Here is a 121,810-nt window from a genome sequence, read left to right on the forward strand (position 1 = left end):
AAGATCAAAGTTTATAATGGAATAAAACTTATTTTTTTTGTGAGTTTATTTAGTTAATTATACATGGCCCATGCTTCAGTCTAGCATTTAATGTCAGATGCCTAAATCTGTGTGCAGAAATTCTCCATAAATACACAAAGGGAAGTCAAAGTTAATCCCCTGTTGTGGTTGAAATAACTTTGCTACAAATTATTTCTTAACATCAGAATTTCCTTTATCATGCCCTTGACTGTTATTTATGTTCATATCTAGTTGGTACACAGGCTTGCAACAATATATTTGTTCTCCTCCACAAGTTTGATCATGGATAAATGACTACAAGGCAACAGAGAATTTTGTCTTGGCCCTTTGTTTCACATTGTGTTTTAAATTGAAGACTCAGAAAATTCATGACAAATGTTGCTGAGCATTAAATAATTGTCCCGAGGCTCATCCTTCTCATTTCTACATCTCCACATTTCTTACCTATTTCTTCTGTGTTTTCCTTTTGAATGAGCTAGTAAAATGTTCATGTCTACTCATAGTGTTTCCTATAACAAAACAGTCTGACCTTCCTATAACTAAAGAAGAAGGTGTTAAATCTAGTTTGTTTTTGTCAGATGTTTAATCTCTTTTAAATAATTTTATTTATTAGAACTATGTCTTTTAAAATGAGAATATACTGTATTCCCATCTGCTTATCACTGCTTATAGCACTTGCTTCAAGCTCACTCATTGTAGGGATATCTGATCTACAATGTGGTCCGTTCAAAGTGGCTTGTTCTGGTTAACTTAATCTTTCTAAATGGAAAACTCAGGAGGAAATCCAATATAGACATCTCTTGTTGATCCTCTCTTTCTAGGTACAAACAAGTCAGAAGTTTGTAGTTGCAGTGCCATACCTGGAATTCATAAAGCAGCATCAGTGCTCAGGGTTAGGTTGAAAAGTGATCCAGAAGAATGTGCTGCATGTCTGCATTAAGATACCGTTTGTTGTGTATTTGTGTTCAGCTGACAGTTAATAATTGTCCTTAGCAATACACTGCAGAGAGAGAGGGCAGAAAGAGCTTCTCATGCTTTTTCAACCAAAGTTCTGTTGTTTGTTTAAATAACTATCACTGATTTAGTTGATTATTTTCAGAATGGATTTCCACTTTCTATACAGATAGAAGGAAGGATTTTACAACCCTGACACCATAGCCAGCATTCTAGGAGCTCTGAATTGGACCCACCTGTGGTGCAGGAATACATTAGCACAGAAAGCAGCATCATTTGGGAAACGAGTGAATAGAACAAGTGTTGGCAACACGTGTTAAGTGTCTGGGTGAAATTTCTAGGATCACAGCATGAGTCATCCAGACTGGATGATCCTTTAACTGGATGGTTATTCTGAAATGGAAAAACTGCATCTGGCTCACTTGTTGGTAAGAATTTGTGACAAGTATGTTAATGATCATGCTGTTATCACATAAGTGTTATTTTAGGTGAATGAGCTTTCAAGGGGCAGCAGCATCCATTTAAAAGCAAAGCTGATGAAACTGTATGGTCACCCTTCTACCTCCAGAGATCAAGGATAACCGTGCTTGGTCAGCCGCTCCGTTATAGAGACAAATGTTTAGGATGCCAAAATCTTGTTTGTATCTCTCAAATGGCTGCTGAAATGCTATATGACATTCTTTTCAGCTTGATGGATTTTTGTTTATGCTGCTGTATTGAAGCTGGCGGGTGCCTTATACTGAGGGCTCATGAAAGAAAACCACTACAGTTATGTCTGAAATATGATCTTTTTTTTCTTTTTTTTTTTTTTTTTTTTTTTTGTATTTTCATATTGAATGCAGGTTTTAATGAATTGTGTTGCTTAAATTATCTGTGGTCCTCTAATTGGTAGCACTTGTCATATATCTACATGTAGGAGGACAAAGGGTTTAGCAGAACAATTATGAATATTATTTTCTTGATCTGTGGCCTCTGTATGTACAGACAGGAAAAGCATTTGAGAGGGAAATGGGACATGGGAGTTTTAGTGTTTCCGAGTCCTGCATGCTGGAATCAGTTAAGACTGCATAACCTTGGGTGTCCGTTTTGACATTATTAAATAATTTGAAAAGGATTTTGTGATTTCAAACTTGGTACTAGATATGAAACCAAGGAGATAAGTGTTCTAGTTCACTGAGGGAAGCAGAGAGATCAAACCATTTGTGTGGACATGCCCCAGACTGGCCTAAGCAACTCACAAGTGTTGGGTGTAAAGACTAAGGCTAGTATGAGGTGCAAAAGAAAGGACAAAGAAAGTGTTCCAGCAATAGGAAAATTAACTAAGTGTTAGTATCAAGACAGACCTCAAAGATGGGCAAAGTCAAGGAACAAGACAAGTGCCTGCTGAAAGCCTGAAGGAATATATTTTTTTAAATACTCTGTGCACACAAGAAAAGTTGTATAACCTGATTTGTATAGTGAGTTACATGTGGCAAAAGGGTACTATAAAATGCAGATTATGCAAAACATTAAAGATAGAAAGGCAAATCCATTGTTGGTCATGCTTCTATTAGGAGTGAGATATTTATATCTTAGAGGTAGCTCATGGAACATGTATGTAATCAGATTCATTCTTGCTGACATACAGCGAGAAGGAAAGGTCTCTGTGTGGATTCCATCTTATGAAATAAGAGCAACCATATTAATTTTTCTTGTATTTTGCACCTTATGTAATTCATTGTTTAGTCTCTTCCACACAAGATTTAAGGGGAGAATGAGAAGGCTGGAGAGCATCCATAGCAAGAAATTGGGTATTCCTTCACTCTCTGATATGTATAGGAATTTCCCTCTCAGAATATTATGTAGCAGAAGAAAATAAATGAAAAGGATCAAGTAGGATTTGTTGTTGTTGTTTGTTTGTTTTTGTGCCACAACGATACAGTTGGAGCACTAGTGTAAGACATATCTTATTTTCAATTAAATCTTATGGCCAAGAGGCACAAATAGGTTTGGAGTTGTTATTACTGTGTGTAAGCAATAGGCCTTATATAGTCCTGGAATAAGAAAGCCAATGAAGCGGGAGATGCTAGATGTGCTTAATATGGGATGTAGTAGAAGAGGATAGTGCTGTAAATCTCTGCATGTCTCCTCTTGACAAATGACTGCAAAAAGTTAAGAAGAAAGACGGATGGTCATGAGTTCACAAAGACAGAGCAGGTCAGCTGAAGAAGAGAATTTTGTACTCAGGTACCTCAGAACTTCACCATTTCATGTACTGGAAGATCTAACAAATAATGAATCTAAATAAAAGTGAGTCTGCAATGACGCTTATACTCAAAAATACTTCCGTCAAGTTCTCCTGGTTGCCCTGTAATTTTCTGGACTTCTTGGGTATATATGTTTGAGGAATCAAAGAGGGAGTTTCACTAATGTAAAGAATAATAAGGCTGGAAAGCCTCAAACCTATTGTCAAAACTAAGAAACAAAGACTTAAGCAAATTCTCTGCTTTGAGAGCAAGATCAAATGACAATGTGCTCTGAAGTACAAAGAGAAAACTGCATGGTATAAGGTGTAGTGATCTCCAAATGCTCCTTGCCCACTGAAGTGCAGTGATTCTTCTGGGTGTTTGGAGAATTGAGGAGGAGATACCAACCGTTGAGATTTTTTTTCTTTTTTTCTTTTTTTTCTTTTTAATTGATTCAGATACACATGAGCATGTGCAGTTTTCAAACAGAGTAAGTTACATGTTGCCTTTCTGTTGAAGCTTTTAGATTATTATTTCCCACTGCAGTGCAGGTCCAGTTGCTTTGTACTAGCAGTGATTTTTTTAATTATTAAAAAAAAAAAAAAAGACTTTTAGGAGTATGATATTTTGAATGGGAAGCTGCTGTGTGCTTTTTTCATGACTCTCATTTACTGTTCTGCTAGATGTGCCAGAAAACTAGAGCTCTTTTCCAAAGTAATAAGCTTAACAGAGATAAAACCTTACTGTCGAGGCTAGAGGCAAAAATATGGATACGTTACTCAAGGGACCAGTTTGTAGCCTCAGTATTGGCAAGTACCAACTCGGAAAAATAGCTGTTATTCAGAAGACTTAAACATTCAGGTTTTCTCTCATTCAGCTTTTTCTTCATTTTTTTTTTTTTAGGATTTCAAGGAGCCTGGAACAGCTCTGGTCTATTGTTTTACTTCTTTTTTTCAATCTTAAAAATGCTGTTTGTTTTGTCTACTTGAAATGGCATTGCAGCCTGCCTTTACCTGCTGCCAGCATGTTCTGCAAAGAATCCATCTCTGTCCTTTGTCTCCATTGGATGTGCAAGAGTACAGGTGACAGCATTTAGCATCTCATAAATGAATCCCTTTTTGTCTGCATCAGATTGAACTTTACCGCTTTCTTCTGTCATCTTCTCAGCTTTGGGATACGCTTCTCATCCTGAAAGTGGAGATTTCATTACTAATAGTACCAGAAAGAAATTCTTTCTTCTAATGGAAAAATAATGCTAAACTCTGAAGACAGAATCTTGAGCCTTTCTTGGATGAACTGCTGAGTAAGTAGGAAAAAATAATAGGAGGCATCAGCTTTCCAAACAGCTTTTATGAAGCACTTGAAATCAAAATTAAGCTAGAGCTAAACACTATTTTTAAATTTTTTTTCCCAGATTGTTACATTTACATTCAGATGCACTCTTATTGTACTGTTCAGTTTTCAATTATGTGCACAGAGTCAGTAGGTTGTAGGAAATTACTGTGAAAGAAACTCGGCAAGAAGTTTTCAGGGAATGATTATGAAAAGTTCTGCAGGTCAGAGTAAGAAGCACATATAATGGGGTTTTTAGAAGGAAAAATCGAAGAGAGGAAGACGTTTCAGATACTGCTATCAATGAAGATAACAACAATACTAGTAATTTTTAACCTGGAGGATTTCTTCTAAGGAGTGAACATGACATCACGTAACTGAACAGAAAGAGCCATAGCTAAATCAACTTTGAACAATCCTTGTTCAGCAGGACTTTATAGCCCTACGGTGATGAGCTGCTGGAAACAGAGTTAAAATCCTGACATTCAAAATCAACGAAAAGCATACATCAAGAAATGTTGAGTAAAACACATACAAATCATTATTTTGTTTTGTTGCTGCTAATGGCAGTTTTCTTAGCTTTCTCTTTCCTCCCTTAAAATTTCCACTTTTTTGGGTGAGATAGTAGGTAAGTGGTAAGGAGTACAACTGGGAAGTAAAATAAAACTTGCATTTTTGTTTACATCTCTTCTTTAAGCTATGTTGTGCCCCATAAAATAAGCTTACAGATGCAACATTAAAAAGAAGAAATGAAATACTCAGCTTTCTCTGAACAGTTGATGGAGCCCTTCTAGTGCACTGTTCTAATTTCTTGTCCCAGCAGAGAGAGGGGATTACACTTTATTATGAGGACAGAATAGTTACAGATATTGTTCTCACTTGGGTTGCTAAATGTGACCATGAGAACTGTAAAAAGCAATGAAATTTGTTTCAGATAGATATAAAATAAAACAGTTATTTCATGTTATTTAGACATTGTTAATGTTATTTAGACATTAAGTAGTCATACTGCTCACTCTGCAACTGCAACATACTAATGCACATCTAAAATTTCATGTTGATTCAGTATGAATACTTGGTAAAATTTTCTTGCATGTAGGGAGTGCAATATTTTTATTAAAAATGTAATTTAAAAGCAAGTTGACTGTGTGCAACTTGAACCCTGAAGGACTAGTATGAGTAACAAATCTTAGCAAGTTTTTGTTTGCCTGGGGGCTTGTCTGGTGTGCGTTCTGTTGATTTACATTTAGCCACAAGAATGTGAGTAGGGGCTATTAACTTGTATTCCCTTTGGGTCTAGCTGTGACTGTTTTTGTCAAATGGCTATAGTAAAATTTGCAATTTTCATGTGGGGCCACAATGTTTCATGCAACAAGGTTTAACAGTAGCTGGCTTTTCTCTCCCACCTCAGTTATGTATCAAATTTAAGACATTTTTTTCATCTGTGTTTTCTTACTACTTGTGATACAACTTCTAAACACATTATCAGTGTTCCTTAAATCAGTCTAAAACATCTAGACTGTCAGTTATATACCTTGTCATTCATCCTTTAGCCATGCTACAAGCTACTAGATATCTTACATTTTTCTCAGAAATTAGTTAGTCTCCAAGTCTCTATTTATTTATTTATTTATTTATTTTTGAATTCTCTCCAAAACACTGGTGATACGTGACTTGGTGCTATGACTACAGGTTTGAGTTAAGCATACCTAGATAAGGTAAACTCCGTTTTTCTGGTTTTTTTTTTTGTTGTTGTTTTTTTTTTTTTTTTTTTTTTTTTTTTTTTTGGCATGTGTGTGGAGAAATTAACAATCTGCTTATTGGCATTTTTACTGCCAGTTCACGGTATTTTTGTTTTCAACTCCTGCTCTGCGTGTGCTTTAATGGAGGAAAAACTTTTTACAGGAAAACAATAAGTCTTCTGCAATGTGTTAGCAACCACACTGTAGCCAGTGGTTCTGTCAGGATTCTAAAATTGTAAAGTTCAGGAATTCTAAAATTCAAGGAATGTTGCTTAGAGTGCAGAAGGATGTCATTTCAGATATTGTCATTAAAGTTATTATTCAGAAGAAAAATTAAAAATCATTCAAGAAGTATTGAATGTCAAGATCAGGATTTGCAATGTGCATCTGATTAATTTACCTTCAAGTTTCTCTACTGACCCTTTCTTGCCTTCCAAAGCCCAAGAGAAGGAGCAGCACTTTGAGTGTGGCTCTTGAACCTTGTCAGCTGTGGGAGGCAGTTTGCTGCATTACCTAATTTATCTCATTACTGGAAAAATCAAGTATTGTTGGCATTCACATAAACCTATTACAGAATACTTACAAATAATATCCTTGATTTCACTAGTAAAATCTATGTTCAGAATGCTTTTCCAACAGAGAAGACTACTAATAGGGAAAAGAAATAGGGTTCACCTTCACACACTACCTGCTTTCCTGTGACTGGTGAACTAGTGAATGCACGGATGGGTCAGGAGAGGAAACCCTGGCCTCCATGTACAAGGAGGAAATGACACTGTTTTGAACAGTGTCATTTCCTGATTTCCTGCCTGTTTTTGTGTGGTACAGTAGCCTTTTTCTAGAATGATCATGTTTTCTTTCAATGTACTACATGTATATCCAGCCAGACTTGGATAAAGACAGATATGGTGGTATTTGACTAAGAGTTTCAGTGTAAATGACACATCCTGCCTTGTAAGTTCTAAACCGTGGAGGTCCTGAGAGAAGGGCCTCATCCTGTCCCCTGTGCCTATGATCCAATGCATTGTGCTAAAGCTGTTCTGTCATCAACTTCTCCCCAAACACATCTGCAAAGCTGTTGTGAAGCTGGAATCATTGTCAGTCCAGAACTTCCCTGCTTCTAAATACAGTGAGTTTGAGTGGTTTAAAATTAGTTCAGTGAAACTGAACTCGCTTTTTATATTTATCTGAATAAATAGTTTGTTTGCCAGGCCTGACATCAGTTGGGCCACTTACCATGTGTGTGCCCAAACCCTGTAGGAGTAAAGTGTTTAATTATAAGCTCCCTGCCCTGGAGATTGCTTCTGTAATGTTTGGAAAGAGCCTAACACAGAAGTGCTGTAACTATCCTCAGAGTTTCTGGGATTTGGTGTTATAAAAGGAAAGGAAAACAAACAAACAAAACAGAAGGAGACTGATGAAATGTGAAATCTGGGGACTGGTCCTTTTACAGGCATTGTTATCCAACTTACTGTTCATTATGAAAACAGATGTCATTAGCATGTGACTGCTAAAAAAATATTCTGTTTAGTTTCATGTAAGAGAGAGGCAAAAACAGAAAACTGCATGCAGTATGAGGTTTCCATTATATCAATGTATAAGTAACGTCTATTTTTTTCATATTTATCACATTAGGAAAATTCTGACATACAAGAAAAAAAAACCTGAAAACTGGTGTTGTGTAGACCTCTTTTCAACAATAACAACAAATTATTATTATTTATTATTATTATTATTAATAATAATATAATACAAAGCTCTTGTATTTTGGCAGTGGATTTAGATAATTCAGTGTGAGAGAAGGAGAGTACACCACAAATTCAAAACTTGACTTTAATGTGCCTTAAAAAAAAATAAAAAGACTTTGAGGAGGGTGGGGGGAAGATGTTTTATAGTAAAAAAAAAAAAAAAAAAGAATTGGAGTTTTTTTTTTTTTTTTTTTTTATTGCTGCTACACAGCAATAAAAAACAGAACATTATACTAGTCCAATAGTGCTGTGCAAATCATAGTTTACGCTCTGTACATAAGTCTTACTAGTGTGCTCATTCTGTGCTGGCCACATCAACATGCATAGCAGCAGGTTTATGTTAAATGCATGACATATAATGTGTTCTTTTTTAGGTAAAACTGTATAATTTGTTTTTCTAAGTTATTGTTTTAATTTGTGTGACATCTCTCATTTTTCAGAGGTTTCAGGAGTTCTCTGAAACAGTTCCCGCCATTGCTGAAAGTGAGAAACATCCTTCAGGCAACAATATTGTACTAGAGATTTCTGACGGTGTCAGATAGTGAGCGTGAGCCCACTTGAGATGTCAGCCATGTGTATGCCTGTGGCGTGAGGCTTCAGAACATCAGGACATTGAGGCTCCTTGAATACCTGAAATGTGACCCTGTTAGTAAACCACTGGTCCAGTTAGTTACGTGATAAGGGAAAAGTATTGGTAAAATCTAGTAATACAACTCTTTGTACTGTTGATCTCTTCACTTACTCTATCTTGCTCACCCTTCAGCACTGAGATGCAGACTTATTGCTAACAAGCATTTGTGTTTCAGTCTGATTAAAATGTTTAATGATATGAAAGAGCTCTAGAAAATTAGCTGACATTGTTTTTAGAAGAACTAAATCATTTGGAGCACGTATTGAATTGTATGTGACTGGTGTAGTAGAGAAAGGCTACCTGGAGAATTTTTTTGAGTTACACAATGAATTTCATGTCCAACTCCACATCAGTCCTACAACAAGATAAATACCAAGCTATGTTAACTTTTACCCAACTGAAAAATATATACTTTATGAGAAGAATGACATTATTTAACAGGACTGTATTCACAGGTTATGGGTCTCATGTGGATAACAAACTTGAACCTTACACTATATCTAGTACTACATTATTGAAAAACTTGTCTTTTTTTCCTTAAAAAAAAAAAATTCACCTCACATAGGCACGTGGATAATTCTTCGAAGCCATCTGGATGTAGAAATAGTGGGTTTGTTTCTACTGCAACATTAATCATCTATTTATTCTCACATAGCTTGATTTCATTTCAGGGGATTGTGAGGAGGGGAAAAAAAATCTGTCTTCTGGTCAACTTTAATCATCCTTATCAGAGCATCCTAACCCCAGAGCTGATGATTCCTTTAGTGGTCTCTGCATCAACAAAGAAAGTGTTTCTGTGTAATGAAAAAAGAGATGTCAAAACATCTTGTGTGGCCATGTGATAAGAACTGGACAAAAAGAAGTTGTTTAGGAAAAAATAGTTTTGAAAGGTGGTGGTGTGTGTGTGGGGGGAAGGGGGCTTAAGTGGAAAAAAAAAAACAACAGGAATAATTTAAATATTGACAGTATAGACCAAGAAGAGAAAGTCAGGAAAGTCAGTAGATGAGCTGCAAGTTAAGAGATGGATAGCTTTTAGTGCTGTTAACAGCAAAGAGTGTTAGGGCTAAAGTATATGCTCATTCTGAAAGTTGAATGCCTTTTCAATGCAGAGATGAAACATCCTTCTGTTGTGTCAAGCCCCCTGCCCCAAAGCAAAACAAACACCAAATTACAAAAGTGCCTACGGCCAAATTTTACTGTTGGTTTTCTAGGAGTCTTGACTTGTGTAAACAGTTTCTGCTCCACTTACTTGCTGCAGTTCAGTTTTGCTTCCTAGGCAGTATGTGTCATAGGTGAAATAATGTGTGGCAATTTCTTTAGTTCATCTAAGTCTTTTATCCGTCCAGGTGCTTCTACCTACCTACATATTCAACATAAGATCTTCCTGTCCAGCTTTAGTTACATTTCACCTTTGCTGATATCCAGCTGATTTGTTCTTCTTGTGGGCTATGTTTGTATATAAGAACTCCCCCAAATTTAATTTGAGCATATTTTAACTGTCCTTTAAAAACAGAAATAAAGTAAAAGCCTGCAGCAAAAGCTGTCTCTCAGGCTATTTTGCCTCTTCAAGTGTAGGTCAAGATTTTTTTTTTTTTCCATTGTAGTCGAAGGAAGATAATAATTAAGGGAATCTATGTATTAATGCAATAGTAAGGACTCGGAGATTGCCTTTGAAAATCAAGTTTAAAATGTATGATTCTTAGGATAGTAATGTAGGAAAGGTAGTGTTGTATTGCACAACAAAAAGTAATGTCAAGGTCATTGGAATATATATTTGAAAAATTTATGATTAGTTTAATATAATTCTGCAGTCTTAGTATATCATTAATACAGAATTTCCAATTTAAAATCTCAAGTTTTTAATAAATAGAAAAGGAAAGGACTAAAGGATGCTGTTAAGTTTCATGAAGGGTTTAGGGCAGCCTTAAATGTGTGTATAGAACTAAGTGTAAAAGATAGGTAGAATTAATAATGTCTTAAGGGGTCTTTTGTGTGCTATTCTTTGATTTAAGACAGTCTGCAGTAAGGATGCTACTTAGGTAGATATTTCAAATGTTGTCTCTTTTACATCCTTTTTGTCCTTTGTGTGACCATACAACAATTCCGATAAACTGCATGCGCTTTTTTTTTTTTTTTTTTTTTACATTCATCTTATTTAATTTAACCCTCTGATAAGGGTTGAAGTTGTAAGGTGAGATCTTGGACTTTACTTCTTCATCCACATCAATCTTTCTGGATGATAACTGTCCAGATAGGATTTTCAGAGTCTTGTTTCAAAACCTGGCTTTTATAAATTAAAGATTTTTATTAAAAAGACTGGACACTGAGACTAACTCCAGAGATAGGAAGCCAGAATCATATGAAAGTGATAGCTCAGATATTTCTGTGCTTGACATGCATTTCCCTGCTTGTTAGCTGCACTTTTCCCATAATGTTAGCATTGCATTTGGTGTGATAACAGTGTTCTGCTTTCTGATGGCATCATGTATTAGAGTGGCCAAACCCTTCTTTAAGATAAAGAGGATCTGTCTTCTGGTCATCAGAAGGGGAAATTAATTTCTTGTTGTATCATAAGGAAATAATCCCACTGATAGCATTAGGGGTTGGTTCCGAACAATTTTAATTTTCCAGCAGGGAGTAAACCTGTCTTGTCACTGCAGACTTTCTGGGTGGTGAGAAAGTCTGACCCTGACCATTGTCTCCCACCCTGACCTGGAGTCACAGGTGGGAAAAAGAGAAATGATACACACTCTGCTTGGGAGACAGAAGCAGCAATATGATTTATTGATAAAAATGCTTATGTGACTTAAGATTCAACAACGGCAAGGTACAACTGATTGTAATTGGAAGATAACGCTTAATTGCACACTATATAAAAGACACTCCTCAATGATACTAAGCAAAAGATGTTATGTACTATGTAAAGGTACTGGATTAGGTGACATTACATGAAGAAAACGCTCCTGTTGAGCAATAATTCTCAGAGTGGATCCCCATGCTTTCTAAACTGGAACCACAGAGATCAGGAGCCCAGGTGTGGCTGAATTCACTCCTAGTACCAGATTTAGTCAACCAGTTATGTCTAAAGAATTATATGCATTCTTGAATCCTGTATGCTACTTAGCTAAGATTATGAACTGTGATCATGAAGCACCATTACAGCATGTTAGAATGCTGTTACTTTCCCAATCTGCTTATCAACTTTCTGTACCAGTAAGGGTGCTCTCAATTAGCAGAAGTAACCCTGGGAGGTTACTCCCCTGCCCAAGGGGAGGTCCTGTTGTGCAGCTCGATGTCATCTCACAAGAACTCAAAGGGCTCTTGAGTTGCTCAATATTTCTGGGCTAAGGTGATTTGGCAAGCACAGTGGGGGTGAGGGATGCATTACTCAAACTAACCCCCGGCTTTTTGTCTTCTGCCTCCCCCAAACCTAGGAGACAGCCATCAGTGCCAGACATAGCCATCACAACTGCCAGTGATGGTTATCTTTTTAGGCCTGAGGCAAGGTGTGTTTGTGTGTTGGTGAAGGGGGGTGGTTAGGAGTACGCTGTGACACCTGGACTTTCCACTTTGCAACCTGGCTCTTGCTGGTGAGGTTGCTTGTGCTGTCCTTACTACTGCTTCCAGCTCACCTTCCCCTGCAGAGCAGGTTTCCCTCGATAAACATCTTTCTTTCTTACCTCCTTCTAAGGAGAAGGGAGTCTACTGGTGAAAAAGTAGTACCTGAAATAACTACTTGCCACATGAAAAAGATACAACAGAGTGCATGTTCCAGCTTGAAAGATCAGAAATTGAGTGTATTTCCCAAGGTTTTCTTCTGTCTACTTTATTTCTGTGGTGTGTATGTTATTGATAAGCCTCTTATCTTTAGAAAAGTAAGGAGTATGACAGATACTTTGTCCGTTTTCTGTTACGTTATCAGGCAGAAGTATATCCACAACAAAATTGAGCACATTTACAAGGGGATCATTACCTGAAACATCAGAGTTTTCCAGAGAACCAGTTGAGGTAAGTATTGATTTTCCACATACATTTGTAAAAACACTGCAGGGTCATTCCCACTGCTGTAGTTACAGAATAAACCAGTAGGTACCCAACTGAAGAGTATGCAGAACCAGAGAAGCCCTTATTTTTCAATGCATACTTAGACTCAGAAAGCACTGGTCTTTTTGCCTCTTAGCCTGTGCTGACAGTAAAGATACAGCAGGTATCTGTGTGGTGATTCTCTTAGAGCTAGCTGAGCTACCAGCACAGTGAATGTAGTCTGCACAAAGAGCTTTGCTGCCACAGACAGATCACATCTTCTAATGCAGTCTGCTTTAGAAACTTGCCTTCAATTCTTCCTCTCTAGAACAGGCATAGCATCAGTTCCTGGTCACAAGGCACAAGTGACACTGAGGATTAACCAGTTAATGTTTCTGCAGTACTCTGAAGGGTTAACATTTGAGCATATAAGTAGCTGATGGATGTAATTGCAAGCTACAACTACTGGCAAAGCACAGTTACTATCCCCACATTGCCATTAGGAAAAAATGTGTTATCTTAATATGTCATCCACACAGTGTTTTTTTGTTTGTTTTCCAATCTCTTCTAATTTACAAGGAAGTTGGCATTTTATTACAGCTTTTGAGGAACACATAGCATTGAAGCAAATGAAGCTCAGTGCACAAGATACATATTATGTTGCCAGCCACATAGCATAAAGTTTGCCAGTTAGAAAATGATCTGTTAAGGAGCTAATTAAAATAAGTATTTATTGGAAGGATGCAACACAGTCCATAATTACTGTACATAACTGCAATTTTGCAAGGCAAACAGTGTTGCAGCAGAAAGAAGGGGAAGAGTTCAGAATGTAGTTTGAGATAAACTAAGAAAAGGTGTAAAGGTTACTGAAGAACCTGCTTAGTGATGAGCAAACAAACTAAAGAAAGGATTATCTAAGTTTGCTTGGCTTGAGTAAGCTTAAACCTCAAACGTGCTTCTGTGGGATGCCCAATCTCTTCTCCTTACTAACAGTCGTGTTTTGAATAAAGATAACTTGAAAACTCAGTAATGAAGGCCTGTATTAATTCCGATTACAAATTCTCACATTATCAGAAAGCAAAGCGTTTGGAAAAGCTCGAAAACTGCAACAGGAAAAGGGGTCAAATGAGCAGAAAGTAGAGCACATTATAACTAACTGTAAAAGACTTAGCAAAAAATTAACATGTGGGTTTTGCAGTCTCATTTAATTCCCAGACTAGTTTTATGCCAGTCCACTATGGTTTGGAGGAGTGTTGGAGATATTCTAAACTCTTCCAACTGGCCTCTAAATAGCTGCCTGCCAAAAGAGAAGAGCTGAAGCTCAGCAGTGCCCCTTGTACTCCTTGTGCTGGGGCTGGGAGCTGGAGGAAAAGTGCCAGGTTTGTGTCTGCCAGAGGGCCTCTGCAGCAGTTCTGCAGTCATAAGGAAATTCTCAGGTGGGAAAATGGAGTTAGTTTCTGGTTGCCATGTGGCCAGAGCAGCACAAAGAGATCTAGACTATCTGGGGAAAAAAAAAAAAATGAAAAAAAAAAGAAAAGAAAAAGGAAAAAAAAAAAAAAAAAAAAAAGCTTTTTGTTCTTGTGTATATATTTGATTCATTTTGTCTTATCGTGCTTGGAGGCTAATTCAGGCATGAACAGGTAAGAACAGGTCCAACTACTTTATTAGCAGAACACCAGCAGCTTGGTTAATGCTGTGTAATAATCTGAGTTACTGACTAATGCATTGGTGGGATTGTCAGGCTAACCATATGGTTGGATTTAGAGGAATATATCAGTTGATTTGTTAGACCAAAGTTTTGATTTATTAAGACATATTGAGCTTTGAGTTTAGTTATCTCAGAAACTGTTCTTCACTGGTTCAACCTCCAGGCTTATGGTGACAAAGACATAAATTGAATTTAAGTTCAGGAGTTTATCTTAAAACCATAAATTGAACAGCTGTATTAGTTCACTGTGGAGATTTCACTCATCTTAGTGGTGAATATGCCAAGAGGCAATGTTGCATTGTGCTCCAGAGATATTAGAGACTTGGCTTAAGGTGTAAAGCATTTATCATTCTTCTGTGGTAGTATGCAAGAGGACATAATTTATGTAATGTGTCAAAATGTAGTGGATTTATTTTTACTGTCCAATGGGATACCTCTGTAGCTCCTCCAATTTAGCAGCATAACTGTCCTGACTACCAATTTAGATTCATAGTAGGAAAAGAAGACTAAAGATTTCCATACCACAACTTTTCTTCAGAGTCTCTACCCATTCAAGCCATAAGCAAAAAAGCAAAAAAACCAAACAAACAACAACAACAAAAATAGCAATTGTTCTGTGGCTGCAAGGGATTGCCTTTTCCCTTTCCTTCTCTCCTCACTCTACTGTGCCCTGTAGACATCCAAGGGTTGCTGCAAGCTGTATTTCTTTCCTGTTCCTTTAGGGGGAGGGAGAGAGCACCCGCATGGTGGTTCCTGAGAATTGCTTTTACATGATTTGAGATCCCTGTACTATCTGATGTAAATAGCCTTAGTGAAGTTGCTCTCCAACCATCTGGGCAGGGGTTTATAGGTAACCCTTCCATGAGCAGTAGTAGCTTTTCTATCAGTTATAGCGTTCCATAAACATAGTGCTGACTGCTGTGATGTCATCTGAGAAACTCTCCAAAGGGCATGGTATTGTATGTAAAGGTGTTTTATCTCCAGTGTTAATCAATATTCAAGTAGTACCTACCTACAATAAAAAGCACTGTAATGAAATTAAAGGTATTTTTACACGATATAGTAGAAATTGGAAGACACATTATTTATTTCAATGATTCAACTGTGGTTTTCCAATGAACACTCATTTTGTGTATAATTTGTTTTGTACCTCAAGTGGCTGAACTATCTTGCCCCATTAATGGTACCATAATCAGGCAATTTCATTATAAAATGACTTTCATTTAACCATAAAAAAGCCCAGCAGTTTTACAGGTTTTGTGTCTGTAAAAGGGTCTACAACTTTTGAAGAAAAATAAACATCCCAACTACTAAATCAAACAAGGACCTGTTGAGTGACTGATGCAAAATATAAAATAGTCTAAAATGAATCTTAACATCTATTTCTATACAAACTTCTTTTTGAAATACATTGCAGATTAGATGAATGGTCTGTTCATCTCTGTTAATTAGCATACATTTTAGTATGAAGTCTTGTTAATGTATTCTGTTTGTAAATATAATGGATTTTGTGTGAGTCAAGTTTATTTTAGATTATATACCCAAATTTTCTTTCTGAGGCAAGCAGCACTTTGGGTTTCTGGTTTTCTTTCTTTTCAAATAGCAACAGTTGTGTCACAGGCATGGTGCTTAAGGTATGTTATCATTAGATAGGTAATATCCATCAATTCAGAAATAAACCACAAGGATTCCAGGTGGTCAGCACATTTCCTGATGCCAGGAAAGATGGAGACATATAGTTCATGTGGTTTCTTTTAACCTTTAAACTTAAAAATAAGAGAGGTGTTTTCCTGATATGTTCCACTGCAGAAGCAAAGTTCAAAGGTTTTGCAAATAATTATAAGGCAAATATTACAAAGTAGAGAAATCCAGAATGCATACTTCTGATTTGAAATGCAGGATAGTAAAATTACTCAGGTGTCTGCATACAAGTGATGTAAGTCTGATCACCAAATCCATGTTGGAGTTGACTGAATCGTACCTTGAGAAAAAATAAAAAAACAGCTAATGAAATATATCGTTGTGCTTTCCCAGAGTTATATCATAAACATACAGAAAGATTTTTTTTTTTCAAATCTAGCAAAATTTGCTCTAAAATGAGTTATTATTGATAAGGTAATATATTACAATGAAAGTTACTCTGCTTCCTTGCTGTGTGCCCAGCCTGAAAGGGGGAATGCAGGTTAACAAATGTGCTAGTCACCTCCACATACACATTACAGTCAGGTATGACTATAACACTTGAACTCTCCGGAACTTAGTACTTCATTTTACTGTGCTTCCTCTCAGAGCATGAGAAGACCAAAGGGGCGTATGGAAATGGCCTGTTAGTGCATTGCAGAACGGACTAAGTGCAATGGATTTTTAGAGATGTCACAGCACTGATACCCTTTTGATGACAGCTTAGTGATAATGTGAAAATAGGAAGCGGAGCAATACTGAACGGCATGTTATCTCATAGGGCAGGGATAACGGTTACAGGGAGCAGATGCAGAGGACTGCTGGTTTCTGTCTGGTCAGCTGTCCGTCACTATGCTGTCTTGTTTATTTCTGAATGAACTCATGGATATATTATCATGACTGAGTCTTCAGTGTTTTCTTTACATTTCTCCAGTCTTCCTTAATCCTCATTTTTTGGCCACCATGTGAAGCAGAACAAATACATTTGATAGACCTTTCCTTTGATTTAGGACAGTTGTTCTAGAATTTGTCAGTATTCTGGATCTTTCCTGTTTTCTTTTTCTGGAAAATGGTATTTTTTGAGGCTTTTTTTCCAGTATTAGTTTATTCAACAGATGATGGGAATTTATGTAATCCGTGTTGTGCATGAAGTGAGCAGGGGGGTTCACTGATCATTCTGATTAGGCACAGCCTAATGATTTTCAAAAGTTAAAAGTAAATAGCATTAACTGGCCTTTGCAAGTATGATTATTTTTGTGGCTATGCCATCCAGTTAGTATTCTTAGTTCAATAACTGTGCAATTAACTTTCAGCAAGTAAACGTAGAAGAGGCAGAAAAATGTCTTCACCTCTTAACAGGAACCAGAAAGTAGAAAGCCTGTGCTGTGTCAAGATACTTCTGTTTAAACATCTATGATTATAGAAAGAAAAACAACAACAACAACAACAACAAAAAAAACTTGTTTACATAATGAAGCAGAAGTAGTTCTGTGATTAACATGGTTGATAGTATATACCTTCATAACAGAAGTCCTGCACTGAACTAATTGAAGCAATTGCAAACTAATTGAAGCAATAATAATTTAATAATAAACTAACATAAAAAGATACCAAAAAGTTTACACTAAAAGCACAAGAAACTCAGAGTTTATTTTAGACAATAATCAGTTTATACTTTTATGGAAAAATGTTTTAGTCTTTTGGCCTACACAGCAACTGTAAAATGGAAAGCATCAAAAGGTCTTACAGTTTTCTCATCAGTTAATCTAGAAATCAGAGGCCTTCAAACTAAATTTTCAAGGGATGGTGAGCTTCCAAGAAGAAGATGAGAAGATACAGTAATTGTTCATAATTGCTGCTTCAGATGAATTTCTAGAAATATTTTTTACATTTTGATATATACTTTTGTATGCCAATGTTCAGAAAACTTGGTGCACAAAAATATATGTATATGTTGTACCCAGAAATGTATATGCTATATTGAAAAATACTCAAACTCCTTTATCAAGCAAAGTAAATTGTTCTCTTCTATTTAAATATAATGCATTATATTCTGAAAATATACCAGTTAATTAATCAATTGCAGTTAATACATATTTAATCGTACATCTTCAGGTTGGTGAACAGTCATAAACTGTCATAAAAGCAGCATATATCTTTAGCAGTTACCCTTGTTCAGCTTTGGCAGGCAAATTTTGTGTGTTTAAATTCTAGCTGTTTTATATGGCTGCACATTTGAGCATTTTTGCTGAACTATTCATAGAATTCAAGACTTTAAGGAGAGGCCTTGTATAACACAAGCCATAGTTTCTACATGGGCATCTCAGTTAGAAAACCAGACATTTATAATTGCCCATTTCTTTGTCTCTCTTATTTTATTTTTTTTTAACTTGAAGGCTGCTATTCCAGCAACCTAAAAAAATAAAAAATAAATACTCTGTAGCTGCAGTGTCTCTGTACTTCCATGAAATGTATTGAATGCTCTAAAAGGCTTGGAAATAACTAGTGGCCTTGAGGATGTGGATAGAAACAAAACTTTCTGTACTGTTCACTTTTTTTTTTTTTTCCATTTAAAAAAAAAAATAATAATTCAAGCATTAGTTTCTTTTCATTTCAGATCGAAAATTGTTAGGAACTGTTGACATTCAAATTACTGGTTTCAAAACCAAATGAGTTGCAAGGGTGTAGCATTGTAAGTAGAATATTTGCAACCATCCATAATGCAATAATAAGATATGCTATGCAGATTGTAATCTTTTACATTGTTAGAAGCATGGCCAAAAATTTGATATTGTATTTCCTTTGGGCTTCTCTACATTTTTTTGGACTTTAAGCATGTGTCCTTTCTGCTTTTGGCAGTACAAACATGAATGGAGCTGATGGATTGATGAAAACTGCAAACAGTCTGTTTTTGGATTGTTTTATCAGTAGTAGCAATTATGACATAAAAGAATTCAACTATTCCCATTATTAGAGATTGATTACTGAAAATTGCTAACAGCAAAACAGCATTAAGAAGTGTTAAATACACATGTGGTTTGCTGAAGTGTTTGCTTCAGTCACAAACTGCAGTCACATCAGGATAGGTGTGTATTTCCCCTCTTCACCTTAGTGGGAAATTTTGAAACCAAATCATCATGTACATGGATGGAATTATAGATTCTGACTTGGCACAGCACTAGAATTTTGAATTAGCACTAGAATTTGAATTAGGAACTTTGACAGAAGAGCTTAGACAACTCTTGTGGCCCTTCATTTGATACTTTGACAAGTCTGATGTCATTCTCAATCTCATCCTTACCCTGTGCTGTGTGTCTCTTAAATTCCAAATTTTGCTTTTATACCAAGGACACAGATAGGAAAAAATCAATGTGTTTTGTGTTGTAATAATAATAACAATAAAAAGTATTTTGGTATATTTTACATGATCCAAGTTATCAAACCGTTATCAAGCAGTGAGTACACATTTATTTAACTGAAATCTGTACATACTCCAAATTAATAATGAAAAATATAATAGTCAAAAAGTTAAAAACTAGCTATTTCTTTATGCGGTATTTTATTAATTCTGTTATGAATTTAAAAGATTTAGTGTTTCTTTTACATTTCTGCTACTAATAAAATTAAGATTTAATGATTTTTATTTTTTTTATTTTCTTGCAAGTTATGCTATGTTAATAGAAGTAAAGGATTTTATAAATTAATTTGTTAAAGAAATGCATATGCCTACTAAGGATCGCTTACTCTTCAGCAAAGAAGCACTCGTTTGCAAGATTTACTGCAGTTGAATATAAAGATCTGAGATGACCGATGCTGGCAAGAGCATGCTCAAGTTATCTTTTTCTACTTGGAAAAAAAGGGAGTAGATGTCAGGCATTGAATTCTGGGTACTGTAATACAGAGGACACAATGAATACTGCTATAATTATCCAGAGAGACAAACACAGTGGGATTAATGATGCTTATTTTAACTAGACAGTAGGTAATAGCTTTTGAGCAAGCTATTTGGAGGCTCCAAGACCTTCCAATATTGCTTTCCAACATTGTTTTCTTCCCAAGCAAGCAAGAGCCCAGTGAGGTGTTACACAGGAAAACAGTTTGTTTCTTCCTTCAAAAACAAAACAGCATCAATAAAAACAAACAAATAAACAAAAAGCCACCCACAACCTCTTCCCACCCCTTTTGAGACAGGGCATGAGTTGTTATGACAAATAATGTTTGTGGGACAATCAAATCTAACTGCTTTTTCTGATACTAATTCTCAAAAGAACTGAGCCAGCTAATTTAAAAGCTCAACTTTAAGTGATATCTGGTAGTTTTTCTGCTTTCTCTGAAAATGTGAGGATGAATTACTCTTCCCCTTAAAACCTAATTTATGATAGATGCAGTCTTCTGACCGCATGCTCCCTGTTTTTCCTGGTCTGGTAAGCTTGACTAGAATCTGATCTGCATTGTGGCTAATCAGGATGCTTCGCTTCACCTTCCTTTTGTCAGCATACAAAAGCTGAAGTCGGAAAAGCTTTCAGAGGTAATCAATCCAGAAAAAATAGATCAGCAAAAGGAAAACATTGTGAATAAATATTTCATTGCACTGTGTAAGCCTGTTGTTTTAAATAGTAAAACAAACAGCTTAGTCTGTTTTCTTTATGTATTTTAATTATTCATTTATTTTGAATACAGACTATATGTATGTGTTTGGGATGACTCATTCAGTATATGGGAGCATACAAGTACCTTGACCACATGATGTCTGGTAACAAGGCTTTGCAGAGTGCAATGATATGTCATCTCCATGTATTAATATTAATGTACTCTCCTGAGGCCAGTTTTCTGTTAAGAATTATTATGGCTACAGCAATTTGCCCACCACTTTATTGAAATTAGATATGGCCATTGGGCTTGGCAAAGGTGAGACTCCCCTGGGATATATAGTCTTGCCATCCTAGGTACTATAGGATGAAACAGCTTTTCCCCTGGTTAGCACTGCTGGGAATGTCAATCTGAAATTGGGAGTCATCTTTACAAAGCAGGGTTACACTGACAAGGGCAAACAGCAAAGACATATGCACGCACTGACTGTCTGATATTCAGCGTAGGTGTTTCTGTGGCCTCTGGGAGATTATCATGTGGGTCTAGAACAAACATATGTTTTCCAAGAATTTAAAAGCAAAATGTCATGCAGCTAGTGCCCTCAAAGCAGTGAAGTCTACATGTGACAGTAGCAACTATCCAAAAGTAAAAAAAAAAAAAAAAAAAAAAAAAAAAAAAAAAAAAAAAAGTGAAATTTTGGATGAAAGTGATTGAAAGGGAGATCAGAGCCTCTGGCTGTATGGAGACAGAAGGTCTAAGTTAAGACTTCTCCTTTTTGGTGATCTAGAGGAGAATACCAGGTAGATGCGTGTGCATTTTTTTTTCCTGTGTTTTTGTGAAGTGGGTTGAACATTTACACAATGTTCATATCAGTAAGCTGCTAGGCACAAGTAAATTCACAGTGAACTGCAGGCTTTTTTGTCATGAATCTGAGTGAAGAATAATTAAAATGAGTTGCCCTGTAGAATAAGGGCAACACAATGCAGAATAAGAACCCCAAAGGTAGCATTTTTCTAAAGCTTTTCCTGCTTTATACATTCAATGTGTATTTGAAACAGATGTTTTACCTTTTGCCTAAACTTTTAGTGGAACAATTTTTTTTTTAATTGAGTTGGATCTTTGAGCAGTTATTTACTCATTGATCATAATTTTAAGACTTATTCCCATGCTGTTTTCCCACCTTATTGTGAGCTCTTTTAGATTATTACTGAATGAAGGAGAGGTATTTCTAATTTTATTTCTGGGAAAGAACCTCAAATGATTAAATGTCCTTTGTCTCTCTCTGCCCATTTCATGTCTCTTGATCATTATATATTATAACTATAGTAATTGCAGACAGGCTAGCACCATGCACAAGCTCATTTGAATTTGAAAATTTACTCCAGCTGCACAACTATATGTGTTTAAAACAGATAAAATAGAGACTAACTTTTTTTTTTTTTTGTCTTCTGGAATTACATTTCAAATAATGTTGCATTGCTGCTAACAAAACACTTGTAGAATCTCCTGTAGAATTCAAGTATAAAGCTGCATATATTACTGTAGTTCCTTTTTACATATCCTCATTAAATTTGTTTACTTATTTGGAAAGTCTATTTGTTTCTATAAATCATTAAGAAAATGCTTTAATTGAAAGTGGAGGATGATGGCAAAATATCTCCATTACACATTCCTAGAAGAAGATGGGATGTTTCACACATCCATGCTAGCTGACCCAGCAAAATTCTAACTAAACCCTGCATGACATTTTAAGCAGCTCAAAACCTAAATTACTGTTTTGGCAAGAGGTAGAGCTATTTAATTTTCTCTGCAAATGTTTTCAAATGATAATTTTATCTACTAAATTTAAAGGTTATTTTGGCTATATTTTCAGTGTCTTTGGAAGATTCAGCTTTGCCTTTGTGGTATTCCAGTCCAGCTGTTTTTTTGTTTCTTTGTTTTGTGTGAGGATACCCGATCAAAGAATAGTATTATTGGGTCAGGACAGAGGTGATATATGGAGTATGCATATAACTGTAGAATTTGTGCTTCAGGGTGAAGTGTTTTACCTTCTCTAAGTGTCTTTGATACAAAATAAAGGATTTTCTTGTTGCCTACAGGTGTGAATTGGCACGTATTTTTTTTTTTTTCACATATTACAAATAGGTCCTCAAGGCCACTTTAGAAACATTTGCTCACTTGCTGAGTGGGTAGAAATAGGATTTTATGGTCATTTGGAAGCTCTCCAAATATTTTAATTTTCATGTGACTTAGTCACCCAAGAAGTGATAAGAGCTGTTCTGTTCAGTAATACCATATTTCTGGCTTCATCTGCTTTCATTTTACTAAACGTTATTGTAATGTGAGTCATGATCTACATTCAGCGTTAAATTCAGTTTCTTAAGAAAGCGTATTCCTCCTTTTACACAAGTAGTTGTTTTAGGTCCCACATATGACTTGACTCCTTAGAAAAAGTCAGCAGACACTACTTTGGCAGAAGATATCCTAGCAGGTGCTTTCAGCATGGTTTGAATTTCAGCAAAGACAAATTCTCTGCAGACAAAGCAGTCTGAATACACAGTGTAGATTTCTATATTTCCAAATGTGCAATATGCTACTGTAGTTTTGTTTTAACACATCTGATGGGATGTAACTATTACGAATGCTGAGGAACCAACTTGATGAATTAATTTCTGTTTTAAAATAAATAAACAAAAATTCAACAACTTAATTGACTTCCACAAACATACCTTTTTTCAAGCAATATTGTTTATATTATGTAACCATATGATACCATATTTTCAACTTTAACTACCACTTTTACTGCTTGTTTTTGTGTTATGATACTGAGGGGCATCATATTTTTACATATAACTATTTTTTGAGCCAGTGACTTTCTTATTGTATTGTGCAAGGGTTGGTAACAAATAGTGTCATGTCAGCAGCATGCCTAAAAATAATTGAAAGACACTGAGCAGTGGAAATCATTATTATTTTCCTTTTCTTATATCTCCTTAAGATATTACTGCAATAAGTTACTCGTGTATTGAAAAAAATAATAATAATCTGGAAATACAATGCACTGTTTTCTGTTATTACCCTAATATAAAATTATTTCTTCTCCCATTTTGGCATTCACAGTGTAGTTTGACGGTAGGCACTCCTAAGGAGCTTGCAATATTGTAAATAGTAAACTAGTTTTCAGTGAGCATTCTAGGGTACCCACCTGTACTCTGCTGCTTTAACTCATGAACAGTTATTAAGAATATCTGATAGAATTAGGTTTACTTAGGAGGAGATCAGATTGTGACTGGATTGTGAGCATTTGAAGAAGAGTAATTCTATCTGTGAAGTTGTTAAAAACTTCCTGTTGCCTGCCTGTTGCTTTGCACATCAGGATTCTTTCATAAGTTCTGCAAAGGCAAGAGTGAGACTTTTCATACATTAACACATTATCAGAAGCCAGAGATTGATAGTGAACAGAGCAGTTTATGCTGTAACTACATGAGGTGGAACCTAGAGCTTAAAAATTTCATATCCTATTTCCCCTTGTCTATGTCTACTTATTAGTTCCCAAACAGTTTTACGTTGTGCCTGAGGACTTTGATCCATGCTGATGTGGACCTTGTGTCCACAGGATTTAGTGAATTACATTTTTAATAGTTAAATTCTTAGAATTAAAACATTTGGTTTCACTTTGCATGAAAATAAATAAATAAATAAAAACCAAGGAGAAAATAATACCAAAGTCCAATACTATTCAAACAGACGTTGTAATTCATATTTGTGACAATAGCAGCAAAGTGAAAAAGATTGAAATAAAAGACACAATGAGAAGTGTTGAGTAAAATTTTAAAAGCTTTGTCGGTGAGGAAAAACTGAAAATCCTGCACTTGACACTTAATGATATAAATATTAACTCTAGTATTGGAATTAATTTTGCAAGATATTTGTGATATTATTACTAGAAAAAGATCTCTGTTCATCTCCTCAGGATCTGCATTACTATGGCAGCTTTCTCTGTTATGCTTATGGTACTGTTCTAAATTGTAAGAGATCCAAATTTGGCTGTGGATAAATAAACAGATGCAGTCTGCAAATACTGTGTTTGTGACTTTGAGAGAAGGTTGCAGAAGAAGGAGAATATCGGGTCAATCACCCCAGCCCAAAACAGCCACACGACATCGTTGCTTCTGGTATGTCTGGTCTTGACAAATGTCTGTCTGATAATTGTCTATTACTATTCAAATATCTTCAAAATTTTTAAGATAGAGACATAGGCAACACAAGATGTTCAACAAAGTGACCCTGTTTTGTAATATATAGAATAACTGAGAAAGTGACATGAGACAAGTGCCTTCAATATGCTTCATTTTTTCCTCAAAGGTTTGACTTTTTTCAGGTGTTAAAACTTCAACATTTTACACACAAAATAACAGAATTGAGGCACTGCTTGGCATTGGCTACACAGAACAAACTCGGAAAGCAAAGCATAGTAGCAAGGATCCATGTCTGACTTTATGGTACATGATCCTAATTTTTAAAGATCCTAATTAATTATTTATTTATTTATTTTAAATCTGTCTGCATCTAGACAAATGATCACAGTGAATCAGCTGATGTACCTCTCTCCATCCTCTAATAAATCACGCATCTGCTGCTCAGGACCATTAGGTAACCAAGAGAAATTTTCTAGGTCTAGGAAGATGTCTTGTCCAGGTATGTGAGATGGTTCTGCCTTGTGTAATAACAGTAGCTTGAAGCCCTTGGGTTAGCTATTTTGCCACTTAGCATCCCAAGATCCCTTAACAACATCAGTACTCATCTGTGTTTTGCACCCTAGAAAGCTCAATACACAGAAAGTCTAAGAAAATGTGTTACTACTGTCCCTTGACAGTGGGGAAAAAATGAAATGTTATTTTTTCCTACACTAAACCATTTATACTTCAAACGCAAAATACAAACATCTTTTAATGACTGAAGAAAATATTAGGCCTCAAAGCTTAAATTTCTTTAAGTTAGAAGATAATACTTTGTGTCATTGGGCCCACCAGAAACTATGAAGCTGGCTTCTGTGTTTACTCTTCCCTCTTACTACTCACCTTATTTATTTAGCTAAATTCACAACAGAGAATTGTTAGTCTGGATATATTTATTTCACTACCAAGGATGAAATACGAGTTCACGTGTACTTTTTCTGTCCTGTTGGCTAGTGAGCTTAAAATGATTGGGATAGGAAGAAATAACTATATTTTTGTCCTTTAAATCTCCATTGTGAATCTTTTGCAGAGCAAAGCAAAGAATAATTTTAACCTAAATAGCAAGGCCTATGCTGAAAATATTACTACTGCTGTTAGGTTTGATGCACATGGATAATTCTTCTTCTCAATGTATACTTGGAGACATTTGACCCCTCCTAAGCCCACTGTCCCCTCATTGCTACCAGAGGGAATAAATTATAGATAGAATAAGAATTTGAATGAATACCCGTCTGGCTTTGCTAAAAGCCCTACATATTCTTCCATTATTCTTCTTTCCTTCTTATCCCTCTTCTATTTGCACCAAATGTTTTGTAAAGAACCTTCCTAGCATGCTCCATATGTTCTGCTTAGTGATTGGATTTATTACGTAGGATATAACTTAAAGGGAAAGAGTCCCAGACTGTGCTCACTTTGTGAAATCACTAGAGGTTTGGGTATCAACATTACACATTTTGTGGAAAAGTGTTCAGGCAATCATCAATTATCAAAGCAATCATTGGCAATTCAGACCCAGCACACTTTGCACAATTTGAACTTAGATGTATGATAATACAATAACAAAAACAAACAGGTGTGAAAGATTACTGGCTTTCCAGGCTGAGAAGAAAACCTTCCCAAAAGAGTACCATTGATGTGGTGATGGTTATCTGAAACAATGGTTATGGCTAATCTGAACTTTTGGTGACCCTTTTATAAACAAGTTGTTTGATGCTTTTGTTTAAAATCACAAACTCCAGAGAATCTATATAGCTATAGAGAAACACTTCTAAACTGCTGAATATGCAATGATAATGTTGCAATGTATAGTATAAGCTTTATTTTCCAATATTTAGACATCCAAGTATTTTTTCCAAATAGCTCTCGAACGGCTACATAGTAGAATAAAATATGTACAATTGGCATGAAAGAATCACTTAATTTCAGATATTGAGAACGTAATTTAACGGAAAAAATCTTTCTGAAAGAGGAAAGCTATTCCTCTGCTCTGGTAGAGAACAGTTACTGAGGGACAGCTAGCAGCAGTCAGTGATTTGTAAGTGAACATGCCAGTGAAAGCAGTTTATGTGGTTGCTACTTTTTAATAAAATTAAAAAAGCCCTGTAGTGACAGTTTTGAAGACAGCTCTTCTCCGAAAAGAGCAAATAATTTTCAAAAAATTTAAAGTTCTTTTTTCAAGCTTGGGAATTATTCATGTGTGAGAGTGAACTCATGAGACAGATTTTGATGATGTTGAGCTTTTTTCAGTAAACACTACAGAATTCTTGTTATCCAAGCATCATTTGTTTATCGTTTCTATGCTAATTTTACCAAGTCCAACACAGAAATTCTTATGTTCAAGATAATCAACGTTTAAATAGTGTCTTGGTTTGAGTGTTCTTAAGTAATCCTCTGGTAAGATCAGTTCATGGTTAGCTCGGATTGTGAAGGTGCTGTTTTTCCAGAAGACTTTTGAATTGAGTATTTAAGATCATAAGATATTTGGGTACATGAAGTTCTTCTTTGGGTGCTACTTCATCCAAGTATGTGGTACTTGGATATGGTACTACTGAATCTTGAGTAGCCTAGGATTCATGTCTGGTTTTCTATATGGGTCTGGTGCTGCCTGTAATAGTTAACTTCATTTTAACTTGCCCTCTTCATTCTGAGTTTTCAAGATGCAGAAGATTTTAAGCAGAATATCTGACAGAGATGAGGGAAGGTTATCCTGTTATCAGTTTTACTCACATTCTGACTAAATAAAAGATGCAACACAGCGTTGCTGACATGATTTGTGATGCAGATACATACTCCCCCAATACTTACAAAAGAAAGTCCCATTTGCTTCAGTTCCAAACAGAATGCTTAGGAGTGAGAATCTTCATGTGAATACAGAAATAAGGAAGAATAATGCTCCTGGGTGTCCCAAGGATTTTCTCAAACAACATACAGCAGAAAAACAAAATTGAGAAGTTCATAGTGTAAATCTGTTTTTTGAGAATTGGCTCATAGCAGGAATGTTTGCTGGGAGGCTCTAAATCTGTTTTACTCATCAGCTTATGAAAAGCAATGGTATTTAAAAAGCCCAACTGGCTTTTAAAGATATCTAAGGGCAGAAAATCAATTTATGAATCATGATAAGTAATGGTAAGTACCAGCAGCCTGGCACTTTGGTGGCACTTCAGTCTTTTTTTTTCTTCTTTTTTTTTTTAAACCTATGATAACAGCAGGGAGGGTAATCTCAGGTTCACCCTTTCAATTGATTTCCTTAAGTTACATATCCATAAAAAAAAAAAAAAAGGAAAAAAAAAAAAAAAAAAAACAACAGAACGCACTTAACTTCTTCCCACTTTGTTTGGCTGTGAAAAATTAATCCATACAAACAGATTAGTCTTACACTTCTGCTATGGAGAATGTACTTAATATGACAATAAGCTGAAGCACATCTAATCAAATTGAAATAAAAATATTGTTACTAAATGATAGTGTTTATAACCAATTTTTAAATGGGATGTTAGTTTAACATAAAATGCAGGAAGGGTCAGAGGTGAAGTTTTTCTGCTTAATACACCATCACAGGAAGTGTCAAAATTCAATCATCCTTTTGTTTTATTGGTAGCCAGAAGTCCATTAGCCCTGGTCAGGCTGGAGGGAAGATGAAACGTGCTGGCTTTTTTATCTCTCTGTTCATACTTGCAAGTAAAAGCATAAAATAGGATTCTGTAAACCTCCTTGGATATCTTCTGTAAGAAGGCTGTCAGGGTTCTAGCATGGCTTTTTACAATTTCAGCTGCTCATCTACTCTATGTGATAGTTACAGTTACAAATTACTGTTTATATGTTTTCCTATTCTAGGTCATCGGTATGTGTACACATACACATTTTTCATATGTTTCTCTCTTGAAAAATCCAACATTTCATTGGGGGAAAAAAAGCATTCAAGTCCCAATATAATGAGGCTGTTCAGGTAAAAATCTTTTTCACAGCTCTAGTACCTTTCTTCTAGATGACAGCACTGAACTTTATATCATTACTGATGTACTAGGGACAGGAACGATAGATATGTTAAGCAATACTGCTGATGTTCAGCATAGTCAAACAGCAGGGATTTATCATTGCTCTGATGCTATTCAGCACTTGTTTTACAGTACAATAAATTTAGGATCAGTCAGTCTCTTCTATGTGGGATCAAAATTTTATCTAATTACTTGTGTTTAATTTTTCCTTAGGTGGTTAAAACACAACTTAATAAACTTTACAGTTCGGACATTATTACCCATGAAATATTATAGTTGCCTTAATACTATCTTATGATAATTCTATATCCTCTTCCAGCCAAGATACTGAAGCATTTTGCAGTGAGATGAGTGTCACAAAACACCTTTAAAATATGCATGCAAATGCTTTTTGCATATAGAAAATGAAGTAACAACATTCATTTTAACCACAAGCTCTGTCTCTTGGTGCCCTACAGGTTTCTCTGGTTTTGTTGTTGTTGTTTTTTTCTGCTGTTTCATCTTTGGAGATCTTTATTGTAATTAGGCATTTTAGTTATCAGGGTGACAGGTGATTTCAGGACACAGTGCTACACTAAATAGATCAGAAAGCTAGCACATTCAATGGAAGAGTATAAGGGCATAAGGATCCAATAGTACAGAAACAACAGAAGACAAAGGACTTCAGTGGTTGTACAACACTAAATAGTAAAGTTGAGTCAAGTTTAGGGTCATTTTTGTTTCTAAAGATTTGTTCATTTGGTGGCCATGTTGTCATAGAGAGTAAACAATACAACTCTGCTGACACGGAAGAGAAGAATAGTAGAATCATAGAATAATTAGAGTTCGAAAAGACCTTTAAGTTCATCTAGTCCAGCAATCTACCTACCACCAATATTGCCCATTAAACCATGTCCCTAAGTATCACATCTACCCTTTCTTTAAACATCTCCAGAAAACGTGGCTCAAACATCTCCCTGGGCAACCTGTTCCAAAGCCTAACGACTCTTTCTGAGAATAAATATTTCCTAATATCCAAACTGAACCTCCCCTGCCACAACTTGAGGCTGCTCCCTCTTGTCCTGTCACTTTCCCTATCTTGTCCTATCTGCGAGAAGAGGCTGCCATTCACCTTGACACAACCTCCTTTCAAGTAGTTGTAGAGAGCAATAAGGCCTCCCCTGAGCCTCCTCTTCTCCAGACTAAACTATTACAGTTCCCTCAGCTGCTCCTCATATGACTCCTAAGTACCATCAGAGGAAGTAGCCCTGTCCATGTGGACTTGCTTCTGACTCTGCAACACTGACTTCTGGAATACTCCACAGTGAGCCAAAGGGAAGAACATGCTGAAAAGTCGTTTCTGTCACATTTATATCTCTGATGCCTTTTAGTATAGTTTAGTAGTAGATTTATGTTTACTTAGTATTAGATTTCCATGTTTACCAGGTGTGGAAAAGTGATCGAACTATTACTTATGTAAGAACAGAAAACTATTTATCTGTCATCTCTAGCAGAGTGTTCAAAGAATCAACAGTCTCAAGAAACAGTTATGCTTCTTCCAATCTTCAGGTCATAGCACAATCAATATTCAAAATGCATACTTATGTATAAATATATGAATACATAATTACATAAACTTGTAGATAAATTCATTTGTGTATGTAGCTGAAGTATTACAAGAGAAGTATCACCTCGGTTTGTTGCTTTCAGATGTTTTTGATTGAGGTGTTTGAAATGCAGGTATCTTTGCACATGTTTAACAAAGAAAAACTGTTTGCGGTTTATCTAATTGAATATGAATAGATAAAAATATTTTTTCTTCTCTGTCAAATCATCTCCTGAATACTCAAACAAATGAATAATCAAGAAAAATGGGAAATAAAAGGACAATGGATGAAATTCAGAACCTTCTTAAGTCAGTGGAAATTATTACTGACTTCAATGAAGCCAGTATTTTACCTGATACATTGAAGTTCCAACCCTTATGAAAATGCAGTAGGTAGGTCATTAATCATGACCATGTAGAGTTATGCTAGTATAAAGCCATACATTAAATTTTGATATGAAAAGTTATTGTTTTCTCTGTACCCAGGAGAGATTGTTGGTGATAGTACTCACACAAAAATGAAATTCAAATGGGGAATCTTATTCAAGATGGAAAATATATGCTGATTGCAGCAAGAAGTACTTGTATTTTTTTATTTTTTGAGAGAAATGTAGTCATGAAGCATCGCCCAAGCCTGAGGCAACAAACATTCCCTTGGTAGCTTTACATTTTCTTCAGATGTCCTACAGCTCTTCTATCAGCAACCATTACTTCAAGGTTAAGACACATGCAATGCCAGATGTGAAATTAATATAGATGACTTGAAACAGAAATGTTATTTTAAATTACCACTGTTCACAAATATGCTGCATCTTTAAAATCAAAAGGGTGTATTTTTGAAAAAGACCTATGAAATGCCCTTAGTAATTTGGAAACATTTCCTGCTGATAGCCAAAATACCACAAGTGAATATTAAATAATTGAATATTAAATAATTTCTGAATCATTGGGTCTGTTCTTCATCTTCCTTTACAGATTTTTCAGGTAAAAAATAGATGATTTTCGGTTTCAGAAAAAATACTTAAAATATGTTATTGGACCTTGACAGTAATTAACCTATTTCTGATGCTACTAAACTATAAAGCCAGTTATAGTTTGGGGTGTGTGTGTGTGTGTGTGTGTATCAGGTGAAGTTAACGGTTAACAGCAGTTTTTCTAAATGAATTTTCATATACTATTTTAAAATTATTCATCTATTGCAATTGCTTGCTTTTACTATTAAACAGATTCTTAGTGTGATTATTAAAATTCATATGATTATTCAGGCTGATAGATTGAATTCTGAAAGATGAGGATGGCTTACACAGTATTATTTTTTTCCAAGCATAAGATAAGAGAAAATCTTAAACATGATTATATGTTGCAGGCTGAAAAGTAATACACTGAAGAAAATATTTCTCCTATTAAACTGAGATGGGGAAAGTATACTGGGAATTTAAAAGGAAGTTCTTCTTCATTCAGTTGTAACTACTTAAAGCATTCTACCTAACTTTTATAGCATTCATATATAATAGTCTAATTCACCAGAAAAATATTTTTAAAAATGTACAAAATATGAATTGCATTTTTTGATATATCTTGAAATTGTTAGTTCACTTTTGAACTGTTGCCAAAAGCATAAGGAGACTATGTCAAACTATTCTGTGAAGGCAGTAAGAAAAGAAAATTGTAATCTGGTTTAACTATATGAAACTCTTCAAGGAGATATATAATAAAATACAACAGAATACTCAGTCTGGAAAAAAAATAGTTTTGGCTATTGGGCTGTCTGCAGATTTGTCTACAGTCTTCATCTCTCAACCTCTTCACTTAAATACATTGTAAAAGTAGCTTTGAGGCTGAGGCACTGAAAAAGCTGACACAGCCAGAACAAAACTTGCTGAGTGATTCTACCATTTTAAAAGGATATTATGTATAATTTCCTACATCAAAGGAAGGAAAGTAGTCTTCTTCATTCTACTCTGCCTTCGTGATAAATATAGATGCAGGACTAGGACCGTCTCAAGTGCAAAATACTCTGTCTGTGAATCCACAGAGGTAGAAGACAACAGTTAAGAGAGTTTGAAAAGGTGGCAGCAGTGTTCCAGGGTAGCAAGGCAGAAAATAAAATGCCATCTAGTAGAAATAGTAAGAAGCAAGTAAGGTATATTAAAGTACCCAAAATAACCTGTGGGACAAAAGTTCTCTTCATTATATTTAAACATGTAGGCTGTTTCTATTTTTTTTTTTTTTAAATGCATGTTCTCATGGAGTTTGTTCATGACCACATGGACAAAATCAGGCAGAAACCACCACTTAAATTTCTGTGCAGTTGACCCAGATGTGTTTCTGCTCCAGTCCAATTCAACTGCCTCTTTGTCATGCTGCTCAGACAGTATGTATATCCTGCCACTGCACGACTGCTACAAAGCCATGCTCATCAATCAAACTCAGGGAAAGACCTCTGAGATTTCAAAGTCTGCTGGCTTATCTGCAGAGCCAGCTTCAGGGTTTTGGTACAGTTCTTCATTAATGTTATCCTCTAACATATCAGCAAAATTGCCTTAAAATGTATTTATTATTTACGCATCTTTGTAGGTGATCATAGGAAGTTAAGCAAAGATCTTGCAATGTTATTGTTCTGAACTATAGCATTGCCTTCCTAAGAGAATTAGGGTAGTTCCCATAGCATATCATCTAGAAGCTGTCTCAATCTATGGATGTAGGAATTACAGCATTAAAGCTACAGCACGAAAGAATGTTTTTGTATGTTTTTCACTAATATGTTTCAAAAGAGTCTTTTCTGAATTGTGCTTTCTGAGCTGTTGTTTGCTTGATGGTTCATTTTTTGGATTGCTCTATTAAATACAAAATAGGCGTGTGTGAGATATGCAACTAAAATGAGGACATTAATAGGGATTCATTCAAAGAAGGATTATGAAGGGGATTCTAAATCTAACTGTATAAATAAGGGCTACAAATGTAGCCCAATGCATTCATTAGTCTGACTGGTAGAAGTAATTTAGTAGCGAGCAGAGGAATGACATTGGAATTGTCTTAGGTTGTGCAGTTTATCAGATTTATGCTAAAGAATTCCAGTTTTATCCATAGTGTCACCGTGACTAATTCCAGGAAGTCATGCCATTAGTAAAAGGCAAGAACTTGTTGCAGCCATATGTCAAAAGGACATTTCCAGTAGGGTTTATTTTGATTGTTTTAGAATACTGGAAGTAATGGAGATTAATAAATTAATGGTTTCTGTATTATCTGTATTATTAATGAGAGGAAAGCTTTAATTAAATATTCTCAACAGTTTTATCCCATCTGCATGCTTTGGTGTCTAATAATTCTCATGCACAGGCTCCAGTCTTTACCTCACTGCACTAATAATACCTCTTCTTTCTGCATAGCTGTTAGTTTCCTGAAACTTTTAGACTGTTATTAGCTAACAGGTATCTACTTCTATCACATCAGGCTGAGATTACACGATGGGTTTAAACAATCAATGAGGAGAAGGCAAACAGAGAAGCAAAAATGCTAATGCAGGTAATTATTGCATAGACTTATTTCTTAATGCTATTAAGCAATACTGAAAACAAAGGTGCTAGTAATAAGCTTTCACACATATTTCCTTAACTTGTCCCTTACATATGATGATTTTTCCATAAATAAGACAGTTCAACAAAGTTTTAAAAATTTTTTTTTTTTTTTTTTTTTTTTTTTTTTTTTTCCATAAAGTATTGTTTCTGCTCATGTGGGAGTTACCAATAGTTTCTGTGGCAAGTTCTTGACAAAATTCTGCTGAAGACTGTGAGTTTTGTGAAATGTTTCTAAACATGCTTGCACGCGTCCTGCTTGTTTGAAAAGTCACCAGCATGAATATAACTCTTGTTTATGTGTGCTGTGCACTGAAGCTACTGAAATCTCTTTGTGTATGAGTATCAACATTCAAACGTTTTAAAATAATTCTTTAAAATATATGCATTCAAACTGAGACCATATGTTAGCCTACATTTGTAACTGTTCTTCAAATGGCCATATGCAGGCTGATATCCTGCTTAAAAAAAAAAAAAAAAAAAAAGAAAAAAAAAAAAAAAGACATATACATCAGTACATCTTTGCACTTATATCGGGGTTATTATATACAGAATGTTTTCTGTCAGGTTTATCATTCATTCTTGAAGTCTGTTCTACAAGTATCTATGTTTTTATTTTAGAAAGGTACTAGGGTACCTTCAGAAGGTCAGAGTGTTGAAATACTACTTCATTTCACAAATGTATGGCCGTCTGCTGCCATCTGTCTGCTCTGTAGTCAGCAATCGATAGTGCACCATTGGATCGATGCATAAAATTGCAGCTGTTTTGTGCATTGCTGAAAGCTGTTAAGACTTCTGCTTTACTTATTTGCTTCGTTTCAGAGTGGTTTCTCTTGGTCTGCTTTTGCTTATTATTGGAAAGCAGATTGCAAGGCTGAAAGTTTGACAGATATAAATGTATTCAGAATGGCAAATCAGCCCTAAAATCACTGAATAGGTATAGGTCTATTTTATCTACTTAAAAAGTGTATGTCCCTGATTCCTAACTATTCTTTTATCTTTTACCCTCCAAATAATGCCACTCTTACTGTCTTTATAGAATCCAAGAAGAACCAGATTAGTTTTATCTATCTGTCATTCTCACAACTGCTATTGTGACTAGGTACTAATTCTGTGTATTAATGCCTGTTACACCTTATCATCATGACAGAGATTTTAAGGGGAGAAAGATACTGTACAACATTAATATATTCTTTTCCATAATATGATGAGACTGGCACAGTAAGCGGTATAAATTTGTTCAATTTTCACTGCAGATCTTAATATTTCAGTCTTAATGAGGTGTCATTGTGTAGATATGAAGTTATTGTGGATGACCAAGTATACAATCAATATGGAATCTTCTATCTCATATCATCTCGATTTGACCATGCAACCATGAAGTATCAATTTTACAATTTCACATTAGACAAATTGATAATATGACATTTTCAAATTTGTTAATTTCAGTCTAGAAATTGTCAATATTCTCTTTAGGGCTCGTTACCTAATGTTTTATTGTATTTTGGTGAATTCAAGCCTTTCTTTTCTAAAGAGAATATATATTCAGTAGGCAAAAATACTGTTTTTTATGCAGATGCATATGAGAAATTTTCATTTATATTACAAATTATTTAATCTGAAAAAATTTGCTCAAATACTAAGCATCTACAAAGCTGCTAAAGAAAGTTGAGTACGACATGCCCATTTTTTTTGTCTTTGTACCAAAAACATTCACAACTCCCCTGAATAAAAGCAAAGCTATGTTATTAGAATAATAAGAAAGAATAACAATTACATTTTTTGAAATAGGAAAGCAATTTGATAAACTGTGCCTATATTTTCCATGTAGTCAGCCATTTCATGACAGTTAAACAAATCAAGAGAATATATCTTTTATAAAATGCTGTTTTACTATTGTTTAAAAAATAATTTTCTTGGAGAAGCAGCATTGTGCAGTTTACACATATGCAAGAACACTTGTAAAACCTTGTGATTAATAGAGGGTCATCATTTATATCAGAAAGTAGGAGAATGAATTCTAGTACCGTATCATAGTACTGTGAGGTAAAATCATATTTTTTCTGTGTTTTCAAGAACATGTGCTGTTAATAGCATTTCAAAATTTATTACGCAGCCTTTCTTTTTCTATTTTTTTTCCTTTATGTTCTTTATGTTCTAAGCATCTTTTGATTCACTTACATATGCAAAGAAAAGTTTAATAACTTAAAATTTAAACTGTAAGTTTTAAAATGGCAAAACAAAGAAAATTAGTACTTAAGATATCTAAGTTCTTACTAGTCATCATCCTTGAATACTTGACCTGTCTAAGACAAAAGGAAATATCTGTATATGATTTCTCTCAGAAAGTTAAGGTTTTTTCTCCAATAAATAAATAAAAAGAGGAAGTATCATTTTAAAAATGTGGTAAATAATATGGCTCATAAGAATCTCCTTAATCCTATCTGCATCTATTGTAACAAACGTGGTGATTATACTCTGCCTATATGAGCCACTGAGAATAAATTATGTTGTTTTCTGCAGTGACTGGGGACTTTTCTGTCATTCCAGGTCTTGTTTGGTGAATCTTTATGTAGATTTGCCTGCCAGAGTTTAAGAAGCATTTGGTCAGTGCTTGCAGACATATGCTTTGATTTTTAGGTGGTCCTGTGTGCAGCCAGGAGTTGGACTCGATGGTCTTTGTGGGTTCCTTTGAATTTGGGATATCCTATGATTTGAGGATTCTAATGCATGGAATAGGAAGCAATATCCAGGTTGAACACTGAGTGGTGCTATAACATTAACTATTGCAATTCACTCTACTCCCTTAGAAACTACTCCCTTTTTTTTTTTTTTTTTTTCGGGGGGGGGGGGGGGGAAGCTTTATTTTTATTTTTAAAAAGGAATATAATCTCTGCCTGAATTCATTTTCAGTATTAATCACATAGAAGCTATTTAAGACTTAAGTCAGAATACAGGTATATATTTCATTGTATGTAATGTGGATCCAACTTTATAATTGTGTCTGTTTGAGTGCCCAAAACTGAGCTAAGGAGCTTACATTGATGTGGTTCTGAGTGATAGATCCAGTTCACATCGATGTAAGTGGATCTGGTGATGTAGGTGAACAATTTTATGAGAAGAAATATTTTTTCCCATTTCTTACTAAAACATATTTATTATTAAAATACATTTCTTTGTTTTCTTTCTACTTAAAAATGCTTCTTAATGACAATTTTAAACACTCATTTTTTACCAGTCCACAAATTGCCAGTCTTTTAATATTCCACACTCACAGGTATAATGGCATATATGGAAACGCAGAAGTTTCTTCATGTGGACATGTTGATATAATGTGACTGAACATTAAAATACTGACATGTAAAATCCTGCAAAAAGTAGGAGTACAGGGTAGGAGTAGGAGTAGGTGGACTGTTGAAAGAAGGTGAGGAGGAAGCAGCAAATTAATTCCCTTAATTCAACACCCTCTGTCTTGAAGCATTTTTTTCTGTATAGCCTCTAATGCCCAGAGACAGAGCAGCTTAATGAGACTTTTCAGATGCTTCTTCTAGGTTTCTTTACACATTAATCGGTTAGGTTTTGGTTAAACTTAAATGGGATGTTTTGCAGGAAAAGTCTTAATTGCATTTTTTGACTGCTGTTTACTTTTCCAGTATTTTTAAGTTCAGTTATTTCTTAGCCAAATTCTAGTTCACTAGCAGATTTTGAAATATATTTATACCTCAATATGAATCATACTTCATACCTCAATACATATATAGAGAATGTATATATATTGAAATATGTATATATATATTGAAATATATATGTATCTTTATACTACTGTACCTAGTAGTCCACTAGCTCAGCAGCACAAGCCAGATGGCACAAGCCATGGGGGAGAGCAAAGGAATCGCAGAGAGACCAACACATCACTTTCTACAGTTAGTAAGCAGTCTGATGCAATAACATTTCAGAATCAATCAGCTGAAGCTAGTCCATGGGGCCACAGCAGCAGTGTCTCATGACATAGCACTTTGCCTTTGTTGAATATTTTGGCATGTATATTTTCTGTGCTATACTGACTCAACACCATCAAAACGAATCTTGCATGGAAGTTGACCACTGTCATAGAACGAGTTTGCACCCAGGACAATTCTGCTGTAGGATGCCATATGAATGACTTAATGTGCAGGAGGAGCTACTGCAAAGAAAAGCCAGGAGATGGTCGGTATTACAATGCCAGAAAGGAACATGTAACTGGATGGTATGATTAGTGGAATGAGAGGGTACAGTTTTAGAAGAAAAAGGGCAACACTCAACTAAGATTAATGTAAGTACACATTAAAAAATTCCAGTGATAAAATTTTCTGACAGTTCACAGGCATTTTGCAGTGAGCCAAGATCAGCATCTTGCTGAGACACCAGTGAGGCAGCTCCTTAGAAAGCAGTATTTCAAGACTGACATTAACAAGGATTGCTGGAGAACAGAACAGAATTATTTTCATTTCACATCTATCCAGACCTTGGGAGGAAACCATTAATACAAGCACTGTGATTTCAGCATGGCCCAATGCCAAGCTGGGAATGTGATGCAAGTGGCTAGACCTTCAAAAGCCAATTACTGAGTGTTTTCTTGTTCATGTCCATGGAAGGAGAGTTAGACCAGTAATGCATTATATGGTAATACTGTTACTTGGCAGCAGGAGAGGGCAAAGTGTCTGTTCTGTTCTTCAGGATGATCTACTGCTAAGTAGGAAAGTAGCTAAGGGACTGTAAGGGTCAAAATTTGCTTCTGAGCTTTTGGAGAAAAAATGCTGTGTCTGATTATAAGCCATAGAAATTTCCATGCAGTTAATACTTCATCTGGCTCATTTATATCAATAGGCACTGGACATTTCTTTTCCAGTATGTTTATATTGACCATATATGTGTCCATGCTTTCCTTCTCTAATGGTGCACATTGCTATTTGTGTGGGATTAATGGGATTATAAACAATTTGGTCACTGTGTTTCTCAGGTGGCAACACAGCAGGACTCTGCGCAGGTGCAGCCCCACTTCAAGTACAGTTGTGCAGTTTTGGGTGACACAATATCAAAAGGACTTAAAACTACTAGAGAGTGACCAAAGGAGAGCAACAAACATGAGGAAGGGTGGGAAGGAGATGATGTGTGCAGAGTGCCTGAGGGCCCTTGGTTTGTTCAGCCCAGAGCAGAGCAGGCTGAGGGGAGGCCTCATGGCGGCCTGCAGCTCCCTCACGAGGGGAGCGAAGGGGCAGGCGCTGAGCTCTGCTCTCTGGAGACAGCGACAAGATCCGAGGGAACGGCATGGAGCTGGGACAGGGGAGGGTCAGGCTAGGTGTTAGGGAAGGGTTCTGCACCCAGAGCGTGGTCAGGCACTGGGACAGGCTGTCCAGGGCTGTAGTCACAAACCAAACTTGCTGGAGCTCAAGAAGCATTTGATCAGCACTTGCAGACATGTGCTTTCATTTTTAGGTGGTCCTGTGTGCAGCCAGGAGTTGGACTCGATGGTCTTTGTGGGTTCCTTCAAATTTGGGATATCCTATGATTCGAGGATTCTAAGAAATGCATGGAATAGGAAGCAATATCCAGGTTGAACACTGAGTGGTGCTATAACATTAACTATTGCAATTCACTCTACTCCCTTAGAAACAGATTGATTGTACCACCTGATAAACCCCTCAGATTTCACACTGTGATTAGCTGTTATAGTTAGGATCCTACCACTTGTATGAAATAGTAGTAATGACTTTATTATTGTTACGGAGTGTGACTAAGACTTGGTCTGCATAAAGACAGGGACCAAATAAATAAATAAATAAATTAGATGTAGTCTGACATGGAAATATGCTGGATTTCAACATAGCCAAGGTGTTCAGAAAGCGATTGTACAGCTGCACTACAATGCTAAAGAAAAGAAAAAAAATTGGAAACAAGATATTGTCATCCTATTCTCTCCCTCTCCACCTTTTTTTTTTTTTTTTTTTTTTTTTTTTTTTTTTGTGTGTGTGTGTGCGCTTTGTGTTTTAACTTTCATTGGTTTTCCCTCTAAGAGAGAAGGAAAAAGAATAAAAAAACTATTCTTTTCTTGCCCATGATCTCTTAGGGTTGAACACTCAACATTAAATGCCTACGGAAAACCAAAGCATTTTCTTTGTAGTTACCAAAGGCAGGTAAGATTGCCTCTGGTGCTTTGTTACAGCTGCTCAGAATATGCATGGCTCAAAGGAGCCAGACTGAAGGTATCAAACACTGTTACAGTACCTTGCAAGGAATACATGGCACAATACAGAATGCAATTTTTAAGTTTTTGTTTGTTTTGTTTTAAATGGAGAGAATATTAGATGCAATCTAGAAGTTGGCTTCTGACATTCAGTCAGGACAACGATTGATATTGTTTTAAGCAGGCTCTGTGTGGCTGGGGGCTGGTATGAAATCTGACACAACCAGATTGGGAGAAATGCCCAAGTATGCCACAGAAACATAACCAACAGCTGTGCTAAAATGGTAGAAGTGAGGGCTCCAGTTCCTCCCATCATATGCACATTCTTCATCAGGATGATTGATGGATTGCGGGCAAGCAAATATGAGTGTAATAGACACATCACATCTGCACATTTTCAAATTCATGGCTGTGGTGTTTATGTATTTTTGCCAGTTTCCAAGAAGGGAAAGAGTTACATTTAAGGAAGATGATGGGACTTTGAATGCCTTCAGGTTATTATCACAGACGAAAACTACAGACTGATAAATTAATTAATTTATCCAGTCTTGCAGATTAATAGAGGTCCTAAGAACATCAGATGGGGAATTGGTGCAGATGGTACACCCAGGCCATAGCCAGAAACCTGCAGGAATACGAGCCACTGATGTTGAAAGTGCCAAGGAGCCCAGTTGGGTGGATAAGTTGAAATGTTTTAGTTGTAGCTAGCTGTCCGTAATGGTTTCAGATACACGTTTTAAGAACTAGAGCTGTCGGGTCTCACGGCCTAATGCTGTTCCAATGCCTGCTTCCCCGAGGTCTGTAGGGACCTGTTGTCCATCACCGCGGTACCGGCGGCTGCCCAGCCGGGAAGCAGCCGTGCGCCCGGCCCCGAGCACCCCCGCTGGCTGCTCCCCCTTCTTCCGCGGGGCCCCCTCGCAGCCGGACGCTCCCCCATCCCCGGGTACCGGCCTTCTGCAGCCCACCCACATCTTCACAGCGGCCCGGCCGCGCCCCGGTGCCCCGCCCGGCCCCTCCCGCTGCGCGCCCGCCGCCAGGGGGCGCGGTGGTGACGGGGCGCGGCCGCCTCCCTCCGCTGGTGGGGCCGGGCGAGGCTCCCGGGGCGGCGGCTGCAGCGCGGAGCTGGGCGCTCGGGGCGAAGGGAGCCGAGGCAAGGCGAGGAGTGAACGGGACAGCGGCTGTCCCGCAGCACCGAGGCGGCGCGTACCTGTGGCATGGCAGAGGTGAGCAGCGGCTGGGGGGGGGCTGCGCCCCGACTCTGTTCCTGGCTGCCGCTCGCGCATCCCTTGGCCCCCTCCTGCCCTCGGCCCGCCGCTGGGAGCGGCTGGGGCAGGGGGTGAAGGGAGGCAGCCTCATTGCCTTATCCCCTTGCCTTTTGATGGCTCTTCTGGTCCCCATCGCTGCGGCACTTGGCTTTCTCTTTTCTTTGCTCTCCCTCTCTCTTTCTTCCCCCTCTTTATTTATTTATTTATTTGTTTGTTTGTTTGTTTGTTTTTATTTAGTATAAGCATCCGGGGAACTGTTTTACCCATTGATCTCATACTTTCTTAGTCTCCACCCTTAGAAGAGAAACCCCAGTGCATCCCAGGTCGCCTCTGAGGTCCCCACTCAGTGTCTCCAGAGCAACAAAGAACATGTATTCTTCTTAATTTGCCATAAAAGATAGTTTGCAGCTGTGGGGATGGAGCAGGATGAGCTCTGGGTGGGGGATTTTGCTCTCTGCCATCATGTCCCCTTGGTTGCTAGGCAGTGGTGGCCGCATTTGTGGAAAGATCGAAGAAGTGCGTGGCAGAGAGCAAAGCAACAGGAAAAGCTACAACAAGCAACAGTATGTTGTCATGTCTGACATGCCTTACTGGTGGGGAACCTGATGCACAGATTGCTCTTATGCACCTTGTTACCTTAACTCTACGCTTTCTGCAACCCGTCATTTATTCCAGAGAGAGCGAGGTGGTTTTACTTACCTAAAATGTTTGGTCACGACTTCTATAGAAATGGTAGTTATTTAGAGACATGTGCTTTGTGCTTTCTGCATGAGTGGTACTGTTTCAGCATCCAAGTGTCTTGGTAAGAAAAGGAACGATGGAAGGAACCCTCGTACTAAAGTACATGATTGTTCATTGAACAGTCATGCAGGGGAAAGGTTTTCATCAAATAAATTAATTTCAATACACTTCTCCTGTAAATACATAGATTCAGAATTTGCAATTTAGCTTGAGTATTTCTATCTATATTGTGTGTCTTGTGTGTGTTTGTCATTTGAAGTATAGCACACCAGCACTGTTAAGGTGTGGATTTTCATATGGAAAGAAAGTCAATTCTGACACAGCCATTTTCATGTCAGTAGTGGGGGGTTAATGTCCCATAGTTTCTATGTGGATTGAAAATTTACCTTTTATTAGTTGTGCCTGATGGGTTGCAGTGTTGTTATCATCCAACAAGCTGTTGGACACAAATAGAAAGAAGTCATTCTGTGTGTTGACTACAAGCTCTCCGGGAGAAACCCAGAGGCTCTTTGGCGGTTCTGGTGGAAAAGGGTGTGTCAGCAAGGGAAGACAGAGCCCAGCTGCATGCATTGTGCACAGAGGCTTGGAGCAGCTGGAGGTGGGCACCTTTGCCAAGGGCTAGGCTGGCCAACAGACAGACACAGTGATTTCAGGTCATCTTCACCCACCCTGTCACCTGCATATGTGAGGGATTTAAGAGAATAATCTCATCTAGGCTCTTGTTTTTAATTCTTTCTTGAGTATTTTTAAAAACACTGTGGACTTTTTAAATGGTCTTTTGAAGGTGTATTTAATTTTAACATTATATGAACATTCACCTGATGAAAATGCAAGATTTGAGCAAGGCTAAGGCATTCACAGATACTTCTATATTATTCCTAAGAGACACAAAAACAAGGGTTTCCCATTTCGTTCTCAAAACATTATTCAGTGTTTGCAGCTGAAGTTCAGCAGAGAGGAATGGAAATTAGTGAAATGGGTTGTATTGATTTTTAATTATACACATTAAAAGAAATGCAAAGTGTAGATAAATAGTATGAGACGTGAACAAATTACTGGGCTTCTAAATCGATTTTGTTAATCTCAGACTTTATTACCAGAAGTACAATATTGATAGGAACAGTTTCCCCTTCAATATTTTATTTTAAAACTTATTTCTCTTGTTTGAGGGAAAAGACGGAGTTTTGACATAGTGTTGAACAGATGATAAATACTTTGCTTTTCTTTATATAAGCATTTATTTTTAATACATCCTTGCTACTAATAAGCAGCGATAGAATAAGAAAGACATTCTACCTTATTCTAGTGAAAGGAAACTTATCCCTGGGCCCAATCCGTTAAGCACATATGTCCTCATTTAATTTTTTATTGGGACATTAAGTTGGGTACCTAGTACAGTGTGTCCTCTGGGAGTGCATACGTGCATACAATGCTCAACCCACAGAGTGGAGACTGATATAATTTAATTTTAAAGAAGATTTTTCCCTTCTCTTGAAATAAATTGTGCGCTCAGCCCAAGACAAGAATATATTTATCAATAATAATCACAGATGTCATGCTCCTTAGAGACAGTTGAGTCATTCCCAATGTTGAGTGGTTGTGCTGGTTGAAACACCCAAGTCCAAAGCACACTGTTCTGTTACCAGGGGAGAATTTCCATTAATTGTCTTGCTTCTCTTGTTAAGGCTTTTGTTATCATTAACTAGATTATTTCCAGATAGGAGATAAACCCTTTCTCACATGTCTAACTATAGGTTGTATATTGCCATGCTATGTAATAAGTTCAATACAAAGTTTTCTTAAAATCTTGTGAGAAATCCGCTGTAGAATTAAGAACAACGAAGTTTAGGAAAAAAAAAACACAACATTTAGTTGTTGCATTCTGGAAGAACAATACAAAACCAACCAACCAACCAAACAAAAAAACCAACACAGAAGTTAGAATGTATTTTCATATGTGAGTGGTAAAGTTTAATATAGTTATTTCATTAGGAGTTCTGTCAAAAATGGACTTCTTTGTTGAAAGCCATCCCATGAAATTTTATTTCCTGGAGTTATGTAAGTTAAATAAGGGAAAAACAAGAACTGCTCCAGTGAGTTTCTTGAAGAGCATGTACTTTTGTGACATATCTGTGACATTTAAAGCATCAGTCCCTTGTTTATCTATGCTTTCAGTTGATCCTCCTGGGTTATTTTTGTCTTGCTGAAATTATTGACGTGTAGATCTAGTTTATTTTTTCATTTAGCCCGAGCAGTGTCTTTTCAAGAAGGTGCTTTTGCAGAACCATTATCCAATTGTTATCCTGAACTTTTGGACAGAAAATTCTTGTTTGAAATCTCTCAATCATAGAGAGAGAAGTGTGCTCATGGAGAGCCACAGTGTCCATCTGTGCCCTTGCCGTGTTGCCCACTGATGCAGGTGAGCTGGAGCATGTATTCACTTAGGAGCATCCAGGGGCAGGCAGTGCTGGGTGCCACAGCAGCATAGGAACTGGTACTGCTGCCTGGCATCCTTGCCAGGTTATAAATTTCTGATGCTATTGATACTGCACCCAAAGCAGCAGGCAGGTTGTCTCTAGGCGTTCTGGTCTATCCTGTAGGTACTTCTGAGAGACCACCAAGTCTTGCTGCCTGAGTTCCTGGAAAAGGCACGGCAAGCATTTGACACACTGTTTGGCGTGTATCTGGACAATTCTGATTTACCATACTGGTTATCTTCATATAGAAATAAGTACATAATATGGTGAGAAGATACTAAGGAGAAAAAAACAAAAAAAGTTAAACCAATCTTGAAACCCACTTGGACCTTATAATAAGGTGCATCACTTCATGATGCTGTTATAGATACTGACTTTGCTACAGTGCAGTTGCAAAGTTTTTTGTGTATGTGTTTGTGTGTGTTAAGTATGCTATTTGAAATCTGACTGTGCTCATAAATGTATCTCCAGTTTCCCCAATGTATAATGCATGTCTCAGAATATTTACAACATCCTTGGGAAGTATTTTGCCTACATATTTTTCCTGTGTGTAAATAATTTCTAATCAAGTGGATAGGCCACGAAAGGTTCTGTAAGGCTGTATTCTCCCCTTCCTACTGCATTTGCAGCCTTTCCCTTCTTTCTGTTAGTAATTCTTGAGCATCTCATGCCTCATCTTTCTTACCATAGCCACCCTTGTGTCTCCCTAATTCCCTCCTCACTTACAGGCTGCTGCCTGCACCCACTTTGGTGATTGCCCTCCCAAGTTAAATAACACTGTGTAGTTCATAGGCTGACAGTTAGCTATGTGTGTAGGCAAAATGTTTGATACTTGATTAGATACCAACCGGGAAGAAGCTTTTTTGTTTCTATTACCTACATGCTTAATTAGCATAAGTATGCTTATTGGCTGCCCAGCTTGATTAAGTAGCATGCAAACCCTTTATAATAGTGAGAAATGTGTCTTCTGGGATGCTGACCAGCCAGTGAGGAAACGTTTGCTTTAGAGGCCAGCCACGTAGAAGTAAGTTAGACTTCTTTGCCCTAAATCAATCAGTGATATCTCTGGTACCTGCCTGTGAGTCGTGCATTTCCTCAACCTTGAAGCCAGCAAAAGGTGTTGTGCCTGCTCAGCCCTTGTGTCTTCATTCCAGCTCTATCTAGAAGCTACCTGTCTATATAAACCTTTCTTCCAGAAAGGTTTATATTCAAGCAGGAAACCTCAAAAGAATTGAAATAAATATGATTTGAACATACGTGATATCTTCAGAGTTTTTAATATGTTACAGGCAAATTAATTGGTACAGATGCAGAGGAAAACATGACATGCTGTGTAGCTGCAATGTATTCATAAGTGTTCTGCAGCATTTTGCTGTAAAAACTTCTCATTTGCTACAAGTTTTACTGGATTTCTTTATATGGTGCATAAGGTGTTTTTAATTTTTTCCCCCCCTTACTTTGTAGTAGGGGTGAAGTGGATAGTCATTTTCCAGGAGCTTAAATTCCTGGATAGAGTACTTCAAATCTTCATTATCTTTAAATATCTACACACCATCTGAGGAAAGAGGAAGGAGACAGTGGTGCTCTACAGATAGTCAGTGAGGTGACCTCTGTATTGAGGAAGACCATGTATAGAGGCATTGCTTAGGTATACATGGATGTAGGAGAAGTGAAGATGAAGGAACTTTGTATTTAGAGTTATCTCGTATTAAGGTGCCATGAAAGTGACTGGCTTCCTTGCAAATCCATGAAAACTTGTTGGATCTTTGTTTAGAGACAGCAGATTCAGCACAGTTAGAGGAGGCTGGTCCAGGAATACTGCCATTTACTGGCTGGGTAGGAGACAGCAATTTTCATTTTCAATCTACTTTTCTTCCCTTTATGCCAGCAACAAATAAAATTCATTTTCTGTTATGCTATTTCTGTCCTGGGATGTGAATTCTGGCTTTTGTGTAGAACAAGGTGTTGATGGGTTGTGTTGAGCTTTTGTTGAATGCATGATTTTTTTTTTTTTTAGAGGTTGTAAGGTAGTGGTTTGCTTGACCTCTGCCTGCAGTCAAGCCTGCCACTGCTGGATTCCAAGTTATTGGTTAACATAGCCTGTATTTCTTTGGTAGCCTGTGCATGGGATTTCTAAAGATGTGACTACCTGACATAATGAACCATTGTGTTAGATAATTTTGAGTGAACTTGTGAATTTCTCTAGGCATTTTACAGTGCAACGAGCTCATAAAAGCTATGTTTCTTTTTCAGTTGCTGTTTCCAGTTCTTTCTAGGGATTTGTATGCTGTTTTTTATTGTGCAGTTTCCCAGAATTCAAGTTTAGTGGTTTATCTAAACCACTGTTGTGGTTTAACCCAGCAGGAAGCTAAGCAACCCACAGCTGTTCCTTACCACCCTCCACAGTGGGACAGAGGAGAGAATTGAAAGTGTGTAAGTGCAAAAACTCATACGTTGAGAAAAAGATGGTTTAATAAGAAAAAAAAAAAAAGAAATGAAAAACAAAAACAAAAAACAAGGAAACAAACAAGTGATGCACAATACAATTGCTCACCACCAGCCTAGTGATGTCGAACCAGTTCCTGAGTAACAGCCCCACGCACACCTTGGCCAACTCCGCCCAGTTTTATTGTTCAGCACACCACTTGTGGGATGTCTCTTTGGCCTGTCTGGGTCACCTGTCCTGGCTGTGTCCTCTTCCAGCTCCTGGTACACTCTCAGCCCCCTCGCTGGCAGGGCAGCATGAGAAGCCGACTGTCCTTGGCTCTGTGTAAGCACTGCACTGCAACAACTAAAACATCAGCAAATTACCAACAAAGTTTTCATCCTTAAATCCAAAACACAGCACCATACCAGCTACTACGAAGAAAATTAACTCTCCCAACTGACACCAGGACAACCACTAAGTTCATTTAGATTTGATATTTTATACCACATTTGATAAGAAAAAATATATATTTAATAAGTTGAATTCAGTAATCCTAATTCATTGAATTTTATTTTTCTTCTTGTAGGGTAGTTGCTGTCATTTTTAGAAGGATTTACCCTATTTTTCACATGTTTATGGGTCTTAAAAAATTAAATCTCAGTTTACTTTCAAGTTACTCAGTTGTTACCCAATACTTTGTTGATATCATGACCCTTAACTTCATCTGGGAAAAGATGTTTCAGGATTAGAGTGACACCTTCTAGGACTTTTTTTTTTTTTTTTTTTTTTTTTTTTTTTTTTTTTTTTTTTTTTTAAGAATTAAGTAAAAAAAATGAGAATCACTAAGTTTGCAGACCCTTGTAGTCGTAAAAACTTGCATCACTTGAAGGGCATACAATAGATTTATGAATATACAGTTGTTTTTTGTTTTCTCTTGTAAGACAAAGTCTGTCATGTGGAAGATGTGATATAAAGCTTTTATGTTGTAGATACTTGTGGTTGATACTTAATGATGTTTCAGAGATGATATTTAATGATATTTTGTAGCAGTTTCTGTGGCTTAAAAAAAGATTATTTTGATAATTAGATGTAATAAATTGAATGAAAGAAGAGTCCATTTGTCTGGTGCACAAAATAGCCATGATCACTTATTTTGTATTTCTTTCCTGCACTCTTCTTCCGTCTCCTGATCCCTAGAGGCATATTTTATTTTCATCTTGTTGTGTCGTTGTCCTTTCACAAAATTCAAGCAGTGTTCTTTTCTCCTACATAGTGGTGATATATTTCATGGATGATGAAAAGGAATTAAGTAATGACTTCCAGATGTTTTGCTGCACTAAGTAAACAGATACTTAGCAGATACTGTACTTGTGATGATGTACACTTATTAGCATAAGTATCTGTGTTTGTTACTAATTAATCACTATTTCTCTGTTTAGGGTTAACGGTTTGGTGCAGTGCTACAAAACTAAGAGTGTCTCATTTTCTGCTGTAGAAAGCTGATTTAATTTTCAATAAAATCTTCAGGCGCTTGTTTTTTTTTTTTGAGAAGATATATGTATAATCAGAACAGAGTACTTGTGCTTCTCATCCTTTTTGTTTTGTGGACTCCAGAAAAGAAATTCCAGAACCTTTCAGAAATACTGCTTGTCTAGATTGATGTGAATTGGATCTTGTTTGTGCACTTTCTGCTGCATAATGCTTTCCGTACTTTTTCTCTGGATTTCTTCAGTTGATCACAGGGCCAAATAGACCAGCAGCCTGCAAGACATAAACAATTGCCTAATAGTTGTGAGAAAGGCATAGGGTGAGAGTTTTTCTTTTAATCTAAAACTGTTGATTTGACAACTCTGAGAAATCATAGCAATTACTTAAAAGTGAAATAATACTGCATAGATAAGCTGAACAATTTTCTCATCATTTTGCTGAGGGACAGATATCAAAGGAGGGTGTTCTGGACTGAAACCACAGTCACTCCATTCTACAAGCGAATCTCAATTTTTTCTATTGTAATACACTTTTTAGTGTTTTTGATTTTTTTTTTTTTTTCCTTTACTGCCTGTATACCTTTCAATTTGCTTCAGGTTTAAGAAAAATGTAAATAAATAAATTACTTTCTGGGGAGGGTGCTGTTTGTTGGTTTTGTTTGTTTGTTTTTTTTTTTTTTTTTTTTTTTTTTTTTTTCAGAGAAAGGTTGACAGTATATGGCAGTTGAATCCCATAAAAAAAAAAAAGTCAGAAGGAAAATAGTATCAACCATTTGTACGCTTCAGAACAGCAACACCCATAGCTTTAAGCAAATTGTGTCATTTCTAGGGTCAGGCACAGGCATTCTGTATGTTTCATAGCAGTACTGATGCCTTTTTCTAAAGCTTTTACATTGATTAAAAATTTAATTAAAAACTCTAGGAGCAGGACAAGAACCTGACATGACACCAGTTTCTTCTCTGTTTGTACTTGTTGATGCTAGGATTCTAGTACAATCCAAATTGAAATAATAAATAAAGATAATCTTCAAGTTTTTCTACCAAAAATCTGCCCCTGGTCACTCAGATTAGGAGAATGCCCTTCCCATTTTGGAGAAATGGGCCAAGTCATACTAGCTTGGTCCTATGTTAAGTAATTTGATATATGTAAATGTGCTTACTGGCAAATGGGGATTGCGTGCTTGCAGGTATATTTTAGAAGCTCATGGATGCTTAATTTTGCAGGGTTGAAAAATTCTTTGGTAACTGATTTTCCAAGAGTGATTGTTTTATATGTAGATATGTAGATATGTATATATAGAGAGAAATATTACTGCCTTTCTTCTAGTTGCTTAAGCAGCATGATTCTTCTGGTTCTTTCTCAAATGCTGTAACAATCTACGTTCACGATAGTTCTTTATTCACTTTTAATTTTACAATGCTGAGCATGAATTTGAAGATACCCAGGAGCTTTTTTTTCTTAAGCTTATATGTCTGTTATTTTGCTAAGCTATAAAATATACACATCTAAGAGATTCAAGGAAGAGAGGGGAAAAGAACGCAGGCACAGACTAATAGTCTATTCCCCTCTCCTGATGAGTACTTCATTAAATTATTTATTCCTACTGTATGACTGGGGAGGAAGGAACATGGAAGGTTTTGCAGATGAGTGTCATTCCGCATTGCTGATAAAGTACAGTGAATCTGGTGGTCTGGTCTGAAACAGCTGCTTTCTTTTTGTCTGAAAAAGAAAATGGTGGTGAATTAAGTTTAAAAAAAAAAAAAGTGGGGGGGGGGGGTTAAATCCAAATGCTGCATTCTGTATAGTGTTGTGTGGTGTTTTTTTTTTTTTTTTTTTTTAGTAAATGTTTTTAGTGAATGTCTAACAATTCCGTTTGAAATTATACTGTGGTTGTACGATATAATGGCTGCTTTCTGTAGCAATGTAGCACTTTGGGGCAAAGACTCCCTTGTTTCTAGGGAACTATGTACTACTGCAAGTGTATTAAGAAAACATTCTTAGAATTGTATATTTCTATTATGAACAGCTTTTAAAACATTGTATTCATCTGCAAAGATTTCAAACACTGAAATAAAAGTGGCTCACTGCAACAAAAAAGCTTGTGATGAAAGCTTTATGCATGGCAACCATGGATCACAGATTTGTTCATGTTGGAGCTTTATCAACTCTCCTGCTCAGAGCTGCTCAGTGGTGAAATCAAACCAGGTGGCCTAGAGCTTTGTCCAACCAGGTTTTAAAAACTGCTGAGGACAGAAGTTTCATGGTCTTTTTGTGCAGTCGCTTATGATGAGGTGAGAAAACACTTAACTTGGTATCATTTATATATGATTTAATGTTTCACTGACAGAATGTGATTATTAAAATAACTTTATCCTTTGCACCCAAGCCAGTTCAAATCACATCTATTTCCAACACATACAATTATGTGTGAAATGTAGTTTCAATAAAAAGATAATTTCTGTCTTCAGTTCTGCTCGGCAATGAAGTAGCCAGCTGGTGGCAGATAGCCTAGGAGATGTTTCCATGTGAAGATCTGGGAAGACAAAACAATTCCCCATGCACATTTTATTGATTTTGGATATTGTTTATTTATTGGCATTAGTTAAGACACACACTTTCTTGATAGTACTTACTGCCTAATGCACCCAAATCTTGTTCTTTCGTCTGGTTGTCTGTTGGACAGCATCTAAACAACAACAAAAACAGATGTTTTGAACTAATCTGCCTACCCTGTACCTTGTTCAGTGGCCAGTTTTCAGTTCAGATTTTAGTAGTTACCTGCTTACGCTTAGAAGGTGCTCATTCAAAGCTGTTAATTCACTCTGGGTTGTTGCATGGAGTCATCTGTTGTGAATTACTGCTGACCTCTTAGATTAGTAATCTCATCGTATCTAAAACTTGACTCCTAGTTTATTTTTCCAGTGGAGGCTGTTGATGAGCTCTTGGACTTGGCTAGTATATCTTAGTTTTTCTTTGAAAGGTTAACACTGAGAAAGCCTGGCTTTCATCAGGGTAACTGAAATCTTTTGTGGGCAAATGATTCTGAAGTCTCACAGCCATACCAAGTGCCCAGGTGTGCTCAATTCAGAAGCTTTGTGGATCACTGGATTCGAGGCAGGGGAAATTAATGATTCCAAGCAAGAAGATGGTCCTGTGACTTTTGAGTAGGTATCATTTGCAGACACTTTTTCTATGGCATTTCTCTTGAAGTGAATGGCACGCATCATGATAACCTGCTTAGTGTCCACTGTTTTTTGTTTGTTTGTTTGTTTGTTTGTTTTTTAATTGCAGTTGATGCAACAATTGCAAATATTTTGATTTTTTTCAAAGTTTGTCAAAATAAAAGCCATTAAAACAACTGTCTCCTTGCATTGAATTGCGAAGTGAAGCATATTTGGGAAAATACGGATATCTCTTATAATAATAGTAGGTGAAAAAAATCATTTAAATTATTTTTATGTTGTCAGTGACTAAAAGAGTATATTGCACCAAAACACTGCATTTACCTTTGCCTACACATTTTGATGAAATAGCTCATAGAAATTAATCTTTTTCTCATTGCCTTTCCAGAATCTTAATTGCTGAAATTTCTGTTTCTCACTACCTATAGTAGTGACATCCTTTAAATTAGACTTTGATCCATATAAATTGGTTTCAGAATACAGTTCCTTGGTTTGATTGTAGTAATAATTAATGCTTCATTAATAGCTATTAGTAATTTCAATATTTGTTAACCTCTCAGTGCTGTATGTCTTTTATTACTGCCTCTTACTCATACATAAGCTTGCAATTGATAGCAGCCAGTGCATCCTTGACTTTGAAATGTGAAGGAGAAAACCTTTTCAGTGCAAAGTAAATGATTATGAAATTAAATTCCTTCAGATCTGGATTTCCTTTTTCATTCAACAGGTTCTGTTGTTTGATTTTAGAGAATACTGCCATGTCTTTTTATTTGTTCATCCTTTTCCTTGCAGGTGCAAGGCTAGTATAACTTCGAGGTTTTGTTTTAAAATAACTTGATCTAGTTGAGTTCATTTTGTGTTGTCCATAATTGTTTATGCAAACTAGAAGGGGAATAATTTTTCAAAATCAAGTAATTAAGAAAAGTGAATTAAAGCAGGAGATGTGTTTCCAAGTTTCCTTCAAAGCCTTAGTTTTTGTGGGGTTTGTATGGTTTTCTGTGGTGGAGGAAGATTTCCTGTTTTATTCCTGTTCATTGGATGCACTTTCAAATAAATTCTAATGCAAGGCTGTCTCAGAATACAGAGTCAAGTAAAATAGAAAGCCAAGTAGGGAAAAAAGGGATGAGGGAGGACAAATCCTTCAGAAAATACAAAGACTTGGAGTCAAGCCCTGGAGAAAACTATTGCCAAAACTATCTTGCAGGTTCCTTTGTTCTGTTATCATAGAATCATAGAATATCCCGAGTTGGAAGGGACCCTTGAGGATCATCAAGTCCAACTCCTGGCACCACACAGGTCTGCCCAAAAGTTTAGACCATGATATGATCATGTTATGATCACATGAATGACTGAAAATGGCTGATACAGAGTAAGTGAATTAACATTACTTACAGAAAAGGGTTGGTGGTCATAGGGAAAAAGCTTATTTCAAAAGAAAAACAAACAAAAAAACAACAACAAAAACACCAAACACTATATTCCTTAAGAAAAGTGAGTAAAACAGTGGGAGGATAACAAGTGCAGGGCTTATTTGATTGTGAAACACCTACCATTATCATCCTAGGCTCACTAGGATATTTAAACACTTGAAATTCAAGAAACTTGTTTTCCATGTTTCTTTTCTAATCTTTCCTTCTGTGTTTCTTTAATATTATTTTTTTTTAAATTATTATTATTTGGAAGTTTTTGTGTGAACTGTTCTACAGACTTGGGAAATGAATAATACTTGTACTTCCTTATTTCCCAAATGCATCTACATTTGAATGTTTATTAAGGTCATATAAACATTCCTTAATAAACATATAAATGTTTATATGTAATCAGACTTTGTACTATTTTAGTGGGTAAGAGGAAAGAAAAAGGGCAACTGAGGTTGCCAGATAAGAGTCTTTTTTAATTATTATTATTATTCATTCCATCCTTTTTAAGAATCATGTTGTCACAATTCTGCAGGCTTTGGTGGCAATCACTGTTGTGTTATTTCAGTTACCTCTGGGGAGGACATGGGGGTAGCCAGCATCTTTGTCCATTTCTGCTCCTCCATTCTGGCTTTACCTGGGAGGCAGAGTGTGATAAGGGCACTCCTCTGTCAAGGGCACTCCTCTGTGAAGAACTGAATAAGAAACTCTTGAAGTATGGTATTTGTTGCTTTATTAGAAAATAATATGTTCTGCAGTTTGTGTTGGTTTTGGTTTATGTTTTGTTTATTTTTAGCACAGATTCAAATATTTAGAAAATAAATCTTTCTATGTATGAAATGGATGCAGTAAAAACAGTGGCTTTAGGATCTCCTTCCTGTGGACACAAGTTTAGTGTTAGCTGGAAGCAGGTTAGTAAGCTGTTGTCAATGGAACCGATTCACACATCTGCTTTAGTCTTGGTCTCTCTTCTGTGATTTCCTATCATGTTGTTTAAGTGTTCTAGCATGTTTTCTCATTCCTTCTTGTGCCATCCTGCTCATTGGGAAGCAGGTAGTGAACTTTGCCAATGTGCTTGATGGCTCCAAAATCTGCTGTAGCATCACAGCACTGCATTTTAGGCTGTTAAACTGAATAATTGGTATTGAACTCTCATCTCAATTTTACAGGCTTATTCTGCTTCTGTGGGTTTTTAATGGATGCCATGAGTAAATATATATATATATTTTTGTTGTTCTAATGAAAAATCAATAATATATTGGAGGTGCTAAATCTTTTTTGGACCTGACAGGTGAGCCTTTTTAAGAAGAACATCCTGCCGTACATCTCTGTTATAATGAATGCTGATGCAATTTTCCATTTTCAGGGTGTTTGCATGAAGATACATAAACACTGGTAGAATGTATTTGGGAATTTTGCCTCTCTATCACTCTAATCCAAGCCAGGTTTTACTGATCACCTCCAGCCTGTATCGATTTGCAGAACAGCAGCTGAGCCTCTAGAAAATTAGACAGGCACAAAAAGTAGACTCAGATTACACTAATGAGCCCATTAAGTGAGGTATAGGGAGTCTGTCTAGCCAGAATGTAGAACTGAAAGAAGTCTGGCTGTACTGCTTGCTTTATTTCTTTTGCAGTCAGTAGCCAGTTTTAACCTCCTTTATACTTGGAGTGGATGGGAGAAATGCTTCCTTCACCCCCCTGCATTTTTTTTCTTTTTTTTTCAAAGTCTTGTCCTTTCTCTCTGTCTAAGGGAGAAAACCTGAAGGGAATTGTGTTTGCAGGCTATAAAGCTTGTAAGATGGACTAAGTGTGCAAAGCACAAGTTCCATAAAGCACGCATGCTTTCTGAAATCTTTCCTGTATGTCTGTTCAGTTCTGCTGTCTCAGACCTTTTATATTTTAGTACATGGAAAATCAAAGCAGAGCAAAAGTACTGATTTTTAAAGTAGTCCTTGAAACACCTAATAAAAATCCCCCCGCCTTTATTATAGCATAACAATGCATAATACCAAATAAACTTCAGGGTTGCTTCAGAATTTCAGCAGGTTTAAAGAAATGGGAAAACTATTTTGTACTGTAGGTAGATATATTTGTTTTGCTGCTGTGGTCTAAAGGAAACAAGAACATATTGAGCTTTCTGGTACATGGAAAACCATGGTCTGTGTACATTTTAAGAATAAAAGAACATGGTTTTTGCCTGTTTAAAATCCAGTGAACCATAGGTATTGGATTCTGCAATGACTTATATTGTTAATAACAATTTGTTAACAACTTTTATCTTGTAAGGTTTTGTTACACTTACTCTGCTTTTTTATAGTTATTCAGGAAGACCTAAATATAATAATAAAAGTTTTCCTTTTTTTTAAACCTTGACTTGGTTTGGCTAATTCTTCATTCCCATTGTTCAGGAGGGAAGCTTTCAGCAGCAGTTATTTGAGAGCTGTGGTGATTCAACATTATTTATTTCTGTTAGTTTGCAATGGTGACTTGTATTAGTAATGGTCAAAGACTGGAACAAAAACAGAGAAAGAAATTTGATAACAGACCAGAAAAAGCTGCAGGAAATATTCCGGTGCCACCTGTTTTTAACACAAGTCAGGGACCTGGATGAGCAGGTAGTGCTGAACCCAATAGAGAGCTGGAAAGAGAAGCCTGGGCTAGCACAAAGAGTAGGCTGGGAGGTGGTGGGCAAATTATTTACTAAGGCACCTTGGGACATCTTGAAGAGATGCAGTGGAGAGGAGGGAGAGGAAACCTGAAACAGACCCCATGAGCCTGCAGGGTTCTGTATGTAGGCCATACCAGGAGAGTAACCTTAGCCTTGTTCTGAGCTGGACTGTGGACTGTCTCACTTCCAAATCTGCTTCCCAATCTCATCTTTTCTCTGACTTTTGTACCATTATTTTACATAACTGGTTATTAATACAATACCAGAGATTTGTCAGAAACAGGCGTCTTAATTTTTTTCAGTTTAGTTGCAATCGACAGAAACTAAGTCATTGACTTCGGACATAGCATATGTGTTCCCTCTGTGGAAAAAAGCATCTTCTAACTTCCGTGTAGTTGGTTATAACTCAGAGTAACACTTTCTGCATTACTGAAAGTTTAACAATGGGTGTTGGTGCCAGCACTGAGTGGGATCCAAGTACATTGGCTTTAATACGATAGAGGTAAAGCATTCAAGATCATTTTGTCATTGAATCAGTTTTACGGGAAAGTTATTGGAATGGGGATTCTAAAAGTTTGAGCCATGTAGCAGTCTAAAGTCTGAAAAATGAATAGCAATTGGAATCACAGAATGGGCGGGGTCGGAAGGGACCTTTAAAAATCATCCAGTCCAACTGCCCCACCAAGCAAGATTACCTAGAGCATGTTGCACAGGATGGCATCCAGGCAGGTTTTGAGTATTTCCAGTGAAGGAGCCTCTACAGCCTCTCTAGGCAGCCCGTTCCAGTGCTCTGTCAACCTAATGGTAAAGTGTCCCCTCGTATTGAGCTGGAACCTCCTGTGCTTCAGTTTGTGCTTGTTGCCCCTCGTCCTGTTGCCTCATCTCACTACACCTTGATGAGGTGGAATAAATTACGTAGAGGTGTTTATATCCCAGTATCTTAACATTGTTTACAAGGTTTGAGTAATTTCCATGGAGTATTCTGATGTACATGGATCGGTTGGTGAATGTGGGTGAACTTCTGATTCCACATTTGCAAGAACAAGCTAATGAAAAGATCCCGTGCTCATGGATGTGTAGTTTCTCTGCTGTGCACAGTGCTTATGTATCCTGAATTACTGTCTGTATGTAATTTATTTATTGTATTAATACTATAACTTCAGATCGAAACAAAAATTATGGGCCAGTTCTGATTTGCTGCTGAGGTGATCTCCCTGGAAAGTAAATGAACTTTGAGAGGATTTGTTTTAGTGGATCCACTGTGGAAATCCCAGCACCTAGCTATAAAAAGGTGAAAGAAACTTTTCTCCTTTTGTCCGTCCTCCCAGCCCTTTAACTTGCAGTGAAAACATACTGACAACAGTTCTGTTGGATGTGGTGAGGGGCCTGGAGAACAAGTCCTACGAGGAGTGGCTGAGAGAGCTGGGCTTGTTCCTCCTGGAGAAAAGGAGGCTCAGGGGTGACCTTATTGCTCTCTACAGGTACCTTAAAGGAGGCTGTAGTGAGGTGGGGGTTGGTCTGTTCTCCCACGTGCCTGGTGACATGGGGGAATGGGCTAAAGTTGCGCCAGGAGAGTTTTAGGTTGGATGTTAGGAAGAACTTCTTTACCGAAAGGGTTGTTAGACATTGTAACGGGCTGCCCAGGGAAGTGGTGGAGTCACCACCCCTGGAGGTCTTTAAAAGATGTTTAGATGTAGAGCTTAGGGATATGGTTTAGTGGGGACTGTTAGTATTAGGTCAGAGGTTGGACTTGATGATCTTGAGGTCTCTTCCAACCTAGAAATTCTGTGTCTGTGTGTGAAATGTGTGTGGGGTTCCCCCAGGCACTGATGCGGAGAGTCAACCTTCAAGGATTCTTTCCCAAATTTCATCCTTAATGGAACAACTAATTTATCTGTGGGGTTTTCCTTCTGTTCAGCATCTTCAGCTTTTCCTGCGTAATGTGTTTTTGTCTAACAATTAGTAAGAACAACCAACCAGTAAGTTTGGATAGTCTTCCAGGGTAGGATCACAGGCAGAGTTCTGTAAATATTTATACCATGATAATACATTTTAGCAATGTGAGGAACATGTCTTTTGTAAACAAATGCAAGAAATGCCTTCTTGTTGTTTTAGTCAGTTCTGTGGACCCCAGTAAGCTTACAATGATTAATAGAAAATTAGATTTGATTATAAAAAGCAAGAGCTATTAGTGTACTACTCTATAACAAGGAAACAAATAATAGTTAATTAACAAAATAGGTTTTGTTTTATGTAATGATCTTACCAGGCTTCAGTTAACCCAATATATCATAAATATTAACTTGAAAAGCCCTTTTCTTTAAAGAGCCAATGCAGATAGTTAAGATAGGTTCACCTGCTTTCCTTAATTGCAGCACATTTTCATTCATGTGGTGTGAGGTATAGCCTCCTTCTCCATTGAAATCTACTTCTTGTTGAGCTCTTCTCTCTCAGGGCAGATTCATTTAGAAGTTCAAGTCATTTGTGTCAATCTCAGACACATCATATGCTTGTTTAGAAAGACAAATCTTTGCTTGCATATAGATAGGAGTTCTATATTTCTGAAGGAAAGCAGAATATGGTAATTTTAAAAAGTTATTTTAATAATAATTTTAATTTTAATTATTGTAATTTTAAAAAGACCTATATCAGGAGACATAATTTCTTTCAATTGAAAGTCATATACCTTGTTTAATAATAACTGTTTTGATGCAGAGATCATGAGAATTGTTGTTTCATGTATCACTGCTTTTTATTAAAAGAACAGAAAATTCTGAACTATAGAAACGTATAGAAATTCCTGCATGCTTAGAGGAAATGCATGTTCCTTTTCTCAGTGCTGTTTAAAATAAGGCATTTGCCATTGTTTGGTAACACAGGTCACCGTATTTAAAGAGACAAATAAAATGGAGGTATCTCAGAACTTGTTCTGTTAGAGTGGCTTGTTGTTTTCTGGTTGCAGTACAATGCTACTTCGCTGTGTGACTGCTGTTAAGATGTCACCTTACTCTAAGAATGACTGATGCCAAGAGAAATCTGATGTTCACCTTTTTTCCCGACAGTTTTTGGCAATAGCCTCTGATTTAGCATCTTTATTCACAGTCTTGAGTTTGGGGAGATTTAACAGAAACTTTCTTCTATAATATGGTTCTGGACATAGGACTAATAGAGTAGCTGTGTCATTTTCTTCCTTTATTTTTTTTTTTGTTTGTTTGTTTTTGTTTTGTTTTGTTTTTATATATATATATAAAATAAGGGTGACAAAAGGTCTCTGACAACACAACGGTTAACACGGATATTGAAAAGTATATCTTGGAGTGTGATCTCAACATGAATAAACTAAATGTAAATGTATTTAGTGTAGGGGAGTGGCATGGCTGTGGTTTTGCAATAAGTGTTCTAGCAACACAATATGGTGGCAGGCTAAATGTTATTAATCTTGTATCCAAGCCTGCTTTATTTTGCAGAAATGTTTGTATTCTATATATGAAGACATGCCTCTGCTTTTTACTGAACACATTCTTCTCCAACTCACATGAGTTGCTAAAAGATCTTATCCTGGTTTTATACGCAACTGTAATGCAAAGCAAATTTACTTGTCAAAGTTATCATTCTTGCATTAAATCAAAAAAGAAACAGTGCTTACTGTCTCCAACTTTATAACTTCTAAGTATCAATTATTTGTAAATGTTTGCTCATAGTAACAAAGACTGTTTGGGAGACTTTAACCATTTTAAACATAATTGAGTTGTTGGTTGATTTATTTATTTATTTTTTTTAAATATCCTTCAAATGTTAATGGAAGTTGTGAGTGGCTTTGGATAAAACCAATTTAACATTAGTCATGTAATATAATGCTGTATACAATTATGCTTATTCTTCTGCTGTGCTAGAAAGCAGAGTAGCTGAGCGCCTTCCAATAAATGGTCCATTACGCAAGGAGCATCCGCATCATCAGTTTTAGATATTATGTTAAAAGCTTCAGTTCTGATATATGCTAAAATCAAATAAGAATTCCTGCTTTAGGAACTTGGAGCAAATTTTGATTCTTCAGTTTGTATTAGCGTAGCATTTAACAGATACTAAATGAACTTTTGAACATAAAAGAAACATTTCCAATATTTAATGGTGTAGTTTCTGGATTTCTTTGTACACGTATGTGAATATAAACTCTTGTTTTGCGGACCAGAGTCTGCAGCATTGTTGGGATCCAGTTCGGAAAGAAATGCTATTTTTTATTTACTACTTAGTCTCTCTTATGAAATAATTCTTAGTAATCTCCTAGGGATTAATAACCATTCAAAAAAGACATTTCATTGACATCAGTTGCTTTGTGGAGTCTTTTTTTTTTTTTCCTCCTTTTTGTTGTTTCTACCGTTAGTTGTTATAACCCATCAGTATGAAATGATGGGAGGCAGAAGAGAATATCATAGAGCTCTGTGAGCTCAAGCATTGGTGATGATGCCATGATCTGTAAGAATTTCATAAACGTCTGGATTTTAAGTAGACAGAATGTTTTAAAGTAATTCTTCTGGCTATTGTGGCAATTCTTTTCTTCACAATTTCATTTTTGAGGCTATGTGCTTTCCTTTTTCAGCTGGCATTCATTCAGTGAAGATGAAATTTGAGCCAGAGAGCTCCTAAAAGTTTAATCTGGAAGTGTAGTACTTTCTTCTTTTCTGAAAGTGTTGTTTATTGATTTCTTGGAACCACTGTGGCAAATCTGACGTAAGAGAAATCTAACTTTGAAAAATAACTTGCAATATTGTTATTGCCATTCTTGTTTTTCTTTTGTGTTGACCCATGTACCTTTGAGGTCTTATTCTGTAAATGTAAACCTTACTTTTTATTGGATTTTTTTTTCTTTCTTTCTTTTTTTTTTTTTTTTTTTAATATGTTTTTCTTCCTTAAATATGAGATTAAGTTCATATGATTTCTGGATAAAATACATTTTGGGTTGTAACAGGGACTGGCAGTTGTATCCTGAAGAGTTCTTATCACTAGAGTGAATTTAAGTAGTCTGTTCAGTTTTGTAACTGAAAACAATTATTAGGTAAAAAGTATTCAGTGTGAAAAAAACTAATTTTGTATGATGGTTGCCTTTCCTTTCTACTCTCTTTCAGCTAATGAGTAGCAGAAAACTAAACACTGTACAAGTACCATGATTATTTGAAATACGTATAGGGACTATTGCTCTATGGCTTCAAGCAACTACAGTATGTTGTTATATCCATGGCAATATTGAATTTATTTATCTATTTATCTTAAAAGCATCGAAACAAGGAGTTAGATGCATACTCATTTACATCCACAGATACAGTATTAAAAGCTTTGGCAGTTGTCTTTACTAAGAAATTATGTAGAAAAATTACCAAAACTGATAAAGGTAAAAGTCAAAATGTAATTATCTTGATGTCATCATCTGTGGTGTAATAAAAGAAGTATTTTGGAACAAAGGTTACCCAGCACACGTTATTGGTGCTTTGTGCTGGAAGTTGCATAAAGTCTTACTGTGCCATAAGCTGGCATGACGATATCTCATAAACTGAAGGAGGAATGTGGAGAACAGAGGATAAAAAGAACAAAATGTGATAATGAAATGTTGTAAGATCAAACACCGGTATTTACAAAAGCAAATCTGTTGTACAAAATACCATAGACACAAAAACTGTAAAAAGAAATTTCAGCAACTGATATGCTTGACTGGACTTAAAGAAGAGTTTCTCTGAACTTGCTTAGCCAGAAAATGAGATTATTTTTTTTTTTGCATAAATACCTTAAAGAAGGAAACACAAGTGACTGATAAGTTATTGAAGATTAGTGTTACCATAGGGGTAAATTTGATACAAACTTTTAATTAGATTGTAAAAAGGATTAACCTATTGAGGAAGATGTAAATTAGGATTATTATCCAAAGACTTGGCTGCATGATTTATTAGGGCCTAAATGAAACCAGGTTCTTAATACTTCAAAATACATTTGTGTTCTGGAGAAAAAAGTCATTGGCATGCATACGAATGACAGGAATATCATACTTGCTCAAGTAAAAATGAATGCATTTCACCTTGCTGACAAAGTAAATACTGTCTTTCACTGTTTTTTATTGTATTGCTAACAGTAAACAACCACACAGTTTTTCATTTGTTATGTGTTGGCTCTATTTAAGATTTTCTGTTTAATGTGTTAGTGACTGGAATGCTTGTCCGTGAGAACTGAGTTTCCTGGATCTGAGCTTGATAGTAAGGAAAGAGACTGATCAGCTTGCCCAAGTGGTTGCAGATTCCTAAAATGATTTATATGAGATAAATCTTCTTTTTAAGATCAAGAGTAGCTTCCTCTGCCTTTTTAACACTTTGCTTTCCTGAAACATTAATACTTTGCAGGTATCTTCTAAGTATTACTATAAACTTACACACTGAATCAGAGATTCCTGAATTGAAAATAGCTAGTTTGAAATAACTTGAAAAGGATAAAGGACATGTAAGGTGAGTTGCATGTAAGAAATTGAACCATTAGAACTGTACAGAAGTTGTCTGTTTTCAGTAGGCATTTGTTTTATTCTTCAATATGATTTTTATGAGCAAACTACAAAGAAACAACTTGAAAATGAAGGGCATGGCAAAATCTTTAAAGGTGAGTTGTCCCAGTTAGTCCCATTGCATTGCCACAATATTCTGCTGAGAAGTACAAGGGATGAAATGTGCCATAGGTTTAATTCCTTCAGGTTCAGAACAATTAATAATTTAGAAATGTTTCAGTTCTTATTGATGCTTACGATCATAAGTGGCTGAATAGTGTTAGTACTGTTGGTGTCTGCACAGGAAATTCTTTGAGAGGGGAAGGAAGGACACTAGATTTTTAATTGTTGATTAGAGGAGATGCTTTCTAGATTAACCCATTTTCCTAAGAACTTTCTTGGTTTGTATTATCATCAGCTTTTTGTTTTGCAGACTCTCAGAATAGTAATATTGGGGTAGTCGGAATCAAAACAGTTTCTTTTGTCTAGCAGCTAGAACAGTCTGAAGGATGCATCATTGAGTAACAGCAATATAGTAGTTAATAATGCAAATTTTAATTTATATAGTTAGTCAAATTTAGTATCCCTGAAATAAAAATGCCATATTCTTTTATATACACAGATGCAGAAAAATAAAAGAGCGTAACAAAGAAAATGTATGTAGGTTTGCTGATGACTCATCAAATGTGATCATTTGCCAAATTGAATTTCAGTGTACATCATCAACAGACTGTCATGGTAGCAGCTTCTTAGTCTTAATTAATTTTCATACTTAGGAGAATTTATTTGGTTATCGAGACTTAGTGATTTATCCAGGCTTCTTTAGTATGCTGAAAATTGCATTCAACTTTATTTAAATAGTGCTATGAAATGTACAATAGTAATTAACAGATAGAGAGAACACTGAAAATAATAATGTAAAAATTCATTTTTGTGTTATGGGATATAGGGTATCCAGCTCTGAAAAAACATGAAGGTAAATATACTATGTATGGGAGATGTATTTCCTTCATTCTGAGATTTCGATCCTATATGGTTTGGGTTGAAGTTTGAACATTATTTTTATAAATGCAAAAATAAACATTTTGTAAATGTCTGTAGAAAATGATGAACATGTCAGAAACTTTATATTGAGTTTTTCACTTAAAAATAATTATTACTCTTTGCTTTTTTTTAGGGAGGAGAGAGGGATGAAGATTTGCATAGGGACCTTTTTTTTTTTTGGGGGGGGGGGGGAGAGAGAAGTGTTGGTTTTCATTTTTATTTTTTTCCCCTCCTTTCAGGATTCATATTCTTTCTTATTTTTTGATGTGATTTGTTACTGCTTCTTTGTGGTACAGTAGCCATCATGACTGCAGAAAAGAGAACATTTAAGTCATTAAACTAATCCATCTATTGTTATAATTCTTTCAGTTTGTTTCCTTACTGGATAAATGAATTTCCTTGGTGGAATGGCATAAATGATGTCAGTATTTTACAGAGTATATATTTACATTCATTTAAAAAAAAAGTCATGATGAGAAAACGTAGTCTCTGATCCATAACTCAAGATCTGTTTAACACGTGTATTGTTTTTTTTCCAGAAGTATGGGCTGCGATTAGACTATGGCAAATCATTGACAGAAGAGGTTGCTGTTAGGTATTAGAAAAGATCCTTTTTGTTTATTTGTTTTATGCTGACACTGAAATGTGATGCAGTCATTGGCTATGGTCTCACTAGAGAGAAATGCTGGATGGAATTTGTGTCAACCCTAAGAATACTACTTAAGCATTGCTGAATATACCACTGGAATATCAGCATGAAAGCAGAAGGATTGGTTTTTATTCTGATAACATCGGTAACAACTCAGAAAAAGTGTCATAAGGCCATAGTGGTATTTCGTAAAATGAGCAGACATGGACTCTTGGTTTTACGTATCACAGGTTTCTAAAGAGGAAATTTAGCCTAAGTGCATAGGCAGGCATAAGTTAGCAATGTGTTCAATTAAAAGTAGTTTCTGTGGTCATATTCATCACCTTCTGAATCTGCCTTCATAACGTCAAGGTGGAAAACTCTTTAAAGCTTTTAAACATCTTCCTCCAAGTAATAAGAACATCCCCAAAAGGCTGATTGTTGTAGTAGATAACCTGTAAAACTCTCTTAGGGTTTCTCCCCTTTCTTTTAGTTAACATGGATTTTTCTGCCTTTTTTGTTTCTGAAGAAAATCAAAACACAAAATCATGTAAATATTACTTAGACTTCCAAGCATGTCCCTACTTTTTGATAGACATTGTGAACTGGTGTGTAGATGTGCTGAAAAATCTGTAATGTCATGTAATGTCATGTCCAATGTCATCTCCACAAAGGGCAGCACTACCAAAGCAGTACTGTGTGTACAGCACTGGTTTTATTTGGTTTTAAGCACCAGTTTTATTTGCTTTAAAGATGGTTGTTTTAATGGCTGTAGGTCTTCCTGTCCTTTCTCTTCAGACTCCTCAGAGTTTGTGCAACTATCTAACCATTTCAGAAACTGTACAGTCAGTACATACAGCCATATTTATAATATGAACAGTAGTTTGCATCTCTTAATGCAGGAGAGGTAAATCTTACATAAGTACAGTTCTCAGTATCTGTAGTGACACATGCAGAAGTGATTAATTTACCATATAGGAAGTTTTATTTAAAAAACAAAACAACAAAAAACAAACAAACAAAAAAAGAAAACAAAAAAACAAAAACAAAACAAAACAACAACAACAACAAAAACAGGTGTAAGCTAAATAAAGGAACTAAGGGTACCAAATCACAATGTCATTACTTACATTATTTCTTAGGTTAAAAATGGAGCTTTAAGGGAAAGGATTCTGGTGTTCTTCCTGTGAGAGTGATTTCATTTTTTGCTGGTGCATGAGTGCATGTTCCCTGGGCATCTGGCCACAGGCATCATCCAACTTCTGAAGGAAATGCTTCAATCAAAGCATTGCAGGTCAGATTTTCAGAGGCATGGATGTTAGGGATTTAGGAAGGTTCAGTGGAGAAGGCCAAACAGGAATCAAGGACTTTCCCTTTGAGAACGGTGAATCTTTTAAAGATGGAATGGATCCAATTGTCCATTTTGGAATAATTAAGGGAAGATGTGTCATTCCTGGGCTGCCTGTTCCTGAGAATAACTATCGCTCTGTGTTCCGAGGATGCTGTATAGCTGACACAAAATAAGGCCAATTTCTGTACCCCTTTAATCAGGAGATTTCTCATATCCTTACTGGCCTGTGCAAAGACCCCTTTTTTCTGTCTTTTGTCACAGTAGAGAGTACTTGCTAGGGATGCAGAAGCTGTCATAGCTCAGCTGACAATGCTAGGACTTGGATATATGCATACCCTTGTTTGGCAAATTTTGAGGGAAAAAAAAGGCTGGCATAAGGCTAGGTTTTAGTGGCTTTGAGAATTCAGTTTGTGCTGGGAAACTGTTAAAATGTAGAAAATGTTATTAACTAATTTGGAGGAGACCTAAAAGTGATTCCAGAAGAGGAAGCTGCATTAACGTTCCTGGGATTGATAGCATGGTGTGGTAATTCAGTGGGGCTATTGCACCTCATATGTAAGTATTTGGCATCAATTTTTTTTTCTTTTCCGCACATCTCTACTGTTAAGCTGACACTGTGACCAGAGGAAAAGCTATGTCTTTAAGGAACTCTCACCCGCTGTGTAGCACAGGCCTGGTCCATGACATTGGTGGTAGAAGCCTGGGGCAAATGGAGCCGTTCTAGACCAGCTTCAGGTTGTTCATTTGGGATCAAGGCCCTGACTGGTGTCCAGGCCATTCTGCACTGGGTGCCTGTGGCACCCAGTTCCTCACCAGCTTTGGTGTCTTTCAGAACCTTTATGATTCTCGATGATAGCATTCATAGCATTAATTCTGACATGATTTCACTTTTTGGCTGGCAAAATGGTTCCCTCATCTTTAACCCCTCACCCAATGTTGTGGCGCCTCTGGGAAAAGACATTCAAGAAGTGTCAAAATGCTGCATGGCAGTGTGAGGAATGATGAAAAAAGTGCATGAAACAGCCCTGAAAACCTCAAGGTCTGAGAAGGAGGTGTTCTGGGTGCCAGACATTAGATTCATCTGCAGCCTGTGGGATAGCCCATGGTGGAGGAGGTATTTCATTGCAGTCCATGGGGTACCATGCCAGGACAGATTTGTGTGCTGGAGCAGGTGGAGCTGGTGCAGTTCCAAAGGAACTGCAGCTCGTGGAGAGCACACTGTTATGAACTGGCCCCAACCCATGAGATTTTTTACTTTATTTTATCCCTCTTATTATTTTGATGAGGGAAAGTACAAGAGTGGGTGGGTGGCAATCTGGTAGCCAGCAATGATCAACCTACCACAATTTCTGAATTCTGTTGAAGTGTTGTTAAGAACTATAGCACTGCTGAATGTCACCAAGGAGGACTTGATTCTGTTTTGTCTCAGTTTATAAAATCTGTTTATCCTGAACTAATTGCACCCATGGGTATTAATTGTGTTCTCCCTGTAGAAAATAGAAATCTAGAAAGAAGTAACTTATTGAAAATGTAGCATTTGTTGAAATTTTAATGAATATATTATTTTTTTTTGAAAATACATCAAGCCTCAGAGAGTAGTGTAACTTCGGAGAGAGTGTGCCGTGTTTTTTGTGTAAATCTAAAACATTTCATCCCTCATAAATTCCTTAATTAGAGAACATAATACAGTCAAATTTACAGTTGAAAGTCAAGAAAATACTAGTCACGAAATCCAAAAATGGAAGGACTAAACCTTAGCCTAGTTGCATTCTGCTTGTGCATATGGCTTTAAATATAGTACCTGCTGTCTAATAGTGCAGTATTAGTTCAGCTATCATAATGTAAGCCACCAGGTTGAGTAGTGTTCTCATAACAAATGAAGGAAGGGAGGAATAGGAAGGACATGATTATTTTTCTTTCCGTCTTTATAATATAAATTGTAAGTGTTTTGGAGACACTAGCCCAACTTTTTATATAAATCCCTTTCCTCATAAACACTGAATAAAGTAATATGTTAACACATTTCTTAACTTTTCATAATAAGGTGTGTTTTGGATTTCTTGTTTAGATTAGGGAAAGTGAGAATGCTTTTCCTTTATCTCGTGACATTTATATTAACCTGAGATGACAAATAAATTGCATGCAAATGTTGTTATAATTCTTTTCCTTTCATGTTTTTCTTTACAACCTAAACTGTGTCTGTTTGCCATGTTGGTACTTCAGAAAAGCTAAGATAGATAATTTTCTGTTGTCTCTGAAAATTAATTCAAATCCTTCTCTTTATGTTCTTTACAATTAAAAAAGAGGCAGATAACTACTATACTATGCAGAAAATTGTTATTTGGGGAATTGTCTTGCTGTTGCACTCTCTTAATTTTTCTGTTTCTCCCCACTCCCCATCCCTCATGTTCTCCTAGGATCTTCTTGCACAAGAGCACAAAAGTGTTTAAAATTTGCAGAATGAAAAGATGGCACAGGCAATGTTCGTACCACCAGGATCTGATAGCTTCTTCCTTTTCACCAAAGAGTCTCTTGCAGCTATTGAGAAGCGTATTGCTGATGAAAAGTCTAATCGTGACAAAGATGAGCATAAAGATGATGGTGGTCATGAAGAAAATCATCAAAAGCCAAGTAATGACTTGGAGGCAGGAAAGACACTGCCATTTATTTATGGTGATATTCCTCCAGAAATGGTTTCTGAGCCCCTGGAGGACCTTGATCCATATTATGCCAATAAAAAAGTAAGCATTTACTAAGATTATAATTACAATATACCTGTTGAACTGCAAAGTGGTAAATGCTGTAGTTTACTACCTGTTGAAGGTAGTCAGAAGCCCTATTGAAAGTATTTAAAAGTCTATGATACCATGTTAATTATTTTGAATGCAATATAAATATGATGGTGAGTCTTCTACTTAGGTTACTTTTTTATGATTTTTTTTAATGTCTAAGATTTCCTTATGATGTTTTTGATTTACTGGATTTTGTATTAATGTATTTTAATCTCTTCAGATCTGATGAAATGCTGAAGCATTGGAAAACTTCATCTCTCTCTGGCTACTCTGTTACTGGGTATTTGAGGAAACATAGTACTAAGATGTAGTTCAGCAGGCTAAGAAGGAAACTAATTAAGCAGCTAAAGTTTTTGGTTTGTTTTCCTCAGAGAATTAAATTATTAGATATTATAAGAATTCTTGCACTATCTTCCAGTCTAGCAACAGATTTACTTTGGATGAAGTGCTTGTTCTGTCTGTCACCCGCCAATGTGATCTACTGTCAAACATGCCTTAAAAACTTACTGAAATATTTGGGGGAAAAAAAAAAAAGGCCAAACAAAACTCACCTGGAGTTACTTGTTAAACTCTACTTGGCTAGGGAGGGACGTAAGTAAAAAATAAAAATGTGATTATTAGCACATGTTGCCAGCTTCATATTATATGATTTCTGTGGATAGGTAACAGCTCATGTGTAGACATGAGTTCATTTTGCTCGATTTTGCTTTAGGATCAATGCACTTTTTTTTCTGAGTCTGACTGGATTTTCTGTCCAGTTACGTTTTTCCTGATGATTTTAATACCAATTTACCAGTAAGTAATCCTTCCCAGTGCTACCCCACAAGGAACACGAAGACAGTAATTGGTAGGACATCTTGAGGTCACGTGCCCTCAATATTATGTTACAGTGTAAGGAAGTTATTTAAAGTCTCTCCATCATTCCTTTAAGAGTCACTTTATATCTGCATGTATGCAGAATTTTCTTGGAAATATTACCTAAATGTTTTTTTTATTTATTTTTTCTGTTTAATGTAAAAGAGATTTTGTGGCTCATTAACAGCAGCAACAACAAAATGTCTGCAAAATAGTATAAAAACATTTGTGAGTAGCCTCTTCTGAAATAGGACTGTGTCTACTACTTCCTGTTTCTGTATTGAGCCTTGTTATAGGTCCAGAATAGACCTGAAAATGAAAAATAAATTGATGCATATTCATCTATTATAATGCAACTGAATTTCTTTTATAGAGAAACCGTTAACAAAAGGAGGCAAGATCAAGGGTGGTGGCTTTAGCAAGTATAGATCTTAGATGATGAAAAGAGAAGCAGAATGATGTTCAAAATGAAAACAAAATTGAGTTTACTTTAAAAAGGCAGTACAGAATAAGTAAGTTCTTATTTCATTGTGGAAATCAATAAAACGTTTGAATTAAAAACACAAAATAGGTTCTGGAAACACAGAATAGATAATAAACAGGTTACCATCTTCCATACAAAGCAACTTCGTTAAAGCAGTATTTTTCTAGTACAGAATGTTGAAGACTAATAATTAGGTATAGTGTTTTCAGTTACTTTAGTTGTTGTTTCTACACCATGAGCTCTACTGTCAAATGATCCATTTCTGTTACAATAGAATATTGGCATAAAACAGGAAGAATCAATATTAAAACCTACTTATTTCCAGATATTTGTCATTTGGGAAAATTATCATAAAATGTATACTGACTTAAGTTTTCATTAGATAACAGTTTTAGTCTAAATCAAAAATGTTTGTGTAAAAGGTACCAGAAATAACTGCTCAGACAATAAAGGCAGCAAAGTCTTTAAGAACCAGGATATCTAATTTCAGAAGCAGTTTCTAAGTGCAAAAATGATTAAGTAGTTGCTGATGAGTCTCCAAAAAAGGTTGATTAGGTGCTGTGTTTTGCACTGCCAGGTTTCATCTGAAGTGCATACAATACAGCTGCACACATTTTTACTGTTTTAAAAGGACAATTTTTTAATTATATTCTTCACTTACATAATCCAGGAAAATGTTGAAATGCAGACATTAAGAGCACAGAGAAAAAGAATGTATGGTTTTCAGTTTTCCTTGCTTATGAGAAAATGCACAATCAGATACTTGCTTGAATAATTTTATTGAAAATAAATTTGGCTACTTACATCTGTGTAAGTGCAGCCTCTATTTATGGTGAGGTTGCGAACATATCCTTAATTTCCTATTCTCTCTCTCTTTTTTTTTTTTTTAAAGACATTTATAGTATTGAATAAAGGGAAGACAATCTTCAGGTTCAGTGCCACCTCTGCCTTGTACCTTTTATCTCCTTTCAATATTATTAGAAGAATAGCTATTAAGATTTTAGTTCATTCATATCCTTTTTATCTAGTTTGCTTAAAATGAAAACATAATAGTTACTGGTCTTTTGAAATATGTTATAATGTTTGTTTTAGTATTTAAATGTATTCATCCCCTTAATTCTTTCTCTCAAAATGAATGAAGGATACCTAGTTTACAGAATTAATAGTATAATTAATATGAAACATCTTTGATTTAAACATGGCATTTTTAGTCATTTTAAACTGATTTGTATTGAATGTGTTGTCAGTGTTCTAAAGCCCGGTCAACTACTCATGTTTTGTGTGATGCATATTCAGCATGAGGAAAGTGTAAGTTCCTTAACTGCAGTCAACATTGTTCAGCATGCTTATTATGCTCACTATTTTGACAAACTGTGTATTCATGACATGGAATAAACCACCAGATTGGACAAAGAATGTGGAGTAAGTAAAAGTGTATACATATATATTTATTTTTTATTTTTTTTAATGGTTTTAAAATGAAAAGCTAAATTAGGAGCTAAGCTGTGTGGTTTTACTTAATATCATGTGCAAACTGGTATTCTTTCTCTAGCCTGTTGATTAATACTAGCTGCAACTCAACCCACTACAGGCCTGCAGGCTGTAAGAAAAAAAGCTGTGATATTGTTACCCTTTTTCCCTGAATAAAACTGATTTAATCCTTTTGATCATAATTTTTGTACTTGTAATGTTTTTGTGCTCTCTCCCTTTTCAGCTGTTCTGTTAGCATTTTTATTACAAGAAGAAGAAGAAAAATCCTATCAAACTGACACTATTGCTTTTCAGTAAGATGCTTTGAATAGCCACTACTGAATCACCTTAATGCTTAATAAAATGTAGAAAATTAACACCCAAGCTTTTCATATCAAAATATGAGGATTACTGTCATTAAAGTCTGACTTTGGTAATGGTAGTAAACACTAAGTTTCATTTACATGTGGATTTTATTTCTGAAATGCCAACCATACTGAAATTTTCACTTACAAAAAAATATGTTATTTGTATTTGTACTGATTACTACTTTGTATTCAAATTTCAAACCCATGCGTGCCAGAAACTGCACAAATATGTTTCAGATTAAAAAGTAAAGATCCCATAACTATTCAGAAGAATTGTGGGAAAACAGTCATGTTTGATGTAAGTTTGTAATTACCATTACAGTCTGTTTAATAATCACTGCTTTTGAGTGGTTTTCTGTTATTTCTATATTGTTATATTATTAAATGACGATCTTAAACTTTTACTTTGATGTTTTCTCATAGGTACACTTTTACTGGTATTTATACTTTTGAATTTTTGGTAAAAATCCTTGCAAGAGGCTTCTGTATAGATGATTTTACTTGCCTTCGTGACCCCTGGAACTGGCTTGATTTTATTGTCATTTCCTTTGCGTAAGTATACATTTATTTACTTTAAGTAAAATACCAGCCATAACTTTTTTTTTTTTTTTTTTCCTGAAATGGTAATAATTTGTTTGGGTTATGTTAGCTCATTTAAAATGAATTATAGTCTAAATGTGTTTCAACTTCTCCCATTTTAATGTTTACCGTGATCTAGAACACAGCATAATTAGTGTACTATTGCACAGTACAAAAGAGAAGTTACAATTGAACAATCTATTATAAAGTATAAAGTACATTTAAACAATAAAATCATGGTAATCAGTTTCATATTAATTTACATTCAATGGAAATACTTAAGGGTATGCTTCCTAGGGAAAACTCCATTGAAACAGGAAAATATGAATGTAAGTCTTTCATTTAATGTTCACCCTTCCTAAAAAATAGTCTGGATTACAGGTCCAGGTAAGTAATATACACTCTATCTTAATTCTGAGTAACTGTGATTTAATTCTACAGGTATATAACAGAGTTTGTAAACCTAGGCAATGTTTCAGCTCTTCGAACTTTCAGAGTATTGAGAGCTTTGAAAACTATTTCTGTAATTCCAGGTAAGAAGTAACTGTGTAACATAGTAAGCTCTCTACATCACCTCTGTTTAATTCTGTGTGTGCTGTCATTGTGTTTGTGTGTGGAATCCCTCACTACAGATATGTGACAGAGTTTGTGGACCTGGGCAATGTCTCAGCGTTGAGAACATTCAGAGTTCTCCGAGCTTTGAAAACAATATCAGTCATTCCAGGTGAGAGCGAGGTTAAACACTGAGGCTGATTGAAATTTTCACAGAAGCTGAATTCATGTTTTTAACGGGATTTAGGCTCCGGTCTTAACTTAAACTAAACTAAACTTGATTATTTTTCTGATTCTCTAAAACACTCAGCCTCAGAGTTTAATAAATTCATGCATGAGAAATTGAATTATATAGCCCATGTATTACGTAGACTATAATTTCTATTTCGTGATGTCAAATTTTCTCTCCCACAATAAAGATCAAAATTAATTATCTTCTCATTTTTCTATTATTAATCTGAATGCTACCATTTATCAATGACATTTCAGATTGAAAATTTCAATGTATTTTAAAAGCTAAAACCTTGATAAAGGAATAAGAAATTAAGGAGTAGCATCGGGATTGCATGCTTTATTTATTATCTTGAGATGCCTATCTTCACCAAATCACCTCCAGCTGAATAGGACACATTATAATGATACCATTAAAATCTCCGCTGTGATGCAATTGTGTTTTGTTTTTTGTTTGCTTTTATAGAACCAATATATTGTGAATTGGGTAAGGACACTGGCACAGGTTTGGAGGAAGAGGCATCAAGCAGAAAATAAAACCGGAACAGCTCCCTTCACATGTAGTTAACATGTACAGGGAGCATGAGTAAAAAATGCTACTTGTTTATTTATAGAACAGGTATTTTGGAATGCATACCATTCATAGCTTCTGATTAGTTTATCAGGAGCTATGGGACTTAGTGATTTCTTTTTCCTTTGAAAAATATTTTAAGACTATTCTTGTGCAGCTGTGCATGATGTTTAATAGTGTGTTGGAGCGATCCACATTGTATTTTAGCTTAGGTAAATATTTAATAAAAAATGTGCCTCTGTTTGCAGGCTTGAAGACTATTGTGGGAGCCTTAATTCAGTCTGTGAAGAAGCTCTCAGATGTAATGATTTTGACTGTATTTTGCCTGAGTGTGTTTGCACTAATAGGACTGCAGCTGTTCATGGGCAACTTGAAGAATAAATGCTTGTTATGGCCATCAAAAAATTCAACAACTTTTGAAAAATACGTAGCTCCGTACTTTAATGGTACAGAGTTTGACTGGACAGCATACATTGAGAATGAAAGTAAGAAACACTGCTGAAATGATGTGTTGAAGTATTAGTGTATAAGCACACATACATGCACAAACACATTAGATTACCATGTCATGTTATAGGATGAAGATAAGTATCAATGAAATAGGATGACAATGAGTACATATTTTATATCTTGCCTCCCAAACTCACACTGACATGATGTTTTTTTCCTTTAACTGCGCTTTGAAACCTTAGGGTTATGTTGGAAATCACAGAATCATGCAGGTTGAAAGAGACCTCCAGGGTCATCCAGTCCTGCTGAGGTCCAGCTGCAAGGTGTTGTTAGAGCAGGCTTCTCAGCATCGTGTCTAGGAAAGTGCTGAATGTCTCCAAGGATGGAGACACCAAAGTCTCTCTGGCCTTGGAAGAAATGTTTTTTGGTTTTATTTGGGGGTGGGGGTTGTAACAAATCAAGATTGCATCTTCTGACACATTACTGTAGTTCGGTGTAGTACTTCCTTGCCTTAATTGTAATAATTTAGCATTTCTTTTCTTTTAGGTCATTTTTATCGTCTAGAAGGACAAAAGGATTATCTGCTTTGTGGCAATAGCTCAGATGCAGGGTAAGATGCAATGAAAACTACATACCACCTGTTTAAACAAAACATAAACAATACCACTATAAAGTTAAAAAGCTAATTTAGCTACCTGAATCCATAATGAAAAATGTATGGTCATGGTTCATAGTAACTAAATACTTGAATGAGTAAAAATACTAAGTGAGAAAATACTTCGCTGTAAAATTAAAAACTCTAACTAGACAAATACTATTTCAGCAGGTAGATACTGCATTATCAATAACTTGAGAGCGTACTTCTGTTTCAAAGACTTCAAGTCATTCCACATCTCTAAAAAAGGCATGGGGAACTGGGTTTTTAAGACTGACTTTTGGGAGGACATATTCAGTATTCTTCTGTCTGTGGATTTCACGCATGGCACTATCTTGGTCTATCTTTACAAAAATTCTTTGTAATAAAATAACATTACTAGACGGTACTGATATATCAGTCCATCCCTTATTTTGGGTAATTATGTCTAAAACAGATATACTTAAGCTTTTTTTTGTAAACATTTTGTGTGTAAATATCAAGTAATGTTATATATATATATATATATGCATATATACGCACACACATGTATGGAAAGAAATCTTTATAGTGTCTTTCCATGAAGTTTATTGTTGGCAAAACCTCCTCTAACCCTCAGGAATAGAATCATAACAGAGATACTGTGCCCACAGAATTGGATCACCTACTATCAAAACTGATACATAGAGTTTCAGGAGCTTAAAATAATATCACTGGCAGTTATTTCCTGTTGCGGAATTGTTAACTTGACTTGACTATTTCACAAACCCGAAGAAATCAAGAAACCTGGTATACCAACCCTGCAGGCATGAAAAAGTCAACAAAAAAAATATCTATACCAACTCTTTCTCTTGCATGGAAGTGTTCAATTTATGGAACCTCTGTATTAAGCAAAAATATTATCTCCATTGAAGAGGCACCTGCAGATATAATATTGATCTGTTAGGAATAAGTTTTATTTTGTGTAGAATGGTGAAAAGTTTGAAAGAAAGATTTTTGTTTACTTGTTTGCCATCTGCTGGCTTAGAAAAAAAGAGCACTGTTTTCCTCTCCTCAAAAATTTTTAAAACGTAAGCCACAAATAGCAGCAGCTACCTTGACAGATAAGGTCTAATTAATCTTTATTGGAAACTCAAGATACAGTAATTTAAAACCATTTTAATGATAAGTTTTTTTTATACACATTACAATATTTTTTTTTCCCTAGTAAATGTCCAGAAGAGTTTATCTGTGTGAAAGCTGGAAGAAACCCTAACTATGGATATACTAGTTTTGACACATTCAGTTGGGCTTTTTTGTCCCTGTTTAGACTTATGACACAAGACTACTGGGAAAATCTTTATCAGCTGGTGAGTATATGATAAAATCATTGTGTCCAACTGTCCCCAAACCAAACACAGAAAGGGCCTTTGTTTATATTACATACCACAGCTATTGATAGCAGTTGAAAAAGTGCAGTATTTATGAAAGAAAGCAAATTCAGTTGCAGAATTAAGCAGACAAGGGTTCTTAGTACAGAATCTCACATGATTTCTGAAGAGGTACGTACATTTTTTGATCCTTTCTGTCATTTGTACAATGTATATTCTCTCACAGCAAAATATGAATCTTAATTTGTCTTTGTATAAATTAGTTCTCTCACCATAGTTTTTTCATGTGTGTGAAAATTGGTTTTAACAAGTATTATCTTTAGTAATTTAAAAGTTTTGTCTTTTTAAAAATCAGTCTGTTTATGAATTGCAGAACTGATGCGTGTCTTCACCACATGGATCATTTTTCTTCTTCTCCTCTAGACATTACGAGCTGTTGGCAAAACATACATGATATTTTTTGTTCTGGTCATTTTTCTGGGTTCCTTCTACTTGATTAACTTAATTTTGGCTGTGGTTGCCATGGCCTATGAAGAACAGAACCAAGCAACTATGGTTGAGGCAGAACAGAGGGAGGCAGACTTGCAGCATATGCTTGAACAGCTGAAGAAGCAGCAAGAAGAAGCTCAGGTATTTTCTAAAAAGAACTTGAGCCTTAGCATATCTCTTTGCATGATGTTTGCATGATATTATGCAACAGGTTTGAAGCCCTGGAGCTTGAGAGACCGGTAGCTGAGGAAGAGGTAGTAAGTCTACCCAGGAGGATGCCTAGGGCGAGGACGTCAACTCCACACCTCAGGACTGCCTCCACCAGGACAGAAAGAAGGGTGATTGTTGTGGGCAACTCCCTTCTCAGGGGAACAGTGGGACCTATTTGTCGGCCTGACCCTACCCGTAGGGAAGTCTGCTGCCTCCCTGGGGCCAGGGTCAGGGAAATTGCCAGAAAGCTTCACAACCTGGTTTGCCCCTCTGACTATTATCCTCTTTTAATAGTCCAGGCTGGCAGTGATGACATTGAAGAGAGAAGCCTGAAGACCATAAAACGGGACTTTAGGGGACTGGGACGGTTAGTGGATGGAGCAGGAGTACAGGTGGTGTTTTTGTCCATCCCTACGGTGGCAGGGAGGAGTACAGAGAGGACATGGAAAGCCCACCTGATAAACACGTGGCTCAGAGGCTGGTGCCAACACAGAAATTTTGTTTTTTTTTGACCATGGGGCGCTTTACTCAGCACCCGGCCTGATGGCCGCAGATGGGTCCCTATCTCTAAGGGGAAAACGGATCCTAGGCCAGGAGCTGGCAGGACTCATTGAGAGGGCTTTAAACTAGGTGAGAAGGGCGACCGGACTGAAACAAAGCTTGTTAGAGCTGTGCCAGGGGGAACAATGGCAAGGCTGGGAGAGAAGGCAATGACCCAACTGAAGTACATCTACACTAATGCACGCAGCGTGGGTAACAAACAGGAGGAGCTGGAAGCCATCATGCAGCAGGCAGGCTATGACTTGGTTGCCATCACGGAAACATGGTGGGATCACTCTCATGACTGGAGTGCTGCAATGTCTGGCTATAGGCTCTTCAGAAGGGACAGGCAGCAAGGAAGGGGTGTGGCTCTGTATAGCAGAGAGAGTTTTGATGTCGCAGAACTTGAGGCTGGGAATAAGGTTGAGTCCCTATGGGTTAGGATCAGCAGGAAGGCCAGCAAGGGAAGCATCCTGGTGGGGGTCTGTTATAGACTGCCAAACCAGGATGAGGAGACTGATGAGGAGTTCTACAGGCAACTGACAAAAGGTGCGAAATCGTCAGCGCTTTTTCTCGTGGGAGACTTCAACTTCCCAGACATATCCTGGAAGCACAACACAGCCCAGAGAAAGAAGTCTAGGGGTTTCCTGGAGAGCGTGGAAGATAGCTTCCTGACACAGCTGGTTAGTGAGCCTACCAGGGGAGGTGCCCTGCTAGACCTTCTCTTCACAAACAGAGAAGGACTGGTGGGAGATGTGGTGGCTGGAAACTGTCTTGGGCAGAATGACCATGAAATGGTGGAGTTCTCCATTCTTGGAGAAGCCAGGATGGGGACCAGTAAAACCACTGTATTGGACTTCCGGAGGGCTGACTTTGAACTGTTCAGGACACTGGTTGGTAGAGTCCCTTGGGAGGCAGTTCTGAAGGGCAGAGGAGTCCAGGAAGGCTGGGCGCTCTTCAAGAAGGAAATCTTAATGGCTCAGGAGCGGTCTGTCCCCACGTGCCCAAAGACGAGCCAGCGGGGAAGAAGACCGGTCTGGCTGGACAGAGAACTGTGGCTTGAGCTTAGCAGGAAAAAGAGAGTTTACAATCTTTGGAAAAGAGGGCAGGCCACTCAGGAGGACTATAAGGACGTTGCGAGGCAGTGCAGGGACAAAATTAGAAAGGCCAAAGCTCATCTGGAGCTCAATCTGGCTACTGCCGTCAAAGAGAACAAAAAATGTCTTTACAAATACATTAATGCAAAACAGAGGACTGAGGAGAATCTCCAGCCTTTGCTGGATGTGGGGGGGAACTTAGTTACAAAAGATGAGGAAAAGGCAGAGGTGCTTAATGCCTTCTTTGCCTCAGTCTTTAGTGGCAAAACCAGTTGCTCTCTGGATACCCAGTACCCTGAACCAGTGGAAGGGGATGAGGAGCAGAATGTGGCCCTCACTATCCATGAGGAAATGGTTGGTGACCTCCTATGGCACTTGGATGTACGGAAGTCAATGGGGCCAGATGGGATCCACCCGAGGATACTAAGAGAACTGGCAGAGGAGCTGGCCAAGCCGCTTACCATCATTTATCAACAGTCCTGGCTATTGGGGGAGGTCCCAGTTGACTGGCGGCTAGCAAATGTGATGCCCTTCTACAAGAAGGGCTGGAGGGCAGACCAGGGAAACTATAGGCCTGTCAGTTTGACCTTAGTGCCAGGGAAACTCATGGAGCAGATTATCTTGAGTGTCATCACATGGCACTTACAGAGCAACCAGGTGATCAGGCCCAGTCAGCATGGGTTTATGAAAGGCAAGTCCTGCTTGATGAACCTGATCTCCTTCTGTGACAAAGTGACGCGCTTGGTGGATGAGGGAAAGGCTGTGGTTGTGGTCTACCTTGACTTCAACAAGGCTTTTGACACCGTTTCCCACAGTGTTCTCCTCAAGAAACTGTCTGCTTGTGGCTTGGACTGGTGTATGCTTCATTGGGTTAAAAACTGGCTGGATAACCAGACCCAAAGAGCCGTGGTGAATGGAGTCAAATCCAGCTGGAGGCCGGTCACTAGTGGCGTTCCCCAGGGCTCGGTACTGGGGCTGTTCCTCTTTAATATCTTTACCAATGATCTGGATGAGGGGATCGAGTGCACCCTCAGTGAGTTCGCAGATGACACCAAGTTAGGTGTGTGTGTTGACCTGCTCGAGGGTAGGAAGACTCTGCAGGAGGATCTGGATAGGCTGGACGGATGGGCTGAGGTCAACTGTATGAAGTTCAACAAGGCCAAGTGCCGGGTCCTGCACCTGGGGCGCAATAACCCCAAGTAGAGCTACAGGCTAGGGGATGAGTGGTTGGAAAGCTGCAAGGCAGAGAAGGACCTGGGAGCATTGGTGGATAGTCAGCTGAATATGAGCTCAGGTGGCCAAGAAGGCCAACGGCATCCTGGCTTGCATAAGAAGCAGTGTGGCCAGCAGATCTAGGGAAGTGATTGTCCCCCTGTACTCGGCTCTGGTGAGGCTGCACCTCGAGTACTGTGTTCAGTTTTTGGCCCCTTGCTACAAGAAGGACATGGAGGTGCTTGAAAGCGTCCAGAGAAGGGCGATGAAGCTGGTGAGGGGTCTGGAGAACAAGTCCTACGAGGAGTGGCTGAGGGAGCTGGGATTCTTCAGCCTGGAGAAGAGGAGGCTCAGGGGCGACCTTATCGCTCTTTATAAGTACATTAAAGGAGGCTGTAGAGAGGTGGGGGTTGGTCTATTCTCCCACGTGCCTGGTGATAGGACAAGGGGGAATGGGCTAAAATTGCGCCAGGGGTGTTTTAGGTTGGATATTAGGAAGAACTTCTTTACTGAGAGGGTTGTGAGGCATTGGAATGGGCTGCCCAGGGAAGTGGTGGAGTCACCATCCCTGGAGGTGATGAACTGCATTCAGCTCTTTTGCATGCAATTACAATCACTGAAATTAAAAAAATAAATAAATTTACTGCTATTTTTCTTTTTTAAACTCAAATCCACCTAGGCTTTTGTCACATTTACAAGTCATGTGGTATAAACCTCAGAAACAGGCACTATAGCATTCTTAAAAGATTGTGGAATTTTAAAGCATTTGATCATTCACATATGTTTTAGACGTTGCATTAAATATAAATATAATAATATTAATAATAAAATATAAAATAAATTAAATAATTGCTTTGACAGGCAATAGCAGCAGCTGCAGCAGAGATGACAGAATTAAGTGGTGAAAGTGGGATTGGTGGACCTTCAGATAGTTCTTCAGAAGCATCCAAGCTTAGTTCAAAAAGTGCCAAAGAAAGGAGAAATAGAAGGAAGAAAAGGAGGCAAAGGGAACTCTCTGGAGAAGAGGATAACACAAAAGAGGGAAAGCTTTCAAAATCTGAATCAGATGGCAGTATCAGAAGAAAAGGTTTCCGTTTTTCTTTTGATGGGAACAAACTTGCTTATGGGACACAGCTCACATCACCCCACCAGGTACTGTGATTAGTGCAGTTTATGTTGTTGGGATTTATGATGACTGTAATATGCAGCAAACTTTGCTGTAACTTTGTAAAGTAATACAACATAGGAAAAATAATTTGCATTACTTTAATTACCAACTATATCAAACAAGAGTTTGGGTGTTACTTTCTTGTTTGGGATCTGGTGAGTCTCGACATGGTGCACAGCAGTAGTGCATTTGCATAGTTCAACTGAAGTAGAAATTCATTTTTAATTCATAAAAGGAAAATTTAAGTGTGATGCATCAGCATAGAAGACTAAGTATGAAACAATGTAATTTGACATTATGAATTCTAATGATCCATGTAGACTATGCATTAAGCCTTTATTTCCTCTATAATACAGGGATGGAAACTGCTACAGCCTCATGCATGTTCAGATTTTGTTCTCTGATAATTGTTTTAAGTGTACTGTAAATTTACCCATTCAGATGATCCTCATCTCTCATGTGCCTGAAGTCTATCTAAGGCACTGTATTAAGAGTAAAGCTGAAAGATTTTGGGGGAATATATATATAATAAATAAATAAATAAATAAATATATACATATATATAATAGATACATATATAAAATAGATATGGATGCTGTATATTTAATATCTTCAGCTGGTGACTTTTTTTATTTCCTTTACAGTCTTTACTAAGTGTTCGTGGCTCCCTGTTTTCTCCCAGACGTAGTAGCAGAACAAGTCTTTTCAGTTTTAGAGATCATGGAAGAGAGATAGGATCTGAAAATGACTTTGCTGATGATGAGCACAGCACATTTGAGGATAATGGAAGCAGAAGAGGTTCTCTTTTTGTGCCGCTCAGACACAGTGAACGACGCAGTAGTAACATTAGCCAGGCCAGCAGATCGTCAAGAAGGCCGACACTTTTTCCGTTGAATGGAAAGATGCATAGCACTGTGGATTGCAATGGAGTGGTTTCCTTAGTGGATGGACCACCGTGTCTCTTGTCACCTACAGGTCAGCTTCTGCCAGAGGTGATAATAGACAAACCAACAACTGATGACAATGTAAGAAAGTTTTTAATTACTCCAGATTTCAGGATTAGAGATCAAGGCTGATCTGTAAAAGTTACTTTCAGAAAATAATTGCTATTGCAGAAACTTCATAGCATAAATCACATCTTATATTATGATTGAACTTGTTTGGAATTTAAGTGTTGGTAAAGAAAGCATGGGACTAGGAATGAGAAAAAATCATGCTTCCAATAAATTCACAGTGAATCCAGAGAAAAATTCATGCTTCCACTGAGAAGTATCAATTTGTTTCTTTGGCCATGGCCTCCTCCAAAATTTCCTTACATCTAGTAAGAAGTTAATAGTAAACTATAATGCAAAGATATTCTGGAAATTAAATATCAAGACTTAGTACTTTATAAGGTATTTTATAAGGTGCTTAACAGTATTCAAAAGTATAACCTGAAAATACCTGAAAATACACATTTTCTTTAAACAAACAAACAAAAAAGGTGGAAAAAATTATAATGTCATAGCACGAATATGAACCTGTGTATGTTATGAATTCATTGAAAGTGAAGAGTCTTTTTGATGCCTGTTCTGTCAGCGTTTCTAAAGGTGAATTATATTTATCTCCCTCCCTTCCCCCCCCCCCTTTTTTTTTATAGAGCACTACTACAGAAATTGATATAAAAAAGAGACGTCCAAGTTCATATCAAATACCAATGGATTTGCTGGAGGATCCCAATTTAAGAGAGAGAGCTATGAGTATAGCTGGCATTATCACAAATACAATGGAAGGTGTGTTACAACTACAGATTAATGAACTTTCTTGAGATAGTCATAGGTATTGTATCACATGAAAATACAGAAGACTAAAAATAAGTAGTTACTGCAAATGCATAAAATGAATGGTAGGACGAAATGAAAACAGAAAAGAAGGAGTCTGATAAACAGGCTAAACTAAAATAATAATAATAATAATAAAAAAAAAAAAACAACAACAAAAAAACACAAATTTATAATAAAACAGATAAAATGTATGTGTTCTATATTACTTATTCATATTGGAAGAAGTGCCTTGCGGTAAGTCTTCCAGTAACCTATACTGTAAGAATGTAACATAAAATTAAAAGCCAGGCCTTAGTTAATAGGAAGAAGGAAATTTGTAGTGGTAATTTCTTTTGTAGTAGTGAAACTATTATTGAAATTCATGAAAAAGCTTGAATAGTTTTTTTTTTTTTTTAACTGTTTTTGCTGAAATTAATCATATTTTTATTGCAAATCAATAGTTAGAAATTTGAGGGGTCTGTGAAGTTGGAAGTTTTTCTGTGGAAAGTGTCCTTAAATTTAAATAAGGTGTTTTTGAAAACAAGGTTGTGTGATAAGTAGACAACTTTTTTCAGTTATTAGCTGAAAACCTGTATTGATTTTCTTCTAGTCTTCTGAAACTATCTCATTCAGCAACTGTAATTTCTAAGAAGGTTCCTCCAAACATCCTTAATGGTTCCAGGAATATAAACGTGAAAAAGCAGACTAAACAAAAATGTCGCTTTCTTCACAACTTGCTTACTCTGCATTTCTTTTTTTTTTTCCCCTCAGAACTTGAAGAATCCAGGCAAAAATGTCCACCCTGCTGGTATAAGTTTGCCCACACTTTCTTGATTTGGAATTGTTGGGAGCCTTGGTTAAAAGTGAAGAGTATAGTTTCATTTATTGTAATGGATCCACTTGTTGATCTTGCTATCACTGTTTGCATAATTTTAAACACATTGTTTATGGCCATGGAACATTATCCAATGACTGACGCTTTTAACAATACACTTAAAATAGGAAATCAGGTAAGTCCACCAAATGATTTAATTTGATGCAGTCTGAACATTGTTTCTCTTTGAAATATAATTACTTTTGTTTTTATTATTTTTATCATCATCCCATAATGTTCAAGGTTCCATCCAACATGTTAAAGGTTTATTTTTACTAAACATAGTCTAAAAATAACATTTGAGGTATGTTGTATTGAAGCGTATGATTTTCCACATTGACATTTCTGCAAATAGAGTTTTCAATGACCAGAGTTTGGATGACAGAAAATCAAAAGAGAAATCTGACTTGATTTTGTTTAGTATTGCAAGAAAAGTAGGCGCCAAATTAGATACTTTATACTGTAAGTATCACTAAAAGCACCAAAGCACCAGATGTTGGATATTGTTATGGATTAATATTTTGCACTGTTTTTGTTGTTGTTGCTTGTTTGTTTGGTTTTGTTTTGCTTTTTTGTTTTGTTTAGTTGTAATTTTGTTCAGAGTGTTGCTTCAACTGGTCCATAATAATTTGGAAAGCAAAGAACTTGTGACTTATACCAAGAGTGTTGATACAGTTGTTTTCCCTGTGAGATAGTTTTGTATCCTGCCTGTAGGTGGTTTGGTTTATTTCTTTGCTTGTTTTTATAATGGCAATACTACAGATCATCTGCTATACTTCTCACTTATGCTCATTTTAAGTGGAATTTCTGGTGATTGTGGTGTAATTCAGTTATTACAATAAATGAAATTCCAGTATATATTGGGAATACATTTGGCTTAAGTGCAGAGATGTTAATGTGTCAACATTGGAATTGTATCTTGATATTTTTAGCCAATACAGAGATAGTTCAATTGTTTACATGGCGTAAGAGATCATTGTGGAAGATAATCATGTCATACTGCCATCTTAAAAAAGATTCAGGGTGTATTTTAGGAGAACAGTATTTGTGTAGTTTCAGCAGTTGATTTCTTGCTTTTTGAACTCTTTGAAAGATTGACAGATATTCTTGATTTTTGTAATAAGCTTGCTTATATTTCTAGTTAAACATGGTTTTGCAGTTCTGTAGGTGCTGGTGGGCATACATTTACAGTAAATACAATGAATTTACTCCCTTTTCAGAAGTGTTGTTTGCCTTCTGCTTCTGTCAGAGGCTGAAAGGTTTTGCTTCAAACATGAGCCTTGACAGAATTGGCCTTTTTTTTGCAGCTAGCGAGAAAAGACGTGCTAATTTTACTGTGAGCTCTCCTGAAGGGTAAATAGCACATCACTCTCCACCTTATGACCAATTCATATTTTTTCCACACGTTAGCTAAAGCAGCTTCCATTGTGGCAAGAGAGACTTTATTATCTTGCTGGGGAATGTTCTTTTAATTAAATGTGGCAGATGTGGGAAGCAAACATGAGGCCCGTTAGGTATAGATTGTTCTTCATGAGTCACTAAATGCATCATGGGTTTAACTAAACGTTAATAGAGTTACTCTACAGCTCCTTTTGATTTTGCCACTTCTCTGTGATGTTCAACCTGTGATGATTTTTCTTATTGACATCCTGCTGTAAGAAGGTTGTTGCTATTAAGTCATTTTTGGTCTTCTGGTTTAACTCATACTCATCTATTAAGTAACAATAAACATTCTTCTTTTAGGTTTTTACTGGAATTTTTGCAGCAGAAATGGTTCTCAAGATAATTGCCATGGATCCTTTTTATTATTTCCAAGTTGGCTGGAATATTTTTGATAGCTTTATAGTGACCCTTAGTTTGGTGGAGCTTTTTCTGTCAAATGTGGATGGATTATCTGTTCTACGATCATTCAGATTGGTAAATAAATTAATGATTATAATTATGTATGGAATTCGGAATTTTAATTGTACCCATGTAAATAGACACAGTATTTTTATACTCATATATTTAATATTACATTAATACTATATTTTTTTCTGAACTGTCACAGGATATCTCTGCAAACAGGTTTTACAAAATTATTTGTGTTATCATGGAATAATGTGTTCCATTTTATGGTTCAGAAGAAGCTAAGTGCTTGTCAAGGGAAAGAACTGTGATACTGTTCTAATTGTATTAACACAAATGGGTAACAGCACAGTGAGTGTACAATTTACTTAGTGCATACTGAGAGAAGATGTAAATAAATAAAACATTTGTAGTCTTCTGTCTCCTCCAATGTGGAAGTTGTCAAAAGTTTATTCTTTTTTAAAAAATTGTTCTTTTAAAATGCAGGATTTATAAATTTCATAAATTAATTTTAACAGATCGTTTTTCCTCTTGGCAAAAAAATGCTTTATTTTAATAGAAAAGTAAAAAGAGAAATTAAATTAGAAACATATTTCCCATGTTTTGCATGTATTCAAAAACAAAATATGTTTTTATATAGGTTTTATTTTGGGTGGAAAGAGTGAGAATTATACGTTTTTCCTTCATAAGTTGAAAGGTTTGACTTAGGGCTTATGTTTGGTTTTTATTTCCAGACTGTAGGTCTGGTCCTTTTTCTGTTTGCTGGAGACAACATACTTTTTAAGATGCATCCTTCAAGGTTTCAGAATTTTTTTTTATTTTTATTTTTTTTTATTTCAGCAGAATTCTGTTGCACCTTTTTTTTTTTTTTTTTTAACGCATTTCTGTACAAAATGGTTGAGATGTGTTCAGAATTCACTAGCTAAATAAATTCCACTAGTGTGCTGTTTCACTCGTGTAGAAGAGAATACAGATACGCTATACAAAAGATAAGGATAGAAAGGTCTAAAATTTATAAGCCTAAAAAGAGTGGATTTTATGAAACTCCTGTTTCTGTATAAGCTATGGATGTTGGAAACCTGTTGAAGGTTATTTAGTTTTTTATTTATTTTTTCCTTATTATTAAGAGACACAGGTCTGTAATCTGTTTATTTCTATAGCATTTTTATAACTACTTATAAATAATGTCTCTGTATTTTCATTTTTCAGCTTCGAGTTTTTAAATTGGCAAAATCTTGGCCAACTCTGAATATGCTGATAAAAATTATTGGCAACTCAGTGGGGGCTTTGGGGAATTTGACCCTGGTGCTGGCCATCATTGTGTTCATTTTTGCTGTGGTTGGGATGCAGCTGTTTGGGAAAAACTACAAAGAATGTGTCTGCAAGATCTCCACCGACTGTGTACTTCCACGCTGGCACATGAATGACTTTTTCCACTCTTTCTTGATTGTGTTCCGAGTGCTGTGTGGAGAATGGATAGAAACAATGTGGGACTGCATGCAGGTTGCAGGCCAACCTATGTGCCTTACTGTCTTCATGATGGTCATGGTGATTGGAAACCTAGTGGTATGTAGTCAGAATAATTTGAGAATTCATGTAGAGAAAGAATGGTAACAGAACCAGAAATTAAGTGGTTTATAGCGTTAAATGAGTTATTTAAATGTTTTGTATGACTTTCAATGTTATGAATATGGATTCTGAAATAGAGTTTTCTGCTCGTTAGATTTCTGGTCCTATGTAGAATCCTCAAAATTAACAAATGGCCTGTCACGATATGGAGTACAATTCAGAGAATATGGGTGAGAGGGAGAAGCTTCATGTGTTCAGATTTTTATGGACTAGTACTTGTTGCTTAGAGTAGGATGGGCCCCACAAATATTATGCTCCCAAAATGGGAGTTTGCTTTTTGCAGAAGAGGACTTTCTTCCTAAGCACACTTCCAATCACACATAACCATTTTTCTTTTCTGTCCAAATGACTGCTTTAAAATTCTTAGACTGAAGATAAAGCCATTTTAAACCTTGCTTGCTCCTAACATATTACACAGATAGGGTAAGGAAACTGGAATTGGAAGGCACTAGTTTTGCATTAAAACAGATGGAAATACTTCACATTTTCATCTCTTCAACTTTTTTCTTGCCACTTCTTAGGTGCTTTTTATAAACATCAGGAGTTGGACTCAATGATCCTTTTGGGTCCCTTCCAACTTTGGATATTCTATAATTCTATGATTTTAAAAGCAGTCTTTATTGCATCTTCTTTTTCTCTGAAAGTATCAGACCAGTTTGTACATTAACATGCAAAAATTTATTTTAAAATGTTTTATATTTATTAACTGAACAGCATTTGAGGCCTTCACTGCTCAGCCTTTTTCTCTGCTTTTCTCATTACACACAGAGTCTTTCCATGCAGTTCTAGATCTTTTCTTTAGGGAACTGTTGGCAGCAAAAGAGCTCTTGAATTAGCCATCCTGGTCTCATTCTTTAGTAATAACATTTCTAATAGGAATAAGCTGATTATCAAACCAGACATGCTACTAGTAGCACAGCCACTTTCTCCAGGATTTTCTGCAAATCTATTGTCTTATAATAAAAAAAAAAAAAAAAAAAAAAAGCAACATATCCTCCTCAAATAGCTTTGTAAACCACAAGAGAGAAATCTGTGGAAAGTACTATTGAACTCTGATTTTTTTACAGTATTCACTGTATTCTTATTTTATACCTTAGCTCTAGCAGATTTTTTTCATTTATTTATTTAGAGTAGACAGTCTCTACTCCATTTTCAGGGCTCTATTATCCAGTTGTCTTTCTGTATTCCCAATATGTAGTTTTTACCCTGTTTTCTTCAGAGGTGCCTAGAAGAGCCTGGTCTAAAGAATTTGAGCTGCTACTCTACAAGTTCCTTGGCTACTTCAATCTTAGTAACTTTTGAGCCATTGGTAAACTCTGGGTTTATATAACTGAAATTTATTCTATGTTTTGTCTTGCAGTGGGAAGAGGATGAGAGCTAAGTAAGATTTGGGGAAGGGGTTGCTTCATGTGTTTTAAGTCACATACAGCAAAATACTTATGTGGGTTTGGACCAGCCTTTAAGAAAGCTCTTTCTGGACAGATCAGCTATGCCTTACTGCAGAGGGCTTCTCTGTGCAAGAGAAGTTAAACATTTTGGATCTGTGCAGTTGGTACCAAAGATACTAATTTCTAGCCTTAATACCCTTCCACAAACATGAGCAGAAGTGGAATTTACAAGTGTCTTTGTAGTCATACAGCAACGTAAAACCACAAAAAGCAACTGCATTGGGTATTGTTGTGTTTACGTTGCATTTACATGTTATTTACTGTTTAATTTCCAGAATCATATACAGCAGAGGAGAGCATTTCTAAGCTGTTCATAATAGGTGATAGAAGAAACATGTCAATGAAAAATTGAGAAAACCCAGCTCTATTATCTTTGTTTTTAGGTGTTGAACCTTTTTCTGGCCTTGCTGCTGAGTTCATTTAGTTCAGACAGCCTTTCTCCTACAGAGGATGATAACGAAATGAATAATTTACAGATTGCTGTTGCAAGAATTCAGAAGGGAATAGATTATGTGAAGAAAAAAGCAGGTGAATGTGTCCAAAAATCTTGTTGGGGAAAACAAAGAGTTGTAAATGAAAGAACAGCAACGGATCAGTTGAATGATGAGAGACACCATTGCATTTCCAACTGTACCATTGCTGAAATAAGGATAGATACAACTTACCACAGAAATGAGAATGGAACAGCCGGTGTTGTAGGTAGCAGTGATTATCCACCATTCATAAACAACCCAAGCCTTACTGTTACGGTACCAATAGCTGTTGGAGAATCTGATTTTGAACATCTAAATACAGAAGAGTTTAGCAGTGACTCAGATTTGGAGGAAAGTAAGGAGGTAAGATTTAAATTGTTTACATTTTGTATGAATGAATTGTTTTGATCTTCTGACATATAACACTTGTATTCTTTCATAGTATGGCTCTTCCTGCTTAGAAATAGAAAGTGATTACAATTTGAAATTGTTAGACTAGACTGAAAGTGAATAAATTGTGATGAATTGGGAAAAGCGTAGCTAAAGAGAGTAGGAAATTCAAGCAGAATTATATAAAGACATATAAAACAATTTATAAAAGTGTTTTGAAAAGCAAGGTTTTCTAAATTTTTCAGGTGGATAGATAAACTGATACATATGTTTAATTAAATAGACAAAAGGCGTATTGCCTTAGTACATTATCATCATAATATTTACATGAAGTGAGGATGAAAGTAAACTGCTATTAAAAAAAAAAAAAAAGGATATCTTAAAATAATAATGCCCTTCGTATCTGATTTTTAAAGCTTGCTGAGTTCAGAATTATTAGTATAGGATAAGCTAACAAGGTACTAACTCAGGCTAATCAGAGCAGTAAATTTTCCAGTTCTAAAGTTAGAATGATTAGGAAAAGCCAAGGAAACAATGGCAGTATTATAAGGTGAATTTACCAAATAAACAGGATGAGAAAAAATACAATGTTTACTTCTTGTTTATGGGGGTTTTGAACAAGATGATTTTGCCTTATTCTTTCTTTCCAAATTTTAGAAATAAGCTTGTTGTAGCAAAGTGTAATTACATTAAATTTGAAAGGTGTAATAAGTTGACTCTTTAAGTGTTTCTTTTATTGTACAATGAAGTATTTAATAATATTAGACTTGTTTGCTGTCTGAACAACTCGTTTCCTGACACTTGATGTCCTCCATCTGCTTTTTGGAGGTTGTACTTCTTTGTGTGTTACGTTAACCTTTCAGCTGAGAAGATCTTAGATTAACAAAAGACCTTCTCAGAGTGAAACAGAAAATATTTAAAGCTGCTGAACAGCAGCTATATCTTTTGCTTACTATTAATGTGAATAAAGGATACTGGCCTTAGTGTGTTTAAATCTTGGTTTTGCGGAATATCTGATGATATTGATGGTAATTTTTTCCTGGTTGGATAACTGTTAAATCTACACCTTGCCTGGAAATTATGCAGAAATTGAAGATACCTGGTTCTGCACTATTCTATATTTAAGAATTGGGTAACAACGTCTGTTACAATCCATAATGTACCTTAAATTATTGATATTGCTTACCCAGAAGTTTTCATGTTTGACCCAGTAAATTGATTTTGTTTTGCCATATGGCTTCTTTCTGAAAGCACATCCTAGATACACGTTCAGCATGTAGGGAAGACTAGAAATAACCTTGAAAATAAATTGCAAGGAAAAATATATCTCTGTTAATTACTAGTATTTAAAGGACACTTAAAGCTCAAATATACATGCTGTAGGTGTAGCTTTCTTTCTCTTTCTTTCTTTCCTTTTTTTTTCCGTTAAATTTCAGGCCCAAGTCCAATACACATCTGTGATCTTCAGATATTATTCTAGTTTTACCTCTTTTAATATGTCCTTAGATAAGCTTGAAGCACTAATCAATAACAATAAATGCTATGTTTTGCCAATGTGTAACATATCTTGAAAACACATATTTAAATAAGTAGGAATCCATACTTCTTCTGTATCCAGTACTCAAAAAAAAAAAAAAAAAAAAAAAAAGGTACCATGTTTTAACTTCATTGCGTACCATTCTTACTTCTCACAGGAGTAAAATCAAGCTGGATCATTCAAGAACGCAGCTCTGGTGCTTTTTAACCAAGCAGAGCAACGTGTCAGCATGTTTAAACAGGTTACCTAAACAAGTCATGCATATATGATCACTTTTGAGATTGACTGGCCTGCATGCTACTCAGCTACAATATATTTTTCCCCATCCATTGCAATGTAGTGGAAACATGCACAGCCACTGAGTCCCATGACTCATATCACAGCATGGTTGGGGGCAACCCCAACGTGTTCCTCTGTCCTTGTTACATCTTTGGTATTTTCTATACTACTGTGGCATACGCTGCATGCTTTGTAGGCTTTAGTTACTGTTAACTGAATTAAATGTCAAGACTGTTCAAGGTTTAAAGAGATTAACAGCCTATAACTTTATGAAAGTGCAAAGGTAATTTTCCCTTTTTTCTGTTCATCTGTTGAACCATGTTTTTAGCTGTCATGTAATTACAAACCTTTTCTGATCATATTCATTTGCCCATTGCCTATTGATCTTTATTACAGTTTTGTGTATGCTGAAATGCTTATATCTTTTAACATAAATCGTTTCATGTCTATTCACAATGTTTTTATCATTTACACTGCAGTTTTCTCATGTAAGAGAAGCTAAAATAATAGGATGAAAGACACTCCCGGGAACAATCAAACAAGCTTTTTTATGCATATGTATAGTCCTTTTGAATTTAGATATACTAATTTAGTTTTACTCATGAAGTTTGCATGTGTCTAAAATTGGAAGTTAATAACACATCAGTTTAGCTCTTTGTCAATAATAGTTGTTTTTTGTGAATTTAGTCCATTTGTTTGGGTGTTTTTTGTTTTTTTTTTGTTGTTGTTTTTTTTTTTTTTGAAAGACAAAACATTTTAAGCAGAAAATCTGTGTAGCATTTAGGTGTCTAAACAAATCTGTGTATTTTAAAATAATTTAAAATGAGGAAGATAAGCAAAAAAAAATGAAAGGAAAATTAAGAATAAGGCTAAAATGAAGGCATTTATTAAAAAGACAAAATAACAACTAGTACCTTCCCAAATCTCTAAACTAAGGAACTCTAAAACTACCAACTTATGTATTTCCTGTTCTTCATTTTCTCTCCTGAATAGGCAGGCAGTTCCACTTGCCATTTAGGAATCATTGAGGTATTCCTTTTCCAAATACATTTTTTCATGTGTTTTTGTTGTGGGATCCTGCATTATCTCTCATGTACTCTTTTGTACTATATTATTTACTACAAGTATTTCAGGTCTCAATTTTGTGACCAAGGAACCTGTAAGCTGTTCAGAAAGATGATCAGTCTTCCTACTGATATTTCAAACCATTTTAGAAAAGTGGGAGAGAGTAGACCATGGTAGTATTCTATCTTACAGGTGCTAAGTATGGGACAATGATTTTGTTTTGATGGATATTATTCATGTGACTCTGCTTCTGTTTCAATCTCCTACTGCCATGAATCTGGACAGGTTCAGAACAATGTGTAAAATAGCAATCCAAAGATTCAGAATGTTTTAACTCACAAATACTTGAATTTTCATTTGGCTCTTGCATCATCTTACTACTGCTTTACTTGGGTAATACTATGATAATTTATTTAAAAAAAAATTGATGTTGGACTAGATGATCTTGAATGTCTTTTCCAACCTAGATGATTCTGTGCGTGTCAGGTTTTTTTTCCCTATTACATAGAGGTGGGGAGAGTGGTTTTGATTTTATGTTGGCGAAAAAAAAAAAAAAGTATATGGGGATTACTCTTCGAATAATAATTTGCGAGCCTTATTTAGAAATATTTATTTTCTTCATTAAAAATACTCCAATATAAATAAAAATGATTGTTTATTGTTGTTATACTTTACTGTGCTAATATATTGTGTGATCATTATATTATAATGATTATATATTCTATTTTTATTATTAATATAAATGAAAAGACCCCAATAAACCTAATTTTACTGGTTGTGCTTACACTAAAGTTCTATACTCGGGGGGCAGTCAGGCTGAGACTAAATGGAAAAATAAGATTTGAAGACATATTTCATGCTGAAAATAGAACCCATTAAGCAGGGAAATAACTGATGGAATGTAAGTGATGTGTAACAGAGATGTGCTAAGAGTTTCTATTGTATTTCTACCTAGTAGTTGGGTTCTCTTATCTAGGAGACTCCTGAAACATATTCACCAAAGGACTGTTACTAATAGTTGCCTTTTGCTTTGCACTCTTAGAGAATTATGCTCATTGTTTTGTCCTCCTTATTTTAAGCAACACTGATAATTTATTTCCTAGCTTCTTTCTACTTTTTTTTTTTTTTTTTTAAACATGATAATTTTTCCCTTTTATATCAAATATTTACAGTTGTGTTGGTAGTATATATTCTCTTTGATTTGGAAATTGGGAACTGTATCAGATTTTCCTTTACTATTTGAATATCAAAATGTGAACTATAAGTTGATGCACAATAGTCAGCAGCATGTGAATGATCAGTGAACTACTCTTTATTCACTCTTGTTATGGAGTTTTCTGTAAATTCATCATCTGCAATTTTGCACGCTTTCATTTATTGTATGGAAGATGATGCTCACTACAGTTTGACACTTTAATTACCTCAAGCAATCCTAAGTGGCTTCAGTGGAACTATTTGCTGTAGTAAAATTATTCTTTTAAGTATAAGTGTGCCATTGTTCCTTCAGAAAAAGAAAACTTGAGCTCCAAATTTTGACCTTATACCAGTACTACAGATATTTGTATTGAAAAAGTTAACATATTCAAAATCTGAGTTATTTTCACTGCCAGTGCTAATACTTTCATCTTTAAAAAATATATTAATGAGGGATATATATTAAAGAGCACAAATATTTTAGGTGCTGATTTGCAAACCTAATCAGCTTTTGAATATGTGAGTTGATCCATTCAGTCCAGTGCTTAGTGCATATAAAACGAGGCCTTCTTACCTTAGTTTGGTAAACTTTGAAGAGCAACCAAATGCTCTGGAACATGAAGGGAATTTTTCCTAAAACTCCTGCTACTGGAGTGGTTCACAAAAACAGTTGAATCTCTGCAAACATTGTGTGTGGCTGAGAAACTACCTGAATGTTTAAATTGGTCAGAACAAGAAACTTTTCTATACATACTGATTTTTAGTGTCAGAGTTTTTTGTTGTTGTTGTTTGATACTTTTTATCTTAATGTGAGTGAAAAATGTTGGCATAAAATATGAAAAAGACAACTGTTGTTTATCCTTCAAGCCCAGGATTATATCCTACAGTGCCCCTAGAAGAAAGAGGGAACCAGACCAGCTGTTCTTGATATCAAAACAGTTCAGAACTTCCAGTTTGAAGTCTCTAGAGTAAGAGTCTCTAGACTCTATAGAGTCAAGAAAATTGTATTCTTAAACTAAAAAAATAAAAATCTCAATAATCTCTGATTAATCTCTGATTATTCTACCATGGAATAAATGTGATATGTAACTTCATGTTTTAAACTCATTGATTCTTTGCAGTTTCTTCTGTATTTACAGTTCTTCTTTTACTGTTGTTAGTACTTAAATATATATTTTTTAGTTCAATTCATGTCTCCGCTCAAATGGTACACTAATCAGCTTACAATTTAGACAACCCAGGGCACTTTATGTTGTTCTTAATTTTCATTAACACCATGACACAAAATGTTCTAACTACTAATTATATATATTTATACATATATAATTATTTAGTTATGTTTTGTAATTCAATTCATTGTTTCAGTTTATCCACCACTGCTGCGGCATTTTTCAAAATATATGCTAAGTCGTGGAATGATGAAAGCAACATATTAATAAATTATGTGTATATGTAGAGCTATTCTCAGATTCAGTAGAATTTGTGCTTGGGAAAAGAGTTATTGTGAATATTGGTATTTTAAAATCAGCACTTCTAAAAATGATAATGACATGTTTACATTAAATATGAATAACTTTGAGGTTTTATTTCCTATTATGCTTCTAAAGTAGCTGCAAATTGGGCAATATCAAGTTGCCTTTTAATAAAAAGTTAATGCAGAACACTGAATTACTTTTTCTTATTCAGTAGTCTCCGCCCTCTTTCACAAACATAGCAAAGAAAAAAGTAGATTTTTATTTCATACTTCAAATAGATTTGTCCTCCATCATTTCAAAAATGAGGTGTAAATATTGTGAATAGTTTCATTGGATAGTGCCCGCAACTTGTCTCGTTTCATTTTAAATATCTCTTTAAGTATCTTTTAATCATGCAAGTCTAGCTAAATTCATGAAAATTCATGAAAAAACATGGTTAATTCTACAAAATTGAGGCTGTTTTACAAAGTGTGCTTACATCATTCCCTACATCCCTACAGACATTTAGTTGTGTTTCAGTTAATCCATTACTGACATTATGTACTTTTCTAATAATAAGATCATAAATTGACAGAGAATGCTGTGACCTAAACTACTTTGACTTAGTTTGGTACTCATACTCAGATCAAGTGTACGGGACACCATGGTCTTCCTTTAAAATCTCCAGAGTATGGATTTAGTGCAAGACACATTAAGATGACAAGATAAAAAATAAATTAAGGAATTTTCTTTTATTAGCATTTGTTTAGTAGTAATTTAAATTAATATCATTTTAGCTATTTTAAAATACATATCCTTATTCTCTGGGTGTTAACTGTACAGGTATGTGTACCAGAGTAACAGGTAGTTTCTGAATGCACAATGTAATACATATGTGCATTGACAAAAGAGAATGCGAATTAATGCCAGTTGAAATGTATTTATCATACTTTTTTCTTTTTTGAAAATTTTAATAGATACGAGAAAAACATAAATATTCATATGGTGGTGATAATTATATGCTAATACATTGGCATATTCATTATCAATGAATAATAGTGTGTTAATACAATTAGCATATTAATAAAATTGGCATATTAATATATTAGCATAATTAATTTCATAAATGTGTTCAGATTTGAATATGAGTTTGAACATTTCCATAACAGGATTCTGTATCAATCCTGTTTTTTTTACTTTAGCACTTTGTAATCTAGATGATGATAATGATCTTAAAACCAAAAGTAAATAAATGTATTATCTGTGTTCAATGGTAACCGAATTTTATTGTCAATTTTTGTCATATGCAAAAAGTAGTTGGCTTGCATCATTCTGACGTTTAAGATGCCAGTGAAAAAGAACTGATTTTTTTTCCCTTACTTTTACATTATGAAAAAATGTCACTTTATTAAAATCAGTCCATAAAATTCTGCTTCATTTTCTTCCTTGAACAGTTTATCCTGCTTGGTCACAGTGTAACATACTACTGTGAAGGATTTACTGTCTTAAGATTGAGAAGACTGATATGATGAAAGTAGTTACCAAGATAAACGAACTTAAAACATACTGTATAACTCATATTGGTTTAAAATGTAACAATGGAGATGTATTTTAGGAAAACAGTAGAACACAAAATAAATGTATCAAAAAATCTACTTGGTAGTAGTTAGCTTCAAAGAATGCTAACATAATAGTGTAATTGGACCAGGAATTCTGAAATTCAGTGAAAGATTACGTGATACACCTTGCAATCTATAGGTAGAAAGTTGGATGATTTATGCACATTTCAACAGCATTGACTGCTATATGTGGATGCTTGTATGTGACAAATATTGTTCTTACTGTTACTTGTACACTGTGTTGCATGCTTAATGTTAATTACAGTTCCAAAATGTCAACATTATTAGAGTATAACTGCTACTGTGGAATTTTATTTTCAGAAGCTAAATTTTTCCAGCTCATCTGAAGGCAGTACAGTTAATTTAGCTCTCTTTGGAGAAGAAAAAGCTGAGACTGAACCAGAAAAAGCATCAGAGCTACAGGCATGTTTTACAGAAGGTATGGAAATAAAATGTGGGGTTAGCAATTACATTTGAGTTGTTTGCAACAAGCATTCACAGTCCAAGGAAACTATTCTGTAATGCAGTCCCATATCTTTGTTTAAGTCTTAGGATATGATTAATTTTGCCCTTTTTAGATGGTTGTACTGAAGACAATAGAGCCATTTTTGTGATGCAAAATTAAATATGCGTTTGATTATTTATCGTGATGTAATTTTAAAAACTGATTCTTAGCAATCAGTATTCCTGCTGATTTAAATGCCAGTCTCGTTAGTGAAATCTGTGACACCAAACTGTAAACCAGGTTCGCTCCACTTAATTTGAGCTACTTCACTGAGAAGCTTAAATCAGAGTCATGTGATTACCTGTGTTCCCTCCGTAGTGCTAGAAAGTAATCCAGTGGACGATTCACATCTTGGAAAGGCTGACTCAGACAACAGACTTTTTATCTTGACGTTCCACTAATGACTGGGGGCAGGAAGCTATGTGCATAATATAATACACATGTATGTGCATAAACATAATGAGGGACACAACAGGTGAATCAAATTAAATGGGTTGAATGAGATCCTACATTTTCATTCAAGTAAAGAAGTCTAATGGCATACTTAAATGTCCTTAGAAGATTGTTTGTTTCAGTTCTGCATAGCAATATCCTTTTATAGACTACTGAACTTTACTATACAGGAGCTTTTACCTTTTTTTTTTTTTTTTTTTTTTTTTGTGATATTACACGTTTTACCTTCCGTTTAAGTCATGATTAAAAGAAAGTCATTCAAAATAAAATATGTTCTACATTAATGCTCTTATCTTGTAATGCATCTTATCTTATAATGCTCTTATCATTTATTGGCTATACCTTTTGATGTAGTGTTATAAAGACATTTTTGACTTAGGCTAGAGCTTTTGTCCTTGGGAGTATTTATTTTAAAATAATGTTTTGGAACATGGGGCGATGTGCAGGCTCTTGATTAAAAATATTTATACTTCTCAAATACTTCTATGTTGTATTACAATTCTTTGTTATATTACATGCTATCTGTTATTTTCGGTGTAGAGTTATTTTTTTCAATATGTAGGCATTTTGAGGAGTTGAAGGTGAATTTATTTATTATTTATTATAAATAACAAAAACATCATGCTCTTCATCATGGTGGTAGTTTTATGTGAGCTGATGAAATTCAGTGTAACCTGTAGGACACAAACCTAACAACACTCATCGGAAAACTAGAATACTGCCTTTGGGACCCATTAAAATAATTTAAACATGGTTACTTTTCTATATGATCAATCATTTTTAAAGAAAGAAAAGCCAGGTAGTGAGGTTCATGTATTTCTTAGACTGTAGGCAGCGCAAATAAACTCTTGTGGTCCCATGATGTGGTAGAGAGCCCTCCAAGGTGAGGCTTATTTTGCGAATGGCTATCATGAATCTACCATGTGGAAAAGCTTCTCCACTATACTTAGAATATATTGCTCTCATCTACTCATGTTTTTCTGAGAAATTATGATGTGTTCTTCGAATTACCTTGAATTAGTGAAAATATAAATTATTTAAAGTATTATTAATGGAAAATAATATTTCAATATACGGTTTAAATAGTTATTGGAATTGAAAATGTACCTATAATATATCTTGTTAAAATACCTATACATCTTTTTTTTTTCTTTGGACATTTATTTATACATTTTCATACGGTTTACATAACTTCCATGTTCCTGCTCAAGCAGGGATTTTCACTTTTGAAGAGAAAAGTCCAATCTATGGATATAAAAGTCAACTCTTACTAGGTTACCTTGGATGGGAATCTGGAAGTTATTTTATAGCTTCTAGATTATATTGCAATCTCCGTTTAAATCAGGTGTTTGTCTTGAAAGGAAGTATCATTAGTCAACTCTTGAAGTAGATATCAACCCTCAATATAACTTAAAGGGTGTTCACATCTGTGTGGTTTATTTAAACAGTAGCTGAGAGGCAAAAGTCCTTTTTAAAAAAAGCTTCTGTACTCTTGAACTAGTTCATATGAAAGTTTTTACATTGTCATGTTGTTTCTACTCCCTGGCAATTCTATGTGGTCCGTAGTTATCTGTATATAGACAGAAAATATGTTTATAAATGAGAATTAGCTCAATTAGATGACCAGTATTGTTTCTAAGCTTAATGGAGTATAAGGGTAGTAGGAAAAAAATAATCACTTCAGTGCAAGCCTTCTTATATCCAACGTATTAAATCAAGAAGGCAAGTATGCTTTAAGCAGAATCCAGCAATTTGAAAGGCTGACTACATGTACCTCATGAAACAGGAGCTAGATGAAAGTGATACTGCTGTTTCAGAATAATGAGAATTCCACCTTTAAAGTGGCTTGTCATTGTTTATATTGTTAGGCTGTATACAGAAGTTTAAATGCTGTAAAGGCAATATAGAAAGCACAAAAGGAAGAATCTGGTGGAACCTTAGAAAAACATGCTACAGGATAGTAGAACACAACTGGTTTGAAACATTCATTGTCTTCATGATTCTTCTCAGTAGTGGTGCTTTGGTAAGTACACCCATAAAAACTGTGTCTATGAAGAATGTTTTATCAAAATCATGGTTATAACACATCTGTGGTCATAAAGAAAAAGAAATGGTTTGAAAGAGAGCTTGGAGTGAAGTTCCTAAAATATTTTCCCAGTGCATATAAAATAAATTATTAAAATTCTGCTGCCAAATAACCTTCTGCAGGTTAGTTTTTGATGAATATAACGTGATACATGTGAGTGCTTATTGAGATGATTTTGTTTAAATTCTTGTTTAAGAAATTATAAAAATCGTACAAAATCATGCAGAAGTTTTATGCAGTAACTGGAACAGTTATTCTGCTGTAAATTAGAATAATCTCCAGAAGTAGTACAGATACTGATTTCCTCGTGTTCTCTCATTATTCACTTCTGTTATTGGCATTCTGTGCGACTATTACTCAAATTTCCAAAACGCTTTTTGGCAACTTCAATCATTATATTGTAATCCCATTGTCAGGAGACAATAAAGTCTAAAATTTAGCATAAGCAGAGACTACAAGTATATCCTGGCTTTTCAATGTAAAACATATAAAGATGACAGCAATTTTACCTTGCCTTTTTTTTCTTCAGTTCTTGTGGCTTAAATTCTAGTTTGTAAAGACCTGTGAATATCTTACTTATATACAACCTATGTTTCCAACAGGCTTTTGAAGATATATATATTGAGCAGCGTAAGACTATCAAGACCATACTAGAATATGCTGATAAAATATTCACTTACATCTTTATTCTGGAAATGGTGCTAAAATGGGTGGCCTATGGTTTCCAAACTTACTTCACTAATGCTTGGTGCTGGCTGGACTTCCTGATTGTTGATGTAGGTATTATGGTCTCTAAGTAGCACGTTGCTTTTGTTTAGGCAGCTTGTATTATATGTGACACATGCATATGCAGTGAAGAATACAAATTGAGTTAAATATAAGAGAAAATGACGTGCTGGTGAATGTTTCCACTGTAATTGTTCCATAAGTAACTAAATCTGACTTTGTCTGTATATGTTATTAACTTCATCTCTTCTGTCTTTGTTTTATTGCTCTGGGTCCCAATCAGGGATTGAGGTGTGTCATCTGGAAGGTCTTATGTCTTCTGGATTTGGTGACAAAGCAAAGAGGAAGGGAGAGGGAGGGAGATTTAAGTGAGCATATAGGGTTAGCGTAGGACAGTTGATCCTGAGCTTAATGAGTCACTGGTGAAGAACTGTGGGGAGAGAATATCGGGTTGTCATGAAGACAGAAAAAGAAAGGGAGGGCAAGGAGGCAGATATTGAAGTAAGGATAAGGTTTGAGGAAAACAAAGTAGTGATAGCTACTAATGAATGATTCCTAATGGTAACTGCTAATGAATGATTCCTAACTTTTTGCAATGCTCATTTTGACTATTACTGGATTGAAAGGATAATTTCAGTGCAATTCTTCCATTTTTCTTTGATTTACCTTTTTAGATTACTGTTTTGGAAGCTGAAATTACTTTGTTTGGTGATGTCTCAGATCATAGAGAATGTCCCTTTTAGCTTCTCTGAGTTATTCTAAGAGAAAAAAAACTTGGATGTTAGGTGAAAGGTCTTGTTACTCTTGTTAGAACTCTTGTTACTGTCACAGCTATTGTTTTCCAGGAAACTGCTGTCTGCTGTTACATGCATTTGAGTGCATTGCTTTTAGGTAATTGTACTAACATTCGTATTTATGTCATCATACAGTTAGTATTCATGCTTATCAGTGTCCTGTCTGATTCACCATATACCAACATGACGACTTACCATCTGCAGGAAATATTAATTGCTAGTTATTCATATTTCGTCTATTATGTGAATTAGTTCTAAGTGCAAATTAGTAGAAGCAAATGCTGCTGGGTCACATTTTATCATGTCTGTAATCGTCAGTCTTAGAGTATTGTTTAGTGCTTGAATGTTGCACGCAGAATGGGATGGGTTTTTAGTACTTTACAGGCTTTGACTGAGTTTATTCAACTTATTATTATTATTATTATTATTATTATTATTATTATTATTATTATTATTATTATTCAGATTGTCATGCCCTCACAAACTCCAGGGGGGCTGATGACAGAAGTGAAAGAATGCTTGGAATTTTTTAAGTGCTGAATCTAATTGGCTACTACTTTCATTTGAACTCACTGCAAAATTTTAGTGTAACACACATCTGTGGACATACCTAATCATGTATCCTTTGTAACCAGTGTTGGAACTGCATGTGGTTTTCACTTTCTGCTTGACTGAGAATATTTTTGTGACATCTGAAGCGGAAGAATAAAGCGTTGTATTCACCAACAAATGCAATGGATTTACCATATTTAGTATTTTTTGTTTTTTCCAGCTGTTCTTTCACTAATTCTGAATCTATTTATTCCTTTGTGTTGTGTGTCTTTGTTAATATTGTATATAATGATGCACATCATCGTTTTAATTTCTAGTAGTCCCCCTAACCTATTGCAGTGGTTTGTACTAAAATGTTGGATGAATTCCTCACCATTAAGAACTGATGAGAAATGCAAATACACTATTTAGTATGTTGTCCCAGATACCTGAGAAAAATGTTGCATGTAATTCAACACAGCCTATGCCCTGCCTTTTGTAAAATTATTATGTGCTTTTTTATATATGCATAACAACACATCTGTTATGAAAGTTTCAGAGATTTTAAAGTCTCTTTTAGTTTAAATTGTTCTGAAATTTACAGGCAACTTTATTTTTTTTTCTGATACCCAAATTGATGTTTTATTTCCAGTAGGCATTATACTTGTATTGTGAGGCTATTCTAAAATTTAAAAATGTTAATTTTATATTCTTTCATCTAGGTCTCCTTGGTTAGCTTGGTAGCTCATGCCCTTGGTTTCTCAGAACTCAGTGCAATTAAATCCCTCCGAACACTAAGAGCTTTAAGACCTCTAAGAGCTTTGTCACGCTTTGAAGGCATGAGGGTAAGAAAAAAGGAAATCATGAATTAATGTGTAAAACAAATTCATAAAAATATGCTTAATAAATTATTAAACCACAGAGGAAGTCCAATCGGCATGTGAGTTAACAAGGCACATAGTAACATGTTTTATTCTATTATGTATATTTCTATTTTTATTGGCATTTTTTTTTCTGTGTATTTTAATGATTTAATCTAAATTTTCAGCTTAATTTGGAAAAATAAATGGTTGCTGATATTTATATATAGGCACACGCATGCAGATTTTAAAAAGCTTTTTTTCTTTTGTTTAACAGGTGGTTGTGAATGCTCTTACTGGAGCAATCCCATCCATTATGAATGTACTTCTGGTTTGTCTTACATTCTGGCTAATTTTCAGCATCATGGGAGTAAATTTGTTTGCTGGCAAGTTTTTTAACTGTGTTAACACCACAACTGGTGTTCAGTTAAAACCCGAAGAAGTTGATAATGTAACTGCGTGTGAAAATCTTATGAGTGCTCATCAAGACGTTCGATGGAAAAATGTGAAAGTAAACTTTGATAATGTTGGAGCTGGTTATCTTTCTCTGCTTCAAGTCGTGAGTGTATCAGTTTTGATAAATTTGTTTTCCAGCTTTAAATTTTGTAGCAGCAATATTCAGTTCCATAATTTCCAATGTTATTTTACAATATATGGATGGATAAATGATTGTTTTTTATAAATGTGTTCTATTAAGCTATTTATGGACTGTGGTGAAAATCTGATAGATTCTATGGCAATTTTGGAAGAAGAAAAATATCTAATATATGTCATATGAGTATAAAGTTCCTTTGCACCCAACCATTACTATATTTCCAAGTTCTACAGAAGTAGTTAAAATCTAGTTAAAAATGAATAAATAAATAAATGCAACTAGGATTAATTTTCTGCCATGGTAGTCAAATAGATACATTCTACAGCTCATTCAAATTAGAAAGAGTACACTACTGGTATGGGGATAAGGAGATGAAGGAAAAAGTTTTTAAATTCACTTTTTCATTTCTGTTCTTTCCCTTCTTATAATTCCTATTAGTCTAGTCTAGTTATTGTCTGTCAAGTGTTGTTTGTGGTTTTTTATTATTATTTTTTAGTAGATAATTTGTAGCTTTTTTCTAGATGGGCAGTTGCCAAAGTAGAAACCTCTTTCAGAAGCAGCATGTGTAGATTGGAGCTAGTAGGACAGAAACATGTATTCGTAATCAGGTTCACTTGACACACTGCTTCTGGGAAAACATTTGTGTTCATAAGCACTTGGCCATTATTCTGTCTCTTAAACTCTCCAGCTGGTAGTGAGTAGCTTGTATTGTGCTAGAAAGTTACCATCTCAAGGATGGTAAGCTCAAGGGAGAAGTAGTAGCTATTTCTAAATGGCACTAGGCTATTGCATAATTCACTGATCTGGAGGACAGCAGTGTCTTCGCCTTTGTTACTCATCTTGCATAGAATTGTTCAGCTATGTAATGTTTCCAATAAACTAAACATTTATACCTTAATATCATGGTGGACAGGAGTATTTTCCTGGAGTATTAGGCACACCTGGATTTATTTCACTATATCTGATAAACAGTAGAAATATTTGAATTCCTGAAAATTTTTCATGACAACAAGTATTAACATTATTGTTGCCACATGTAGTCACTTCCTATTTGGGTTTCAATAGTTAGTCTTTTTATTTTATTTCTTGTAACAAAAAGTGACTTTCTGGAACACCATTTCAGGCTAAATTGTTCAGAAATCAACAAAACTGGTAGAAGGACAAAGGTGCTGGTCAGCTTCTCTTGAGACAAGGTCTTGATAAAAATGTGTTTTTTCTCAGACTCCCACAGGCATGGTTTTTGCTCATCGCCTTTCAGCACAGGAATAGCAAAAGCAGATGGAGAATCTGAAATATTTAATATTGGTGGTAGTTTTCCGCTCATCCAAAAGTCCAAAAGCTCAGTTGGGCCTGGTTAGCCATTATACTTCTGAACAGTCAATTAACTGCAGTACTGTAAATTTAAACCTGTTTATAACTTTTTTTCTTCTCCTACTCAAGCAGTTCATCTTCTGTGGGAATTCTCAGTTTTCTTTGCGAGAATTAAAGGGAGGTAGTAACTTAAATGCTGGATTCTGCATTATAGTTCCGTGAAGGACTCAGTTATACACAATGAAGTTGAATTTATACCACTCATTCAATAACTTCATTCAGTAAAAGATGTCTGGGCCCACTGTCACACCTCTTTTCTCTGTCACAACCAAAAGAAAATTGCTTAGTTAATGAAGACTTGATACGTTGAACAGGGAAGAAACGTTTTTTCTTCCTATGTTGTGAATAAGATACAGTGTCATGCTGTAGCCAACACTTTTTCTATACCTACTAGGCACCTCAGGCTAATAATTAACTTTTCCTTCATTTTCTACAGTCCACAGGTAAACATAAGGATTATGTTCATATTGGTAGAAAATATTAAAATGTGTTATCTCAAAGAGTATGGTAGTAGATACTATTTACCTGTTTATATAGTAGAGCTATATAATCTCTGCACCCCACACCTGTAATAGCTTACACCATGTTCTGCAATTTTTAAGCTTTGTTCACAAAAATCAGTGAGGGCAATCAGAAAGTGGTGCCCGTATTGAGACAGATCTATTACATTGATGGTGTCTGTTTTTAATCCCTTCATCTGTACTTTGTATATACTATGAATGTTACTAGTTAAAAAAGTAAAATATGTAGACATTTCACACAGGCAGAACTTTCATTCCCTTACCACCATCCTGAACCACAGAGAGGTTATTTTCAGTAATCTCACAGTCATTCTTACCAGACACAGGAGGTACAAAATCTGTGCGTAAACTGGACAGCAAAGAGATTACACATGCTAACAAATCCAGTGCAGTTATCTTATACATATTATATAAAATATTATATATATATTATTTATATATATGTGTATATATATATATAGGGTAGGAAGGTATTTCATATTCGAAGATATATATATATAAACTTTTGAGACTGTGTAGGTAAAATTGTAGCTAAAAGTAGAGTTGCAGCAATTTTAAATAATAATTTATTTCTCTGAGTCATATAAAATGGTTAAATTAAAACTTCTCTTCACATAGTAAATGCAATAGTAACTTACTTTTTCTAGGTAGAAACCGTCTGTCTAGACAATTTAAAACTTTATATTTTCTTAAGATTTCTTGAGACTACTTATCTTAAGGACTTTCTTTCAGGACTATTTGCATATTCTGTCTGGAAAATGCCAACCAGTGGTGGCATTCTCTAGTTTTTGGTTGTCAAAAAGTTGGAGCTGAGAGAAAGACTGCAGTTTACAACAAGGCTGTTTTACTCAGATATTTATTTTAACTCATTCCACATAGAATTCATATGAATTTGCCTGAAGGCTAGAATTTGTTTATTGTTTAAGTATTAGTAACTAATAATATACCACAGTAAATTATTTTTTGTCAATAAATCACTCATTTCTTACCACCATCTCTTAATATTCCCTTCTTTTTCTGTGTGCAAGTATGTTGCAAGAAAGTGTTTTATAGTTCAGAATGTTTACAATATTTGAGGTGTCTTTTTATTTAAAGATTTGATGGAAAATGTTAACAAACTTTGTTTTTAGGCAACATTTAAAGGATGGATGGAGATAATGTATGCTGCTGTTGACTCTAGAGAAGTAAGTGCAATGTAAAATTCACTGAGTTTAAACAAATACAAGGTTAATGTGATGCTTCTTGAATGGCATTTGAAATAAAGAAACAAAGAATAAATATCAAATACTGGTATTTTTCTATATAGATCTTAAATTATAAAGTAATTAAGTGCATACATTTTAATAAGTTAAAAAAAAAATATATGGAAGTAGACCTACATAAAGTTTTGCTGCTTTAATAAGTTAATAAGTAATCTATGCCTAACATTGAGTAACATAACTAGTGAAATTTGAAATTTAGTTTCCTATGGATTTCTGTCACTGAGAGTGTACAATTGTATAGATCATGTTTTTCTCGTCTCCAAAATAAATAAATAAATAAAGCAAGTGACAGCACCTGCAGCAGCTAATCCAGAGCTATATGCTGCACTCTGACAATCTCAAAAAATAAAATGGCAGAATTTTTCCCGTTTAAATGCAGGTATTTGTTTGCATCTCTCCTCTATCAAACTACTGATCTGCATACAATCCATAGGAGCTGAATTACTTTTGATACTTGCATACTTCTGTCAAATTTAGTAGGTTATACATGAAACATCAAGTGCTATTAGAGACAAGCTGGCAGACTTAAAGGGGAGGAAGGGTGGGTCTGTGGGTGCATTCACAGATGCCTGTATAAAATAAATTTGCAAGATAAAAGATTAAGTGTAGGATATGCTCCAAAATAGCTAATCTGCATCCCCCCTCTCTTTCCTTGTTGCTTTCCATCTGGTTGCAGCTTCTGTTTCTGCTCAGTCTTTTGTAATTTGTCTTCACTGTTATCAGTGATGTATTGCTGTTTTTCTGTGTTATATAGGAAGGGAAACAGCCCAAGTATGAGGATAACCTATACATGTATCTTTACTTTGTTGCCTTTATCATCTTTGGATCGTTTTTCACCCTAAATTTATTCATTGGTGTCATCATAGATAACTTCAACCAACAAAAAAAGAAGATAAGTATCACCATGTTTCATTTTCATGATACCTCATTGTCACTGAGCATCCAGCAAAGTTATATATTATATCAAGGATCCTGAAACTATTGATCAGTACTGCAAGATGAGAGAGAGTTAGAAAACTGTGTCATAAGTTGGTAGTGAGTTTGTAAGAGAAAAAAATATTGATGTGTGAAAATGTGTTCTCTTGCCTTTTTTTTTTTCCAACTGAAAAGGTTTATGTTATTCAGACAAGCACAGGTTTGTGTCAAGAACTCCAGGAGGATTAAAGTAGATCAAAATGCAAACTATGATGGCAAGTTAAGTTCTATTTGGCGTATGATGGCAAGTTAAATTCTATTTGCTGTCTATAAACTTTAAATGTTGTATACAGTAGTCTTATTTTTCTGTGCGTTCTGTTTGAAACAGAATCATACTGGAATTTTGTTTAATAAAAAGGGTGCCACTAAGTGGCAGAACATAATTTTGTAGAAACATAGACTTATTGCCTAGGCTCATACTCATGATTCTGGATGGCTTGTCAAATTTGATTCATTGTACTCAAAGAAAGATACTGATAGACTTACTGTGATGGAAAATTCCAGTGAATCTTTGCATATGCCATGTATAGAAATCTGCATGGAAGATACCATACTGGAATGAGTTCTTGTAAAAAATCTTTAAAAAACAAAAACAATTTTTTTTACCTCTTAAACTCTTCAGATGGTCTGTTAAAGTAATCTAATCCTGACAGTAAGTTTTCTGGATAATCTTGCCTGAATAAGTCCAGTGAAATGTACTCAGTCATGGTCTACAGAAAAAGATTAAATATTTTAAGAAATCTAAGATACAAATAAATGTGTTACACTTTTGACAACTGTCTTTATATTCTCATTTGAATTCTGAGAGATTTTAACTTTTTGTCTCTTTGACAGTACTTTTCCTCTCGCTGTGCTCTGTAGAGAGAGCATAAATTGTCATAAAAATTTATTCTCTTACTGAGGTGTATGGAAATATTTGTCTCTTGGATAGGAACTTTGGTCTTGCAATTCTTTTAGTCCTCTTTTTCCTCATAGCTTTGCAGTGTTTCATTTCTTCTGATTTTTCCTCCATCTTGCTTCAATTTTTCTGTCCATTTCTCTCTTTAGCCCTCAGAAGGAGAGATCTTGGCCTATATCATAGAGGTTTCCCAGCATGGCTTTTGAAATCTAACCCTTGGAGTTAAGATTCTTATTTATTTATTTATTTATAAATCTGCCAGTTCAGTATATCTGACTACAAGGTTTTTGGTCATAAACATGAAAGAAACATGGAAAAAAGCCTACCACTTGAGATTGGAGTGTGTAGCTTTGTATTTTGCTGCTCCAGATCTTCTGAGTCTCATCTGCACACCCAAATAAGAGAAAGAGAGTTTATGCTTACAAAACTGAGGTCGTCTTTATCCTCCAGTAAGATGTCCCCATACACACACACATTGACTAACATCAGAGGCTTCTAAGACTTACAGGGTACTTACAGTTGCTTCAGTTTCATCTGATCCTGCAAGAGAAAGACTAAGAAAGCTATGTACATGCTATTGGCATTTTTGTTGGTCTGTATATAGGAAGGTGTCTTTCTGGCATTGTGGTATCCTTGTACTTTTGTAGCTATTGTAACTGTCACCAAAAAAGTTAAATGGGCTGGGAAACATTCTATTTGTGTGCTATTATTCACTTTCACACAGCTAATTAGCAATCATTACTGGCCTGTGTTTTGAACATATAGAGGCACCTGTGCTCATAGAAATGAATAGGACATGTAGGGTGTAGTTACCCAGCAATATTCTTGTCTTTGTTCTACCTTCACATCATGGAAAGCTACCTGTTTTGCGCAATGTTGCTGGGATATGAATGGGAAAGACATGTTGCAATATACTCTCCCTGTGTAGTTAAACTACGTGCATTTCTGTGGTCCCTGAGTGCAACCCACATTCAGCACATTAGTTGCCTTGGGGAAAATATATTCCACTAGCTGTCAAATTGCTGTTTCAATCCTCAAAGGCGTATAAGGTGTATGACACCTTGAGACAGCCATTCTTCCAAAGAATCACAGACACAGTGATGTTCACAATTTATAGCAATTTATAGTCATCAGTGAGGCAGCAAAAGAAATGCCCAGTTCAATGCCAGTTCCTTTAAAGTGTTGTGGTTGTTTGTTTTATTTTGTTTCATTTTTATTTTTATTTTGTGTGTGTTAGTTTTGTTTTTGTCATTTTGAAATTTCTTCTGGGTAAAATCTGATAGATTCACACTTCGACCATAATCAGCGAATTAATTTTTTTTTTTTTTTTTTTTTTTTTTTTTTTCCAGAACCCTAGGTCTCTAATACCTGAATTTTACTTCAATATGTGGTTTATGAGGAGAGCAGACTGTACAAAATCCCTTTTGATTTCTAAATCTTCATATCTGTGTGTAGCTATAGCTGAAAGGCTACACATGTTCAGATTCATTATTACTTGACTGAGAAGGCTGACACAGTATTTGACAAAGTCATATTCAACTGTGACTGAAATTCATTTTCAAATGCTATTGCTTTGGCATCATGCATACCTGGAATGTATTTGAAATCAAGTGCATGGAAGAAAAGTAGTTACTTGTCAAAAATAATATTTTAAGAAGTATTACATACGACAGTTTTAATAGCATTCTCTTCAGATTGCTGTCCCATTATTCAGGCCAGAAAACACAAAGAGTATTCCAATGCTTTTTGATGCCCTTATTGATGGAGAGGGATGATCATACCCCAGACATGCACAGTAGTACTACTGTGGCAGCAAGCAGCTGATCAGAGATACCTGTACCCATATGATAAAATGAGGATTCTGATAGCTGACTGACGTCAGTGATTTCTTGCTCTTCACAGTTGCTCTCTGAAGACCTGTCAGCTCTAAATGAACCTTTCTATCTTTGAAGCTCTTTTATTTCTGACTGATTGATTTACAGTGTGGAGTTCATGATGTACACATCCATACAATGGATGTATTTTTAAAAGTTGTTTTTTACATTGTTTTACATACAATGTGTATTTTTACAAGTTTTTCCATACTTATTTAAATGGTTTATATTTAACCAGTTCTGTTTTTTTGTTTGTTTTACATAACAGATAAAAGTTGTTTTATATTTCATTTCCTTAATTTGTTTCATTCTTCCACCAAGGCTTGCAAAATACTTTAATGATCTTTGATATAATTACTGTATTTTTTTTAATATCAACATGTAAGAACAAATGCATGGTTCATACAAATGTAAATTAATTGATTTAAATACTTGACTGTAATCAGTTTTTATTTTTATTATTTTACCTTGGAGGTCAAGATATCTTTATGACAGAAGAACAGAAGAAATACTATAATGCAATGAAGAAGTTGGGTTCCAAAAAACCACAAAAACCTATACCTAGACCAACGGTAAGAATATGTGCTACTCTGGTGTCATCTAAGTTTAGTAACAGAAGTATCTTTACTACCAAAAGTCTCCCCTAGAGTTGATTGAAATTCTCTGAATTCAAAGCGGAAACGTATATATTCTGCAGGAAAAGTCTCTCATAGTTGTTATGCCTGGGGAAATACAGAATCGAAGGATATGGTAAAGTAAATGTCTGTTGTGTTTTGAGGGGAAAACAAAAAACCTGGCAAATAGAAAAGTTACTAGAGAGTGCTTCTAGATTTTTCAGCTTTTTGCTTGGTTGTACGTTTCAGGGGAAGAAGGAACAAAGAAATAGGATAGAAAAAAATGTTAATTACATGCAGCATACTGCAACATACGTTTTCTTTTTTCTCCCTTCAGAATAAATTGCAAGGCTTGGTATTTGATATTGTAACAAAGCAAGCATTTGACATCAGCATTATGGTCCTCATCTGTCTTAACATGGTCACCATGATGATAGAAACAGATGACCAGGGTGTAATGATGCAAAATATTTTATACTGGATTAACTTGGTATTTGTTGTCCTTTTCACTGGAGAATGTGTCTTCAAACTGTTCTCACTACGATATTATTACTTCACCATTGGCTGGAATATATTTGATTTTGTGGTTGTTATTCTCTCAATAGTAGGTAAGAAACTCTTATATTTCAAATGAAATACAGTAAGTTATATTTTAAACGTTTTATCTTTGCAAAATTTTATTGATTAGAGGAATACTTAATTTTCATTTCTCCTGATAATTTAGGAAGTACGAAGCATATTTGAGAATAGTACCTGCTCAGTAATTCTATATCAAATTTAATAGTCATATTTTCGAAGAGTGCTGGAAAAAAATCTCAAATTACCCATAGCAGATTAAAAACTATTGACTCATCCTCCAATTAAAATTTCCAGAAATTCCACAAATAGAGTTGTTCTTTATTCTTACTCTTTTTTGTGGATTATGTTACCCTTTTAATTTTATTTTTATCTTTCACAGGTATGTTTTTAGCTGAGGTGATTGAGAAATATTTTGTGTCCCCCACATTATTCCGAGTTGTACGACTTGCCAGAATAGGTCGAATCCTGCGTCTCATTAAAGGCGCTAAGGGAATCCGCACTCTGCTCTTTGCTTTGATGATGTCTCTTCCTGCTTTGTTCAACATTGGCCTGCTGCTGTTCCTGGTCATGTTTATCTATGCGATATTTGGCATGTCCAACTTTGCCTATGTTAAGAGGGAAGCTGGGATTGATGACATGTTCAACTTCGAAACATTTGGCAACAGCATGATCTGCCTATTTCAAATCACCACGTCTGCTGGCTGGGATGGTTTGTTAGCCCCAATTCTGAACAGTGGGAAGCCAGACTGTGACCCTGAGAAACCTCATCCTGGGAGCTCAGTTAAAGGAGATTGTGGCAACCCTTCCGTTGGGATTTTCTTCTTTGTCAGCTACATCATCATATCCTTTCTGGTAGTGGTGAACATGTACATTGCTGTGATTTTGGAGAATTTTGGCGTTGCTACTGAAGAAAGTGCTGAACCTTTGGGTGAGGATGACTTTGAGATGTTCTATGAGGTTTGGGAAAAATATGATCCAGATGCCACACAATTCATAGAATATAGCAAACTGTCTGATTTTGCAGCTTCTCTGGACCCTCCTCTTAATATACCAAAACCAAACACAATTCAGCTTATTGCAATGGATCTGCCCATGGTAAGTGGTGACAGAATTCACTGCCTTGACATCTTGTTTGCTTTCACAAAGCGTGTCCTGGGGGAAAGTGATGAGATGGATGCCCTCAGAATCCAGATGGAAGATCGTTTTATGGCAGCCAATCCTTCTAAAGTCTCCTATGAACCAATCACAACCACATTAAAACGCAAACAGGAGGAAGTGTCTGCTACTATTATTCAGCGTGCTTATAGATGCTATCTTTTAAGACAGTCAATAAAGAAACTTTTATATATGTATCGCAAAGATGGGGCTGATCTCCTTAGCAAAAAATGTATGACTTTTGGTAAGCTAAATGAAAACTCCCCTCCAGAGAAAATGGATATGACTACATCCACCACATCTCCACCTTCTTATGATAGTGTAACAAAACCAGAAAAGGAAAAATATGAAGATGACAAGTCAGAAAAAGAAGACAAGGGGAAAGACAGAAAAGGAAATAAAAAGTAAAAGAGGACATAAATATATGGTCCGTGATAGCTGTTTACAGCCTGAGAAGATGATGTTTTTATCAATAATACTTTTATTGGAGGATTATGCCAAAATGACAAATTTTTACATATTTACCCATATTTACTACAGTCAGTGCCTGTACCAAATAATGACTTTTGTCATTAGTAAACCTTGTATGTAAGAGGGAAACAGCCTTGCCAGAAAAGTAGCTTTTATTACCAGCTGACACTAATGGAGAGAAGACTCTAAATTTCCTCTTGGACTGTATTGACCTTGAATGGGATGCAAAATTACCAGTCATAAGTCTGTATTTTGTGGAATAAATGTATCCACTGTGTACATTTCATCTGCTAAGTTCCATTTGTGTAATTTCTTTTGGTGATCTCATTTGCTTTAATTCACATACAATTATTTGTAATTCTACTGTGTTGAGGAAAAAGGTAAATACTCTTTCAGAGGAACACAAATGTTAGGAATACATACTTATGTCATCATAATGTGAACATAGTTATCTTCAAGTGACCACTTCTAAAAGCAGAAAGACAAGATTCCAGATTCTTGGGCCTCTCTAGATCAAATCAACAGCAAATGATACAGAACAGAGCTTAAAAAAATAACTTATCAGGAAACAAAACAAGGGAAGAAATCACTTTCACAGAAAGAAGGTTGGTAGTTTGATCTCTTTATTGAATCTTCATTTATTACACAGTCCTATTCAGGTAATAATTAAATAAATCATGCTATATGCAATTCCTGTTTTGAAAAATATGAAACTACAATCTAAAATCTTTCAGGGTCCAAGATAGCACTTAGTTCCTGAGGGTTTTAAACAATTCTATCACAGAAAAGCTGTAAACACCAATTTTTGCCTATAGGGAATTACTGAAATAAAGTGGTAATATTTTCTTTTCTTTTCTTTTCTTTTTTTTTTTTTTTTTTTAATTTATTTTTAGGAAATCTTTAGACCCACTAATAAGTAGCTTTGATACTCCATTCTAAAGTCAATCTCTACAGGTTTTATTTATTTTGTATAAATAAAACCCATTTAAGACAATAAGAAAAGCTATATGTATAAACTGATAGCAAAATACCTACTGGGACAAATATTGCTTTAGTGTATACCTAAGGCTGAAATTTCTGTACTTTGTAGAAATGGACCATGACAGAGACCTGTACATTGGAGGTGGTTTCAACCCCTATGGCATTCTAGTCAGGTTTCCACTGTATGAAATGCAATCTTCCATACAAGGCTGAGGTGACCAAAAGGATGTGCTTGAATCAGCTTTGTCCTGCACTGTGGTTTACATCACTTTTTTTTCTCATCAGGGCTTATACTTCATATGCAAGTAAAATGTCCTCTGTTACTTAATCAGTTGTTTTACACAGTGGTATCTGTTTGAAAAGAGACAGTGACCTAAGTACTGTATTTATTGCATCAAATATGTACCCTACTAAGTGTAGCTTATAACCTTTCAATAGATAGCTTGATATATTCTGTAATACTCCAAATAATTGGGAAGCTTTAGCATTGCTTGCTTTTAGCATGCTTGCTGCTATTATCCTACAGCTATTCAAGTCTAAGATGGAAAGACATGTGAATGGTAGAAAGTAAAAAAAAAAAAAAAAAAAAAAACAAAAAACGTTTGAGACCATCATTCCTCATACCAGTAAGCAATAGTTTGCTGTTATTATAGAGTTTATTTTGAGTTTAGTAATCAATAACATGCAATGAATAACCAGACCACACAGGATAAATATATTGCTTAACTTGATAAAAATGTGGGGTTATTGAAAATAACTTTTATAGTATATATCTCTCAATATTGATCTATTCATGTTGTTTTGCAAATAATTTCATTTTTAAACATTTTGTACATATGAGAGGATACTACAAATATGTTCACACTGTTAGTCATTTTTATTGCTTTCTATCTGTGACAATTTATTGCTGGGAAACCTAAGATACAATGTGAATTGGCAGTTGCAATTTTTTGCAAAATAGACTTTAATAAGGAATAGTTTTAAAAGAAATAGTAGTAAAGAAAAAAGTAGTTCTTTGTATGTGACACAAGATAGAAGGCTTTCTTTTGAAATCATACTGATGTCTGTCGATTTTCAGGTTGTTCTTAGTCACAGAAACCTTATTTTTGCCATGTTAGTCTCATGCTGTCTGCTGGTCCCATTAATTCATGCTGCAGTACTAGTATTTTAAATATAATTTGCTATTCAAAATCTTTCTTTGTGAGAATAAATAGTGACCTTCTATAATGGACAGTGGAATACCTTGCATTTCTTACAAAATAAAATATAGATGGGCTTCTGCTTTTACAGAAACTGTTTACTTGCAGTGTACTGGTGAACTGCATGCAGGAAGTTGTTTTACCAAAAGTAACAACATTACTAACAACCCAAAAGAATAAAGATAACATTTTTATGTACTCATTTTAGTCTTTGTGTTTTTATTGTATGAAGTTAATACAGTCTAACGAGTAATTGTTAAAACTAAGGGTGAACCACTTCAGCTGATGCCATTACAGGCATGCAGGAGGTTGCAAACAGGCAGCAGGATGTGGGGCAAGTGGACATGTGCATGGAGTAATTAATGATTTTTTTTCATATCTCTTGTGAAGGCTACTGTATACTTCGGTTAATAGGGCTAACAGGAGGAAAAAAAAAAAAGACAACCTCAAGTATGTTATATTTTCTAGGACAACATGTATGTTTATTGTAGTATTGTAGTTATACCTAATTTCAGTTAATTTCTTTTCTGTGCTTGTGTCCGTGTCCAGAGTAGTTATTGTTCTAATATCTTAATTGCTGAGAATACTTATACAAAACAGTAGCGTAAATGTTCTGTAAAAATTCTTGGTCATTGAATTGCTGATTGAAGGACAAAACTATTTTAAGTCAGTGCTAGATAGGTAGGTAGATAAATTTTATGTGGAATAAGCATGGAATGCTTATGTAAAAATTTTTACTATGAATATGGTAATGTGCAGAAGTGTATGTGAGATCATTTATAATATCAGTTTGATTATGGTTTCAATAAACAAAATGTTAAGTGAAGTCATTCACCATTTTTGTTGAGTCCAATTGTAAACTTTTTGGTTCTTTGCAGAAAGAGTAATGTATTTGCAGATTTGAATATTATAATATTTGAACAAACTTTGATCCTTTTATATTTCTTTGAAGTTATTCCAGTATACCTGGAAGTTATTTGCCATAATGGCAGACAGTTGACTTGCAGTCTTCCTCCTTAATGTGCAGGTGTAAAGAATATTCACGTTTTAATGTTGATACATGAGAGATGTTTCAGCATAGTGGTTCAGTCATATATAAGCATGTAAAACATTAAGCAAAACTCTCACAGCAGGAGGTCTCTGCACTCTCTTACTATCATGGTTCACAGAAAATGAAAGATGAGTAAGAAAGGTTCCCTTAAAATTTTCTGAGGAAAGAGCCTTCTTTACTCTTTCTTACACACATACACACACACACACACACATTATTTTTAAGCAGAAATGTATGTTCCTGATATTATAAATACATCAAATTCATTAAAAGAGCATCTCTCCTTTAGCTGTTTAGCTGCATTAAGACTTGAAATAGAAATTTAAACCTCACAGCATCCAGTAGAGGGCACAAACACCTACCAGACGATCGTGGTACTCATGGTGTCTTCTGCCACGGAATAAAGAAATAAAAATTACAGTCACTGATGCAGGGAATATCCTATAGCTTTGCACATAATTTATAAATTTATATATATATATTTTTTATTATTATTATTTTTTCTAGTGGACATGATAATTCATCTTGTTTTGTAAAGATAGCCTCGTTGGTAATGATCTGTGACCCGGCTAGCAGCTTTTGCATTTAGGTTCTCTACAATAATATGTGGCCCTATATCTGTCTAGAGCTGACATGATGTTAAGAACTGTCACACTTGTCCAGCTTACTAAAATACAACGTAAGGGTGTCTATTAAACGCACTGGGGAATTCCACAGATAAAGTTGCTTTTATTAATATGCATTATTCAGTTCCACTGTGCACATATAAAAGAGCTTCCACCTTCTAAAAGAGTCTAATATTGATGTGTCTCATTTGCATGTCAAACAATCCTAAACATGAAGTTTTATTAAAAATGCTTTGGTTTTCTTTGGACCTAGAAAATTCTTACAATACTCATTCAGTAGTATAGTATATATTCAGAAAGGCTTATCTAGCTTTATAATGCATTAGAAGAAATATCCTGAAATGTCTGCAGTGTAGGAATATATAATGGCTCACAAACCCCTGCATTAGCAACATCGTTTTCAGTGGAGGATGGTACACATCATTCTCTAAGCACAGATAGGTTTTCTGTGTGATCCAGCATGCAGTCTCTGTTACTTTGCATATTTTACATTTCCTTGCTGATCAGTGGGTGCACAGAGACACAGAGAAACACGTGTATCTTAGTGCTTGCCTAAAAAAAAAATAAAAAAAAATCATACTGCAGTGTAACCCAAGCAAAGTAAACTGCGGCATTCTCATCCCTCTGGAGAGGGGAAATTGCATGCTGAAGCACACAGGAGCTCTACTGCAAGAATAATGTTTGATGAAAACAAGGAATGAAGGAATGGCACTTCATCAACAATTTATAACACACAAAAACAGCAGTGCTGGATATATTATGCACTTGCATTTTCTGTTGCCTTAAAATCATGTTGCTTTCTCTTTTACAGCAATCTTGGTGATTATCTTTGTGGAATGAGACAGCCAATTAAAAATAAAACTATTTTTTTCAGAAAATATATCTGAAACAATGTAATAAACTGTTTTAATTTTCAAAGCAGTAAATATCTGTAGCATGTATGTTCATAAATGGCCAGGGAATTGCTTACCCCTTTGTAGTATTGCTTTATAAATATGTCACGCTTGCAGATACCATAGCAACCCCTGTCATGTGGTACTTTTCAATTACCAAAGTATATAATAGCTTTATGCTCATATTCTGCAGCAATACTTGCACTAATATCTATCTGTAGAAATATCTGTATATAATGTAAGTACTGCATCTTCACCCACTGAATATGGCAAATTGGACTATTGCCTGCCTGATACCACAAACATGATAATTGCTGGCAAAAAAAAAAAAACAAAAACAAAAACAAAAACAAGAAAAAGACTTTATTTAATGATAAGCACTATGAATCCCTATAACTTTATCTTCATGATGTCTCTCAATGTGATGTTAATGAGTAGAGGTTCATGCAGAATTTCTGCAAATAAAAATAGTATATTTATATATATATATTTTAATCATAGAAAATAGGGAATTGGATGTGCTTTATATAGTGCTGGATAGGTGGTTAGATCAATTCAGGCCTCTGACAGCCTCTGTCCGGAGCTGCATGCACAGTCAAGAAATAAGAATTTTGGGAGTAGTACTGAAGAGCATTGTGAACTTGCCAGCTTTACCACTCTTGCTTTAAAAATAAAAATTAAAAAAAAACAAAAACAAAACAAAAAAAAACTTTTTATATGACATCTTGCAACAATCTTTTAGATTTTTGTTGTTATTGTATGAAAATAAAAAATAAATAATAAATAATAGTGAGAATGTGAAAAAAGATAGTAACCAATTCAAATGTGGAGAAGACAGATAATAAAATGTGAACATGATTTTTCTACTTGTATTTTAGGAATAAAACCTTTTTCACATTTGATTTTTTCCCATATGAGGACAGCTTCATACATAGGAAATTTCAGAAGGTACAAGAAAGAACTGATGACAGCAAAGGAAATTACAGTGCTGATACCGCTGAGAGGTTATTAATGTAAAATCTTTTGCGAAGCTAATTGGAAATTGGTGCATTCTAAAACTAAAAGAAAGTGCTAAAGAACATGACAGTGGGAAAAATCTGTAGCAGAGTATGATTAGAAATGGTTGTCTCAGTACAAAGGAATCTCTTTTTATGTGATGAGAGAGAAAAACATATTTGAAATCCTAAGGTCAAACAATATTCTACACGTTTGTTAACATCCAAATTTTATGTGTATATATGTATGTGTATGCACCCTATCTATTCAAGTCTCTTATTATATAAACATTTTGAATCAGTTCAGAGAGTAAAACTTTTCCCAATTTCCTTTAAAAAAAAAAAAAAGTCATAATGGAGGGACATGTAGGCTCAACTTTTCTGTATTATTTGGTACCTACTTGCTCTCCAGCTTCATTTTCCCAGTCACATGCCCAGGGTATGCCACGTATGCAGCAGTGGAGAAATGGTTTTGATTATAACTAAAAACGGAAACTAATTTCCCAGTATATTCACTTCAGAAATTAGCGTGTCTTGTACAACTACATTCAGTAGAATTAAAATCAAGCCCTCGACTTACTCTTTTCCAGTTACAGAAAAAAAAAAAAAAAAAAGCTTTTAAAAAAGCTTTTAAAATTATTTTTTTTTAATAAACAAATGGCTCTTTTCAAGGTATTACCAGCACCTTTTTAGGGGATTGAATTATGTACCATGTACTAGAAAGAGGTTTATTGATTTTAGATATTATTATAATTTTGTTAATATTTGTTTTGCTAATGTTCATGTACTATTAAAGAATGTCAGCTTTTCCCAACAGCTGATTTTGACACTGTGCTGTCCATGATGGTCAAGTCTAAGATGATCTCTGTATTGTCATCACATTAGTTTGATACCAGATTATGTAGAATGCCTGGTTCTACTGTCTTGACTATTTTCCAGGCTTTTACCTTTTAACATTGACAGTTATCTCATATGCGCTGGAAATGTATGAATGTATGAACTTGGGAAGCTAAGTCTGAGTTTTTATTAGCTAGGGAGCACATTTGTGTATATTGAGATATTTTTAAGGACCTGCTGTCTTTGTATTCATGACAAACCTAGAGAAAGAATAAGTAAAAAAAAAAAATGCCAAAAAGGGAAAAAAATAAAACAGGAAATATGTTAAAAGACAATCTGATGATTTCTTATTTCCTTCCTCCATCTCGAAGTAGTCAAATTTTTCAGAGGACAACCAACTGGTTAAAGCCCAGGAGAGAGAGAGTTACTTGAACACAAGTAAGTATTTAAACTCATCATGAGGGTCATGTCTGCTCATATAACCAAAGTTTAAGAGTTAAGAAATCATAAATTTCTACTCACTTTCATGGAAGTGCTGTATTTATAAAGATGAGGACAACAGCTGGGCATAGGTGGCATAAGTATAAGAATACTACTACAGCAAATAGTTTGAAGTATTTTAAAACCCACAATAACCCAAAACAACAATAACAAAAGCAGCCGTCATTGGGGTCATGTATAAATATATAATCTAAATTGTGTTATTCTCAGTATGAAGTTTCTCATAAGCTTCCACTCAAAGTTTCTATTTGTGTATGTGAGATGCATTTAAAATACACATATGGTTATGATCTCATAAATAATATATGATGTGTCCATTTAGTTGAACAAGGTATAGCACTTTTTGTTCAAATGTTCAGTGAATAATCTGTTTTTGGAGAAAGTGGGAATTGGTAATATTATAGCGTGCTGTATCTCAAAACCTTTTCCAAATGCCCAAATTCTTTGATAGCCCCCAGGTCTTGGTTTTAGGATATCAAGTCCAGTGAAAAGATACATAAGAAGGCCAACAACCATATGTGAGTCAAATAAATAAGTTCTCTATCTTCCACAGTTCTGATACTAATCTCCAGAGGTAAAGAATTAGTGAATTTTTGAGATGCATGTCTAACAGCTGAAAATTTTTTAACCATCTCAAAATTCATGTAACACTGTTTTGATACAAAGGGTTTACTACTTTTATCTATAATACCATACTGAAGAGTGTACACTTGTTCCTCTAAACACAGGTTCTTTTTCTTTCAAAATTTAAGGCAGCTCTAGTGAAATATAATATAGTCTCCATTTCTTTTCCTTCTTCTTCCTGCTTTTTCCACAGTCTAGAAGTGAAAGGACATGCCTTTCAAGTAGGAAGACCCAAAATCAATTTATTGCAGCAGATGGTTCAAACAGTGGAGCTGAAGAGTAATTGGATCAGCTGTAGCAGTTATTTCATGTGACAGCACCAGCAAACGGTGGTAGGTAACCTCATTATCAAGTAAACTTCAGCAGCAGTTAGAATAAATGTTAAAGAATGAAAAAATAAAACATTGTTCTTTAGTGAAGACATTAGAGAAAAGTTAAGTCTTTTAGGATTAATTAGATAATTGGTCACAAGGAATATTGTGTTTGTTCCACATAAAGCTGTAGACCTATGTATGTATTATTCAAAAAAAAACAAATACACAGCACTCAGCCCTCCCCCAAAGGGGTAGAAGACACTCTCAAAGTGATTTAGAACAATTCCGAAACATGATAAAAGTACTGTCTAAAAATGTCCTGTTTACCTGTAAGCAGAAGCAGGTAATAGTTCATTCTTAGAGACCAATAAACAACTTACTTCCTACTTGCACTAATACTGTTTTTTTTGTTTTGTTTTGTTTTTATTTTTTGTAAAGAAGTTAGTTCTATTCTTCTAAAACATATACCATCTGACAAAAGTGATAAAGGGTTTTAGACAGTATCTAGCTCATTCATAACCCCTGTGAGAGTTTGTTTATGTTTGGCTGCATTTTGCTAGCAGTTTCTAGAGTGTAGTTAAATTTCAGGATAATTTCAGCTATGATCTTCTCTAACACTTCAAAAATTCTCTTGTGGTGCCAAATAACTTTTCTAAAATCTTGCTGATCACTAAGAGCATGCTCTGAATTTCTGGCTTGTCTGAGTACAGCTGGGATGCTGGTCAGGAAAGCCTTTCTTTGGAGACTACTGGTTGCTGGCCATTCCCATGATGAGGAACCCTGAGGCACCTGTAATGCCAAAAAGCTGCCATATATATATTACCAAGCTAAACTGAAGCTTAGCTGATTCCCTGGATGAGAGTCCAGCTGATTACTTCCTTACTATTCCCAGCCTGTTCATTGAAGTTGCACAGGGTAAGTTATGGCAGCTACCAAGCAGGCAGAGAATTCTGTCTTTCAGCATACCACAAAGAGCACAGCATCTTAATCCTTCATTACATCTGTTTGTTACACAACATTATTAACACAACGGTTAACAACTCATTCCTCCATTCTGCCCACTGTGGTGGAAATCTTGGGTGCAGAACTGGTCAGCTCTGTTGGATAAGGCAGGTTTCTCCATCGTGGTTTTCCTATCTTTACCATTTACCAGGGTATGAGGTGAAGGGAGAAAAAAAAGGTAAGACATGAAAAGGAGGAGAAGCAGCTCCTCAGTTCAGAAAGCTTACAAGGAGGTGGGTGGAGTAGGCATAGACACAAAGGAACAAAATGAAGCGGGGCAGTAACTTCTGTTCCAGACTGTCAAAGACTGAATTAGCTGAACTGGTTTATGACTAGCATTATAGGCAACCCACT

At 35.5% G+C, this 121,810-nt stretch overlaps 1 protein-coding gene across 2 annotated transcripts; it reads left to right on the forward strand.

The window, feature by feature from the left end:
• The first annotated feature begins 41,333 nt into the window (after nt 1-41,333).
• LOC116490529 (sodium channel protein type 2 subunit alpha-like) lies at nt 41,334-112,719 on the forward strand. 2 transcript variants are annotated; one of them, XM_032189783.1, is made up of 27 exons: nt 41,334-41,493; nt 67,897-68,220; nt 70,503-70,621; nt 70,943-71,032; nt 71,872-72,000; nt 72,469-72,560; nt 73,630-73,866; nt 74,378-74,441; nt 75,673-75,814; nt 76,259-76,465; nt 80,245-80,535; nt 81,196-81,576; nt 82,191-82,323; nt 83,125-83,363; nt 84,971-85,144; nt 86,285-86,641; nt 88,536-88,988; nt 96,485-96,602; nt 98,990-99,144; nt 99,810-99,983; nt 101,981-102,103; nt 102,396-102,677; nt 105,736-105,789; nt 106,622-106,759; nt 110,082-110,186; nt 110,566-110,836; nt 111,187-112,719. In XM_032189783.1, exons 2-27 carry the CDS (start codon nt 67,948-67,950, stop codon nt 112,368-112,370), a joined length of 5,985 nt encoding a protein of 1,994 aa, XP_032045674.1. In that variant the 5' UTR covers nt 41,334-41,493; nt 67,897-67,947; the 3' UTR covers nt 112,371-112,719. The 2 variants fall into 2 exon arrangements, with proteins under 2 accessions (XP_032045674.1, XP_032045673.1); XM_032189782.1 differs by lacking the exon at nt 72,469-72,560 and adding an exon at nt 72,660-72,751.
• Nucleotides 112,720-121,810: the final 9,091 nt, after the last annotated feature.

Source organism: Aythya fuligula, chromosome 6 (genome assembly GCF_009819795.1).
Source record: "Aythya fuligula isolate bAytFul2 chromosome 6, bAytFul2.pri, whole genome shotgun sequence".
Lineage (NCBI taxonomy): Eukaryota > Metazoa > Chordata > Aves > Anseriformes > Anatidae > Aythya > Aythya fuligula.

Coding starts and splice junctions, on each gene's coding strand:
- LOC116490529 (XM_032189783.1), top strand. CDS start 67,948: ATGGCACAGGCAATGTTCGTACCACCAGGATCTGATAGCTTCTTCCTT. Junction 71,033..71,871: donor GATTGGACAAAGAATGTGGA/GTAAGTAAAAGT, acceptor GTTTTCTCATAG/GTACACTTTTACTGGTATTT. Junction 110,837..111,186: donor TGTTATTCTCTCAATAGTAG/GTAAGAAACTCT, acceptor TATCTTTCACAG/GTATGTTTTTAGCTGAGGTG.